The sequence below is a fragment of the Mycena indigotica genome, assembly GCF_014461135.1.
Source record: "Mycena indigotica strain 171206Taipei chromosome Unknown Mind.scaff0010, whole genome shotgun sequence".
Classification (NCBI taxonomy): Eukaryota; Fungi; Basidiomycota; class Agaricomycetes; order Agaricales; family Mycenaceae; genus Mycena; species Mycena indigotica.
Genome location: NW_023503009.1, coordinates 224,174 through 366,367, shown reverse-complemented (window position 1 = coordinate 366,367; position 142,194 = coordinate 224,174). Strand labels below are relative to the sequence as shown.

General features: G+C 52.9%; 13 protein-coding genes across 13 annotated transcripts; 10 read left to right on the top strand and 3 right to left on the bottom strand.

Annotated features, from left to right (window-relative positions):
• Positions 1–64,739: 64,739 nt before the first annotated feature.
• MIND_01115800 (uncharacterized protein) lies at positions 64,740–65,157 on the bottom strand (the record flags this gene model as incomplete). Its single annotated transcript, XM_037367720.1, has 2 exons — positions 64,817–65,157; positions 64,740–64,770 (listed from the first exon to the last, which is right to left on the bottom strand). Exons 1-2 carry the CDS (start codon positions 65,146–65,148, stop codon positions 64,740–64,742), a joined length of 363 nt encoding a protein of 120 aa, XP_037215552.1. The 5' UTR covers positions 65,149–65,157.
• Positions 65,158–66,992: 1,835 nt separating this feature from the next.
• On the bottom strand, positions 66,993–67,791 carry MIND_01115700 (uncharacterized protein; the record flags this gene model as incomplete). Its single annotated transcript, XM_037367719.1, has 3 exons — positions 66,993–67,482; positions 67,534–67,735; positions 67,786–67,791. 3 exons carry the CDS (start codon positions 67,789–67,791, stop codon positions 67,457–67,459), a joined length of 234 nt encoding a protein of 77 aa, XP_037215551.1. The 3' UTR covers positions 66,993–67,456.
• Positions 67,792–67,955: 164 nt separating this feature from the next.
• MIND_01115600 (uncharacterized protein) lies at positions 67,956–69,579 on the top strand (the record flags this gene model as incomplete). The annotated part of the gene is made up of 3 exons (XM_037367718.1): positions 67,956–68,210; positions 68,271–69,336; positions 69,449–69,579. The coding sequence occupies 3 exons, from the start codon at positions 67,956–67,958 to the stop codon at positions 69,577–69,579; spliced, it is 1,452 nt and encodes a 483-aa protein (XP_037215550.1).
• Positions 69,580–72,199: 2,620 nt separating this feature from the next.
• MIND_01115500 (uncharacterized protein) lies at positions 72,200–72,873 on the top strand (the record flags this gene model as incomplete). The annotated part of the gene is made up of 5 exons (XM_037367717.1): positions 72,200–72,400; positions 72,449–72,593; positions 72,650–72,662; positions 72,711–72,768; positions 72,835–72,873. The coding sequence occupies 5 exons, from the start codon at positions 72,200–72,202 to the stop codon at positions 72,871–72,873; spliced, it is 456 nt and encodes a 151-aa protein (XP_037215549.1).
• A 2,407-nt stretch (positions 72,874–75,280) lies between these two features.
• MIND_01115400 (uncharacterized protein) lies at positions 75,281–77,012 on the top strand (the record flags this gene model as incomplete). The annotated part of the gene is made up of 6 exons (XM_037367716.1): positions 75,281–75,965; positions 76,019–76,183; positions 76,237–76,372; positions 76,427–76,580; positions 76,635–76,735; positions 76,781–77,012. 6 exons carry the CDS (start codon positions 75,281–75,283, stop codon positions 77,010–77,012), a joined length of 1,473 nt encoding a protein of 490 aa, XP_037215548.1.
• Positions 77,013–78,152: 1,140 nt separating this feature from the next.
• Positions 78,153–78,799, top strand: MIND_01115300 (uncharacterized protein; the record flags this gene model as incomplete). Its single annotated transcript, XM_037367715.1, has 2 exons — positions 78,153–78,533; positions 78,587–78,799. 2 exons carry the CDS (start codon positions 78,153–78,155, stop codon positions 78,797–78,799), a joined length of 594 nt encoding a protein of 197 aa, XP_037215547.1.
• Positions 78,800–84,947: 6,148 nt separating this feature from the next.
• MIND_01115200 (uncharacterized protein) lies at positions 84,948–86,566 on the top strand (the record flags this gene model as incomplete). The annotated part of the gene is made up of 8 exons (XM_037367714.1): positions 84,948–85,053; positions 85,098–85,195; positions 85,433–85,440; positions 85,491–85,627; positions 85,678–85,862; positions 85,916–85,999; positions 86,055–86,248; positions 86,302–86,566. The coding sequence occupies 8 exons, from the start codon at positions 84,948–84,950 to the stop codon at positions 86,564–86,566; spliced, it is 1,077 nt and encodes a 358-aa protein (XP_037215546.1).
• A 482-nt stretch (positions 86,567–87,048) lies between these two features.
• Positions 87,049–88,424, top strand: MIND_01115100 (uncharacterized protein; the record flags this gene model as incomplete). Its single annotated transcript, XM_037367713.1, has 7 exons — positions 87,049–87,267; positions 87,311–87,470; positions 87,738–87,784; positions 87,831–87,929; positions 87,981–88,197; positions 88,250–88,277; positions 88,379–88,424. The coding sequence occupies 7 exons, from the start codon at positions 87,049–87,051 to the stop codon at positions 88,422–88,424; spliced, it is 816 nt and encodes a 271-aa protein (XP_037215545.1).
• A 10,123-nt stretch (positions 88,425–98,547) lies between these two features.
• MIND_01115000 (uncharacterized protein) lies at positions 98,548–99,845 on the top strand (the record flags this gene model as incomplete). Its single annotated transcript, XM_037367712.1, has 2 exons — positions 98,548–99,400; positions 99,451–99,845. The coding sequence occupies 2 exons, from the start codon at positions 98,548–98,550 to the stop codon at positions 99,843–99,845; spliced, it is 1,248 nt and encodes a 415-aa protein (XP_037215544.1).
• Positions 99,846–104,893: 5,048 nt separating this feature from the next.
• Positions 104,894–106,152, bottom strand: MIND_01114900 (uncharacterized protein; the record flags this gene model as incomplete). Its single annotated transcript, XM_037367711.1, has 3 exons — positions 104,894–105,321; positions 105,375–105,897; positions 105,949–106,152. 3 exons carry the CDS (start codon positions 106,150–106,152, stop codon positions 104,894–104,896), a joined length of 1,155 nt encoding a protein of 384 aa, XP_037215543.1.
• Positions 106,153–117,207: 11,055 nt separating this feature from the next.
• Positions 117,208–118,053, top strand: MIND_01114800 (uncharacterized protein; the record flags this gene model as incomplete). The annotated part of the gene is made up of 1 exon (XM_037367710.1): positions 117,208–118,053. The coding sequence occupies one exon, from the start codon at positions 117,208–117,210 to the stop codon at positions 118,051–118,053; it is 846 nt and encodes a 281-aa protein (XP_037215542.1).
• Positions 118,054–118,591: 538 nt separating this feature from the next.
• On the top strand, positions 118,592–119,513 carry MIND_01114700 (uncharacterized protein; the record flags this gene model as incomplete). Its single annotated transcript, XM_037367709.1, has 2 exons — positions 118,592–118,662; positions 118,721–119,513. 2 exons carry the CDS (start codon positions 118,592–118,594, stop codon positions 119,511–119,513), a joined length of 864 nt encoding a protein of 287 aa, XP_037215541.1.
• A 5,715-nt stretch (positions 119,514–125,228) lies between these two features.
• On the top strand, positions 125,229–127,894 carry MIND_01114600 (uncharacterized protein; the record flags this gene model as incomplete). Its single annotated transcript, XM_037367708.1, has 4 exons — positions 125,229–125,610; positions 125,665–126,344; positions 126,406–127,214; positions 127,789–127,894. 4 exons carry the CDS (start codon positions 125,229–125,231, stop codon positions 127,892–127,894), a joined length of 1,977 nt encoding a protein of 658 aa, XP_037215540.1.
• Between the last annotated feature and the right edge of the window lie 14,300 nt (positions 127,895–142,194).

Sequence of the window (142,194 nt, the reverse complement as noted above, 5' to 3'; positions counted from 1 at the left end):
ACAAATTGGGCGCTCTAGCGTGAGTGTCAGTTAACACAATGAAGAGGCTAACATTGACCTTCAAGTTGACGCGTGGCAACAGCGTGACATGGTCGATGTCGAAGACCTGCGGGACCGCACTGAGCAGGTGCTACACATGCGCATCCATAGCCCTGGCTGGACCTGTCCTCCGAGTTGAGGCAATATCACCCTCGGGGTCCCAGGCGACGAGCTCCCCAAAGAATGACCGGAGTTCGCAGACCACCAGCGCGTGCGATTGGCGTAGTACAATGTGGTAGACTCCGCGATCGCACGACCCGGTGGAACGAGTAGGACGCCGCGTCTTCCCAGAGGTTGGAGATGTTGGCGACGGAAGGGGTAGAGTCGAGGATGGTAAGGAGGAGCGGAAGAAGTACTCAGCAGTGAGCTGCTTATACCAGTCAAATGGAGTGTTGTGTAAGACGATGAAATCCTTTGGTAAAGTAAATTACGCACCCTCACGATTGTTTTTCGGACCGATGGACGAACCAGCCACGAAACCGCGAAAGATGGTCAAAGGCCGGAATTGGAGCTGGCCGGATGTGTTGGCGTAGCTTATGCGTGGTTAGATCGAGTCTAAATGGCTGTGGAGACGCACCGACGTCGGCTGGAGTAGATAGACAATCCCCAAAGACTCTTCCGTCACCAGGCAAGACCTACTGGTCGAAGAGTCGGAAAATTTTGTGCTGGAAGATAGATGTCGCCAGTTTGAACCCATTGTGGAGTTTGAGAGCAGTCAGAGAGCATCTGAAGCGCTGCAGACGACGCACCAGAATGGGTTTGAGCTGCTACACGGCGCTGGACACGACTGGCGATAGGCAACCACTCCGGACTAACCCCCACCTTCTCTCTCCTGCCCAAGCAATACCAACGGGTCAACGGACCGAGGGAGTCGTTCCAGAGGCTAGCATATGGACTAGGTAGCCGCCGAAGTTGTTCCAGAGGTGCTTCGCGTCGTGAGAGGGCAGTGGGAGACGAGTGGTGGAGGAGGAAGAAGAGATTACGCGTCCCGTCACGCGTGACACGCGCCACGTGTCAACAACTGTCAGCAAAATCGCTGCCACAACCAAGCCAAAACCCGGCTCGTTCGCTAAACTCAGCGCATGGAGAGCACAGCCCCACCTGTCCTGCCCTAATATAGCAACCGATCGTGTCGTTCGGACCCGAACGGGACATCTCCTTGGTATGAAATTGCTTGATTTCTCTTACTCTTTGACAATACTCTCCCAGAAACCCCCCAACTCGACTTCTCCCTGAGCTCGGTGCTCTGCCGCTGCCATCAACGGCGCGGCGGTGTCACTCGGCGTCACACCGCCCCTCTCTGCTGCTTCTCACCGTCTGCCCGTCGACCGCCGTCCCTCGCGCTCCCCGTCGGGCCTCGGCGCCGCGCAGGACTCACGTCACCGCGCGATCACAGCGCGATCACAGCGCGATCACAGCGCGATCACCATGTGTGTCAGCTGCCACGTCGACGACAACCCTCTGCTCACTGCCCTCACTGCCGCCCCAAGCTCAAACCATCGACAACACGGCCGCTCTTCCGTGCTCTCGTTACTCAGGCTCACCGGCTACCCGCTCGCAGCCGCCGTCGCACTCGTCTCCTCACCGTCTCCTCACCGTCGGCGCCCGCTTACCGCGCTGTCAGCTACGACGTCGCCGACACACAATCACTGCGTGTCCCAGCGGCGCGGACCCAGTCAGCGGCCACGCGGCCCCCGCCAACTACACACGTCCACTCCGGCAAACTCCACGACCGCCGCCGTCGCGCTCGCTGTCTCCGGATCACCGCCGCGCTTACCGTTAATGTCACGACACGCGACAGCGTGACCATGCTGTCTGCAGCCGCGACCGGTGCCTTTCGCTGCCTCTGCATCACTGCCGAGCAGCAACTCCTGGCTGCTTCCCCGCCTGTGCCCTATCCTCCCTCGTTGTAAACGCCGCTCGGGTTGGCGCCATGACATCGCATAGCCCGCCCGCCAGCGCACGCTGTCATCTGCTATGTCAACGCCCAGCTCACCCGTCCGCCCACGAAACCTACCCCCAGCTCCTCGCTGACCGCGCGCGTCGCCGCCATGCCGACCCGACGTCAATCCCAACCAGTACGACATAGCACTGTGCGCCCGACTCCAGCATTGCCCGCAGCTGCAGGTCAACGTCTTTTCTGATGCCCGCACCACCGTATCCTGCCCTATCGCTTCGCTGCATGGCCATGCTGTTGTCCGCGGCTCTCACAACACAGTTGCATGATCACCACTCGTTATCCACACACTGCCCGCTGCGACTCCTGCAAGACTCTCGACGTAACGTTGTTTTATTCGGCGGTTCTGCCGCCACCGGCGTTCTACGACAGGATCCACACGCCGCCACGCCGATCCTCGCAAAGCCCCCTACTCAACCTCGTGGCCTCTTGCTGCCTGCTTGCACCACATCCACATACATTGGCAACATTGGCCTGTCGGTAGTCGACACGCCGATAGCTGAGGCACTGGGCAGGTAGTAGATTGGTCCAAGTAGATACTAGTGTACAATAAAGCAACTATCAACTATCTTTTGAGCTCATTGTATGCCTATAGGACCATAACAACTCCTCTTGCAGCTTGTGCTTTGGAGCAAGTGCATGAAAAGGCCTTTCATCACTTGATCATGTGGTTTTGATGCAGCTGATGTTGGACTATTTCTCCACATCCAGAGCATGGATATGGATGGTTAAGTGTTCATTTCAAAGGTATTAATGGGTAGAACATCTCCTATGAGAAATCGATGCGACTCAACACCCTCATACCACATTATTCAGCAGTAATTGCCTGTATTGGGCTATTTAGGGGATGAAAAGCTGAACACTTCATATATACTGGATGGATAAGATCGATCCAAGTTGATTTGGCTACAAGGGATGGAATAACACAATATGACCTATTTCTAGACAAGGGGCACAAGATGGTATCACTCAAAAGTGGGGTTTATTGTGCATATTATATCCTGACTTCTGGCAGGTCTAGCTGGCAGTGCATGTCAGTTTCTGGGAGCTACATGTACACTCTACCAGGCCCCACATTACTAAACAGATTGGCCAAAAATCAGTACAGATATTGGGGAGTTGATTTTGGCAGAGATAACACTGATTCCTCAATCATGTAACATCCAAGATAGTTAGTAGACTGCTTGAAGTGCTAGAAGAGTTAATTTGAAGTCCCCTCCAGTCCTATATATGTTTCTTGAATCCTGCTTGAAATAAATTTTTGACCAGATGTAATAGCGCAGACAGTTCTTTTGGCCTTAAGAGTACTAATCCTGTTTCTAGTTCTAATGTCTGGCACTGTTTACAAAAATGCATATATCTTGTCAGGACCTATCATAAGCCTACAAAAACACCACTTTCTGACCTCTGTATCATACATTCCAAACCACAAGTTCAATATTTGAGTGCAAAGAGTGTCACAAAAGTGACACATACAACATTCACCAGATTTCAGCATATAAAAGGCTGGGGATCTGATGCCCAAGTGAATATCATGGTACATGCAGGTCTGTCCCTCATCTCTACACTCTTCGATAGCTTATCTAGCCTGAGATTTAGGAAAATTTTAGGCATATGTGATAAAGCACTGACAGCTATTTTAGGACCAAGGAATTTCTGATAAGGCAATATAAGTCTCCTGAATGAGCCAATTCATATTTCAAGCACCCCTACCCAGTTCTACCAGAAATCATGAAGGCCTGTCTGAGCTAGAGCAAGGCCACAGAAATTTACTGTGAACCATCCTACAAATTTTACTCCCCTTGTGAAAATATGTGGAAGGCATCAGACTCTAGTGTGATATACTAAGCATTAGGGACAAATATATTTAGACAATCTATGCAGTATTGGATGAGATCCACTGGCATCACTGTATAAAGCTAAGATCATATACTATGCGTTTGTGCAGTTCATGCAGAGCAAAAAGTTGGGTTCCACCTCCCAAGATTGCAGACTTCTTGGATAATGTGATATAACTTGCTTCAAGTACCTGTGTAGAGGGATATGGTATAGTCAAGAGTTATGATGATGGATCAAGTTGCGCACATATGATTACTCATAGTCATTCCATTATGGCATTTGATTCATTTTAAGATTATGACATGTTTCTTTTTTGACAAGACTAGTCCAATATGGCTGTGACGCACAGCGCTAAGAAAACTAGTAATCACGACAGTTTATACAATCGTGTATGCAAAGATGGGAGGGGAAGGACAAACAGTGAGGGCCACTGCGAGCGGCACTCGAGTTCGGCCGCGGCGCAAACCGGATCGAGCGACATGTGGTGACAGCGGGCGGTGATGTTGGGTGGGCGCGGAAGATGCGGAGCAACGGCAACGTCGAGATGCGGTTTGCCGCCGACTTGGCGTGGGTAAACGGAGATTTACGAGAAATAGAGCGGACATCCGGAGTGTCTTGTGGCCGCGGAGGACGGCAGCGGTTGCGAGGGCAGCGGTTGCGAGGGGTGTGATCGCGCTGTGGCCCTCCGGTGACGAGTGTATGGCCGGGTGGGCAGCAATGGAGGGCGGGCAGCAACCGTGACGAGGCAGACCAGCGCCATGTGGGCCGGTATTGGGCCGGTAGCGGACGGGTGATAGGCGGGAAGTGGGGCGACTGTGCCGATTGCGCAGTCATGATCAACGAGCGGGGGGCGGCGAACGGGCGGCGAGTACCTGCTGGGTTATGCGGCACGGTCAGCGGCGCGCCTACGGACAGCGGGCATGCAGGCCGCGAGGAGGTCCACGTGGCGGGTGAGGCGGTGATCGGGGGCGATGAGATCGATGATCAGCGCGGCGCTGATGCCGAGACGACGAGTGCGAGGCAGCGGGCGTAGGTGCCGTTACCGTGGACGGCGGGGCCACGCGAGGTGGGGGCGGGTGGGCCAGCGAGGAGCAGATTGTGCCGTTGATTAGCGCACATTGGGCGCGAGGCGTCGGCGTCGGCGTACAGCAGCCGCGGGAGGGTAGAGGTGTGCGGCCGGAGAGCACCGTCGCTGACCAAACCGCGCGGCGTCACGCGGTGATCGCGCTGTGAAGTGGTCACCGCGGCCGGAGCGCGACGGCGGCGGCAGTGGCAGCGAGCGGGGAGGACGCTGGGAACGAGGGGGATGGGGTGGGTGACGCAAGGGCAGCGAGCAGACCGTGTGGTCGACGTGGCAGCTGACAGCCACGGGGTAACGCGATGATGGCGCTATGACATCAGCCATGCGCGGCGCCAATGCCCGACGGAGCGGTCCGAGGCCCGACGTGGAGCGAGGTGACGGGCAGACGGTGAGAAAGAGGAGGGTCACGCTGAGTGACGCCGCCGCGCCGTTGATGGCAGCGGCAGGCCGCCCGGACAGCACCGAGCTCAGGGAGAAGTCGAGTTGGGGGGTTTCTGGGAGAGTATTGTCAAAGAGTAAGAGAAATCAAGCAATTTCATACCAAGGAGATGTCCCGTTCGGGTCCGAACGACACATCCGATCGGTTGCTATATTAGGGCAGGACAGGTGACAGCCCAGCTTAAGATAGTGTCCCAAGCATGCTTAGTGCAGCCTGGTGGCTGATATTCCTAAATTACACGCTCAAGTAAGTAAGTACGTGATACCTCCAATTCAAAATTGAGTGCCATAGCCGTCTAACCTGTTTTATTCTCCCCCTAAGTCTTGGAATTTGTCCTCCCGCGAGTCCCTTATTTGTGTGATGGGCCCGCAATGAGGAGTTGGTTCAATATCTGTTGTAATTCAGTTGGTTTGCAAAACAATTGAACAAAGCACACACTTGCACCTGTCCGACTTTGGCATGAGCTGGTTCACAGGCTAGATAGCTTGTGGCAGTCAAACTGTTTGGAACTTGGGCCATATAGGTTTTTCCTATCCTTCAACATATTTTTTTATTTGAACTTGCTGTCCTGGTTTCTTTCTGTTGTTAGAAGGATATTAACCACCATACTTTGGGTTGTCTTCAAGTTTAAGGAATTTAAAATGGTGTCTGCCCTGTTTCTGAGTCTATGAGCACATTCAATCAATCTGAGTAACTTACAATCAATATGATTAATAGCTGTAAAACATCAAGGTGGTGTGTTGCATCTCAGTTTGGACACTGACCTGTCACATTTGAACATAATCTCATAGCCAGGAGATGGCTAGAGCCTCCCAATATCACAATTGACAAATATGCAAATTGATTGTTTGTGAAAAACACTTGTTTTGATTGTAAAACCAAACAATCAATTTGTGCTTAATCAATATAATTGTATATAATGCAGATTGATTAACCAAAACTCATATTGATTGCAAGTCCTCCCCAGTGGTCTGCGTCTCCGGCCCTCCTTCCTAAAATCGGCCAGGTCACGTGCCGCGCCGGCCGTCGCCGACATCCCTCGACATGTCCCAATGTCCTGTCCTTGCACCACACGTCTCGCGTCAGCAAGTGTATCTCGTGCTAACGCATATTGGCCTCGCCCCTCTAATCTTTGGGGCTGGCCGCTATCTGCAGTATTGAGCGGGCAGCTCCCATTGGGACGCCTTTGATGGAGGTCCGAGGAGGAGGAGAAGGAGAAGGAGGCGGTGGGCACAGTGGGCGGGGCGACTGGTTGTACCGTTGTCGGAAATATGAGAAGAGCTAGGTGCGCACCCGCGTTTGGCGCCAATCTGCGCAGCGAGGCATGCAAGTAGCAGTCCTTGTCGCCACATTTCTAACTGGTCGCGGCAATTAAAACGACTTCCTATTCATTATCTCCCGCTACTCCTTCTGCATCGTTTTACCTCCTCGCTTCCACCGCTGTCCTCGACAACGACCCCATTCATTTCCCTCCATTTTCCCCGCGTCGACAAGAATATATCCTCAGGCTCGTTCGGTACTACTTACTGTACAGTGTAAACTTCCTTTATTCTATTTGCTTGTTGCCGCATTCTGTTGGGACTTTGTCTTTCCAAATGCTCCATTATTGTATTAGTAGGTACTTGCACGGTCTAGGCCTGTTTTCCGCGCCGAGAAGCACGCAAGGTGGGACCCACGAAGATACCCGTTGCCTCCTCGACGAGGCTCGATCCAGAAGAGGAGGCTTCTTCAGTTGCGACCAGGGTAATCCAAGAACGGGGGCTGTTCCAGCCACAGGCTGAATTATCCGTCGCAGGCAGCTCAACGGCACCACACCATAGTTCTAAGTTCACCCTCCCTCTCTTGCCCCTTCTTTCGAGCGCGATGGACGCCCAGAGCCGGGCCGGAAGGAAACGCGGGCGCGGAAAGGGTGAGCATTCCTGTCTGTCTGCTCCAAGGAGAAGCCGCGCGAACTAGGGGGATGGTGGATAACAAAGAACGTGAAGAGCGAGTTGGCCACAGCACATACCTGAGCTTCCAATTACACGCGTGTGCTTGCACACCCTACTCTACTCTATGGTGAGCGGCGAGCGCATATCATCACCAAACTCGTCATTCATGTATGCAAACTTGAAGCAGGGACAGGCAATGGATATGAGTCTCCCGATTTGAACAAGACAGTGACAACCGACCGAGTTCCAAGGACGAAGCTTGCATCGATACATCCCTCGTTTGATCGCGACTACCCTTTTGACTCTGTCGTTTCGTCAGACTTCAGTTTTCTGAAGACAAAGTCGAATGGCGCGGACACATCCCAGCGCTTCGACTTCAAGAGCCGCCAGACTGTTAACGCAAGCAGGAATGATAAGCCAAAGAACGACGTTCTTGAGATATCCCCCCTCCCCTTCCGCTGTTAAGCACAGTCCATTCCGTTCCCGCTCGTTGATGATGTGCATGCTGGCCTCGAGCCGCGTCGCAAGCGACATGCGACAAGGAAAAGGGCAGCAGTCGGCGAGCTGCTGACCAGTGAGCATCGATACAAATGAGCAGCCGCATCACGCACGTTGGTAATTGTCGTGAAATAGAACTCGTGCTTGCGAGCTGTTATGGCGGAATGGATCATCCTTTCAGTTGGCGCCAACTTGAAAGAGGTCGCAAGCACGATTCATAAGGCTCGTTGCTTGAAGGAGGGGAAAGTGGTGGGTGTCGATGATGACGGGGTTGGCGCGGAGGGGCATTGAGTGGACTGGCAGTCGGTACTAATGAGGGGGGGACGAAGGAGGGATGCTTGAGTCAAACAAAAGTTCTCTGGGAGTCTGCCCAAGAAGGAAAAGCAGTGAGTGAACGCGACAAGCCAAGATAGCGCATTGACGCGCTTGCACCCCTCGCATCGGCCCAACGCGATCTCCAGCTCCTACCATCCATCCTATACCCCCTTCGGTCTGCCAGCATCAAATCTGTGGTCGTCCTGTAGGCGTTTCAAGTCGCAGGCAAAAAGCCAATAAAACTCAGCGGTTAACAGTGGCAACTTAACACATGGCGCAGTTCGCAAGTGGGTCCAAGAGGCATGACGTCTTCTTGAATACCACCATATCGATGACAAGATAGTCCCGTAAGGGAAGAGCTTGTGCTGTTTTGCGGACGATAATCCAGCCAGGCGCCGCTGACCCGCGGTGCCTTGCCAGTTTGTAAACCCGCGCTTGTTGTCGGGGCAATTGCCTTGGATTTGGGTTGTGCATGGCGAGCGAGGGGTAGCAATACGCTGCCGGGAGAGGTAATTGGGCCCGGTTCCGGAGAGCTATGGCTGTCCTCGCCATTAGCGAAGCATTGGATGGAATACAGAAGCACACACCTTGTCACGGATTGGCCTTCCGCAGCGCGTGGATATACCGGAGCGTGTGGTCTACCTCCCGCAGAGACGGGATAGACAGCCCTTGTTCCAAGCCGGTCTGCGACGAACTTGAATCAGCACTTTCGCAGAGGCAGCAGAGATGGCGACGCACCGTCTGCGGGACAAAGCACACCCCGGACATTTCCACCTCCTTCCCAGCCCTCTATACCCCGTCCCATCCACCAGCAAAGCATTCGAATGGTGCACTATCGGCAGAACGCGCGCTTCAGCACGCAGGTGGCAAAGGAGAAAACCTTAAGGAATGGACTTACGTGGGGCCTACATGCCGTGCTCATCGCATTTGGGAGCGGGACCCCACTTCTAACGACGATGACCAGATAACGTGGCGCTGGGAGAAGGTAGTGGCGTGTGCGCTGGTCGTCGTGGTGGTGCTGAGCAAAGATCGGTGGAGTCACATGTCTTCGGGCCAATCTCGCCTCTCTCTTTTCGACCATGACCATGCCGCCTACACCCGTCGCCCCGCGCAGTGGCTCTCTCTCGACGTGCGCCCTCGAGACGACTGGAAGATGCTGGGATAGCCTCACGGTGTGTCTGTTTGCCAGTTTCGCTGCCAGCTGTGCCAGTGCTGACTGTCCCGGCCAGTACGACTGTACTAGTCTGCTTGCGCTGCGGCGCTGACCGGCATAAGGGTATTGGGATGGATGGAGTCGAAGGCAGGTGACTTAGAACGGGACTGCGGGCTCGGATAATGGTGCGTTTGAGCGCTTTTTATGCTGCTGTGTGCTTACTCGGAGTACTTAATCCAGCTGGCCGCAGGCGCAATCCGCTACCCAGCACAGCTCTCCCCCTGTGACCCAGTGTCCCCTCTTTTCCGCAAGAGTACCGCGCTATAACGCGTGTCGCAACTCACCAGTCTGGTCTGTTCCCCCTTGCGCTCCCACCAATTGCACTGACGACAAAAAAAACTTTCCATAGCTCCCGCTCGAGATACTTAGCAGCCTTTGGCGGACTGGGGCCTAACGCATTGGTGCCGCGGGAGACCATATTCGAGAGTAAGTATAGCGGGTTAACAGTGCGTGGCCACACCAATCCGCCTGCACACCTTCTGACTTTGCGGTCGGCAGACTAGGGCTTGGTTTGTAAAGATTTTGGAGGTTATCAAACGGTTTGATAAAAATGGCCTTTGAAACCCTGTTTATAAACTGATTTTTAGGTTTTATAAACCAACTGAGCCAATACGACCGGAGAGATAAAAAAATTGCCTTTTTAGGAAATTTTTCGGGTAAATTTTGGCCTTTTAACTTTATAACTTTGAGATTCATAAACAGTCAGAGTTGGAATACCAAGGATATACCAATTATCACTTGTAAGTTTGCATAACATGTCTAAGTTATATATGAATTTTAGTACCTCAAGTTATTAGCAGATCCTAGATGAGCCCGTGTCACAGATCCTTTATACAAGTTGAAAATCATGAACCATGAATGACCTTGATAATAATAATAAATATTAATGATCTGTATGGTTAGTATAAAGTAGTCACAAGCAAGCTCCAAATGTTAGTATTAGTCATAATCAATATCAGCCAAAAGTAGGTTTATATCCTACTTGATGAGAGACAACATGTTATGATAGACCTATAAGATATAATCAAGCCTACTAGCAGTATATGGAAGCAATATTGGTGTGAGTAAGTCTGGTGTGCCAGCTTCTTTCCTTTTTAGGTGCTTATTAATATAAAACCATAGAACAGGAGGTTTCCAGAAACAGGGGTGTTTATAAACCGGTTTACAAACATCCCTATATAAACCAAGCCCTACGTCAGATGCTCACTGTCAACCAGTGCCAGCATCTGGTATGACTGCCATCCCCTCCGTGACGGGTGTTAGTACTAGTGAAACACAAGGAAACTGAACACACACAACAAACAAACTCCAACACAAAACACCAAATCAGCACACAAACACAACAGGACACAAAACCAGAGAGCCTAACACCAAAAACACGCGGGCCGAGTCTCGGATCACTCGGGTCAGATCGGATCACGATCGGATCACGTCGGAGTTTGAAGTGGGTGGGGTAGTTTTCTGATGCGCGCAAGTACAGGGGTTCCAGCTAAAGTATATAGCTGCTGCAATCCAGAAAACATGTTTAACAACTCGGAATGATAAGGTGGTGGTGATTAGGTAAGCGAAACAGCGGGCGGGACCAAGATCAACAGTGGGCGGGGAGGCGGGACAGCGAGACGGAAGGCGGGACGGATTGACAAACTGACAGAGGTTCTCCAATACAAACGGCAATAGCGGACATGGCAATTACGGCGACAACGATAACGGAAACGGCGATAGCAGATAAAACCCGCGCAGAGCCGGGCACTCGAATTCTCTACCTCTGGTACAAACGCTGCAAATTTATAGCTTCTTCGCCACAGCCTTCCCACTGCCCTCCGGCGCGTTGAATTGTCCTATCTCGCCTGTGCCCACGGCGCGTACTGCTTATCCTCTTACACGTCTGGCCATTTCTGCTTACGCAGACTTGCTTACATGCTGATGAACTTGTAAATGGAGCACATCTAGAAACTGATCAAATAGAGCAAATATTATGATTTGAATGCTCTAAATACTTGAGAACATTCCAGAGTTGTAGCAGAATTATATGAGTCTAGATAGGTCTAGAGACCTAGATAAACCCAGAAAGGCTCAGAATACCAGTTCTGGACCGCTGTAGCAGCACAGCCACAGAACTCCGGCCTAGACCTGAACCAGAACCATTGGTTGTGGGAATAGAACATCCCAATATAGAAGATTGATTGTCCAGAATATTGTAGAATGCACAGCCACAATGACTCGAACTGAGTCATACTGACTCCAACTGAGTCATAGTGCTTCTTTTGTCACATCATTGGCTTAATTGTCACATTATGTAATTAATTTCGGAGTAGTATATAAGGAGCTCAATTGTAGTAGATAGATCATCGAATCCCACCCGACTTATTACCATATTTGGCAAGTAAGCAAGGCAGCTAGGTCACAAGCGTGACAACCAGGTAGCCAGGAAGCAAGGCAGCAGTCAAGTTAGGTTAAGTTAGGTTAATCAAGTTGGAAACCGGCACACAGTCGTGGCCGGAAACACTAGGGTGTGTCGATATGGATACCGAGAGACGATAGAACCCGTCTATGGGGTGATTCGAGGTATGTATCGATACAGACGGTGAAAGTGAGAAGCAAGAAAAAGAGTGATCCCATCAACAGTGAGCCCCAGGCTTACACCCTCCCCCTCTTAGAAAAAGTCCCAATACCTCCACCAGACCAACTGCGAGCACTTCACATACAACCGGAGTTGGTTATGCGGCAGACGTGGTCGCCCTTCCATCAGTCGTCCGGCTACGAAGCGGTAGCTCTCTTGGCGGCATTACGAGCTTCTTGCGAGGTCGTTTGCTGGTCGTTGAAGGGTTGTCTACTGGGGGTTGAGTAATTGATTGATTGTTAGTTGAAGTTGCAGAAGTATCGAGGGCCAAAGTCGGGTTGGCGACCTGAAGACGCAAGAAATCATCAGTGATGTTGTCTTGAGGGAGGCCCGCCTCAAAGGCTGCCACATGGTCGGAATCCTCGAGCTCCGTGGCGTCCACCCATGAGTCATGTTCCCGACCATAACCATGCCACCGTACCCTATACTGTACCTTGCGGTAACGTGTGCGTTTCTCTAAAATACGCCCCACGTAGTACTCTTCAACACCATCAGAGTATCTGATTGGTCCCGGTTCCAGTGGCTCCCTACCCGGGAATAACACTGGATCATTCTCCACAAAGAGCTTAACTTGCGAGGAGTGTAGCACTGGATGGAGCTTCGAGTCCGCCGGGAGGCAAACAGTCACAGTCGAAGCCTCCTTGTGGACATCCGTAATTCTGAAGGGTCCATCAGATCGCACCATGAATTTTGCTACTCTCCCAGATCCTGTGCCCAGGAAGTGTTTTCGTCTCTTAGCAGTGTCAATTAAAACTCTATCCCCAACCTTGTAGTCTGGATCTTCTGTGCGATATTTATTGGCTTGTTCTGCTTGTTGAGCTTTAGCCAGAATAAGGTTATCCTTAGCCTGCGCCTCATCAATCGCTAAGCGTTCCATGAAGGCTTCAGCATCAAAAGCCTCCCTTGAATTGTCTTCTCTCTGGTTTGTACGCAAAGGGGGAATGATTCGTGCAGGCTTCCCGAACTGGAGTTCGAAGGGAGTAAAGCCAGTGGAGGCGTTCAGAGAGTTCATCATTTGGAACCGAACTTTTGGTAATGCACGGACCCATCCCATCTGGTTGGCATCCACATGGAAACGTAAGCATTGGATCAAAGTCTTGTTTGTGCGTTCACTTGAACCATCCGTTTCAGGATGGTAGGCTGTTGACATCTTCAGCTTCACTCCTGCCAGCCTGCACAGCGTATTCCAAAACTTTGAGACAAACAATCTGTCACGATCACACACAATGTTCAAGGGCAGTCCATTCTCGCAATACCAATTGTTGAAGAAAAGCTCTGCAAAGTCATCAGCGTCTATGTCTGTCCTTGTAGGGCATACGCGGATCTCTGATCCTAATCTATCTGTTATTGTCACAATAGCGTTGAATCCATGGTCTTCAGGTAATGGCCCAATAAAGTCAATAGCCACTGAATCACATCTAGTATCTGGAACAGGCAATGGGTGCAGGGGTCCAGCCTTGCGCCTAGTTGACGACTTGTTCCGTTGACAGTCTGCACACCCAGGTATATATTTGGACTCCAGATCTTCCCTCATTCTTGGCCAGTAAAAGGAATCCCTAAGTGATGCATAAGACTTGTCAAAGCCAAAATGTCCCATGGAATCGTGAGTAAGCCTGTACAATGTCTCTTGTAAATTATTGGCCCTTGGGATTACCAATCTCTCGCCCAAGTATAGCAACCCATTCTCGGATCTTAACCAATCTTTGATTCCAACCCTGCTGTCCAGTTGTCCATAGCATAGCCTGACCTGATAGACTCAAGCAATTCATCATCCGTGGTAATGTCCAGAATAGCGTTAACACGATGAGTGTGTTCCAAGCCACGCAACCTCGTTGATGAGATTGATTGGCAAGCTTGAAAAACCGGGAAGACAGCTGCGACTACCCGGTCTCTCTCGACTCGGTTCAGAGCTTCAAAGTCCTCAGGCAAGCGATCTCCAAACTCTGTGCATGAAAGAGCATCTGCTCCACAATTTATCTCTCCTGGGACATATATGATCCTTAAATCAAACTGGGACATAAACTCCATCCATCTAGCCTGTCTGCGGGAAAGGTCTCGTTGTGTTGCAAAATTCTCCAGAGTCCGATGGTCTGTGTACACCTGTATAGGCACACCTATCAAGTCAGTCCTCCAGCGCCTCAAAGCCCTGATGATTGCCAATAGTTCCTTTTCATGCACTGGGTAGTTAAGTTCAGCACCTTTAAGTGTCATTGATTCAAAAGCAACTGGACGAGCAGTTTCCCAGGATGGTCCATAAGACAGGATGCCTCCTGTCCGTGTGTCACTTGCATCAGTTGTGACAAAAATCTTGTTGTCACCCATGTTCTGGTGATCAATTGTTGTGGGCGCTGCTGAATCGATGGAGCATTGCAGAGTCCCTGAGGCATTACTAGCCATTCATAGAGACCGAGTGGTGTTGCCACTGCGGTGTATTTTACAGAGTCAGGGTGCATACGTGTTTGGAAAAAAGAATCTGTGAAGTCAATTTTTGACCAAATCTTCCCTTTAGCACAGTCATTCAGGATATCATCAACACGAGGCAAGGGGAAAGAGTCTGTGTGTCAGGGGAACCTCCCTTTCGGCCCCTCGGAGACGCCTCCGATTCCGGTCCGACTCCGGTTCCGTCTCCGGTCCGGCCCTCCATCTCGCCCGCACAATCACCGATCCGTCAACGCCCTCCCGGCGGTCGCCCTGGGACCTCGCCTGCGACGCCGCCCAGGCCTTCTGTGCCCGACAGCGGCAGCTACGGACAAGCAGTATATAGTCAGCTACCTAGCAGGCGGACCCTTAGAGTTTCTTCTCTTTGGATCCTCCCCTGCTAGGTCAGCTTCATTTGTATTCGCTTACCAATGTTCACGCTTTGGATCCTCCCCTGCTAGGACCTTGATCTCAGGCCTCCGGGGTTGCCCTTACAGCAGAAGAAACTCTCTACGGGATCAACCGGACAAGATTGCCAGGTTCGGCGCTGACTCAGGCTCGGAGTACGAGTCCGTTCCGCCCTCGTCACCGCCCCTGCCACTTGTCCCCTCCTCCTCTACTCCTGTGGTCCCCGCACCCGTCATGCCGTCCGGAGTCACTCCTACCGCAGACGCCCGGCTGGACTCACTCGAGGCGAAAATCGATAGCCTAACTGAGGCCCTTGCTTTACTCACCAACTAGGCTTCCGCTGCCGCTGCCGCCGCTAATAATGCTGGCGGACCCCAAACACCATCGCCGGAGACGTCGATTCCGACTCCGACTCCGGTCCAGGGCGACTCCGAAGCCCTTTTTGGCGACATCAACCTCGCCTCAAAATTGGTCTTGCGACCAAACCCCCCGTTCACCTTCAACGGCGACCGGAAACGCGGCCGGCGTTCCTCTCGCGGTCCGCACCTACGCCCGCCTTGCCCCTGAGGCCTTCGTGGTCAACGGAGAGGCGAGTGAGGAAAAGGCCGTCCGCTATGCCATGTCGTTTATGGCAGAAGGACCCGCTCAGCAATGGGCGGAGCGCCACGGAAGCAAAGCCCCGTTTCCGTTTCCGTCCTGGGGCTCGTTCGTTTCCGAGTTTCGACTCCGGTTCGTCGAGGAGAACGAGCAAGATCATGCTCTCTCCAAACTGGAGACTTCCGCCTATCACATGGGCACAAAGGATGTCTACCAGTACACCGACGACTTCGAGGACCTGATGGACCTCGCCGGATTCGAAGACGCGTTGGTCAAGGTGACCAAGTTCCGCCACGGACTTGACCCCCTGATCAACAACGGAATCACGTCCTCGAACGACCCCCCGGACCTCCGGGATTACCTTAGCTGGCGCACCCGGGCCTTCCGTCAATACGAGGCCCTGGTCCGGGCCAAGCTGATCAAGTCAGCCGCCCCCAAGACGCCTGGCGGTTTGATTCGGACTCCATTTCCGGTCAACCGCATCCCGGCTCCGGCCCCTTTCCGCCCGGTGGCTCCGGTCGTGCCACCCGCGGCCCGCGCCCCCGCTCCGGCGCCTCCAGCTCCCGTCCCTATGGAGTTGGATCGCACCAGGGCTCGGGGTGCCCCTCGTCGCGCCTGCTTCAGGTGCGGCGACCCAAACCATCTCGCCCGGGATTGCCCCCCCCCCGATGTCCGCTCAATGGACATCCTCGACGAGGTGATCCAACAACTCGGTGACGAGATGTTAGCGGAGTTGATCGCCCGCTACACGGACACAGCTGCCCTGCCGGAGACGGCAGCGGAGTCGATGGCCGGAGAGGATTTTGTCCCCCGCGACGAGTGACTGGTGTGCCCTCGTTCGCGTCTATAAATCGTTTTGCCTCTTTGTATGATGAATGCAGTTCCTTGCCCTACAATGAGCCCGAAACGAAAGACACACCCTCTCCTGCCCCCGCCTCGACTCCGTCTCCGACTCCGCCCGCGACTCCGGTCATCGTCCTCCGCCGCCTCACTGCCTGGGAAAAGAAACTGCCCAAGCAGTACACCGTTGCCGCTGCCCCTGGGGCGAACTCCCTCCACCTCCCGTTAGAGCTCGAGTCCACCACCAGCGCGCTGAAGCTCTCACTCTCTGGGCTTGTCGACTGTGGTGCCACCTCCGACTTCATTGACACGAACTATGTTGCTCGGAATGGCATTCCGGTCCGCACCCTCGATCAGCCAATTCCGGTTTTCAATGTCGATGGCACCCCCAATGACGCTGGCTCCATCAAACAGATCGCGGACTTGGTCCTGCGCTACAAGGGCCATGCCGAACGAGTTCAGCTGGCCGTCACCCATCTTGGCAAGCAAGACCTCATCCTGGGGTATTCCTGGTTGCGGAAACATAACCCAGAGATCAATTGGGAAACCAAGGAGGTCAAGATGACACGGTGCCCCCGCAATTGCTCGACCTGCCGTGAGGAAGAGCGGGTCGAACGGACCGAGTTGCGGCGACTCCGGTCGCTTCAGAAGCGTCTCCGCTCCGGCCCGTTCCCCTCGGTCTGCGCCATGGACCTTTCTGGGTCTGATGACGGAGACGACTCCGTCTCCGGTGACGACTCCGGCCTGCCTGACCTGACGCCGGACTCCGACGACGACGATGACGATGGTCAGCTTGAAGATGGTGACCGCATCTTCTACACCTCGTTCCGCCCCTCGGAGGAGATACGCGCTGGCAGTACTGTCTCGCAACGCCTGGCCGAAGCCTTCGCCAGGAACTCCGCCCCTCCGCCCTCCGAGATCCCGGACTGGGCTAAGGAGTTCCAGGACGTCTTCAACAAGGAGTCCTTCGACACGCTACCGGAGCGGAGAGCCTGGGACCACGCCATTGAACTCGTCCCCCGACGCTAAGCCCACCAACTGCAAGGTGTACCCCATCTCGCCCCTCGAGCAACGCGAGCTCGACGCGTTCATCGAGGAAGGGGCTTTCGACGGGCCGGATTCGCCCTCCAAGTCTCCGATGGCGTCTCCGGTCTTCTTCGTCAAGAAGAAGGACGGCGGACTCCGTTTCGTCCAGGACTACCGTGCTCTCAATGCGATGACTGTCAAAAACCGGTACCCCCTTCCGCTGATCAACGACCTCATCAACCGGCTCAAAGGCGCTCGTTACTTCACCAAACTCGGCGTCCGTTGGGGCTTCAACAACGTCCGGATCAAGGAAGGTGACGAGTGGAAAGCGGCTTTCCGGACTAACCGAGGCCTGTTCGAGCCCTTGGTGATGTATTTCGGCCTGACAAACTCTCCCGCGACGTTCCAAACGATGATGAATGACATTTTTCAGGACCTCATCCTCTCCGGAGACGTCATGATCTACCTTGACGACATCTTGATCGCCCATTCCGACCTCCGGAAACACCGGCAGATCGTTCAGGAGGTCTTGCGGCGACTCCGAGAGCACAAGTTGTACCTCCGAGCGGAGAAGTGCGACTTGAAAAATCGTCAATCGAGTACCTCGGAGTCATCATCTCCCACAACCACGTCGAAATGGACCCCGTCAAGGTCGCAGGCGTCTCCGCTTGGCCGACTCCGGAAAACAAGAAGGACATTCAGCAGTTCCTCGGGTTCGCTAACTTCTACCGCAGGTTCATTCGGGACTTCTCGACCCTTGCGCGCCCTCTTTTCGTGCTCACCAAGAAGGACCAGCAATGGACTTGGGGCGACGCGGGAGGCCTCCGCGTTCCAAGCGATCAAGGACGCGGTCACCTCGGAACCGGTCCTGGCGATTCCAGACGACACACGGCCTTTCCGACTCGAGGCGGACAGCTCTGATTATGCGACGGGGCGGTTCTTTCACAATCCGCCCCGGACGGGAAGTGGCACCCTGTAGCATTCTATTCCAAAAGCTTAAATGATGTCCAGCGCAACTCACGAAATCCACGACAAGGAGATGCTCGCGATCATCCGCGCACTCGAGGAATATAGACACTTCCTCGAGGGCGCCGCACCCTGTCGAGATTTGGACTGACCATAAGAATTTGGAGTACTTCAGGAAGACGCAACACCTCAACCGGAGACAGGCCCGGTGGTCTCTGTACCTCTCCCGGTTCGACTTCACGCTGCACCACAAACCTGGCCGCGATATGGGTCGGCCTGACGCCCTCTCCCGGAGACCCGACCACGGAGTCGATTCCGACAACTCCGGCGTCGTCCTTCTGCGGCCTGAACTCTTCCACGTCCGCGCACTCGAGGGCGTTTCCGTTTCCGGTCCCGGCTCTGAACTCCTCCGTGACATCCGTGATGCCCTCTCCGGTGAGCCTGACCTGGAAGAGCCCGTCGCACTAGCGGCCCGGCAACTTCTTAAGGTTCAAGGCCAAGCTCGAGGCCCCCCTCCTCACGTTCTGACGAGTGGGCCGTCTCCGGCGGTCTTCTCCATTTCCGAGGAAAGATCGTCGTACCAAAAGACAAGGACCTCCGGAGACGCATCATCGAGCTCTGCCATGACACCCGAGTCGCCGGACACGCAGGTCGTTTCAAGACCCTGGAGTTGGTCTCCCGGAACTACTGGTGGCCTCAGATGTCTCGCCATATCGGCCGGTATGTTGCGACCTGTGACTTGTGCTGTCGCACCAAGGCACTCCGGAGACTGCCCCACGGAGAACTGCACCCCACGGAAACGCCTCCGGACGCTGGCATACCGTCTCCGTCGACTTCATCGTAGAGCTTCCCGAAGCCCATGGGTACGACGCGATCATGGTCGTCGTTGACACCCTCGGAAAGCGCGCCCACTTCTCAGAGTGTCATACGACAGTCGATGCAGTAGGGGCAGCCCGCCTCTACTACCGGAATGTCTGGCGGCACCATGGGACTCCGGAGAAGTACGTCTCCGACCGCGGCTCGCAGTTCATCGCGGACTTCACCCGAGAACTTTGGCGTCTAATCGGCATCAAGCCCGCCACGTCCACCGCGTACCACCCGCAGACAGACGGTCAGACAGAGCGCGTCAACCAGGAGCTGGAGCAGTACTTGCGGATCTTCACCAACTACCAGCAGGACGACTGGGATGAGCTGATTCCGGCCGCGGAGTTCGCCTACAACAACCACGTTCACTCCTCCACGCAGCAGGTCCCCTTCATGACGGACACGGGACGGCTCCCGCGCATGGGCTTCGAACCCGGAGTCCGTTCCGCCATGGAGTCAGTGAACGAGTTCCGCGACCGGATCGCCACTGGTGTTGCTGAAGCCAAGGCCGCGCTCACTAAGGCCAAAGAGGAGTACAAGCGCTACTACGACCGGAGACGGACTCCGTCTCCGGAGTTTAAGGTTGGCGACCGTGTTTGGCTGGATGCCTCTGACATCAGGACGACTCGCCCCTCGGAAAAGTTCTCCCATCGCCGCCTTGGGCCGTTCAAGATAGTCGCGGAGATCAGCAAAGGTGCCTACAAGCTCGACCTCCCTCCGCGCTACTCGAAGCTCCACCCGGTCTTCCCCGTCGTCAAGCTCGAGCTCGCTCAGGACGACCCCCTTCGACGGACGCCCCCGGCTACGACCAGCCCCCTCCGGACCTCGAGGACGGAGTCCCGGAGTGGGAAGTAGAGGAAATCCTGGACGCAAGGGTGAGGTATAAGCGGCTGAACTACTTCGTCAGATGGAAAGGCTACGACGCATCGCACGACCAATGGGTCCGCTTCGACCGCGTCTTCGCCCGGAGAAAATTGCGGAGTTCTATCGTAAGTACCCTGGCAAGCCACGACACATCGCCTCCGCGACCTTCGACTCGATTCCGTTCCGGTCTATGCGTCGGGACGCCGCATTCAAAGGGGGGTGATGTCAGGGGAACCTCCCTTTCGGCCCCTCGGAGACGCCTCCGATTCCGGTCCGACTCCGGTTCCGTCTCCGGTCCGGCCCTCCATCTCGCCCGCACAATCACCGATCCGTCAACGCCCTCCCGACGGTCGCCCTGGGACCTCGCCTGCGACGCCGCCCAGGCCTTCTGTGCCCGACAGCGGCAGCTACGGACAAGCAGTATATAGTCAGCTACCTAGCAGGCGGACCCTTAGAGTTTCTTCTCTTTGGATCCTCCCCTGCTAGGTCAGCTTCATTTGTATTCGCTTACCAATGTTCACGCTTTGGATCCTCCCCTGCTAGGACCTTGATCTCAGGCCTCCGGGGTTGCCCTTACACTGTGATTGTGTTTGCGTTTACTGATCTGAAGTCATTCACCCAGCGGGGAAGGACAGTAGTATCTGCCTTAGGAATAAGCATGGCTGGGGAGACAAAGGGTGAATTTGAAGGGCGTATGCGCCCCGCTTCTAAATGTTTCTTGATCAATGTACTCCAAGCCTCTTTGTATTTCCGCGGACTAGGGTAGCTGCGCTTTGTCAACGTTTGAGTCGCATCTTTGATACTAATCTCGCAGAGCACATCGGTCGGCAAGTTGTTGACATGTGGGATAGGTTCAAAAATTTTGCGAAAGTTGTTCTTTATTGATTCCCCGCGAAGTTTCAAACGTTCCCATTCTGCCAGAACCTGAACCCGTTCTTGGACAGCGGCCACTATGTTCACTGGTTTTACATACTCAAACAAGCTGTTGTCCTCCAGAAATTGTTTGCGCTTTTCGCAAACTCCACGCAATTCCGCAGCAACGCTCTTGCGGTTCGCTTGCACTTCGTTGAAAAGTTCTCTCAACTTTTTCTTTGGCTTCGGTTTCGTAGGTAACGCTGGATTCAACAGATCATATGCACAGGATTTATCGACCACGGTCCATAGTTCATGGTCTACAATAATTTTATTTCGTTTCAGAAAGGGCAAGCCCAAAATGAAGTCTTTACACCAATTCGGAACTACAAGAAAGCGAGCGGAACGGGAGGAATAAGAGTTATCGCGTGAATGTAACTGAAGTTTGATGTAATGTGTCGCGGTGTAATCTTCGTCTTTATCGAGAGCTAGACCAAAAGGAACTGGTCGAGGGAGAGGGTACGTAGGTAGCAAGAGTTGAGAAACAACAGATGCGTCAACCATATCTAATCCTGAGCCATTGTCAATGAGTGCATCAATGAGTACCGGAAACTCGTACTTGGGCATGTCAATCACGCACGGCCAGACGAGGGGATTCCCGCCCACGTTGGGGGGCTCTCGATCTGGGACAGGCGGCTCGCGCATTCATGCGCACCCATGAGCCGAAACCGCTGTTGACTTCCAACAACGCGAACCGCTTCACGAACAACAACTACCCCACGGACAAAGGGAAGGCTCGTGCCGCCCACATCCCCGCCCGCTCTGTCGAGAACATGTTCGACTCGGAGGACTCGGATGACGAGGGGGCACACACACCTTCCGTGAGTACCGCCCCTTACCCCATGCACGTAGTTGCGGCCACAATCAGTGAGATTGACGCTGTTCCAGCAGCGCCAAGTCCCACGCGCACCCCCGGCGCGGGGGTCATGAATGCTTCGACGCGGGACATATCCGCCGATGTCAGCTTCTTCCGTTCCTGGTCGACAAAGGCCTTGGTGAGGATGCGATAAGTGTTCGCGTCCGGGAACCCGTTGGTGCATTCGCCCGCGGTGTGGCATATGAAGACGCGTCTGCATTTCATGCACCCCGCGTTAGCACGTAGAAGATCGCCTTGAGCTTGGTCGAGAGGACCCACGCGCTGACGGCCGTAGTAAGGGAACTCGGCGGTATTGGCACGTTTACGGGGCTGTCGCGCGAGTCATCGTAGCGGGGGTGTTTCCCATTCGCATTTGGAGGGCCGTTGGGCACGGCGTTGGCCACCATATTCGAGGCGTTGCCCGTCAAGTGGATGCGCGGGCGCTTGACCGAAGTTGTGCGCGCAGGATCGCAGCGACGCGCTCGTTCTCGTGGATACGCTCGTGGTCGAACTTGTAGACGAGTTTCAACCAGTCCATAAGCTCTGCGGCGGCTGAAAGCTTCGTCTGTGTGTTTGTCGAGGATCGTTTGGAGGTCGTAGACGATGTTGGTGAAGATGTGGGCACGCAAGGCTTCGTCGTCCATGCAGAGCGGGTTCCCACGCAGAAGGTCGTTCTCGTCGCAGAGCCGCACGACGAAACGTTCGCACGTCTCGTGGTCCTTCATGCGGGTGCCACGAACGCGGGCGCATCTGCTCGGAAGCCCAGTTATTGCCCATTGCGCGCTGCTTCACCAACTCGACAAATTCGTCGAACTCGAGCTGGCGGAGATTTTCGCTTTGCGTGCGGACCCAAGCGGAGAGGAATGTGTCCTTGAGACCGTTCATAACTTTCCCGACGAGGTCTTTGTCCTTAATCTTGTTATAGTCGGCGTATTCGCAGCACTCAGTGGCCCAGTCGCGAAGAACCGGCAAGCTGTGTCTACCACCAGTCAAGTGGGGGATGAGCTTGGGTGCGCGGTTGTCCTCGAGGCGCGCGAAGTGGACCTGGTCGTAGGCCGTGAGTGGGAACGTGTGTGTCGACATGGTGGCGTGTGTATGGAGGGGAGGGGATCGCGTGGTTAATGTGGAGGCGGTGTGAGGTGGAAGGGGACGTTGGGGAGGCGTGGAAGAAGAATTTGAGTGTCGCAGATGGTGGTTGTGGGCAAGAAACGTGGGGTGAGGCCGGCGTTAGCTGGCCTAATTTGGTATATGGCGTGATTTGCCTCCGGTGATGGCTACTTTTTGCCTCCGGTGACGGCGGGATGACCGAAGATATGACGTATCTCGTGTGGAGTTGTGGAGCGTGATTTCCGCGCGAGACAGTGCGTTGCGCGGCTATGAGCGTGGGTTGGGCGTGTGGGGGGCGTTGTTTGTGAATGCGTGAAGGGCGTGGGTTGCGTGGTGCTCTCCCGCCGACGTTGGCGAGACTGTGATGAGCGATCTGTGTGCTTTGAATGGGCTTGGCGACGCCGTAAGCGTGCAGCGAGATCACCGGCCCGGAGTTGCGTTGAGTGAGAGCGTGGGATTGGTTGAAAGTATCGTCAAAAAAGTGGAAACCGGCACACAGTCGTGGCCGGAAACACTAGGGTGTGTCGATATGGATACCGAGAGACGATAGAACCCGTCTATGGGGTGATTCGAGGTATGTATTGATACAGACGGTGAAAGTGAGAAGCAAGAAAAAGAGTGATCCCATCAACAGTGAGCCCCAGGCTTACACAAGTGCAAGTGCAAGGACAAGGAAGCAAGGGATCTTGTTTATAGTAAGAAACAAGTGGCCAGGAAGCAAGTTTGTTTGCATATTTGAGTTAGTATCTTGTATCAAGAACAGATACATTCTCTTGTTCATTTTTGTGAAGCACTTTGGAGGTTGAGCTTGATTGTTTCTTCTTCTGTGTTTTATGACAACAGTACAAAGTGATCTGTAGAAAGTTCTCAACAAGCAGATTCTATTGCTATATTTGGATATTCTGAATCTGTTAGTTGTTTCCTGCAACTCGAACCCCCAAACACACACACATACACAAACAAATAGTGGATTGGTAGATTAATAGGGTTGAGGTCTTGATTGAACTCCTCTATGAGTTCACCTTTCCAGTGTATTAACGCTTGTTTCATCTTTGCGACGCGTCTGGGACGCGCCTCGACGCGGCGGTGCCGGGCGTTAGCCACCTCCGGCGGCTCTCTATTATGGTTGTCCCAGCTGGATGGCATGCTCTAGACACATCCCATCATTTCCAATAGCCTCCAATGGCTCACCATCCTCCCGGGCACGGAACGGAGCTCGGTGCGGGCTTCGGACCAGTGGCCATCCCAATCGGGAAACCCCGTTCCAGTCCGGCTGTGCGGCGGCATCTGCCAGCAAAAATGGTGCATGCCAGTTCGCAATGGCTTTGGTCGGGCTGTGTAGCCCGATCCCACAGCTGCGCAAATCTCGCGCGCGTCACTAGTGTCGCAGGCAACGCTTCACAAGCATCTGAATGTGGCCAGCATATACGCGCGCACTTTTTCATATACGCTGTCGCCACCAACTTATACCTCCCTTTACGGCCTGTCGGCAACATCCTCCCTTGATCCAACCTTTGAAAACCAATTCAACGCCCCCCGTCTCACCTGTACCCTTATTCCTGCCCCTCCTCCCGCGCCTCCCGCGCCAGCTCCCGCCACATGCAATGGAAGACTTTATATGTGAGAAAGATGGTGTTGGTCGTTGGCGGCCTTCTGGTATTAGCGCATTAAGGTGAGTGTCCTAGCCATCTTGTCCAAATCCGCTCAGTCACTCACCTATATTACCCTTTCTTCAAGATCGTGCTTAGTGAGAATAAAGCTCTGAACCTCAGTAAACAGCTGTTATAATATTCTGGACTTTGTTACTCAAGGTTAAATGCCTCATAAGTGAGTATTCCAGGTTAAATGCCTCATAAGTGAGTATTCCAAGTATACTCTTCACTGATAGGATGAAAGACAATACAAAATACATGGACCAGATACTCTAATATCATTCACTTGATCTACAAGAAGTAAACAGTACAGTAGAATATTTTAAGAACACTAGGACTATTTATAATATATCAGCTAGTAGTATGATATGGGCCTATGAACTTTGCACTTTATTACTTTTGCTTAGTCTAATGGTTTGACTATCGATTCTTGTCTCACTCTGATGTGGTTGATGGTTCAACTCCCGTAAGTGGCATAATTTACAAACAATTAGCTGAACTATTCTAAAGCCTTCCAAGTACTTCCTATCCTTCAGTAATAACTGTAAACCTGGGATAGGAAGCATTGGAGGCTGTGATATTTTCATTCATAAATTCCCTTTATTCTGTAGCTACCACCTAGCTATATTGTTGCCCACTTAGCTACAGGTGCAATATTGTACTATAAAGTACCGCCACCTAGCTACATTTGGGGGGGACTGTGCAATTTTGCTACAACAGCTATATTGTAGATATAGCAATACATTGTGGTTCTTTTTTTTCCCGATGATGAAGGCGTGGAGTATATGCTCTCGTCATATCGCTCTTCACTGCAACGTCTGAAGCCTTGAAATGGGGGGTAATACAATGTTACTTGTTGCGTACTTATACTATGTCAATGAAGGGGAATTTATACCTGACGTCTCAGTCAACGCTTTCGCAAACCAGCTCAAAATACTCCCCTTCGAATTCTCCCCTCCGGTTGTGGTACTCCATAAGCCAGGAGCGCAGTGCCATGCGCGAACGAATTCCGCGAATTATGAACTTCCTCCGGGTCTCCGCAGGTGTCGCTGAAACGAGGGGCACCAGTACGTTCAAGCAGTAGATGAACTCGTTGAGTCGAGCCACTGGCAAGGTAAGGCGGAGCTGCAAGCTGCGGCGCAGATTGCCATTCTCTTCGAAATATTCGGCGAAAGGAGCGCTACCACCGGGCTCCACATGCTCAAAGATGATGGTCCGGAGTCGCACAAGAGGAATGTTGGTCTCGAGAGATGGCAGGGCATGGTCTCGGTCCTTGAGCAAGGTGTATTGTTCGTCGGTGAGTTCAAGTTGACGCGCCCAGTCACATAGCTGGGGGACCACCGGGAAACCAGTCGAAGTTTCATCTCGGATGTGCAGCTCTTGCAGGCCTGGGAGGCCACCCAGAATGATGCCGGGAAGGGTGGAGTCCGCGGAGAACATGCGATCCAAGCTAAGCACGGTGACGCTGGCGAAGTGCCGCAAAGCCATAGCGTGCTGCACAGTGGGAATGCAATCCAAATGGAGAGTGAGGGGGCCGCGGAAAGTAAGACGTTCGAGGACGGGCGGCACGACGTTGGCCAAGAGAAGCTCCCAATCTAGTGACTCGCAGTTAATGATAAGCGAGTGCAGTTGGGGAAGCCTAGTCATAGCAGTCCCCTCTTGATGTCTGAATGGTCCCGACAGTGCGGAAAAGGTAAAGAGCTCGATGGAATTTATGTGGCATAAGTCGAAGGTGGCGATGGCGCACAACACATTTTGACAGTTGTTGCATGCTAGGATGCGCACGCGAGTCCAGTCTACATTCTGTTGGAGACACTTGAATGTACCAAGATGAGGGCTGGCGATGCGGACGAAGCGCAAAGGAGCTGGCTTGACCGCAGCAGCGAGCGCCTTGTCGTCGGTGTCATACAGCCTGTTCTCGAAACACAGGGCGAAGGATTCCGAACGGGAGCCATAAGCAATGATATCGTTGTAGGCGACGCCAGGGAATGGAACGTTTATGAGCTCCAGCGAGGCAAATCGCGCAGAGTGTTGACTGAATTTGAGCGAGCGCATTGCGGCGACGAATTGCTGCATGGAGGCGTTGAAGCTCTGGGCCCAGAGCGAGACACACAAAAGGCTGTTCTTGGAGAGACGGAGATGGCGGGACACGGTGGCTTTCATAGCTTCCGGGGTCATGTATGTCTGGTCTTCGTCCATGTAGACGTGAATGGTCGTCCAAAGGCCCGCGCTGGCGAGAATGTTTCGTTCCAAGTGCGAGAGACAAGGCGGAGGTGATAGTGCGCCGTCATGCTTCTCTTGAAGAGGTTGTTTCGGTCCGAAGCAGTCATGTTGATGACCTCGCCCGAGGCCCACCACCCCTCTGTCGCCAGTTTTGGATAAACTTGGTGGCGCTTGCTGTGGAACGCAAAAATGGCGCCCCAGATTTCGAAAGGAAGGCTGAAGGAGCTGTGAGGCTCAAAAGTACCGCTTGGTGCCAGACGCAACATCGCTCGGAGAGGCGAGTGTGTTTCGGATGGCGGTAGAAGTCAAAACGCAGATCCGGAGTCACAGCGCGGCCATGGTGTGACGTCTTCTCTTCTTGTACCCAAACCACCACCATCCGCTGGACAGCACGCCCAGACGATAATGACACCGGCTGAAGCGCCGTCATAGCTTGTCGTTTGGCGAAAGGAAAGCAGGATATGTGTGCGTGACATCACACTTTCCTTCTTTCGTCTGCACTCCCATGTCATCGCCGCACCCGCACAGGCGACCCCTCTCTGGTCCAAGACAGGCCAATGACGGATTCGAATGATGTATATACCACCGCGGGAGAGGGTAGTTGGCGGAGAGCATAGTTAAGGAGGGAGGTCAGCATGGGATGGCAATTTGCGGAGCATCGGTGCGTTGACGTGGTTTTCCTCCCTTTTCCGATGGCTCATTCAAGTTGCCACTTCAGCACTCGATTATACTCCCTTTCCTTTGTGTCCCGCGCTCAAGAGCGTGCGGCTTGGCTATGTATCGACGATGACAATCCTGACGAGCCCACTTCCACACACCCATCCGTCCTTCGCCAACACAGTTTTCGCTGCCTCAGTCACTTTCAATGTCGTTTACGAGCGCTTCCCGACTCAAACAACGCCCTCCTGCCGGACAAATCATCCTAGCTCTCACTCGAAAGTCGTCTCTACCACCTTTCCCTCCAAATATCGGGTTTACAAGCCCTGCCAAGCATGTCCTCATCCGCTCGTGTCTTCTTTTCGTCCAAGGCCCCCAAAATTCTTCCTCTTGTCGTCCTCCCTCTTCCAAAACCAGGCGACTTCGCTATCGACATCAAGGACCTACCAACGGAAAGCAAAGCCACCAAGAGGTGGTGAACGGCGCTCAAGCGGGGTCTGCAGGCGCAGAAGCTGTCATGGTCGTTGCAAAGAGAGAGGAGAATGTGGTTGTGGAGCGCGCGAACGAAAGACGAGGAACTCGTGTATGTCATTAATTTCTTGCTGCAAGATTTCGAAGCTAACAACGACTGGGTAGACTTATTACAGTCGTGTACCTATGTTGCCATTATCCTCGTCAACACATACATCGCGTTCCTTCACGCCAATTAGCCCCGGGTCCAAAGCGTCTGCTTATTCATCGTCTCCAATCTCCTCTGTCGAGAAAATCCCACAAAACGACCCCCACAGGGACCTCCCTTTCGTCCTTGAATTCTGGATCCGGCTTCAAACGCAAAGGGCTGCCGACTGAGAGCTATGGAGTCGCGCTCGTCGCGGATTGTCTAGCTAAGCACGCAAATAGAATGGAAAGGATCGGCACACTCGGATCAGGACCAATAGTCCACTTCTGAGTCCTCGTATTTTACCCCCATCCACAAATATATTTTCCTTCTTGCTAGCGCCGCGCCGCAAGCAGGCTCATGCTGGGCAAGACAGTGAGCGAATTCCTGGCACAAAACGCGCCAAAGACACACCGCATGGCCGACCCTGCATCACTACCTTGGGCGACCGCGCTGGCAGGCCGGAAACGGTACTAGATGAGAGAAGGGAGTGGACAACCGTGCCGAGCCCGCGACGCACTATTGTCCATCTCCATGTCCGGCCACGTTTCTCTCTTTTCGAGTTTTTTTTTTTTTGACTATCCCCGCGAATGCAGTACGTGTGTCGAAAGCTACATTCCGGCTGCTCTCCATTGCCACTCATCCTCAAGCTCTCCAACGCCATTCTCCACGCGACGAGAAAGTGTGTCGTACCGAAGGTAGGGAGAGGAATCGGAACACACAAGGCCGTTGATGCTGCTCGTTTACCAGCCATATTCGTCCTCAAACGGCACTTAGAGCCCTCGAAAGCGATATCATCCCAGCTCGCACGCAATCCCGTAGCCCCACGACCACGTCCCTCTCCATCCTCGATGGCCTCGTCCCAAAACGGAAGTCAGTGCCGGACATCCCCTCCAGAGATATTCAAGTGTACTAGTATCTCCGCCGTCTCCGCCGTACCCTCATCGACCTACCCGATTCTTTGAGCCCGACTATTCCACATGCTGGGCTTTCGCTAGACACGTCTATAATGGCGTCTCCGAACGGTATCGGCGTTCGCGGGATTTGCGAAGACGGCGGTGTATACTCGCATTATATGGATAAAGGAGCCGACATTGTGCTCCTCGGATGAGTCAGATAGCCTCTGGCTTGACTCATTTCGTCTCCCAAGAAGACCATTGGCGTAAAACCCATCATCATTCAAGTTCCTTCCAGCTCCCGTCTTTGCCTACTGCGACTTCTGCCACCCTCCTCGATAGACGCGCGTCACCCTCCCGCCCGCCACATACGCAGCTCCTTCCTACCCCGAGGTCGTGGTGTTTTGAGACCGAGACAAACACTGTATCCCCACTGGACGCGCTTCGTTGGGCAGCAACTTGGCAAGCCGGGCCTCGCGTTTGCGAGGCGACATATGTCATGCATTTTGGGGGTCGTGCGATGTGTGGCGGGTGGTGAGGTAGCTTTTGCCCTCATTCAAGTTTTCGTTACTTAGTTTCCTTATGCTGTCGTTTCTTTTGTTCCCACTACTAGTACTAGTGCTTATTTTCATTTCTGTATGTCTGCTACTATACTGTACATGCGCTCGTTTAAATTTCTGTCCCACCGGTCTTGCCTGGGCTTTGACCACTACTTGGTCTTTATGTCTTCCACAACGAACACGCAACCACCCTCTTCGCCCCTCTTTTGCTTGTATGATAAAAACCCTTCATCGAGTCCAGCTCCGCGGAGAACAAATCTCCGCCCGGCACTGGGCGTGGGCGAATCAGAGGGTGCCAGCCTGAGCAGGTCCCACAAAGTGATGAAGCGGCTTATTAAACCAAGAGCAGAAGGAAACGGCAACTTGCGCTCGCTAGAACGGCGATCTTGGGCCACCTGTTCGTAGACAACAGTCTGGAGTCGTGCAAGCCCAGGCCGCGCATCGATCGCTTTGCTGCCGGCCTGGATGTTCTTTGTACACACAAGCGAGAGGATGGAGACACTTCCGAAATTGTAATCTCGGAGCCGCAGCTCGTGCAGAGCAGTGAGGCCCAGGAGGAAAATGCCCAAGAAGGCGGGGAATGCGGGATCCAATATGCCGTCGAGGGAGAGTACCGTGACACTGGCATAGAGCCCTGTGGCGAGCGCATCGCCCAAGACGTGTAGTTCCGCCCAGCTCAGGTATAAGCCGCTATGAAAACTCAGATGCTGGATGGCGGGGGCTACTAGGCTTCGAAACAATATGTCCCAATTCGGCGAGTGACCGTTGATGATGAGGGAGCGCAAGCCAGGGAGGGCAGTGCTGTGTATTGCCCGGTCATCTGCCTGCATAAGGACATAGTGCGGGTGGTGGAAAAGCTCGATAGACTCGAGCGTGCTGGCACCGGGGGCAGCAATGGCGCGAAGCAAGTATTGGCTGTGGTTGGAGGCAAACATGCGAACCTGCTGCCAGGTGATATTGTCCGGTAAAGCCTCAGACGGATTAGAATTAGCGACACGCAGCTCTCGCAAAGGCGCTTCCTTGAGCGCAGCCAGAAACATGCCATTGTCAGAGTCTTCGACGCCATCCGAGTCAGGCGGAGGACCATATGGCGTGCAGAGGGTGAATGACTGCAAACGGTAGAAGTCTCTGGCAGAGGTGATCATATCGACGTAAGCACTGCTTTGAATGTTAATCAGCTCTAAGGAGGCGAACCTCGCAGAGTGTCGAAAAAGGGGACGAATGATTTGCACAAAGTGGGCGGTGTCGCGTGCGTATGTGGCCCAGAGACAGACATGGAGTGGGGAAGCCTTGGAGAGACGAAGGTGGAGCGGTACGGCGACGCCCGCGGCTGCTGGCGTCATGTCGCTTTCGCGGCTTTCCCGCATGTCAATGTACACGTGAATATTCGTCCAAAGGGCGGCGCTGGCCAAGATGATGCTGTTCCAGGCACGACACACTAGGCGGAGGTCGTAGTGCGCTGTCATGCCTTGCTTCATGATTGCGCTCCGATGAGGAACAGACGTCCGCAGGATTTCCCCCGATGCCCACCCGTTGGCCACCAGATCCCCGGGCCCTCCAGACGCTTTGCTGTGAGTTTCAAAGATGTCGCTCCAGATTTCGACGGGAAGGGCTGGAGATGTGCACTGATTGAGAGTATCGTATGGTAGTGGACGCGACATCGTCGAGACAAGCCGGTGTGGGTTCGACATGTGGCGGCAGAAGTCAAAACGTGAATGGGGAGTCACATCCGTGACTCCCCTTCTTGGACCCAGACCACCACCACTAGTGATGGCCAAGTCCGGTTTGGTCCGGTTCTTGGCCCATTTTGGCCGAACCCCGGACCGCCGGTTCGGTTCAAAACCCGGATTCGGCGAACCTGAACGCCGAACCCCGGTTCGAACCGGCCCCGAACCGGCCTTTTTAGGCCAAAAAAGCCCGAACCCGGCCGAACCCGAGCTCCGGTTCGGTTCGGAAAGGCCTTTGGCCGAACGCGAACGCCGAACCTCGGTTCGGTCCGGTTAAGTTCGGGTTCGAACCGAAAACCCGAACCGAACCTGGCCATCACTAACCACCACCCGCGCGCTGACTCCACTCTCCACATATCGCTCGAGGAAGATTGCTGGTATCTACAGCCCCGTCGACTGTGACGTCTGTCGTACGACTCCGTGATTATTTCAGGCAACCACACATTTTTTTCTGACTCGACCCCTTCCAAGTTAGGGCAATCTTCCGCCCTTCTGCGAGGCTCTACCCGGACAAGAGTCATTCACATATGTTGGGCCCAGGCGACGCATATGAAGCTACTAGGATGATGGCCGCGAAGGGACAGTGAATGGACAAGGTGTGTATCATCCGCCTTTCATTTGCGTTTTTCGCTGACCCACCCTGCAGCGCTTCCTGCCCGACAGTCCCTCCTATTCGAACTCTTCCCTCCCTATACCCGCCCGCGATTCCTCCAGATGTCCATGCTTGCCCGCATTGGGAGAAATTACCGCGTTCGCTGCCCGGCCTGCGAGAGCCTGAGCTCGAGCGACGAGCTGCCTGACAGCCCGAGGGCAACAATCATTGGCCGCGGGCATTCGGAGAAGGGCGGTGGAGGCGCATATACTAATAAAACAGCAGCTATATCAGGAGGAGCTGTAAGCATCTGTTGTTCCGATTCCGCATTCGCTTTCCGCACCGCTGATACTTGCCTCTTTTACATATCAGGCTGCGTCGGATATCCCCCCCAACCCCCCCTTGCCAAATGGTCATCACCAGCTTGCGCGACAGTGGCGGCACCTCTTTTTGACACTTGCTTGCCCAACCATCTTGTCATTGACGCCGTTTTCGACAACCTGCCGACGAGTACTCCGCTTGATTCGACATCTCAGGCTGGTCCTGCCCCGGCCCTACGTTCACCAACCATCCACCCAACTCGAGTCTATACCAGATTAGGCCCGCACGCCTAATCGGGAAATACTGCACATGTGGTCGAAATACTGCACTTTCAGCAAAAATGGCCACTCTTGAAACAGAATCCGGCACTCCCAAATTTAGCAATTGCGCATCATGTGTAATCTCGCGCGTTGTTGACGTGACGGTCCGCACGGGAGCGTGACAACACTCCTCTTCCGCCAACCACCACCACAAGTATCCTGACGTTGCCCTCCTCCCTCTGCATTTCCCCTCCGCACTGCTCAAGCCACTTCAAAGTTCAGACACCGAAACCCCTCGATTCTCGCCATCCGCGACTGCATCGCCGCCAACGCCTGAGAGGGAAAGCATTGGGGAGAGTGTCGAGACGAGGGGCTGATGATCAGGTGCGTCCTCAGTGGCCTTCTCCACTGATATCGTCTGATTCATCTCACGGAACCAGCTCGAACAATCTCTGTCGCGGCGCTAGTGTTCGTCACGGGCCACCCGCGGGTAAATCCGGGGTGGCCCGTACCCGTCCCCGCCGATGGCCCGGGCCCGTGGCCGCGGGTGCGGGTACCCGCGCTTTGGCGGGCGGGCCGCGGGTAGCCCGTTTGCCCAAGGCCCGCGCGATCTGATCAGCGGCGGATCTCGCCGGATACACTGCCAAATGCGCGTCAATGTCGAGTTGTCGCCCGACAACGAGGTCTGGGCTGTTCGGACCTTGTTTGTGCTTTTCTGCTCACTTCCTGTCCTGAAAGCGCACCCGACGCGATCGACAATCTCCAAGCCGCGACGGCAGCCACAAAGCGGCCTCTCATCTTTACTCCCTCCGTCTTGAGGCCTCAGCCCGCCGTTCGTGCCCATTCTGTGTTTCAATTCCGCCGGAATTCGCCGCAGCGTGCGATCGCGGGCGCAGATCGACGCGAAACTGGACTCGCGCAAGGCGAATGGCGTCCTTGTCAATCGAGCGGACCTTCGTGGCGATCCACCGGCTGGATGCTCGCCGGCAACGCGCCGCGTCTGCCCAGAAACCGCCCGTTTCGCCCCGAACAGAGCCCGGAGGCCCCCGGGCACGTCCTTCCCCGTCGAAAAAGAGGCGGGGGACGTGTCCCAGCGTTTGCGGCGCGGCCCAGGCCTCTGCAGCGGGCTGCGGCCGCCGTCCTCGGTCTAGGCCCCGTCCTCCCCGAGGCTCGAAAGCGTTGGTCGCATTTCTTCCGCGTTCCGCCTGCGATTCTCAGCGATATGAGGGACAATGTGCCTCTACATTTCCTGAAATCTTCAGGCGGAACGAGCCAGTGGTTGACTCTGCGCGGGCCGACCGCTGTTTTTCTCCGGCCTACTGCGTTTCGGCCCCTCTGCCGCGCATTCTTCGCGAAATCGCCGCCGAGACGCGTTGGGGACGCTTCAAACACGTTAACCAATACGCCGTCAAACTCTAATTGATTCACGCTGTGTCCCAGCGCAATAGGCAACGACTGGGACAACTGGGTAGACTGGTACCGCGCGCCAACGGGGCGGTCGATGTGAAGACGGACAAGCCACACACGGTCGTCGCTCGTGTGGGTTTGCGCGGTGATCTGCCGGCTGGATCCGTGGAAGCGCCAGGCGTGACCTTGGTCCAATCTTCGCTGTTTCGGCCAGAAGAGGCTCCGGGGTGCGTTGCGGGACTGTCTCGATGCCCCTCTGCGCCGCGGCGGCGCCGTTCCCTCAAAACACGAGACCCCATCCTTGTATCGACTTCGGCCCCATTGGCAGCGGAGATGGCTGGCTCGCGGATAGCCAGCGGCGATACCAAGGCGATACGCGTTAGTGCCAGAAGCAACAGCGTGTTGTTGACGTGACGCGTAGGAAGAGCGCACCACCGGGACCACCTTCGCCCGGCGCCGCTGCCCTCTCGCTTCTCGCCATGTCTCCCCATTGCGCCGCCCGCAGCACCGAAGGCACTCACTGGCACCTCAAAGTTTTGAGCGCCATCTCCCGCCATCTGCAACTTGGTGGACAGTCACGGTCGACGACATGCAGGGTGGGACGGAGGAAAAAGGTGAAACGAGTGAATTCGAAGAGCGCTGAGTTGGTTACCCAGTGAGTGGTTTCACAAACATGAATAAAAAGCTGATACAGCGATAGTGTGCGTCACGGGCCACCCGCGGGTAAATCCAGGGTGGCCCGCAGCCGTTCCCGTCGATGGCGTGCGTGTTGCGTGTGTGTATCCGCGGTTTCGCCAACGGGCCGCGGGTTGCCCGCGTTTCGCAGGCGTAGCTGCACCGAATGGGGGCGGAGGAGGTCCAGGCAGCCAACGTTAGCAATGGGGGACTGTGGGACCGGGCAACCGCGGGCTGGATCCGGTGCTGCTGTATTTCGCGTCAACTGCGTGGTCGGTGTCTGTCTCACCAGACTTCTTGCCCGTTTCCGTAGGGCATGTGCGCGAGACATCTCAAGCCATAAACACATTATTGTAGTATTTGTGCGAAGATAGATATTAACTATGCATGATTTCTTATCCTTTGGTAACCAGGAACTTGTGAATATTTTGTGTTATAGTGCAGTATTTTACCAGGACAAGTGCAGTATTTCCTACTGTGTGCAGTATTCTTTGAGAATGTGCCGTATTTCCGGATTAGGCGTGCGGGCCTAATCTGGTCGGTCCCGACCCAACTCTCTAGACATCAAAGGAGCCGTTGCGTGACAGAGATCCACGATGCAATGTGCGTTATCATTCACTAACATCTCTGCATACATGTTTCGTGCTGACTTCAAGTTGTATCGTAGATCCCGCGATCGCCACCCAACTCACCTTGCTGAAGCTGGCTTTGTCACCAACTCTCCCCGCCGCAGTCATAATCGCACAGCAGGCTTCGCCCTGGAATCTCACCATTCGTGCGCCGACAACCACGGTCCGAGCAGGAACAACGACACCGGTTTTCCGAGCAGACAAGAGCTTTGTCATTTACATATGCTCCGCGCTGGCCCATACTCGAGTAAATGGATATTTGCGGCTCTAAATTTGCTGGGATCTGCCGGTGGAACAATCTGCCGTCAAGAGCTAGCTGCTGGAGCGCGATGGAGGTTCCCCAGCCTGGAAGCTATGCAGTCGTCGGCGTTCGGGCCTGGTGGTTTGCGAAGGAAATTACTTAGCAAGCAAAACGTCTCGTCAAATTGCTTCTTTATTCCAGTAACTTGACTATGGCTCTGATGGAAATATAATCGTAAAGACGTCCGTGTATCGATAGTAACATCACGAGGAGAACGAAATTTGATATTGCATGTAACTATAATGGCTAGGGATGAGTAAGACTTCTGTGTCTCAGAGCGCAGCAGAACTGCCAGAAATCGGCCCCCAAACAACCGCGGAGGATGAACGCAGTGCCCCAGCGCATTCGAAAACATTGGGAGGCGCGAGGGTACATGCGCAAGCATGGGGGAAATACAGATTTCTGAGTGGTCGTGGCTTGCAAATTCCCCATCCCAAAGCCTATGCAAGTGCGGGTCCATCCATCCTCCTCCAGAAGGCGCAGCCAGCTGTCGAGAAAGCTGACCCGACGCGTCTGTCAGCAAAAGCAGTACTGAAGAAGGAATTCGAAGCTTCTGGAATAGGGCTTGGTTTTATAAAAATTTTGGCCTTAACAAACAGTTTGTAAAAAAAACACCTGTTAATCCCAGATATCCTCACATATTAGAAGGCTCGACCCATCTGGTCGAGCCTTCTAACATGAAGAGAAGAGCTTCTGGGCCTATGCTGTGATATTTGCTCAGATAATTCTCCAATAATTCTGAGACTTAGAGTATTCTTTGGTGTATATAACATGTGTGGTGACGAATCAACATAATCTGATGTGATCGATGCTGTTTTCAGATATAGTAACTTTTCCTGGAGGATACAAGTCAATATCTAAGATCAGGTATGAATAATTATAAACAATTTTGATGTGGTAAGACCCGGAAAACAGGATGTGACACTGGTCTGTGACATTAAAGGGTTTATTATACTCATTGATGTGATACTATACATATTGATGATCAAACATTGGTTCCAGCTCCAGACATGCTGTTACACAATATTATATAAGGTAACAGGTGTGACACATGTCCCAAAAAGGAAATTTCCGCCTGTTTGAATGTACCATCATCAGAGAATGTCACACAGTGTCACAAAATCAAAGTTGTGTATTTTGACCATACAAAGAACTTTCATTAAGTGACCTATAGTGACAGCTCAATGAATGTGTTAGCACTGACCCATCACTAGCTCATATATAACTGATGAGCCTCTATCTCCATAGCTGCTTGAGCTACCAGCATGAATGATGTACTAGAAGGAAGGGTCTCAAAAGTCCTATTGATTGATAACATATTTTGATTATTGTCATCTGATATAATTATCATATTGACCATTCAGTCATTAAAAAGAGAATATCTAGTACTTAAAGATGTAAGGTGCCTAAGTTGTGACTTTGGCTGCTCTAATATGAGGCTCTGGTGTGTATCCTCTTATCTCCTGGTGAATAGGGCACCAAGGATGCAATTCATTCACTCATCAGTGGCCTTTGATCTCCATCACCTTTAAAAGATGAGCACAGATCTCCACCTATCCTTGATGGATAATACTGGAAGGGAGTTCATTTGAAAGGTATACCATCCTACTATCCCTGAGACCCATCAGTGATATTTTCCGTCACCATTGCCTTGATCTATTCACTGCCAAGCATGCCTGAATACTAAATTGAGCAGTATTTTGCTGATATCCTGGGACTACATGCATGGAATCTCATGATCTAAGTTGATATGATATCATGGCATAGTCTAGCACACCTCCACCCATTTCCTACCATAGAGCAAGTGTTAGAGCTAGTCAATTCCTAAAGACCTTGGGTGCTATATAACGCAGGATAGAGATATGCTAGAGGGGTAAGGGCATCAGTTTCTAGGAGGTGGACCATGCTCCTACCAATGCATATACCCAGATTTCCCAGACTTGCACAGGTCATGCTATGGTGAACTCATCATTATTGGGATAGATAACACTGATAATGGTACTGTGAGAGATCCAGGATAGCTATGAGGTTGATTCAAGTGCTAGACAGACTCATTTGAAGGTCTATACCATCCTACATTCAAGTCCTGGATCATGCTTGAAATTATTTTCTGACCCGTTGTAATAGCGAAGGCACTCTCTTTTGCTCTATGGGTACCTACCCTCTCTTCAGCTACCTTTAGTGACACATGGCAGAACCATGACTGATTATGGTTTAGGGTTGTAGTAGACATCCAAATATCCTCATACACCCACCTCAAGGTCCAACACTCAGTCTATAGACCTCACTATTCATGTAAACCAGTACTGCATGCGCATGTCTTGGAATGTTCACCCCAATTCATCCTCCAAGAATATACAGAGATTATACACCTCATTTGCCAAGTTTGACATATTTGATCCATAATCAACCACCAGATTATAGCTGTATTGCCAATATGATGTGCAGTCCTATTTATCATTATAATGGAGAATAACAGGATCTTCCATGCATATATGGTGGTATGAGAAATCTAATCTTATAAGGGGACCCCTCTGTATGCTTCCTACCCTGATTCAACTAGAAGCCTCTTAGTTCTGAGTGAGTTATTGGGAAATTTGTGGTATAGGATATATGTTTTATATAAAGGTAGACCTGATACTTAAAATTATGGGGAGCAGTCATGTCAATGGTGACATATATTAGACCAGGTTGCAACTTGAATCATGGTTATCCATGAAGTTTCCAGTGAGATATCAAGTGATCATTAGCTCTGATCAAATTTGAAATATAGAAACTAGAGAAGAGTGGTATAATATCATAATCTAAAGATATAGGCCTATGATCACAACAGACCATATCAACATTAGGTTATTACCTACCTACCAGTACAAAAATTATCTGACTTAAGATAGGATTAGTGGAGATATTACAGCATCAATGTAGGTGATGAACCATCAGAAGATGATATAGCTATACTAATAAGATTCATTGTCCAGGGTATTGATTCTATCATTTAGGTACCCTTGGTAGTGCTTCAATCATCTATATAAGTCAGCTACTTAGTGATATATTACAGTATTAGGGGTAGATCAGCTAATGATTGACCAATGCTGACCCAATTATTCACCTGTGACCATAGGTCACTTGATGAAAGTTGTTTGTATAGTCAAAATACACAACTTTGATTTTGTGACAATGTGTGACATTCTCTAATGATTGTACAGTCAAATGGCGAAAATTTCCTTTTTGGGAAATTTGTTACACATCATGACACGCATGCAACAGTGTGACCCCAGACGGTGAGTCTAACCCCAGTCTCTAGAGACTTGAATTATTCATTATGATTCATAACATTAGAGATTTATTTGGATAATAGCTTCCTTGTGACATCACATACCAGTGTCACATCTTATTTTCCAAGTCTTACCACATCAAAATTATTTATAATTATTCATACCTGAGCTTAGATATTGACTTGTATCCGTTGGAAAAGTTACCATATATGGAAACAGCATTGATCACATCAGATTATGTTGATTCGTCACCACACCTCTTGTATACACAAAAAAAATACTCTAAGTCTCAGAATTATTGGAGAATTATCTGAGCAAATATCACAGCATAGGCCCAGACGCTCTTCTCTTCATGTTAGAAGGCTCGACCAGATGGGTCGAGCCTTCTAATATGTGAGGATATCTGGGATTAACAGGTGAAAAAAAATCTCCCCAAAACCCTGTTTATAAACCGGTTTTTAGGTTTTATAAACACTTCAGGCTAAGCAGCCCAACGCCGCCTCATGCCACATAATTTTCATATATTTGTTAAGGTGAAATACTAATAATGGTGGTCCCAGGTGAGGCCCAGAAGTTGCCCTACTCTCAGCTAAATTTTATAGTGCAGGATACTTTTGATGGCAGAGATGTCACACTTTGGCTGACTGTCACACTAGTGTCACATTGTTTACAAACACCCTCTTCCCAGAATGCCTGTTTATAAACAAATAAAACAGGGGTGTTTATAAACCGGTTTACAAACATCCCTATATAAACCAAGCCCTATTCTGGAAAAACTCACCTGAGGACCCGCCGCTAGCTTCCTTGCACAGATCGCCAGCGTCACTCCAACCAGCGAAGGAGATTGAGGAATTGTAAGCAGAGAGGACAGTGGTGGCCATCCGAATCGTCGTGGTCGAAAAGAGAGAAGGAGATCGGCCGACACGTGACAGCGCCGATCTTGGCTTAGCACCACGACGACCGGCCACTCAAGCCCTCCTGCATCGCTCAAACGCTCTGTTACCCGTGTATCGTCGTTGGAAATAGGACACTGTCCGTCAGGCCAACAAGAGCAGGTCGTATGTAAGTCTATGCACCATCGATTCAAGGGAAAAAAATGTGTGCTCAATCTCTCAACAGTACTACCTTCAAGTGCGCACTGCGGCTCGAGACGAGCCCTTAGGTGGCTGGAGGAGTGTCGGGGAGGAAAGGAAACACAGCTAATGGGGACCACGGGTGTGTCGACCGCAAATCTGTTTGGGGCAAAGTTCTGGAAAGAAGGATTAGATATGTCTTAACAAAATTTCTGATTAATGTTAATAAATATTTATATATAAAGATATATACCTTTATTCATCTTGATAGTACGTACAGCAACTATATCTTCAGCAATTTTCCTAGTTGCCCTACGTGCTTCATTCCAGGCTATTTCTGGATTCAATGACTTAAAACTTTTCAGCAGGAGGCCAAGGAAAGTCCTCAATATTCATTGGATTTTGAGGTATATTGTAGCAGCCCTGTGCATCTGCCAGTGCAATAATGGCCGATGTGTGTGCCTTTGCACGATCACTGCAGGTCTCTTGATAGCCACCAAAATCTAATAATTCAAGATCATCTGCTACTTCATTCTGAGTAAAAAGATCTTCTTCATCTTGAATTTGACCAAATTGCCAATCAACATCATTTGAGAGCTCTGTAGTATCATTATCTGCTCCATCTGCACCAAATGGTATTGTTGATGCCCCAAGGAAATTACTAATGCATGCTTTATATTCCCCTGTGAACTTTTTGGCAGGAAATCAACATTCCCATTGTTCCGGAAAATAGCCAATAATCTTAAGTTTATCAGATGTCAGAGAAGACAGCATATTCTGTAAAGCAGTTTCCCAAGAGATATCTGCATTTTCTCTGAGCAGATTTTCATGAGAGCTAAAGAGTAAAAATAATTTAATGTAAGTATATATACATATATTAAAATCTTACCAGTACCAAGGTTGAAAGAAAGACAACATTGCAATAGCATATCGATTGTGATGTGAGGCTAAATCACTTCTAGGAATAGGTGTTCCTGATAAACTACCATCGTCGGGTTTTGTCACACTTTACATACTGTCAGGTTAGGTTAAGTCAAGTTAGGTTAAGTCGAGTCAAGTCAAGTCAAGTCGAGTCAAGTTAGGTCAATTTAGGTCAAGTCAAGTTAGGTCAAGTTAAGTCAAGTTAGGGAGAGTTGAGCCATATTGCTCCTCTTAATCGCGGGCCCGTAACACACAGCACGTGACGACGGGGAACATGCACATGCGCCCTAGTAGGGAGGAACGCACACGTGGGAAGCACGTGACCGAGAACGACACGTCGAGCCGTCGCCGAGCCCAACTCGACACAAGGGGACTGGGGAGGAGTGCTAGGAGGTTAGGAGTAGCGCCTGGCCCGCTGTAAGGGCAACCCCGGAGGCCTGAGATCAAGGTCCTAGCAGGGGAGGATCCAAAGCGTGAACATTGGTAAGCAAATACAAATGAAGCTGACCTAGCAGGGGAGGATCCAAAGAGAAGAAACTCTAAGGGTCTGCCTGCTAGGGAGCTGACTATATACTGCTTGTCTGTAGCTGCCGCTGTCGGGCACAGAAGGCTTGGGCAGCGTCGCAGGCAAGGTCCCAGGGCGACTGTTGGGAGGGCGTTGATGGATCGGTGATTGTGCGCGCGAGATGGAGGGCCGGACTGGAATCGGAACCGGAATCGAACCGGAATCGGAGGCGTCTCTGAGGGGCCGAAAGGGAGGTTGCCCTGACATCACCCCCCCTTTGAATGTGGCGTCCCGACGCATAGACTGGAACGGAATCGAGTTGAAGGTCGCGGCGGCGATGTGCCGTGGTTTGCCAGGGTACTTACGATAGAACTCCGCAATTTTCTCTAGGGCGAAGACGCGGTCGAAGCGGACCCACTGGTTGTGCGAGGCGTCATAGCCTTTCCATCTGACGAAGTAATTCAGCCGTTTATACCTCACCATTGCGTCCAAGATTTCCTCTACTTCCCACTCCGGGACTCCGTCCTCGAGGTCCGAAGGGGGCCGGTCGTAGCTGGGGGCGTCCGTCGAAGGGGGTCGTCTTAGGCGAGCTCGAGCTTGACGACGGGGAAGACCGGGTGGAGCTTCGAGTAGCGCGGAGGGAGGTCAAGCTTGTAGGCACCTTTGCTAACCTCTGCGAGTACCTTGAACGGCCCAAGGCGCTTATGCGAGAATTTCTCGGAGGGCCGAGTCGTTCTAATGTTAGAGGCGTCCAGCCAAACCTTATCACCAACTTGGATCTTCGGAGCGTCCGAACGTTTCCGGTCGTAGTACCGTTTATGCTCGTCCTTAGCTTTAACCAGCACGGTGAATGGTCCGAGGCGGCAGTGGGAGAACTTCTCCGAGAGGCGAGTCATCCATAATGTCAGAGGCATCCAGCCAAACACGGTCGCCAACCTTAAACTCCGGAGACGGAGTGCGTCTCCGGTCGTAGTGGCACTTGTACTCCTCCTTGGCCTTAGTGAGCACGGCCTTGGCTTCGGCAACACCGGTGGCAATCCGGTCACGGAACTCGTTCACGGACTCCATAGCGGAACGGACTCCGGGTTCGAAGCCCATGCGCGGGAGTCGTCCCGTGTCCGTCATGAAGGGGACTTGTTGCGTGGAGGAGTGAACGTGGTTGTTGTAGGCGAACTCCGCGGCCGGAATCAGCTCATCCCAGTCGTCCTGCTGATAGTTGGTAAAGATCCGCAGGTACTGCTCCAGCTCCTGGTTGACGCGCTCTGTTTGACCATCTGTCTGCGGGTGGTACGCGGTGGACGTGGCTGGCTTGATGCCGATTAGACGCCAGAGTTCTCGGGTGAAGTCCGCAATGAACTGCGAGCCACGGTCGGAGACGTACTTCTCCGGAGTCCTGTGATGGCGCCAGACATTCCGGTAGTAGAGGCGAGCCGCTCCTACTGCGTTGACCGTGGTGTGACACTCTGAGAAGTGAGCACGCTTCCCAAGGGTGTCGACAACGACCATGATCGCGTCATAGTCAGAGACGTACTTCTCCGGAGTCCTGTGATGGTGCCAGTCTGCCAGACATTCCAGTAGTAGAGGCGAGCCGCTCCTACTGCGTCGACCGTGGTGTGACACTCTGAGAAGTGAGCACGCTTCCCAAGGGTGTCGACCACCTGTTAATTCCAGATACCCTCACATATTAGAGGTGTAGACCCACCTGGGTGACGCTTCTAACAGGAAGAGAAGAGCTTTAGCAGCCTCTGCTGTGATAGTTCAGGTGATAATTCTGCAATAATTTCAATAATTTTTGGACTTGAGACCTTTTTCATGTCTGTCATGTATGTCTGATGAGGGATCAGCGAGTTTGATGCAATCAGCAACATAGCCATATAAGGAAATTATAGTCAACACATAATTTTTCATAAGTAGATATAAGTCATGAGCCTTGTGTGCCAATTGATACAAGTTTGATCCAATCAATGATCATAGCCATATAAGGAAATTATAGTCGCCACATAATTTTTGATTAAGTGTAAGTCATGAGCCCTTGATAGCAATAGACACAACTTTGATCCAATCAATGATATACTGATGTTAACTACCTACGAGGAAGGTCACTGACCAACAGAAGAAAATAACTAATTGTCCAGATCATCTCTTTCATCTTCATCAATTCCCAGTCCAGCCAGGCTATAGATCAGTTCTGACAGCTCGATATCTTGGGCCTCGTCTCCCTCATCATCCGAGTTCTCTGCCTCTTCCTCCCTTGATTGACCCATTGGGATGTCGTGATCATAAGGATGGAGTCTTTCCACTTCATCAGCCACTATGACATTGTCACCTGACAGTGCACAGGGAATAACAGCCTCGCCCAACGTAAGAGAGCCGCTGAAGCCTTCGATAGTGGCCAGGGCATAGAAGCGTTGACGGTGTGTATCGTCGAAACGATGGCGTCGTGATGCATACTCAGCAACATGAGCAGCCATGATGAGATCTTGCGCCGCCTTTTCTGCCGACTTGCCAACAGGATTGCGCAACTCCGCCTCCTTCTGCTGCAAGAATACCAGGTAGTGATGGCCAGGTTCGGTTCGGGTTTTCGGTTCGAACCCGAACTTAACCGGACCGAACCGAGGTTCGGCGTTCGCGTTCGGCCAAAGGCCTTTCCGAACCGAACCGGAGCTCGGGTTCGGCCGGGTTCGGGCTTTTTTGGCCTAAAAAGGCCGGTTCGGGGCCGGTTCGAACCGGGGTTCGGCGTTCAGGTTCGCCGAATCCGGGTTTTGAACCGAACCGGCGGTCCGGGGTTCGGCCAAAATGGGCCAAGAACCGGACCAAACCGGACTTGGCCATCACTAATACCAGGTCATCCCTCATCCATGTCAATACCCGGCGAATCTCCACGTTAAGTCGTTCAATCTCCTCTTTAGCCCGAAGAATCTTAAAATATTGGTGCATAATTTCCCGATACACCGGTCGTGCCCATCGCTTGTCCTTGATGTTACCCGCGCTATCTCGAAGGAGGTCGAATTCGGACAGAAAGGTTCGCGCTACAACGTCATCCCAGGATATATGAGGACATGGTGGATTTTGCATAACAGCAATAGTCTCGGTGCACAGACTCTCATGCCACCCTAAAAGGGAAACCGGGGATAGAAGTGCAGAGCCCAAATCTATTCAGAAGCTTCATTGTCTGCTTTGAAGTATGACGTCCCCATAGAACTAGAGAGTTTATGGCAGGATGGAGATTTGTTTCTCTGCTACGCAAATTTAATAGCATTGATGTAATCATCACTTGTGCCTATGTATGTTTTATCATGCCAGGAATATTAATAGATGTTATCAGCACTTACAATTCTGGAATCTCTTGAGGTTCTACTAGTAACAATCAGGGCAGGTTCTGTTTTTCTAATCACAGATTTGAGAATAATCTGCAAACTTGGTAGTGAAGCTTGGTATCCTGTTAACAAAGTCTGTAGTGAAAATAACTTGAGTGTCTGGACAGTCATTTTATGTGCTGGAACTCTTAGTGATTGTGCAAATTCCTTGTCAGGGTTCGGGTCGGGCCAACGGGCCCTATACGGCCCATCGGGCCCTCACCACCCTTAGAGCCCTAGGGCTTGACAAGCCCTCATATATTCACAAGCTCAAAGCACTGAGCAACAACACTAATATCCCAGAGAAGGGACATAATCACGGATCGCGCTTTAGTCAGCCATCAAGCCATCATGACCCGCCATCAGGGATCATGATGCGCCGCCGGACGCCCTTGACAGCGGGCCCAATCGGCCCTAGACAACCACAGGGTCCAGGAGGGAGCTCCTTACTGTTGCATTGTCAAACACTCCTTAGTGTCGACATTGGCATGGCTCCTTTCCAGAGGAATGGTCCCTGGGCTCCTAGCGGAGCGACCAGGGACGACCAGAGACATCCCCTGCTCCATTCTGATCGACCCTCAGCGGGCCCGATCGGCCCCTAGCGCCCACAGTATATAAAGACTACAGTATTACTCCTGTACCTTAGGTTTAGCATTGAAGTCTCTTCCTTTGAACCCTACTCCGGCCTGGTCCCCTAGAGCGGGGTTGCTGCAACCATACCCCGGGAAAGGGGCGTCTAGACGACTTCCAACACCCAGGCTAGCTTGCCTCATTGACCTGAGCCCTTGGTTGGGCTGGACAGCTCAGGCTCTTGTCTCTTATGTTCACCCTTGTCCTAGCCACTTCTTCCTGCTCTCTGGCCTCAAGCTCTGGGTTCCCCTGGTACGGGGCGATGGGAGGGTGCGGGCCCGATCGGGCCCGCATGTCACGCGTCACACCGCGCAGTCACGCGGTGTCTAGGAGCCACAGCGACTCGTTACTCCAGGAAAGGAGATATGTCGCCCATTGGACTGGCAACCCTTCTCAAGCGCTCCAGGGGTCTCGGGCCCGCAGCCCCTGTTGCGGGGCGACTCCCCTCGACCCCCGAACCGTCGGGCGTGACCGCGTTACGTCACGCCCCGCCCGAACGGCTTGTTCAACTGGCCCAGCCTATGCCTTGCCCTATGTCTTGGGCACCAACTCTACTAGGCAGCGATCTTTGGCTATGGACTCGTTCCCTTCAGCAGGGGTAGGAAACTCTAGACGACTACTCGTATCCTGTGACACCGCTGTCACACAACGTGGCAGCGGGGCGTCTCGAGTCGCCCGAGCTGTCCCTACCCTGCTCTCTATTGCAGCAGTGGCACCATCTACGCTGCCTGGTTGCCAACCACCCAGCTATGGGGGTTGAACCATCTTTCCCACACTTGTCAGGCTGGCAGGAGACCGTCACGTGGGCCCGGGCCGGCCCCGTTCCTGACATTCCTTAAAGCTCCCATCACTAGCTGAGTCTGTGAGATAACCAGCTTCTAAGTTACAGATCTTGGCAGCCTTTTCTACAATCCAGGAGGATATATCTTTATTTTTGATATAATCTTCCCCAATAACAGTATCTAGTAGATGAATGGCACCATCCCTTCCTAGATAAGTCTGTGAAAAGTTCTTTATATATCTATCATCAGATGAGAAAAGTTCTGTCAGAAAAGTGCGGAGAGAAAATCTTGTTCCACACTCAGTCTTCATGAACTTCAAAACCTGGATTGTCTTTTGAGTATCTGTTTGCTTAGGTGCCCTTAGATTCTCTCCATAGCCTAGTTGCTCATCATCTTCAGATGGAAAGTCTGAAAAATCCTGAAATTCCACATCTGAGGGAAGGTCAAGTTCCATTGCCTGCTGCATAGGACTTGTCTGAGCACCCTCTGTATACATAGCTTCTGATTCCTGGATAAAATCATCTGAATCCATCTGCCCATAATTGGCCCGAAGGCTATAGTTCTGTGTGGTCATAATCTTGCTGGAGTAGTTCAGAGGGGTGCTGGGGGTGCTGGGGGAGTGAAGGAGAGCTTGTAGCGGCTCAGAAACATGCTGCAAACATGTGCACTCAGCACTCTGGCCACAGATCATGAGTTTTGATGCATGCGCAAAATTTAGTATAAAGACACGTGATTACCGCGTTTTTTTTCGCGTAGATCAAATTCGTAGCTATACAGGATGCTATGTACAAAGTTTGGGCTAAATCCATGCAGTATTGGCCGAGATATTGCGAGCTGGAGTTGCAGATAGCTTCTGACAGGCGTGGGAATGGCCTCGGAGCTAGGATAGCGCAATGGTCTGCTAAAGCCGCTGACTTGGGTCCAGACTCTCATGACGGGTTTCCCTTTTAGGGTGGCATGAGCGTCTGTGCACCGAGACTATAACAGCAATACTATTGTATGTCTCGAGGGCACGTTTGATAGTGTTCGAACGTGTTTGAATCGATCTCGCCAAATGTGTCCGTAGGTGGTAACCTAGATTGAATTCGGGTCAGCATCCCAGACACAAGTGAAGTGCCTACCTAGACCAGACTGGTTCAATTTGGATAGCTCCAATAGTCGTTGGACCAGTAATAGCTCCAGTCGATTGAGTGCTCGTGTAAACTCCAGATGAATCGCTTCTTTTTCTGCCTCACGATACTCTGCATCCTCTGCTGTCCACCGTTCCACAATCCCGAGCTCAACCTCCAATTCTTGCACTAATCGTTGTTCTCGCCCCAACCGTTCTTCGGCATGTCGAAGATCAATCTCTGCCTTGGTGCGACCGGGGACATATGTTGCATCGTCATCGCGGGCCTTTCGAGCAGCAGCACGACAGTTGCTGACAGTTAATCTGGAACCCACGTAAGTAAGACGACACAGGCAATCATGACGCGTACATCGTAGTTTCCATTTTCTTCAGAGCATGTATGTATCGGATTTTGGAGGTTTCCGCTTCAGACGAAGCAGATTTGAGTGTAAGAAGCCACTCTTTCTCCTCCTCCAATGACTTGATGAAGTCTTCCCCGTTCTCGATACCCTCCTGGGCCATCAAGCCTCGAACGGTGGGCTCGTTGTTGATTAGCCGAATTGCTTGCCGATAATTGTCGCAAATAAACTTGCCTAATCCATGTGTTAGAATACAGGCATATGCAGATGAGAATAGCGTACTTAGACTTGGGTAGGTTTCGAAGGTGTCGACGTGTTTGAAATAAGTCGTAATTTCCTGTTGTCGATGAAAGGCGCTAGCATTACGGCACGACCGAGCGAGCGCGTTCGAGCGCGAAAAGAAACGCTCCAACGTTTCGAGGTCCTCTAACCCCAAACCCTCGATGTAAGTTGTCAGATTCTCCAGTTGGCACAAGCGGTTGTGGGCATGCCCGTGGAAAGAGCCGACAAGGCAGTGAAATCGTCGTTCTTCTGCTAGTCGTGCCAGAATGCTGGAGGCGATGGTCTTCTTCAGGTTGCATGCTACATCGTACCCACCACCAGCATCGTCATCGTCAGTGCACTCGAGAAAGGCCTCGACCACGGCAAGCGCATACTTCGATCTGTGAAGGCAAGGTGATTAATGACAAGGGAGACAACGTCGGCATCAGGAAACTTACAATTCCCCACTCTGTACCATGTCGGCAGCTACAATAACGAAGCTATGGCGGCAAAGAGACAGAAAGATTCCAGTCTCGTCGAAGGTTCCCCACATTTTGGCGTTAACATCGTTCTTGATGTTCTTCCAACGACTAGCGCATGGATTGTCGTCCCGCTGGAAGTCATCAGGTTTTTTTTGCCAAGGCGATGAGAAGAAAAAATCACGGACATTCTCGGTCACCAACGTCTTCCCACTTCTATCTTTTGCAAAAGTGTCGACATGCGCTCGCGGAATATAGTACCCATCCGAGGCATCTCTGTCGTCCGGACGTTCTTTGCTTTGAAATGCATCACCGTCGTCAACGAGTTCCTTGCGCGCCACCCTCTTCAAAGAGTCGTTCCCATCCATAGCCCACAACATGCTAAATTTGAGCTTGGGCTCATCGGAGAGCTTATATGTACATGCTGGGCATACATTCTTGATGCGCCAGGCGTAGTTGTCGCGGCCCAGAAGAGCGAGGACCTTATTATCCGCTCGGCGTCGTAGATCCAAGAGGAGATCGTATGCCACCGAAAACTGTTGTAGGAGATATGGACGGTGTGCAAGCTACATATATTGTGAGTGACGAAAAAGACAAGATATCATTCTTACCCCATGGACGTCGCTCAATGTCCGCACGAACGCGTGGATGGTGAACTGCGGGCACCGTGCATGCGCAACACGGAAGAACTCCAGAGTTTGAAGGGAGATGACAACGCTTGGTGCCCATGGAGCACATGGAACAAGACCTTGCCGAATCAGAGCAGCGGCGATGCCTCCCGCTGACGGGTCAAGCCAAACTTCTTCGTCATAGCGTGTTTCTGCTTTAAAATCAGTGTGTGCTATGAAATGATGTCGCAAAACATACTGAACATCTCGATTATCGTCACTGGATACATGTCAGCACCATTCACGTCTCTATGCTCGTCTGTCGTCGAGGTTGGCGATGCACAGTGTTGAAGATATGCCTGAAGCATATAAGGCAGTTGGATGGCAAACGCGTCAACGCGCCGTTGCGTGCGCTCTCGCCGCGTCCGCCAGTCGGTATATCGAGGTCTACAAAGGCTAAGCAAAGAAAGGCTGCCGGTTGTGGAAGTAACTCACCATAGTGTCTGCTTCACGGACTCTTCCAAAGTGTCGAATTCCCCTCCTGCATGACTCAACTCGGCCCTATGTGTTCCATCCAATACACCACTGAGAGTTTGAATGTTTTCGCGCGCAAGGAGATCGGTCGCATCGAATTCCTCGTCATTCGCCAAGTTTTGAAGAGCAAGAATGTTGTCGCGTGCCTCCTCACTCAGACCTGAGAATACACATCCTTCAGGATCTTTTACTACAAGCCAAATAAGAGTCTGACCTTCCTGCTCATCTTCGAAGCTCTTGGCGACACTGGCATTGAGTCGATATTTTTGAATGGCCGCTGTACCCAGCAGTTTGCGCTGTGTTGGTGTTGTCGAGAACAAGCCCAAGGCGGGACTAGATGTCCCCATGACCATAAGCTTCTTGGACCTGGCCTTGGACCTGTACATGCTGGCCCCAGGAATTGTCGTTGGCTGGAGGCGTATTGTCGCTCGTCACATCTGTCACTCGTCACATCAGCACTCCTCTCCCTTCGACATTCTTCCGACTTCGTTGTGCCCACCTATGGCTCTCCTGGCGCAAAATGCCTCCCACTAGCATGGACACTAGCATGGAAAGTGAGCATTTTGCGTCGTTCTTGCGAGCGACGCGCTCATGACAAACAGCTCCTTCGACTCCCGAGCTATCTTGACATCTCCACCGCGAGCGTAGTGCAGTACAAGGGTGCAACCAGAGACGGTACGTGGATTCTCATTCTCGATCGCCTTTCTTCTGAGCCTACTATCTAGATCTCCTGGTGGTCTTTTGCTCCTCGGCCCTTATCATCCATCGATCACCCTTATCCGTGGCCACTATATGACGACTCTCTTCCCATCCACGCATTCGTACTCTCACCCCTACACCACCTATCTACTCTCACCCCTACTACCATCTTATCCTACTTGTTGATGCTCTCATCTCCCTAAACCCACTCTTCCGATACTCCTGCTCTTCGTTTCCCGATTACCTTCAATGGCTATCTTTAGGACAATGGTCTTGACTCTCCACCTATATCTCACACAACGGTCTCTTAGCTATTTATCTTTTGTATATACATGTAGTCAATTCGAACGGCCTGTGGGCTTAGCTGCCCATGGGCATGAATCTTTGCCTCCCCGCTTTCCTAACCCTAACCCTAGCCAAAAGACTTGACCAAAACGGGCGAAGTTATAAAAGTCGGACCCTTTGAGATTGATGCCTGCACATTTTATAGAGCACGCATTAGCAAGCTTTCTGGACAGAGTATTCCTACTGACTGCCCGAGTATAAGTACCAATGTTTCTTCTGAGCGCCGATCTGAAGATATCGCATTTCTTCATTGCCAATTTTACGGTGTACAACTGCGAGTCCGAGTCTTGTCACACTATTCCTTCTTTCACTTAGACATTCATATCACCTTGCTACGCTCATGGGTCGTCGACAGAAACACAAAACTGCAGATTAACAACGGGCTGCCCGTCGGGCTACAGTCTTGAAGTACGAGCACAGCAAAAGGTTCGCTGCAACTCAGGCTCTTGTTTTAGTACTTCACTATCTTCCTACTTAGGGCGCGGGCCATTCGATCAGAGTCGAGGAAGAGGCGCAACAAGCCCAAAACGGCGAAATCCTGCATCTCTCGTCTTGCTCTCCCAGACTTGGTCGAGGATTGGGCCTGTGCCGAACTTCACAAAGAGCGGTATATCTTCTATGATGTTCAAGAGCCGCGATTCAACAGCCAAGAGTTCAGTCATTGGCTTCAGACCCCACCATTTGACACTTCCGACAACCTAGAGGATATTGACCTTCAATATCTGTGTTGCGCTATCGACGGGCTGCTGTATCATCGAGAAATCGAATTCGAGGTAGTGGGCTGCTGGCTTTGGCTTCAGGCCAAAAAGCCATGGCTTTTTGGCTTTGGTACCAGGGCCAAAGCCAAGCCAGAAATCTTGGCCTGTGTTGGCTTTGGCCTGGCTCAAGGGTTTAGAAAGCCAAAGCCAGGCCAAAAGCCAATGGCTTTCATTACGATCATGGATAGCTGATTTAACTACCCAAAAAGGAAATTATCTAGTGATATATTAGCCTAGAAGGGTCATTGCTAGTATCTAAAGGCTTTATAGATGCTCTACAGTTTGCCTTCTTTGAACTAGATCAAATATTTAATATTGTTTCTGATGCCAACATCTGTCCAACAGCACCGGATCAAACTCAGCCGAGGCCATGGCCTGGGCCAAAGCCAAGCTAAAGCCAGGCCAAAGCCAGCTCAGTTGGCCTGGCCTGAGGTTTTGCTAGGCTAAAGCTAAGGAAAGCCGGGCCAAAGCCATGGCTTTCAGGCCAAGCCAAGGCCAGAAGACCACTAATTCGAGGCAACACTGCGGGAGGATTTCGGCAATTTCCGGCGTCCAAAAGTCATGGATGCCCTGCGAACAACTGTGCAAAGGCTGCTCTGCGAGGACTGGAAGAAGATGCTCGAATTGCAGACGTTATACCCCATTTCGAATTCGTCACCCGAATCCTATATTTTTGAACGACATCTTATATTTTTGGCTCGTAGAATCTACAGAATTTACTACCTGAAGTTCGCTGTACAGTAGATATGCAGTCCATCGACGTCGCAAGCAGTACTTCGCGAGTAGTCAGGACTTAATCAGATCACTCTGCAGCAGGTGACCGTAACTGAGTGTGACGTGGCTCTTTTTCCTGCTCCCTCTGGATACTTGAAGAGTCGGTGTTGCCTTAGCACCAGACGGCACCACACCAACAAGCCGGCTGTAAGTTCTCGGACCCCTTCACTGCTCGTCTTTCTAAGCCGATTACAGATGTCGGTGTTCGACACAAGTTTCTGCGATCCACCTTTTTTCCCCAGCGCCAATTACAAGGGCTACACTCAGCACGACAAATCGGACAAGCTCATGTACTGGATGGTCCGCGATGTTGGAGCTTTCTCTTTGCTGTATGCCTACCTTAATCTCCACTCTCTAGCTAACGATTTGCAGAAGTGCTGCATTGGCTACTCCGGGTGCGACAATGGACAACGTCACTGGTCATCCCACCTGGGCTGGTCTTAAAACTCACTGGAATCTTATGTGTGCTCTCGACCACGACGACATCATTGCAGGGCAGCACAGAGACCTTCCGTCAGTGCCAGCTGGCACCATCAACCCCTCATCGATTCGTTCCTCATATTCGAGTACTTCAAGATCCATTACAGGCTCAATAACATCTACATCGAAATCTACCACGAAGTCCGCTTTCACTTCTCTTCATCTTCCACCCGGCGCACGCTTCCTCTTGCCCATCTCCCAAATCGTTAAATACTTGAACATCTCAGCAGCTACGGGCCACGCTAAATGGCCGCGACACGGCCGCAGGGCCGCGATTGCACAGCCACGCGGCCGCAGGGGGGCCGTACGGACGCCTCTGCCTCATTGGGGCATAGAGCTGAGTGTGGGTTGGTTAAAGGACATGTGTAGTACTCAAATATATCAATTGGCACTCGGTTTGGTGCAGAGAGACAACCTAAGTGTGAACTTGTCGCGGCCGTACAGCGGCCATGTCGCGGCCTTGCGGCCATTTTCATGTGGCTGTACCTCCATGGCCGCAGCCATCAAGGATTTTGTCCAAATTTTGTCGCGGCCCCGCAGCGGCCGTGTCGCGGCCATGTCGCGGCCATGCTGCGGCTCCGTCGCGGCCATGTCACAGGCCGCGATACCAGTCACACTTCACTTCAAGTCGCGTTTACTTAACACCACAACTTCAAGCAAGTTGAAGTTCAGCCGCAGGTAGTGAGTACTTACTTGCCAAGTTGAATGTTACTCTTTGACATCTGCACAGCCGCTCAGCTCTTGTTTCTATCGTTCATCCCACCCATCGAACGCGGGGACGACATTCTGCGCTGCACACCACATACAGCCCAGATGGCCGAGCCAATACTGTGGCTTCTTGCAGCCTCATGATCAAACCCAACATTCCTCTTCATCCTGGCTTCCGTATACCTCCCATGGTTTCTTTCCGCCTCCCACTCTATTGTCGTCATCTTCTCAACGGTCTTTACAACTCATGTGTTGCACTTTATCTACGGCGGAGCTTTAGCGACCTGCACCTTCTGCCTTTGGAATCTGCGAACAGCAGTTGAAGAACTCGAAGACAACTTGAAGGCCCGGGTCGAAAAACTCCAGGTTAAGAAGAAGAAGAATTATAATTTATAAACCGCCCAAAGTTGCAGCGCAGCGTGACAGGAGGCTGCGGCCGTGCTGCGGCCATGTCGCGGCCATGTCGCGGCTGTGTCGCGGCCCCGTAGCGGCCCTGCAGCGGCTGTCGCGGCCATTTCGTCTAGCCCCAGCAGCTACCGATGCAACTTCTGTAATCAAAAACATTGGTGAAGATGTCTGTACCTGCGCTCTGTTGCCTTCGAATATGCTTATGAATCCTACAGATGATTGCTCTTGAAAAGCGGACTGGAATCATTGGCGCAGCATTCTTCACTCGTGGCCATCTCAATGACACCGTGGCTCCCACCGCAATCGAGTCCGGCGGCGCGCTTCGATTCTTTTTGGAGTTATTCAAGAAGGATGCTGGGCAGCTCTGCGCTTTGTTAGAGCTTTGGGCTGTCGCGAAGCGGAAAGGTCAGCATGGCTTCTCATTAATCTCCTTTTTAACTCATTTCGTTCCAGGGTCGATCTCCGCGCCAGCAGTATCGGAGATGAGGGTCGAGGCCTCAGCAATGATCCAGGCAGGACTCGGTATGCATCCCTGCTCTGGTTTATGATTTCAGCTAATGCATTGACAGATGAGATCGTTGGGAAACGGGTGCGGATGAATTTCGAGAACTATGGCGAGAAAATTGTCGCGGCCCACAACGTCAGACTGCGATGGCCCAAGGCGCCGTTCAAGCGCATGTCCCTCCAGAACAACACAGACACCCGCGTTATCTATCGCGCGCTGAAGGACAGAACTTGCAAATGGGAGAAACTTACCGAAGATGGTGTTGAAGAAGAGCTCAAACACTTGAAAGAGTTGGAGCAACGAGGCGAAATTGTGGCTCCCAAGCCCCGCAAGCCAAGAAACGACAAGGGTACGACAAGGAAGCGCCGAGCGAGCGACAGGGATCAGTCGGACTCAGACGACGATGATCAGAACGACCAGCGCGACGATGAGGGTGATGACGATGAAGAAGGCACCACCACCAATTCAAAGAAGGCTACGATCGAGCAGAAACGCAAGATGCTGACTGCTCTTGAGCTAAGGCTCCAACTAATTACTATCCATACACACTCCAAGGCTGTATTGTATTGGGATATGGATAGTATTGAGTTATAATCCAATATATTGAGTATATAGTAGATAATATATTGTTTTAGAATATCATTTATATATTATAATCCTGATCATTATTAACTATCTAGTATAGTTCTGCCATATGCTGAGGACAATAATAACATCTTAGTTATAGGTCCTGAGAGTTTGAGAGCTGCAAAAAGATGATATTGAGGCTACCCAAGGCTTTGAATAGTCAAATTATAAATATAATAGTAAAACAGTGAATACACAGATATCAGATCAAGAGGAAACTGGGTAATAAGACAAATGTCTTGCCAATAGTTGACTATAAAACACTTTTCTTGTTATAATACTCGCAGTATTTTAATTGTGATCAAATTTCCTTATATGGAAATTTTGAAGTTTAACCTAGACTTATGATCATTATACTAACCTGGACTTATGATCATTATACTTTGGCTGTGCTATAAATTTCCATTGACAGGAATGTAACTGAATATTGAATATAACAATAAGATTGTTTGGTTGGGTCAGTTTCCCAGTCAGTTTGAAGCTGTGGTGAAAGCAGCATTTGAGCTTTTAGTCAGATATCAGATATAGTCACAGAAAGTATAGTAACACAGACTCAGAAAATGCCTCATCTGAGAGAATTTGAGCTTGTAACACCTTGTATGACCGACATATACTGCCTATATAGGCCTCTGAGAAAACTCAATAGTATACAGTATATACTCTATACTACAAAATTTTTGCCACCCTGTATATATATATGGATTGTATTGGGTTATAACCCAATATATTGAGTATTGTATTGTATTTGGTTGGAGCCTTATCTTGAGCGGGCAAGCAGGGCTCGAAAGGCTGCCAAAGCCGACAAGTCCAAATCTAAACCCAGAGCCACAGCACGGCCCTCTTCCGCCCAACGAGATGGTCGTACCCGCAAAGCCTCTTCGAAAAAAGCAACGGCTCGATGACAGTGCTGATGACGACGAGAGCAGTGACGAAGATGGAAGCGCCTCTAAAAAACGTCACCACAAGCGCAAGCGAGATGATGCGGAGGAGGACAAGAACCCGAAGCGTACAAAGCGGCAACGCGATGGTGCAGGCAAGGAGAATAGGATCGATGATGGTGGAGCGGCGCATAGACGGCTGAAAGCTCGTATGGGACAGGGCTCAACGGCAGCAGCCCCTCCTCGGCCACGACCACGACCAGCATTCGGAAAGGCAAAGGTTAATCAAGATGTCGTTGCCCCTGGATTTGTGAAGGGCAAAAAGGGACAGGGCCCACCAGGCCAGCGTGAATAGCTGTTATACCACTCCCAAATCTAGACGGACATACTCTACCACACACACTTAATTGTCATCTTTTCTCTAGTAGTCGGATACTTCTGCTTCGGACAAATAGCTAATAGTAGACACGTGGACTGAAATGAAACCATTATTTTCCTTTTTTGGTAGTTGACCTTCCTATTGTAGCAATTGATCTATTGAGGTCAAAATGTAGGATAAGTGGCTATGGCGACTATAATTTCCTTATATGGCTATGATCATTGATTGGATCAAACTTGTATCAATTGGCACACAAGGCTCATGACTTATATCTACTTATGAAAAATTATGTGTTGACTATAATTTCCTTATATGGCTATGTTACTGATTGCATCAAACTCGCTGATCCCTCATCAGACATACATGACAGACATGAAAAAGGTCTCAAGTCCAAAAATTATTGAAATTATTGCAGAATTATCACCTGAACTATCACAGCAGAGGCTGCTAAAGCTCTTCTCTTCCTGTTAGAAGCGTCACCCAGGTGGGTCTACACCTCTAATATGTGAGGGTATCTGGAATTAACAGGTGGTGTCGACAACAACCATGATCGGCGTCGTACCCATGGGCCTCCGGAAGCTTGACGATGAAGTCGACAGAGACGGTATGCCAGCGCTCCGGGGGCGTTTCCGTCAGGTGCAGCTCTCCGTGGGGCAGTCTCCGAAGTGCCTTGGTGCGACAGCACAAGTCACAGGTTGCGACGTACTGGCCGATATGGCGAGACATCTGAGGCCACCAGTAGTTCCGGGAGACCAACTCCAAGGTCTTGAAGCGACCTGCGTGTCCGGCAACTCGAGTGTCGTGGCAGAGCTCAATGATGCATCTCCGGAGGTCTTTGTCCTTGGGTATGACAATCTTCCCACGAAAGTGGAGAAGACTACTGGAGATGGCCCACTCGTCGGAGCGTGAGGAGCGGGGGCCTCGAGCTTGACCTTGGACCTTTAGGAGTTGCCGGGCCGCTAGTGCGACGGGGCTCTTCTAAGTCAGGCTCACCGGAGAGGGCATCGCGGATATCGCAAAGGAGTTCAGAACCAGGGCCGGAAACGGAAACGCCTTCAAGTACGCGGATGTGGAAGAGTTCGGGCTGCAGAAGGACGACGTCGGAGTTGTCGGAATCGATTCCATGGTCGGGTCTCCGAGAGAGGGCGTCAGGTCGGCCCATGTCGCGGCCGGGCTTGTGGTGCAGCGTGAAGTCGAACCGGGAGAGGTAGAGGGACCAGCGGGCCTGTCTCCGGTTGAGGTGCTGCGTCTTCCTGAAGTACTCCAAATTCTTATGGTCAGTCCAAATCTCGACGGGATGCGCGGCGCCCTTGAGGAAGTGTCTATACTCCTCGAGTGCGCGGATGATCGCGAGCATCTCCTTGTCGTGGATTTCGTAGTTGCGCTGGACATCATTTAAGCTTTTGGAGTAGAATGCTACAGGGTGCCACTTCCCGTCCGGGGCGGATTGTGAAAGAACCGCCCCCGTCACATAATCAGAGCTGTCCGCCTCAAGTCGGAAAGGCCGCGCGTCGTCCGGAATCGCCAGGACCGGTTCCGAGGTGACCGCGTCCTTGATCGCTTGGAACGCAGAGGCCTCCGCATCGCCCCAAGTCCACTGCTGGTCCTTCTTAGTGAGCACGAAGAGTGGTCGCGCAAGGGCCAAGAAGTCCTGAATGAACCTGCGGTAGAAATTAGCAAACCCAAGGAACTGCTGAATGTCCTTCTTGTTCTCCGGAGTCGGCCAAGCGGAGACGCCTGCGACTTTGACAGGGTCCATCTCCACGTGGTTGTGGGAGATGATGACTCCAAGGTACTCGATCGACGATTTTTCAAAGTCGCACTTCTCCGCTCGAAGGTACAACTTGTGCTCCTGGAGTCGCCGTAAGACCTCCTGAACGATCTGCCGGTGTTTCCGAAGGTCGGAATGGGCGATCAGAATGTCGTCAAGGTAGATCATGACGTCTCCGGAGAGGATGAGGTCCTGAAAAATGTCATTCATCATCGTTTGGAACGTTGCGGGAGAGTTCGTCAGGCCAAAATACATCACCAAGGGCTCGAACAGGCCTCGGTTAGTCCGGAAAGCCGCTTTCCACTCGTCTCCTTCTTTGATCCGGACATTGTTGAAGCCCCAGCGAACGTCGAGCTTGGTGAAGTAGCGAGCGCCCTTGAGCCGGTTGATGAGGTCGTTGTTCAGCGGAAGGGGGTACCGGTTTTTGACAGTCATCGCATTAAGAGCCCGATAGTCCTGGACGAAACAGAGTCCGCCATCCTTCTTTTTGACAAAGAAGACCGGAGACGCCATCGGAGACTTGGAGGGGCGAATCCGGCCCATCGACAGCCCTTCCTCAATGAACGTGTCGAGCTCGCGTTGCTCAAGGGGCGAGTGAGATGGGGTACACCTTGCAGTTGGCTGGCTTAGCGTCGGGGACGAGTTCGATGGCATGGTCCCAGGTTCTCCGTTCTGGGAGCGTGTCGAAAGACTCCTTGTTGAAGACGTCCTGGAACTCCTTAGCCCAGTCCGGGATCTCAGAGGGCGGAGGGGCGGAGTTCCTGGCAAAGGCTTCGGCCAGGCGCTGCGAAACAGTCCTGCCAGCGCGTATCTCCTCTGAGGGACGGAACGAGGTGTAGAAGATGCGGTCACCATATTCAAGCTGACCGTCGTCATCGTCGTCGTCGGAGTCTGGCACCAGATCAGGCAGGCCGGAGTCGTCACCGGAGACGGAATCGTCTCCGTCGTCAGGCCCAGAGAGGTCCATGGCGCAGATTGAGGGGAACGGGCCGGAGCGGAGTCGCTTCTGGAGCAGCCGGAGTCGCTGTAGCTCAGTCCGTTCAACGCGTTCTTCCTCGCGGCAAGTGGAGCAACCGCGGGGGCACCGTGTCATCTTGACCTCCTTGGTTTCCCAATTGATCTCTGGGTTATGCTTCCGCAGCCAGGAGTACCCCAGGATCAGGTCTTGTTTACCAAGATGAGTGACGGCGAAGTTGAACACGCTCGGAATGGCCTTTGTAGCGTAAGACCAAGTCCGCAATCTGATTAATGGAGCCGGCATCATTCGGAGTGCCATCGACGTTAAAGACTGGAATCGGTTGCGCCAGGGTGCGGACCGGAATGCCATTCCGAGCGACGTAGTTCGTGTCGATGAAGTCGGAGGTGGCGCCACAGTTAACAAGCCCAGAGAGGGAGAGCTTCAGCGCACTAGTGGTGGACTCTAGCTCCAACGGGAGGTGGAGGGAGTTCACCCTGGGGGGTAGCGGCAACGGTGTACTGCTTGGGTAATTTCTTTTCCCAGGCAGTGAGGCGGCAAAGGACGATGACCGGAATCGCGGGTGGAGTCGGAGTCGGAATTGAAGCGGGGGCAGGAGAGGGTGTGTCTTTCGTTTCGGGCTTGTTGTAGGGCAAAGAACTGCATTCATCATACAAGGAGGCAAAACGATTTATAGACGCGAACGAGGGCACACCAGTCACTCGTCGCGGGGGACAAAATCCTCTCCGGCCATCGACTCCGGGCAGTTTCCGGCAGCGGGGACAAAATCCTCTCCGGCCATCGACTCTGGGCAGTTTCCGGCAGCGCAGCTGTGTCCGAGTAGCGGGCGATCAACTCCGCTAACATCTCGTCACCGAGTTGTTGGATCACCTCGTCGAGGATGTCCATTGAGCGGACATCCGCGGGGAGGGGGCAATCTCGGGCGAGATGGTTTGGGTCGCCGCACCTGAAGCAGGCGCGACGAGGAGCACCCCAAGCTCTAGTGCGATCCAACTCCATAGGGACGGGAGCTGGAGGCGCCGGAGCGGGGGCGCGGGCTGCAGGTGGCACAACCGGAGCCACTGGGCGGAAAGGGGCCAGAGTCGGGACGCGGTTGACCGGAAACGGAGTCCGAATCAAACCGCCAGGCGTCTTGGGGGCGGCTGACTTGATCAGCTTGGCCCGGACCAGGGCCTCGTATGGACGGAAGACCCGGGTGCGCCAGCTAAGGTAGTCCCGGAGGTCCGGGGGGTCGTTCGAGGACGTGATTCCGTTGTTGATCAGGGGGTCAAGTCCGTGGCGGAACTTGGTCACCTTGACCAACGCGTCTTCGAATCCGGCGAGGTCCATCAGGTCCTCGAAGTCGTCTGAACCGGAGTCGGAGTCGGAATCGACGTCTCCGGCGATGGTATTTGGGGTCCGCCAGCATTATTAGCGGCGGCAGCAGCAGCGGAAGCCTGGTTGGTGAGTAAAGCAAGGGCCTCAGTTAGGCTATCGATTTTCGCCTCCAGTGAGTCCAGTCGGTCGTCTGCAGTGGGAGTGACTCCGGACGGCATGACGGGTGCGGGGACCACAGGAGTGGAGGAGGAGGGGCCAAGTGGCAGAGGCGGTGACGAGGGCGGAACGGACTCGTACTCCGAGCCTGAGTCAGCGCCGAGCCTGGCAATCTTGTCCGGTTGATCCCGTAGAGAGTTTCTTCTGCTGTAACAGCAACCCCGGAGGCCTGATATCAAGGCCTAGCAGGGGAGGATCCAAAGAGAAGAAACTCTAAGGGTCCGCCTGCTAGGTAGCTGACTATATACTGCTTGTCCGTAGCTGCCGCTGTCGGGCACAGAAGGCTTGGGCGGCGTCGCAGGCAAGGTCCCAGGGCGACCGTTGGGAGGGCGTTGACGGATCGGTGATTGTGCGGGCAAGATGGAGGGCCAGGCCGGAGACGGAACCGGAATCGGACCGGAATCAGAAGCGTCTCCGAGGGGCCGAAAGGGAGGTTCCCCTGACAGGCACGCTTTTATCTCCCCTTCATCTCCTATGTACCCTCGGGTAGTGGTTAAGCTACTTGTCTTCGGAACTCGATCGGAGGCGCGCGGCCTGGTTAATAAGCGCCCGATTTCTGACATCCAACAGTGCTGACTTGCTTGTTGACGACAGGCTCCCTGCGGTACCCAACCTGGGGTTCCGATGCATCAGTGGCTGTCACCAGAGACATGGAATGATGAATGAAGGTCTCTAGCTCTGACCTGCCTTTTATGCATCAGCGTGTCTCTGACTCCGTAGGTGAGTCCAATCAGATCAGCATGTCAATATAGCATGACGTACTGATTACCGCTTCACTGACAACGTCCATCACAGTAATCAATGCTTCTCGTCGTTGTCCTTGACGGTGAGCAGAGGCATTCCCAAAGATTTTCTAAAAAATCTGAAAATAGACAGGTTGCGTGAGCCACCGGGGGTGCCACCAGGTGGCATTTTTGCGTTGCGCGCAGGGTGGCTTCGATGCCCTGGAGTGGCTCCACAGGTGGCTATGTCATGACATCACCACTGTAGGAGCCACTGAGCACGCAACGGCAAAATGCCACCTGGTAGCTGTCCTGTGGCTAACGCAAACTCTCTAATATTAGGGTGTGTCGGGCTGATAGCGCTGATAAACGAACGCCACATATTTTCGTAAAGTACGCGCCCAAAACCGTGTTTTCTAACGTTTTCGACTTGTAGCATGGCTAAAGCCACCCACAGGCATCGATCCAGCAGGCGAATTGCTGCTGCATTCAACATACAGGATTTCTCAGATTCAATCATATGGGTCACAGCAATCGGGCGGCTGGATTCCATCCGGTATATTCAGCAGTTTCCCCGGTCTGTTCTGAAATGGAGCCTGGCTGCCCTCGGTGCGCCAGGCCCTCTCTGCGCCACCTCTATTTAGTGCTGGCCAAATATAATTATATTATTTTATGGGCATAATATATTATAGTCATATCATATTCAGAGCTCCAACACAATAATATATTTGTAGTATAGTATAATTATATTTAGCAGCAAAATATGAATATGTTACGAATATATTCAACTATAATCTAGTATGCATATCTCTTTGTATATTGGATATATTCACTGCTAGAAAAAAATTCAAAACATGAGATACATGCTGGATTGTCAGGGCCTCTCTAATTCCAACCTTGGCTCTATAGGACTCTCAAGATACAATCAGGGACATTGCCACTAACATTAGGTTGGCCTGTAGACACTTGATCAGGGGTTAGTGTGTGCCCAGGTCCATTCCTTTGCTGCGCAGCCTGCGCGCGGTCTATTTCTTGAAATAACAACAATGGTTGATGTGGAGCAGGTGTCTGGTGAGTTCCTGCCTGCGCAATATTACGCGCTTCGGTCCCGACTTCAAGGAGACACCTCCACCGGGGCCCACACTGCCTCCGGCGGCCTCCCGGCCCCGCCGGCCTTCCTTTTGCCAGGTCGAACAATGAGTCGCACACGGGAAATGGCCACGCCATTAGCCCACAATGGCCATGGCAGTCAACATTTGTAGAACTGGGAGCTGCCTGGCCACGGGCTGCAGCTGCTTGTGGCCTGTGGCCTGCCTCTATCAGTGGTGTTGTATCAAACTTGGGAGGCCACAGATATGTGCATAGTTGGTTACGATGGCTGGGGAGCTGCTGACTCTGTCCCAATGACACAGTCTCCAAAATGTTACTATACTAGTGCTGGCCAGAATTATATTATGGTTGATTAAATATTGAATATATTCAGAATATTATGAATATATTATGCCCTTGGCAGATCACTTGAATATGATTATGTTTGAATATATTATATTATATTATGACTATACTATATTATAGTCATAGAATATTCAACTATAGCCAGGTGGATGGTAACAGCTATTTTCTCAGTCCATGTACTCAGTCATAGTACTAATCTTAGTCTGAGTTAGCCCTACTTCCAATAAATGTCACATAGTATCTATTGTATGCAGTGATTCATACATTACTCCTAGTAGGAACAAGTGTCAGAAGTGATCACTTTGGGTTGACCCTATTAAACATAGTGTAGAACCCCTGATCAAGTATCTACTGACCAACCTAATCCTGGTGGTAATACCCCTGATTGTATTTTGAGGGTCCTATGTATCCAAGGTTGGAATTAGAGAGGCCCAAAAGGAAGTTGCCCTAACAATCCAGCATGTATCTTATGTTTTTAATTTTTTTCTAGCAGCAAATATGTCAAATATATCAAGAGATATGTATACTAGATTATAGTTGAATATATTCATAATATATTCATATTTTGCAGCTGAATATGATTATACTATACTACAAATATATTATTGTGTTGGAGCTCCGAATATGATATGATTATAATATATTATGCCGATAAAATAACATAATCATATTTGGCCAGCACTATACTACTCATCATCACCTAAAGTGACCGGTAATTTGCTGATTAATAAGCGGTTATTGATGCTATCAGCGTGGAATTTGGACCACTATATTTCTACCATATTCCCTCCATGCCCCCAAATTTGCAGAGTGATTGGAACACTGATTGTCATGTAATCATGTCAACAAAAACACACATAATATCTGAGATCAAGTTTTAGAAGGAAATATGCTCAAAGCATAACACATGAATAGCAGAACATAGTGAAATTGAACAGAGTACTTCATACACATACATTCTAGCCTCCCATGTCCATGAAATCAGTATAATATTCCATACAAGCAAGGGGGACACTGATATAGTGGATTACTCTGCCCCTAGACAATTGATTCCTCAGGCATTATGAGTCATTTTTAGACCAAGGAAAGCATTTATCGAGATTTTGTAACTGGTACTTTTTATCAATGGGTAACAGCTACATACACTCTGAATATCATCTGGATTGGACAATTTTCAGCTTTTGGCTTATTGTCAAATTTGAGCCAAAAATGGCAGGGTTAAGAGAATGGTTTGCGTATTACATCTCAACAGCCAGAGCAAACTCAACTAAATTTGGAGTATCAGTTCAGAATCATGATAGCTTCTCAGCATCAAAATATCAGACTGATTGGATCAATAATAGCTTAGTAATCGGCAAATTACCGGTCACTTTAGGTGATGATGAGTATACATACTTATAGTAAGTTACCCCCCAGATTCAAATGTGTCGGGCACTGCTAGAGGGAACCTGATACCATTCATAATGGTCCACACCAGTATATTGTCTATAGTTTGTGATAATATATAAAGTTGTCAAAGAGTGGTTTGACTCGGTGCACGTGACTTTCATTTTGGGACAAGGCCTTGGTGGGATTGGCAGGAGCGTGGTAGTGGAGATGAGATATGGTGCAGGTGGTATTTCGATTTTGCATTCGAGGGCTCGCAAGTATGTTCGAAGGTGAATGAGCTGTTGAGTGTGTGTTTGAATGGGTAGTGGAGAAGTACGAGCAACGTCTCGTTGCTGCCAGATCAGGAAATACCTCCCCCAGAAATCCTATGAGATTTCTCAAAATTTCCTGAAATCAGTAAGGATTTTACCTGATTTCTTTGATTTCCAGAATTTCTGTGATTCCTTTAGTCCCCCAGAAATTTTGGGAAATCGGAGGAAATTTCTGGTCAATTTCTACGCAATTTCCAACAATTTAGCGTTGTTATGAATAGCTTTCATGCATATCAAAGCAAGCCAATTATTAGATTGAACGCAAAGCTATCAGTACAATATGTCTACGCTATTCCACAAGATAGTCCTACACGCCTTGTTGCTGTCAGCGCAAACGCCGCAAACGCGACACAGCGGGCCCTCGGTCCCTGCGCGCCGAACAACACTGCTGCCGGATATTCACGGGACTGCAAGGTGGGTAAGTAAGGAGGAGGACGAGCGAGAAGAGGGGAGGGAAGAAGGACTACGCACGAGCTTCCATCGTGCAGTCGCGCGACACATCACTTGAGGCCGACTATGACCAACAGCGTCATCATCTCCACGCAGTTCTAGCTAGGGTATCATTAGCGGGAGGACACAGAGAGGAGGGCAGGACGTACCGGGTTGTAGTGCCCGCCTTGCGTTTCGCGGCTTGTTGGCACAGCCGCGCAGGGAATGGGCAGACTGCGGGGCCCACGCTCATGCGGCATCACCAGACCTCGTCCAGCGACCGATGGTACGGCGTGGATGGCTGTCAGCAAGTGACATGCGCGAAAACTGGCGCCGCACTGTTGGTTGCTGGACTAGAAGGAAACTGGGGTTGGCGGGCCAACGCTTGGTTCGGTCAGCTAGGTTCCATAGCCTTTATAGAGGCACTCACCTGCCATTTGAAGCCTTCGATCCCTCGAGGCGTCTCCGGTCGCCCTCCTGTCCTCCTGTCTTCCCAAGGACCAGCACAGAGGCGGTGTATGCAGAGGACGGGTAAGCATGGGCCACGTTCAAGACGAACAACTCACTGGCAATGACTCTGGCGCTTGTCAAATGGGCACACCCAGCAGGGTGACCGCCAACAAGCGAGGGAGAACAGAGAGCTGGCAGGCCCGCCGCCGCTCTCAGCGCATCTCGACGGACAGGCATTGGTAGAGCGTCGTGCATTGGCCGGCGGCCTATGCTCTTGAAGGTCAATGAGAGGGGAAGATCGAGAAGGAACATGAGGGGGGAAGGAAAGAATGGTACGATTCTTTTTTTGATGTCACACATATGTAACAAATCTATCAAAGATCTGCCAAAGACATGGCAACGTGATAAGTTTAGGGCCAGTCTTTGATGGCACACTTGTCAACACAATTTTGAATGACAGAGTTAAAAAGCAACCCCCAAGTATCAGACCTTGCAGAGATAAATAGTTACACATGTGATGTATAGTACTTGTCATGGTTTGTGTTCATTTAACTATCTATTTGACATGCTCCAGAAATACTTGGAAATTTCCAGAAATTCTGTGAAATCTGGCTAAATTTTACATTATTTCTCAAGGCCACTGAAAATTCCAAAAATTCCATGAGATTTCTCAGGGAGGTTTTTCCTGATGAGTCACTGGTGGGATGAGTTGATGCATGCTTGGTAGCTCCAACGACTGGCCGCGCCCTAAGCAAGTCCCAGCCAGCCTCTGGCTCTTCCAGCGCGAAAGACATCATCAACGGTCGTCATCGCTGGCGTACACAAACTACTGAGGAAATACAAGCAAGAGAAGGGGAGTAAGCGGCGCAGATCTCTCGCGATTATGCCCGAAAACGCACCTCGCCCAGCCAAAGATACCGTCCTCGCGCTTGTTTTATGCGGTGGCGATAACTGTATGCTCACTGAGCTTGCAACAATGGAATCGAGGAGGTGGCAGAAATGGAGGAGGCAGGCGGAGAGAGGTTAACGGCGATACTGGTTTTGAGCTCGATGCGGAAGAGCGGCTTGCGCCGGAGGGAATATGACTGTCAGCAGCAGCATACAACCAAAAATGAGTGCTTGCGCGCACCTGTGGCTAGCTGACTTAACCCCCGGTTGTCCCTCAAGCGTGCAGGCTACCGAAAAGATCTAGGAAGTGCACTCAGAAGAGCGGTGAGTCATGAAGCGCCACGTACATACTTATCGTTCCCCGCTTATATGCCCTCCCTGGCCCAACTACGGTACCTCCAGCAACGAAAGCCTCTTCCTCCGTCGACCTAGCACTACATCACGTCTACACGTCAAAAGTACTTATGAAGTCGTTTGCAAGTTTCTCGAAGAAAGGCGAGCGTGGATTATGAAGGACTGGGGTGTTATAGTATATCGCAGACAACAAAATGGTCGTCCGTACTGATAAAATGAGTAAGTACAGTAGATGTAAGCAAGAAGCAACGGAACGAAAAAAAGATTTCCAGTTTAGTCAGCAGATAGTCAGAACGTGAGGTAGGTAAGGTAAGCAGACAGACATATAGGTGGTAGCGAATCCGGAGAGACAAACGATGTGTGCTTGGAAGAAGTGTATTCCGCGGTTTGCTCGATGCCTACTCCTTCCCCCACGCCCGATACGGAGATTCGAGCTCGCGACATTAGGGCCTCGAGATTGTCAAGCGGGGGACCAATTGCTCGCGACAGCAGTCAAGAAACGACGTCAATTGGGTCGCTCGAGCGAAAACGCTGAAGAACGGGCCGGACGACTGCACAAATACAGGCAGAGAAGAATTGGGAGTGAGGATTGTGTTGCCCTGCAAAAATAGGTCCGGTTGGTAGAGCCCCTACACCACTGGCACGTATTCACGATTTGTCGGCCATAGAGCGCGACTGTGCCTCGAGTGACGCAGCAAAAAAACGATGTAGGGTAGACGCTTGCGAATGTGGGGGTGGGTGGGCGCTATCTATTTTGCGTGGATGAACGCGATAGATTTGCTGACAAGGATAGTGGTCACGTAGGGACACGTTTTCAATGCGCCTGCCCATTTGTGGTTAGCTTGCATCTCGCCGCAAGAAACGCATTACATACTAAAGTTCCCCGCGTTTCCTTCGCGCGCTCCACGACAACATTATCCTCTCTGTTGGCGACGACCACGACCACGACCACGCCGGCCGACCATGCTTGAGCGCCGTTCACCACCAAGCCTATGATTGGCGGCTTCGCTTTCCGCAGTCTTCAAAGTCGATAGCGAAGCCGCTCGGCTCCGGAAGAGGGGTGACAAAAAAGCAAGCCGCAAACGAGGGCGGAGGAACTTGGATGAAAGGAAGACACGAGCGGACAAGATATGCTTGATAGGGCTTGTAAGCCCGATATCTGGGGGAAAGGCGGAAGAGACGACTTTCGAGTGGGAGATAGGACGGTTTGGCCAAGATGAGGGGGTTGTTTGGGCTCGAAAACAACGTTGAAGGTGACTGGGGCGGCGGCGAACTTGAAACCCCTGTTCACGAAGGACGGATGGGTGTGTGTATGTGGGCTCGTTAGGATTGTCAATGTAAATGCATAGCCAAGCTGCACGCTTTTGTGCGCGGGACGCTAAGAAGACGGAGTATAATCGAGTCCTGAAGTCGCAATGAGCAATCAGAAAAGGGAGGAAAGCTCGGTCAACGCACTGGTGTCTGCAGATTGCCATCCACATGCATCCTTCATCCTTGAAGTTTCCTCTCCGCGAACGACCATCTCCCTCAGTAGTATATCCTTCGTATCCATCGTTGGCGCGTTTTGGACCAGAGAGGGGTCGCTTGTGCGGGGGTGCGGCGTCTGTGGTGCTGAAGCTTTAAGCTCTGCGATACTAGTCCTTTCAAGGAGAGAAAGCTACATGAAAAGTTAGCAAAGCGGGTGTAGGAGGAGCGGAAGAGACGCACCAGCATCTGCTGATGGATACAGTTGCTGAAGACGAGTGAATGATGCTGGGGGGAGAAGACGGCAAGAACGGGATGGTGGTACGGAAGAGAGAGGAAAAAGTGTGATCGATCACAGTCACATTTTACAAGCCAAGCTTGCTTTACTCGCTCATCTTCCGTTCTCTTCATCGATGCACCGCTGCCTGGAGACCCCCGAAATTGCGCTACAGGTTGTGCAACAACTCGCCAACTCGCCAGAAGATATAAGCGTGCCGTCCCTTGCACGTCTGGCACGCACTTGTCGGCTCTTCTCCGACTTTGCCCTCGAGGAGCTGTGGCGTGGAGACAACTTGAAATTTGTCCAGAGACCGCTGTTACATCTTCTACGGTGCTTTCCGCCCGACTTGGTGGAGATCATAGAAAGAGACGGAACACGGGGAGGAGTGGTTAGTGCTCGTACCGAGTAAACTTTTCTCAGTTGCTTCAGTGTTGACACTAGTACGCAGAATCAGCTGCGCCCATTTGTCCTCCAAGACTTAGACCGTCCGGAGCGGTACTTGCGGCTGGTCAAGACATTGTTTTATTATCCTAGCGACACAACACTCGACACGCGTATTTTGATCTTGTTTTCGACATGGATACCCTGGGACTGCATATTCCCTTCCCTGCAAAAGCTCACGTGGAGTACGGAGTCTGGACATGCAGATGGTGAATCCACCGAGATCGCCAACCTCCTCCGCTTCCTGTTAGCACCCCAACTCCACACTTTATACCTGAGTGGCATAGGCGATATGTCACTCTCCCTCCTCACTACCGTCGCATCCCGGAAGCTCCCAATTCGCGAGTTGAGTATTTCTGCGCCGACTGCAACATCTCCCGCACTGTCAATTAGCGCCTTCTTGCGCTCTCTCCGCCGTCTGGAATCTCTCGAAATCGAGCAGCCCGTGGATCAACAAGCGTTTTGCTACCTCTCTTCGCTTCCAACCCTTGAGTCGCTCAGAATCCATGGCACTTTCGATATTTGTCCCTGCCACAGTTCCCAACACGAGTCTTTTCCCGCATTGAATGACTCCAGCTGGTTTAACACCGACTTAAACGACATTATCCGTTTCCTGCCGACGATTGGCGCCTCCCCGCTGAGCCACTTCTACCTCGATCCCAACCTGTCGACAACCACCACACTTGTGTCGGCGGTCATATCTGGGCTTGCAGCGCTGCCAGGGCCCGTCCAGACGCTGCGCAAACTTACAATTGTCAATCTGGTGTGGGAGACAGCAGGGCAATGGGAAGGCGACTGGGGAGTCAGTGCATCGGCGCTGGCACACCTCTCGCGTTTTACCGGCCTGACCCATGTTGCGCTGACTGCTCCTGGCGGAATCGATTTGGATGATGACGTGCTCGCCGGGCTCCTTGAGCAGCTCCAGCACCTGTTGCTAAACCATCCAAAGACTGCCACACGGCTAACCATTGGCGTGCTGGTAATTGCGGCGCGACACACGGCGTTGCAGCGCCTGGTACTGACTATGGACGGCGGCACTGGGCCGTTGCCGGCGGTGGGCATTTCATCCGCCAGTATGCTGACGGAACTGTATGTCGGGCACACACATGTCGGGGCCGGCGCTGATGGCCCGATTCCTCTGCTCGCTGTTCCCGGAGTTGAAACATATTGGCAATGCGTGGTCAGACGAAGTTGACGAGCTGGATGGCGAGGCCACGGAGGCCCAGCTTGCTGCTCTGGCTGAAGCACAGCTTCTCGAGCTCCGCTGGGAAGCGGTTGCGGAGATTGTTGAACGGAGTGAGGTTGAACAACAGTGAGGCGAAACAACATTGGTGATTGAATGGGAGCCATAGCTAGTACTTGCAATACATTATACTCAGGTTCCGGGTGTTCCTTATTCCCCACGGCGCACACGAAGAAGAGGTCGCGTACAATAACTTGAAGTATGTAACAGTACTATGAAGGTCGAAGAAATTGAGACCTAACTCGGGCAAAATGGCACAAATATTGCCTTCACATCCCCAGCGTCTCGGAAGAACTATGTGCAAGGATCTTTCACTTCAAGACTTGAATATTCATGAGCTGGGTGAAGCCGATGTACGCGAACACATGGTTATACCAGCACAGGTTTATTCGAAGAAACGTGGTCACTAGGGCAGGAAGTTGTTAGAAGTAGGCGCCGAGCATCACTGGACCTATCGCACAAGCCACCCACCCACACGACCTCTCGATTAAATAAGCTTCCCGCCTGCCGCACAGGCGGCCGTGCCGCAAATATGTTTGCGATGACGGTCTGCAACTTTGAAGAGAGCAGTTTGTGTATCTCGGTAGAGATACGGTGGTCGTAATACGTGCCGCCGCGTAAAAATAGCCAACGCGGGCACGTTTTGGCGGGAGCTGGCGCGAGAGGCGCAGGAGCCTGAGGAGGGGGCAGGAATGAGGGTAAGTATGTATAGGTGGTGAGACGGGGGCGTTGAATTAGTTTTTAAAGGTTGGACGAAGGGAGGATGTCGACCGATGACCCGACCGGCCGTAAAGGAAGGTCTAAGTCGGTGGTGGCCGAGCGGCAGCGTGTCGTGGGCCACGGTAGGCGCCCTTCGCTAACCTGCGAAGACATGAGCGCATATATGCGGGCCACATTCAGATGCTTGAGAAGCGTCGCCTGAGAGACAAGCACCCGTCGCGGAGGGGATGGCAGTGGTATCAGATGCTAGCGCTGGTTGCCAGCGAAAGTCTGATGACAGCAAAGTCAGAAGGTGTATGAGGCGGGTAGGTGTGGCCACGCACCGTTAACCCGCTATACTCTCGAATATGGTCTCCCGCGGCACCAATGCGTTAGGCCCCAGTCCGCCAAAGGCCGCTAAGTCTCTCGAACGGGAGCTGTGGAAAGTTTTTTTGTTGTCAGTGCAATTGGTGGGGGCGCAAGGGGGAACAGACCAGACTGGCGGGTGACGACACGCGTTAGAACACGGTACTATTGCAGCGAAGAGGGGCGGGTCGCAGGAGGAGAGATGTTCTGGGCAGCGGATTGCGCCTACGGCGGTAAGCACAGAGAGCAGTAGAAAAGGCGCTCCAACGCACTAATATTCGAGCCCGCAAACCCGTTATGAGTGATTTGTCTTCGACTCTATCCATCCTAATGCCCTTATTCCGCCCAGTGCTGCAGTCGTACAGTCACCTGGCGGGACGGTCAGCCAGCAGGCTCAGCGACAAGAAACTGGCAAGCAGACACACTGTGGGGCTATCCGAGCATTTTCTAGTCCTCCCGAGGGGCGCGCGTCGAGGGCCATTGAGCCGGGCAACAGTTGTCCGCGGCATGGTCGTGGTACAAGAGAGAGAGGCGAGATCGGCCCGAAAACATGTGACTTCGCCGATCTTTACTCCGCACCACCACGACGACCGGCGCACACGCCACTGCCTCCTTCCAGCGCCACGTTAGCTGGTCATCGTCGTCAGGAGCGGTGTACCGCTCCCAAATGCGATGAGCACGGCGTGTAGGCCCCACGTAAGTCCCTTCCTTGATGTTTTCTGTTTTGCGTGCTGAAGCGCGATTTCTGCCGATAGCACTGCACACTATTCGAACCCTTTGCTGGTGGACTAGACAGGAGTATAGAGGGATGGGAAAGAGGTGGAGAGGTCCGGGGTCTGCTGTGTCCCGCAGACGGTGCGTCGCCATCTCTGCTGCTGTGTGAAAGTGCTAATTCATCACAGACCGGCTTGGGAGCAAGCGCTCTTTATCACGTTTCCGCGGGAGGTAGACTGCACGCCCCACCGTACATATCTACGCGCCACAACGAATCAGCAGGCAAGGGAGGCCAGCAGGCGACAACGTGCGTGCTTGCCTATTCCATGAGCTTCTCGCTGACGGCGCAGACGGCGAAAGCTTTTTCTGACGGGGCCGGCCCTATTACCTCTTCCGCCGGCTTATTGCCATCTCTCGCTCGCCATGCACGCCTTCAAATCCATGCCCACTTCCCAGAGAACAGGCGCGAGGCTATGACGGCGGCGGGTCTACAAACTTGCGAAGTGCTGCGGGTCACGCAGGAACAGCGGCGCCTGTCTGGATTCGCGAGGCAGCTTGCAAAATTCATCACGCACTCCACGAATGCTTCTCCCCTCCCTTTCCAATCAGCGAAAGCCCTACCCGCCTGGTATCCCTTGCTCATTGTCGACGATTCTCCACAGGACAGTGCAACTTGTAAGCTCTTCCCTCGCGGGATCATCTTGTCATCGATACGATGGTACTGAAGAAAAATCATGACGCCTCATGCCCGTAGGACCCACGCCCGAGCGGCGCCACATGGTAACGGGTGAGCTCTACTCGCGTTTGCCTACTGCTTAAAGGCGGCTTGTTTCTATAGAACGACCACAGGGAGCATATGATGGATTGAAGGGACTGGAGATCGTTGGGCCAATGCAGGAGGTGGAAGTGCATCAATGCGTTATCTTGGCTTGTCGCGTTTCCTCCTTCAAGTTGGGCAGGGCTGTTGGGCTCGAGGCGGTCACCCGCTGCTGGACAGCGTCGGTGTCTCTTCTCTCGCGCTCGTGCTCGCGACCTCTTTGGCGTCAATCCGAAAGATGGGCCATCCCGCCATAACAGCTCGCAAGCACAAGCCCCATTCCACGACAACTACCAACGTGCGTGATGTGTCTGCTCATTTGTATCGATGCTCACTGGTCATCAAGCCTGAGCTCGCTGACTGCTGCCCTTTTCCTTGTCGCGTGTCGCTTGCGACCGTGACGCGGCTCGAGGCCAGCATGGACACCATTAACGAGCGGGAACGGAATGGACTGTGCTTAACAGCGGGAGGGGAGGGGATATCTAAAGAACGTGCGTTCTTTCGCTTATCGTTCCGGCTTGCGTTAACTATCTGGCGGCTCTTGAAGTCGAATTGCTAGGGTGTATTCGACTTTGTCTTCAGAAAACTGAAGCCTGACAAAACGACAGAGTCAGAGGGGTAGTCGAACGAGGGATGTGTCAATGCAAGATTCGTCCTTGGAGCTCGGTCGGTCGTCACTGTCTTCTTCAAATCGGCAGACTCATATCCATTCCCTGTCCCTGCTTTGCATAGGTGAACGACGAGTTTGGTGATGATACACGCTCACCATAGAGTAGAGTAGGGTGTGCAAGCACGCGCGTGTAATTGGAGGCTGAGGTATGTGCTGTGGCCAACTCGCTCTTCTTCACGTTCTCTGTTATCCACCATTCCCCCCGGTCTGTGTGGCTTTTGGAGCAGGCAGACAGGAATACTCACCCTCCCTCTCCGCGCCCGCGTTTCCTCCCGGCCCGGTTCTCGGCGTCCATCGCCCTCGAAAGACGGGGCAGGAGAGGGAGGGTGAACTATGATGTGGTGCCGTCGAGCTGCTTAATTCAGGCTGTGATTGGAACGGCCTTCGTTCTTCGATTGCTCCGACCACAACTGAAGAAGCATCCGTGACTCCTCGTCCGGATCGAGGAGGCAACGGGCATTTTCGTGGGTCCAGGCGCCTTTCGCGCTTCTCGGCGCGGAAAGCAGGCCACGGACAGGGATACGGGAGGGACAGTGTGGAAGCGCGTAGTTGAATCGTGCAAGTAACTACAAGACAAAGTCCCAGCAGAACGCGACAAGCAGATAGAGTAAAGGAAATGTATAGTAAGTAGTACGGAAACGAGTACGTGCAGAATATATATCAAAGGAGCTAACGAACAGCAAGCCGCCCACTCGCCGCCACCGACCAGAGACGCGGCGACAAGGACTGCTACGCAGGCCTCGCTCGCGCAGATTAGCGCCAAACGGGGGTGCGCAGCTAGCTCTTCTCGTGGTTCCGACGACGATACCATTAGTCGTCCCGCCCTCCTCCTTCCCCGACACCGCCCACGCCACCGCCGCTGCCTCCTCCGTCATCCTTCCAGGCACGTCCGCGCCGCGCCGGCCGCCGAACGCGTCCCCAACGACAGGCTGCCCGCTCAATACCCCAGATAGCGGCCAGCCCTATGGTGCAATTCACTTAGTCACAACCAATTTTGTACATTATCTAAGCATTATATAAGCATGGCTGAACTGGAGGATGGATGTTCAATTTGCTAAAAGCTTCATTTTGGCTAGAGGGATAAGAAATAGAGGTATTTCCCAGGAACTAATACTGCTTGTTCAAAACTAGTGGTGACTAGGTGAATTGCACCATAAAGATGAGAGAGGCGAGGCCAATGTGCATCAGCACGAAATCCCCTCGCTGAAGCGATACGTGTCATGCTGCATTGAGACGTGTTGAGGGATGTCGGCGCCGGCCGGCGCGGCACGTGACCTGGCCGATTTTGGGAAGGAGGGCCGGGGGAAGACGCAGACGCATGGCGGTTGGCGATGGCGAGCGCGGACGAGGGAGGCGGGGAGAGAGGGATGGATATGTGATGGAGATGGTGAAGACGGAAGGGGAGGGGCGTATTGGCGAGTGGTCTGGGTGGCGAGGAACCTGGAAGGGAGGTATTGGGCAACAGCGCTAGACAGTCGTCGAGCCCGAGGCAGACGGTTTGAGGTCGGCGGCCTCTTGACCTTCCAGCTCAACTCGTTCATTCCTCGGCTTCCGTTATTGCTCGTGTATCGTTTGTCATGCACCGGAGCAAAAGGCGATGAGACGCCAGGCTGTAGATTCTTGTTAGTGATTTTTCGCTGGCGGAAGGCTAGGAACGGACCAGGCGCTGTCCTTTGCACCTTCTGGGACGGGGGACTCGGCAAGGAGACGGGTAGGAGTCCGCCCTGAAGCGCGAGGAGGGAGTAAGAGGAATGGCCCAAAAAGGAAGCTAAAGGACGGAGTAAGACGCAAGAAGTGGGCGGCAGGTGGAGATACACACTCGAGACCTTAGTCTAACTCGTTTGCACCATCAGCGCCCGTCGCGAATGGATGCAGAAGGGCTCGGGAACGGCTTCTTGCTGGAGAGGGTGACCTCGCCCGCTAGACTTGAAGAACACGCGTGCAGCAGGAAACACGGCTTTCGGGGTGGAGGGGCATGTGCTTGGAGCAGATATGCGGCGTGGGGTATGAGTGAGTGGGTGGGTGCTATCTGGAGAGTCGGCATAAGTGACGACGAAAGGGGGAGAAGATGTAGGATTTGAAGCACGCACCTAGGGCCAGCAAAGAGCAGCTCCACGTCGACAACGGTGTTTTCCTTCCCTCCAGCAGACCGGTATGGTGTGCGAGCTTGCGGATAATGGAGTCAAGACGGCTGGTCCACCGAATCAGCAGGAGTTTTGTAAGTGGAAGTATTCACGCGCACCAAATAAACAAGCGCTGCATTTCCGCTTATGGGGCGCCTCAGACGCTCGCGTTCGTTGTGTCCGAGTTGAGAAAGATGGGATGGGAGAGGAAGGCGAGACGCGACATGGCGGAGAAGACGAAGAAGGGCGGCTGTGACGTCACAACGGATTCCTCTCTTTCCTCCCACTTTCGGGCCGGGCAAAACGACCAAACACGCTGCATACACAGGCAGACATGCTGCCTACACGAGGTGGCCACTCACAGACGCCTCTCTTCCTCTCATCGATGTCGCTCGTCAGAGACTCCCCCGATACCTGGACGGCCAACGGCGTCGAGTCCTCCTTCCGTGTCAGCTTCGACGTAGACTCCTCGCCCACTGGGACGACCGATGTCTGCGGCTGGGGCTGGCGATTCAAGTGGGACAGCTCGTATGGTCCCATTGCTGTCTACTTCGACCCGTACCTTGTCGCGAACGCGGAGTACGGACGCGTATCGTGCACCGCCAATGTCGTAGCAACAGGACTGTCGAAGTATGGCTTGGATTACTCTTTGCGGACGTTCTCCTTCAACCTCCCCTTGAGTCGCTTCATCTCCGAGTCCCCATCTACAGAGCCTCCTCAAAACACTCAGAATTCGGCGCTTATCGGCTCATGGACACACAGGAAGATGAAACGCTTCAGCTCTACGTTCAACTCACAACCGCCAATCTTGAAGCTTACCATATCCTTTGAGGCCACCTTCGCGCTTACTCCTCCTCAGCCTGTCACCATCCAGACCCGCCTCCCATTCTCTGACGAGCCCCTCCCAACACGCGTCCGCGCCTCTCTTGTCGACACGATCCATGGCGGCGAGCTCATCGATGTCAAGTTCTGGGCATATTCGCGCACGCGGAAAGGCTACGCCTATAATTCCCGTCCGCTCTATGGAAATCTCAGGCTCATGCGCGGGACTTCGAAACAGTTCGATAAAGGTACTTGTGCGCTCATATGTTTTTTTTCCGTGCTGATAAGGTTGAACGTCCAGATCTTGACGACATGTTCAGCGGATTTTTCGAATCGGGGCAGACGGATATTACGAATGACCAGGCTCCCGAGGATGCGTTTGACGGTTACGACTACATGTCCGACAGCGACCTCGAGGACGGCGAGGAATTCGATGGCGACACGGATATGCACGGCCAAGAAACCGGTAAGTTGGCAGCCGTCGTCGTCTCTACCATTACTCAGACGATACACAACTAGGGCCAGATGAGGTAGAGCAGCCTGTCGCTGGACCGAGCACACAGCGGCGTTCGACATCGCCTGATGTGATAGTTAAGCAGGAGCTCCAGGGGCGTCGCGGCCATCGCATTGTCATCAAGGGACATGCTTACAACACGTGAGTCGTCTTTATATCGAAGCTCGTTGGATTAACAGTGCGACACTGGCATAGTTGGAAAGCCTTGATATACTACCTGTACACAGGCAAGATACACTTCCGTGAGGTCGGCGGCAGAGTCTCGCGTTTCGACTTGAGTTACCGGTACCCGAGGGAAGACGGGGCACCGGAATGCTCGCCGAAGTCAATGTACAAACTCGCGGACAAGGTGATTCGGAGGCAGCTGTCGGTCTAATGATGCCTACTGAGAATCCAACAACAGCACGGCCTCGCGGAACTCAAGCTGCTCGCGTTCGAGGCGATCCGTGCGCGGCTCTCCGTCGACACTATAGTCCACGAAGTGTTCTCCAACTTCACCGCCATGTACGCCTCTTCTCTTCTGCGGCCTCTAACTGACGAGCGCTGCAGGTTCGACGAGGTCAAGACAATGCAAGTCGCCTTTCTCCGCGCAAACCTGCAGACGGCCGCCGTGCGCGAGTCGATGACACGGAGGCTGCTGTACTTCTGCGCGGAACGTGGCTCGTCGGCGTCCGCCGCGGTGCTGCAGGACGTCATATTTGGTCCAGCTCCTGCTAGCCCGCCGGCGCAATCAGTCGAGAAGCCTGAGGAGCTAGATTGGAATGACTCATACGGAACTTGAATGGAATGATATTGCCTTATCCTGACTCTGCGAGGGTGTTGGGACGAGAGCGAGCTTGGACGGGCCTGGCGGCATTGCCATCGGCGTCCTTGGGGACTCCCGGGCCACCGATATTGCCGTCTAGATCTCCCGCGAACCGCACGTCTCTTTCCCGTACCCTGAAATCACGCCCCCGTCCGAATCGCACTCAATCTGAGCAGCAAGCGCGACGACGAATGGCTGTATTGCTGTTCGGATTGAAGGCGGTGGACGTGCCACTGGAGTTGTTCTTCTGCTGCCAAGAATGATTTCGTTCCAAGCGCGAGAAACAAGGCGGAGATGGTAGTGCGCCGTCATGCTTCTCTTGAAGAGGGTGTTTCGGTCCGAGGCAGTCATGTTGATGACCTCGCCCGAGGCCCACCACCCCTCTGTCGCCAGCCTTGGACTCGGATAAACTTGGTGGCGCTTGCTGTGGAACTCAAAAATGGCGCCCCAGATTTCGAAGGGAAGGATGAAGGAGTTGCGAGCCTCAAGAGTATCACTTGGTGCCAGACGCGACATCGCTCTGAGACGCGAGTGTGTTTCGGATGGCGGTAGAAGTCAAAACGCAGATCCGGAGTCACAGCGGCCATGGTGTGACGTCTTCTCTTCTTGTATCCAAACCACCACCATCCGCTGGACAGCACGCCCAGACGATAATGACACCCGCTGAAGCGCCGTACGCGTCATAGCTTGTCGTTTGGCGAAACGAAAGCAGGATATGTGCGTGACATCACACTTTCCTTCTTTCGTCTGCACTCCCATGTCATCGCCGCACTCGCACAGGCGACCCCTCTCCGGTTCAAGACAGGCCAACGACGGATTCGAATGATGTACTACCACCGCGGGAGAGGGTAGTTGGCGGAGAGCATAGTTAAGGAGGGAGGTCAGCATGGGATGGCAATTTGCGGAGCATCGGTGGCGTGCGTTGACGTGGTTTTCCTCCCTTTTCCGATGGCTCATTCAAGTTGCGACTTCAGCACCCGATTATACTCCCTTTCCTTTGTGTCGCGCTCAAGAGCGTGCGGCTTGGCTATGTATCGACGATGACAATCCTGACGAGCCCACCACACACCCATCCGTCCTTCGCCAACACAGTTTTCGCCGCCTCAGTCACTTTCAATGTCGTTTACGAGCGCTTCCCGACCCAAACAACGCCCCCCTGCCGGACAAATCATCCTAGCTCTCACTCGAAAGTCGTCTCTACCACCTTTCCCCCCAAATATCGGGTTTACAAGCCCTGCCAAGCATGTCCTCATCCGCTCGTGTCTTCTTTTCCTCCAAGGCCCCCAAACTTTTTCATCTTGTCGTCCTCCCTCTTCCAAAACCAGGCGACTTCGCTATCGACATCAAGGACCTACTAGTACCAACGGAAAGCAAAGCCACCAAGAGGTGGTGAACGGCGCTCAAGCGGGGTCTGCAGGCGCAGAAGCTGTCATGGTCGTTGCAAAGAGAGAGGAGAATGTGGTTGTGGAGCGCGTGAACGAAAGACGAGGAACTCGTGTATGTCATTAACTTCTTGCTGCAATATTTCAAAGCTAACAACGACTGGGTAGACTTATTACAGCCGTGTACCTACGTTGCCATTCTCCTCGTCAACACATACATCGCGTTCCTCCACGCCAATTAGCCCCGGGTTCAAAGCGTCTGCTTATTCATCGTCTCCAATCTCCTCTGTCGAGAAAATCCCACAAAACGACCCCCACAGGGACCTCCCTTTCGTCCTTGAATTCTGGATCCGGCTTCAAACGCAAAGGGCTGCCGACTGAGAGCTATGGAGTCGCGCTCGTCGCGGATTGTCTAGCTAAGCACGCAAATAGAATGGAAAGGATCGGCACACTCGTATCAGGACCAATAGTCCACTTCTGAGTCCTCGTATTTTACCCCCATCCACAAATATATCTTCCTTCTTGCTAGCGCCGCGCCGCAAGCAGGCTCATGCTGGGCAAGACAGTCAGCGAATTCCTGGCACAAAACGCGCCAAAGACACACCGGATGGCCGACCCTGCATCACTACCTTGGGTGACCGCGCTGGCAGGCCGGAAACGGTACTAGATGAGAGAAGGGAGTGGACAACCGTGCTGAGCCCGCGCCGGACATGGACATGGACAATAGTGCGTCCACGTTTCCCTCTTTTCGAGTTTTTTTTGACTATCCCCGCGGATACAGTGTGTCGAAAGCTACATTCCGGCTGCTCTCCATTACCACTCATCCTCAAGCTCTCCAACGCCATTCTCCGCGCGACAAGAAAGTGTGTAGCCGTTGCTGCGTTTGGCTTGGCCGGTTCTCGCACTTGCAAACAAGGACAATGGATGGATGGGATTGAAAACGGGGAACAATGTGCGTCATTTTACTTGTCGTTTGCATGGGAGCTCATTGCCAGTCAGCAGCTCTCCGACTACTGCCCCGTGTTGCTACCGAAGGTAGGGAGAGGAATCGGAACACACAAGGCCATTGATGCTGCTCGTTTACCAGCCATATTCGTCCTCAAACGGCACTTAGAGCCCTCAAAAGCAATATCATCTAAGCTCGCACGCAATCCCGTAGCCCCACGACCACGTCCCTCTCCATCCTCGATGGCCTCGTCCCAAAACAAAAGCCAGATGCCGGACATCCCCTCCAAAGACATTCAAGTGTACTAGTATCTCCGCCGTCTCCGCCGTAGTACCCTCATCGACCTACCCGATTCTTTGAGCCCGACTATTCCACATGCTGGGCTTTCGCTAGACACGTCTATAATGGCGTCTCCGAACGGTATCGGCGTTAGCGGGATTTGCGAAGACGGAGGTGTATACTCGCATTATATGGATAAAGGAGCCGACATTGTGCTCCTCGGATGAGTCAGACAGCCTCTGGCTTGACTCATTTCGTCTCCCAAGAAGACCATTGGCGTAAAACCCATCATCATTCAAGTTCCTTCCAGCTCCTGTCTTTGCCTACTGCAACTTCTACCAACTTGGCAAGCCGGGCCTCGCGTTTGCGAGGCGACATATATCATGCATTCTGGGGGTCGTGCAATGCGTGGCGGGTGGTGAGGTAGCTTTGTACCAATCGTTGCCCTCATTTTCGTTACTTAGTTTCCTCATGCTGTCGTTTCTTTTGTTCCCACTACTAGTGCTTATTTTCATTTCTGTATGTCTGCTACCATACTGTACATGCGCTCGTTTAAATTTCTGTCTGACCGGTCTTGCCTGGGCTTTGACCACTACTTGGTCTTTATGTCTTCCACAACTAACACGCAACCATCCTCTTCGCCCCTCTTTTGCTTGTATGATAAAAACCAAGATGAGTACAGCAGCCGGGACCCTTCATCGAGTCCAGCTCCGCGGAGAACAAATCTCCGCCCGGCACTGCGCGTTTGCGAATCACAGGGTGCCAGCCTGAGCAGGTCCCAGAAAGTGATGAAGTGGGTTATTGAACCAAGAACAGAAGGAAACCGCAACTTGCGCTCTCCAGAACGGCGATCTTGGGCCACCTGTTCGTAGACAACAGTCCGGAGTCGTGCAAGCCCGGGCCGCGCATCGATAACTTCGCTGCCGGCCTGGACGTTCTTTGTACACAGAAGCGAGAGGATGGAGACACTTTCGGAATTGTAATCTCGGAGCCGCAGCTCGTGCAGAGCAGTGAGGCCTAGGGCTCCAACCATTTCCGTGTACAAACATTTGTACACGGTTATAACCGTTTTTATTTTCATTTAGTTTACCATGGTATGTAAATGGTAAATAAATGATTGCCACATTGACGTTTGAGTGAGAGAAATAATCATGATGATGTGTGACACTCTCTTCCCCGCACGACCACCTTCTATTCATGCGCCACTCTGCTCGACCGTGCCAGGCCTCAGGACGGCGGGGGGGAGTCATGCGATGCTATCTGGTTTGTCTTTGCTGTGTGCGTCTTGTCTTTTCCTGCCACAAAGACCGCTTTTCTGACTTGTTACTTTATTTCAGCTAGACTAGACGGAAATCCTCTATCAAGGCGCAGACGATGGAGGAGCAGGTGAGGAATGAGTGGAAGGACATAGAGTAGAAGGATTGGGGGAGGCGCAAACAGGTGCGTTATTCATGAAGCGCGTCATTTGCGTGGTCACTAACTTCGTGCTGCGAATCGTGCAGCTACTAGTATTCCCTCCAAGCTTCATCCATTGACTCTCCTTCGATTTTATACCCCCCAGGCTCTCGCTCGCTGCGATCAACCCTCGACTGGCTGCAGTCCCCCGCTTCCGTTGCCATTTGCAAACGATAGGAGGAAGGCTGGTGCCTGCAGCGCACCTGTTTGGCGCGATGCCGCAACGACATGTGGCCCTGGCAGTCGTGCAGCAAGGATGTGGGAACACTGGGAGCTGCCGCGCGGGATATACATGTGCCTAAAACGTGCGTCGAGCACCATTTCTACATGGTACTTGTTGCTAATGTTTTTCGCAATCCATCCAGCTTGCTCCATTCCCCGTTTATTCTCCACACACACACTTCCAGGCAACTATCGAGCACGCACCACCCCTCCCTCACCCAATACCCCCCGCTCAGTGGCCCTTTCCCCGAATTCTGCACGGCACCACTTTCGACTGCAATTACCTTCAGATCAAGGCGATCACCAACACGGAGCAAGGGAGGGCGGGGCCATGGATATAGAAAATCGTGGGCTTGGAATGTGCGTTATCTAATGTGTTCTTCACGCTGGGGCTGACGATGTTTCCGCGTATTCAAGCTCCATTCTTCTTCTTCCTTCAAATGTCTCGCCCGCCAAACATGACCACGAAACTGTTGGGCTTCTCGTTTACTTTGCCTCTTGAAATGACGAGGAGAGAGAGAGGCCGCGAGACCAGCCCCTGCTCTTCAAGTTGTTCACGGTCGTGTCTTCGACGGCTGTCTCGCCACCGCCCGCTGGACCTTCCCATCCCATCCGCGAAACTGTTGAGTATTTGGCTGTCGAGCAAGGGGGAGCATAAGAAGCACAAGACAAAACTACAACTCAGTCTCCAATCTCATCTCCGTATCCCCAGCACGCCTGCCAAGTGACGCGTGACTCGTCACTCGATTTGACGACACGATACTCCTCTGCAATGGCGCATCCTGCGGCTCTATTAACTGGATCTCATGCTTCCGCCATACCCACACATGGTGTCTATCTACTTTGGCCCATGGTACTGGGGTGTAAGGCCTCCGCTGGACGCGTTTTCATTCACGAGTGGACTTGGTCGCGGGCGAGGTCGCGAAGCTGGAAATCTGCTGGAGCACGGAAAGGAGGGGAGTTGGTCGCGGAGGGGGTGCTAATCGATCCAGTGAGTATGTCGTCCTTATTGACGCGGTTCTACATGACCATTGCCTCCAATTGCTTCCAATTCCACGACCGATACTATAATATATCGTATTCTCCCTCCACTTGCTCCGCTGTTACCCATTTTCCATGCTCTCAGCTGTTCTCGTTGACGCCAACATCACGGGCCTTGTCTTATTTCTACTCACCGTCACCATCTTCCATCGTTATCTTTACATCCTATGCTTCACCATCCGTTTTCACTCGTTCCCTCGCGAGCTGTTAACCAGTCAGCACTACTGCAATGTACTCCTCCGGCCTCGCTTCTCATCCCCAATCTAGTCGCTTGCTTTTTCCGATGACCAAAAGCACACAAGCTTCTTCTCCGGGGCAGCGGCGCTCCTTTCATGCTAATGCTGGCGATCATCAACTTCCCCCATCCTTTCGGCTCTCCCGCTTTCCTAGCACGGGCCGCTACGCGGGAGGAGGTGATCTTGGGATGGGGACAGTAGGGGAAGATAAGCACGTGGGGCTTTGAGAGGCGGCCGTCAATGCCGGGGACATTCGCCTCGCGACTTCCTCCCCCTTTACTTGACTGTCAGTCTAATTAAAGACAGTCCACGACATCTTACACTCACCCTATGGAGACCCTCAACGCCTTCCTTCGCCCGCACGGCATTGCGCTGCACTACCTCGACGAGCGCTCGCCACCTACGCTCTCCGCAGTAAAGGAAGCCTTGCTCAACCCCGCGCTGCTCGGGTATCTCATCACTCCGGAGATGGACGGCAATGCGCTGGCGAAGGGCATGTGGGAGCGGCTGAGCGAGTTTGGCTTGCGCGTGCGCGGCACGGACTAGCAGTGGGACGAGGCAGAAGAGTGGGTTAACGCTACTTAGGCTGCTCGTGCCGAGCTCGTTCTGACCCCTTGAAAACGTCGACAAGACCATCGCGCTGGGCACGGCGTATTGCCTCAGCAAGAATGGGCCTCTCACGGTGGAAGGCATCCCGGAGTGTGGCCAACGAGTTGAGACAGACGTTCACAGCGGATGGCGCGCTCATGGATCATGTGGCCGCTAGTCAAATCGCACATCGCAATGCCTGCCAATTCGAGGGCCGCTGCGGCTTCGTTTGTCCGGGACAATAAAGCCGTTGGCCCGGCTGGTTCGACGGCTGGCTCGAAGTGATAGCTGACTGGGAAAGAGGTTAGTAGAGGTCAAGATAAGCGGAGTGAGCGGCACGTACTAGGGTACGGCGCACTCGCGAGGTGCTCGGGATGGATAGCGGGGCCAGGGATTGTTGGCACATAAGGCATCACCTCCGGAGCAACTTCACTCGGTATGGACTGAGTCATAGGTCCGCGAACACGGGGCGAAGGGCCGCTGACGACCTCCGGGACTTGATGAATCGAACATTTGTTGGGACGGTGGTGGCCCGACGCGTCGCTATTGTCGCGTGTATGGCTGCGCCAATCCACCCAGCCAGGGTCTTCGCGAGTTGGCGGACGAGCGGGAATAGGATACCCACCAACAGATGCTGGACGCGCGGGAGAGGGTCGGTCGGTATGGTGGGGACGAGGAAGGTGCCCGCTGGGGTTGATGGGGACCCAGCGAACGTTGTCCTCTTGAACCACTGGAATGCGAGCAGGGTCGTCAGGGTAGCGATAATGGAGTTGGGCGCCAGGAAGTGTAGTCGATGAAGGAGCAGAATGAGCAACAGCAGGAAAAGCCGAAGCAGAAGAGTTATCGCTCGGACCAGGAGGGATGGGCGTTGACTCGCGGACAAAGTGTCCTTTTGGGTTGAAGACCGGGGCGGCGGGCGAAAGAGCTACAAAACACGTTAGTAAAGAAACAGAGACGCGTAAATATGCTACGCACCGCGCGTTGGAGCCGCTGGGCCAGGATGAGGAAGAGTACTAGACCCACGATCGACAGCGTAAAGCTAACAAGGAGGTTAGAGTGGCCAAACAGAAGAGCGAGAAAGACGCACCATGGCGCTTTGAGTACTCGTTGCCCCAGGAGGCGGCACAGCGTCAATAGGGCTCCAATCATTTCCGTTTGTAAATATTTACAAACGGTAACAAACGTTTAAACCCCCATTTTATTTGCACTGCAGGTCAAATAGAAATAAATAGAAATAAATGGTTCAAATAGAGCTTATTAGCAGCGGCGAAAAACGCGTTTTTTCTTTTCTATTTGTGTGTCATTTCTCTGTCATTTTTTTCAAGTGGAGCCTGCCATAATAGTTGTTTGCTCGCTCACAGGATGATGACTCCGAGTCTCAACCTCTAGTTTTTGAGCAGTTAAGTCCTTCAGAGCATGCTAAAGAGGCTTGAGGGCTTGGGCTTGAGCGGGGGGTGGAGGAGTGATGAATGGACACCACTCCACTTCGCAAAAAAAGATATTTCCATCGGATCTGCGCTCTAAATTTTGCTAAATTTCAGACTGCTAATAAGCTCTAATAATTTCCTCCTGGACTTGAACGGACGGTTGGATAATGATCGGATTCCGCCTCCGACGAAAAGCGGCGATGAAAGTCCGATCATCGCATCAACCACGTCAGCACCTCTCTCTCCGACACAGTCTTCATTCACGACCCGATGCCGACTTCATACGGACTGGAAGCCGATAAAAGGGCCACCCAGCTCATGTGTAGCTGACGACGATGATCCCTCTGCGAATTGGCCAACGCCAGCGAGTACCAGCGCCACGTATTGCCGACAAAGACAACGGGGAAACCCCAAGTATTGCCCATGAAAAGGCCTTGGCTGGTACGACATATCTCTCGGAAGATCACTCTGCTAATGTATCTTAGCCCAACCTGTTCATGAACTCATCCGGAGAATTGCTACATTATCTAGCCAACTGCCGCTAACGGTTCTCGAGGCCGCTGAACCGGGGGACATCCACCGTGTTATTACAAAGATCCATGGGCCCAATAATGACGACGCATCGACTTTCAATCGACGTTTCGACCTTCTCTACGGCGAGGACTGTCGTGATCACAACGGGCGACTTGTAAATGTTCATCGCGGCCAGTATGGGATGAAGCTTGTCGTCAACTACCTCAAAACAATTCGCTGGGACGCTGGAGTTATCCCTATCGATATTGCAATGATCAAATTGCAGCGCGTTGCTCACGAACTTCAGTTTCTATGGTATGTCTTGCCGCTTTCTTAACGCTCAATGACATGAATGCCCGTGGCAGTTCTGCGCCGAAGGCACCGAAGAGAACCCCCGCTCCCAAACCGGCTCCAGCTCCCACTTCTGCTCCAGCTCCCAATCCAGCTCCCCCGACTGGCAATAGGAGATTCCTCCCCGCCGATTGGGAGGCCCGAAAAGAGGGCAAGTCGTTGTAACTTGCAAGTTCCTGACTGCTTGCTGACACTTACCAGTTTACTTCAACGCGGCGTTTATCCCGGGGAGCGACGAGGGGGGTGTAGCAGCACAGCCAATAATCCACAATGTCGACACGGACGAGGAAGACTCGGATTACAAAGGTGGGAAGCAACGCCAAGTTTCTGAAGAGGACGAGGATGACGACCTCGGCGTGCAAGCGGCGTCGGAAACAGCAGAGACAGTGAGTTTCTCCTTTTGTTTATTGAAATGAGTCGACTAATCGGTTGAGAATAGGGCCGGAAGCGAAAGGCGATTGTTATTGATGGCAATTTGCCTGCCTCCGACAAGACTCGAAAGCGTCGCAAAAAGAAGAAGAAGGTATGTCGGATGTATTTATTGTCGCTGACAGTGACTGACATGGCTTTTCGTGAAGAGTGCTGACGCTGATTCATCGCAAGCCCCGAAAATCAATGTTGTCGAGATCCCTTCTTCATCAGAGGAAGATATAGGGCTTGTTGCTGGACGCCGGGGTCCGAAGAGCACTTCTCGGGCGCACTTCTCCCTCCCCAAGCCCGTCAACGTCAACGGGAAGAGGCGCTGGGCATGGCAATGTCTACATTGTAGCCAGTCCGTGCAATTTCATACTCTGTCCGTTATGTTTTGCTAATTTGTCTACACAGTACCCTTACTGTTCCGCGAACGCTGTCAACTACAAGCAAATTCGAAGACGAGCCCAAGCAGCCGCTTCTCGGAAACCTCGCCACACACCTCCGAGACAAGCACGGAGGGCCCAACATCCCAGTCCCAATCCAAACGAGTGAAAACTCGGTACGAGGAGAGACAGCTGCGTCCGCAAAGTTGATGGAGGACTTTTTGCGGGAGGGTGAGCTGCGACCTGGAAAAACTCCGACGCAAGTGGGCTTCTACAAGGTCTTCGCAGCATGATCTCCATGTCAGTTGTTATTCCGACTGCTTACTACGACTCATTCTACTTGTACAGATGGTTAACTCATTAATCGCGTTATCTGAGGATACATGGACCACCCGTGCGATGACGTTCACTTTCTCGGGCACTGTCGCATCATGGATAACCCCCGACTGGCGCCTGGTTGAATGGGTGATCGGGTTCCAGTGCATTCAGGACAAGGAACACGAGGGCGAGTATGCAGCTGCTGGGATGGCTCAGCGAATGCTTGAGCTCGGCATTCTTCGAAAGATGAGTGTTGTACTGTTTGTTTGCGCAGAGCTCTAACCGCATATACATGTCCGCCGTCACACTTGACAATGCTTCAGTCAACGATGTGTTATGTCGTTCGCTCGCACGAATCCTCCAGACGAAATTCGACTATCATCTCAATGCCGACAACTCCCAGATTCGATGTCTAGCACATGTAGTTAATTTAGTCGTGCAGAAGATTCTTTCGGCCATGGGTGAGGCGGAGGATCCCGACACCGGTGCTGACGATTATCCCAACGGAAAGGACCTGCCAATCCATTATGACCCAGATAAGGACGAGGATTTGAAAGCGATGGAGGGGGAGCAGGGCTCGAGTAGTGATCAGGTTAATGAGGAGGAAGAGGGTTTCGAGACGGACATCCTCGTGTCCCGAAAGGACGAACTTGCTGCACTGAGCACATTGAAAAAGGTATATTCATGGTTTTCTCAGAATCTATTCTTATAATCTCCAGTTCCGACTTACCCAGATCAAAATATGCTCTTCACCGCAACGCCGACAGCGCTTCCGCAAAATTGCGGAAGAAGTTTATGGGGATAAGTTACATATTCTTCCGGATGGGAAGCCGGGTCGCAAAATTGCGACACTCATGCCAATTCCTGACGTGAAGCACCGTTGGAACTACTGACCCATTTCGATCAATTCAGCGGGCCTGTGACCCGTGACCGTTTGGCCGAAATGTCCAATTCGGCCACAGGCCGAATTTCGCGTGACCTATTACCCGATTAGGAAGTTCGGCGCGCCGCAGGCGCCGAAAATTTCGAAATCTTCCCGATTAGGACAGTTTGGGACCAAAAGATTTGGCTGTGACCCGTGACCCGCCGAAATATTTTGGCCAAAAAATCCGATGTGACCGTGACCCGCCTAATTGAATGAAATAGGTCAGTATGCACAGCGTAGCATCCAGCGTGGCGAGCTACTGATCAAGGTTTGTCGTTGTCTCGCTCAAAGCTACAAGCTGAAGTAGAGCACAGGCCCAAGAGAAGTGGCTCTTCGAGCGACCGGAGCTCCGACCATTGATCCTGCAGCCTGAGCAATGGGAGTTGCTCCGATCACTTAATGGGGTTCTTGAGGTATATTTGCTTCCTTCTTGCAGCGCCGCAATTGAATCTGTCTGTCTATAGGTGTTCACGGAGGTCACACTCCAGATGTCAAAATCATCGACCCCAACGCTTCCGTGGGTGTTGCCCATGTATGAGCTTATGCTGGCGCATCTAAAGGCATGTCGCGATGACTTGAATCTGCCATTTGAGCTTCGCACAGCTGCGACAGCAGGTTTGCTCAAGCTGGAGCAGTATCACGAGCTTGCGCAAAAATCACAGTTCAATATCATTTCAACTGGTGAGTCTACACGCTTACTGCAACGGACAGTTGACGATGACAACACCTCCAGTTTTGCATCCGGCGCTTGGATGGGCCTGGTTTGCCAAACAAGACCGCTTAGCTTCGACAGAAGTGCCGCCATCAGAAGACGCCTCTGCTGCAACCACTTCCGTGGCGGCGTCGACTGACCCGGAACCAGCTGCAACGACACCAGTGGCAGCGGTGGGAGCCAGTCCAATGGGTGAGCGCGAAACAAAGGCTCGTGTCCTGTTTCAACATGTCTACGAATCATACAAGGCAGCCTACGACACAGAGCAGAATGGAACTGCAGCACCAGCAATACCTTCAGCACTGACGAAGCAACCCTCCTCTTCCTCCATTCTTGACGGTATATGCACCTTTGACGATGTCGATATCACGCCGCCGGTGGAGACTAATACAGAGCTTCAACGCTTCTTCATTGCCTATCGGCTTTATGGACGTGGGGACCGAGATAAGCCGCTGGATTGGTGGAAGGTATGTTTTTGTTCACACCATCTCTATTCACTTTCTTACTCCGAGTTGCAACAGGAATTCGGACATCTTTTCCCTGTGATCTCGCGTATGGCGCGAGATTATCTGGCAATCCCCGGAACCAGTGTCTCTGTCGAGCGCTTATTTTCCAAGTCCCGACATCTCTGCGCTGACACACGTGCATCAATGAAGGCGGAGACTATTATGGAAGCAATGCTGACAAAGATGTGGATCAAGGCCGGTCTTTTCCCAACACTATAACTAGTCTAAAAATTACTGTTTACAAATGTTTTTAAACATTTATATCCATTTATATTTGTGTTTCTATTTTATTTGAAAATTTGACAAATAGAAATAAAATAGTTGGAGCCCTAAGCGTCAAGAACCTCGATATCAGAGTCCTCAGAATCGACTACTTGGGGAGTTAACGAAGTAGACGGAGGAACTGGGCACGCACCGTAAGACATAGCTTCGTCTGCGTCGCGCTCAGAAGAGCTGGGATAGACCGGTTTCCGGATTGTGGACTAGCGGGATCGTTAGCAGGAAAAGAACACTTAGAAAAGTGCTTACCTGTTCGCGGTCAACCTGTCGAAGGCGTTCAGCAGCGCGGGTAGCCGAGAGACCGTCTTCGCGACAACGGAGAGAAAGAGAGAGATTATCGGATGACAAGCTTTCTCACTGGTGTGAGAAAGAACAAGAAAAGCAAGAGCCCTTCAAACTGCTCTAACTGCAACCAAAGGCTACAGCACAACCAGAGAGGGAGAAGAAGAGGAAAGACTTTGAACTCTGAGGAAAACTCTGCTGGGGGAAAACTATATGATATGATGAACTAACTAGAGACAGGCTTATATACTAACTAGACTAGGAGCTAGGAGAGAGGAACAGGAACACTACAGAAAGGAGCAGGAACACATAAAGGGAAAGATCAGGAACAACTACCAAATATGGACAAAGAAGAGCAAACAAGCAACAACAAGCCAAAGGCTTGTCACGGACAGGGAGCGAATGCCTCTGTATAAGTGGTAGTCGTCGCCACAGAATTGGAAACGCATCTCGATGCACGACTGCCAGATGTCGATGACGGCCTGCGCAGGCAGATGGTCGCCAACTTGGACCATGAAGGCGGAAAGAGGATAGACTTTCGCGAGGCGAAGCTAGAATAGAGCGGTTAAACATATGACAGAGGAAATGAATGGGCTACGCACGGTGTACTGGATAGCCTCAACCTTAAAGTTAGCACGCTCTGCGGCGTCGCTAAAATTGTTAGCCGAGATGTTTTGGGCATATTGGCATAACAAAGTCGCGGCATCAAGATCAAGGCTAAGCGGAGTATGAGGATCTGCGTCCACCATACCGCGTATCGGCTGGGGAATAGCGTGTCGATTGGGAAGAAATGAACAGTGGGCGCCACTAGGGAATATTCCACTGAGGACAGTGGTTTTATTGGCTGGAAAGGAAGGGGGCGCACTCAGAAGCTAGGCCTAATTTGGCAAACGCGGACTTAGAAGGAAACGAAATTAATTCGATGCCGAGACAAGCCGAACGACCATATTAGGCAACTACTACCAAATCGGGAAGGGCGCATCAGGCGCATCAAATTAAATACTCGAAAATAAATAAGTACAGGAAGAGTACTACAATTACAAGCAAGAGATGGTGGATGGGCAAGTCTACTTCAACAGGTTGCAGAACTGAGCAAGGTGACTGGGAGAGTCACAGTAATGGCAACGCTTACGCGTCCTGCGGAAGCAAAAGTCAAAATGAAAGAGAAAAGGGGCCAAAGAAGATACTCACCGAAGCTTCCGAAGCACGAGTCACAACGCTCCTCGGCTGAAAGCGCCGGGTCCGTGGGCGCAGTACTGTGATAGAACGTGTCGAGGGACCAGGCGAGACATTCCCGTTGCCGTTCAAGTCGTTGGATGCGAGACTCAAGGGAGAGAAGCCGCCGGAGGGCTGCTTCCTCGCTTGGACCTTGGGATGGGACGACCGGGATGGAACGTTGAGAAGACCGCGGGGCGACGTGCTAGAAGCGGGAATGAGTCAGGGGAAGCACGGCAAAAGGGTACACGCGTACCCTGCCGTTTCGATTGCCTGACTGATGAAGGCGGTGATGGATCGGGGGATCGAGCACGTTTACGCGGGGCCGCGGAGGGACTTGCGGGGATAGCCTCGAAAAGCGGGTTTCGGACAACAACGTCGTCGGTGACTGGATCTGGACCTAATGAGGCCGAAAATAATTACAAAAGCGAAAATCATACCAAAGGCCTTGACTCGCCCGGGCGGAGTCCACTAAAATGGAGAAGTAACTCGGAAATAGGAGACAGCACGTCTAAAATACGCACTATTAGAGGTCAAATATGGAAAGAAAAATCAGAATCAGCATACCAGTTGTTGATTTTCCAGAATCAGAGACAATTTCAAGCGCCGGCATGGAGGATGGAGAACTGGGGGGTGCCGGCAGGTTGTCGGCAGGAGGGGAACAGCGCATGGCGTCAGAACCATGGCCAATAGGATCAGACTGGGAAAAATAAGGCCAATCCAGGCAAAATGCTGTTAGAAATGATTTACCTGCCACTCGGCAAGGCGGGCCGCGTATTCGGCAAGATCGGCAAGGGCGGAATCAGAGGGATCAGTCCCTTGGTGATCTTTGCTGGTGTTCTTGAGACTACGGGCGGCACGGCGTAGACGCGAGATATCGGAACAGAAGACCACGATATCGGCCAGGAGACGTCCGAAGGGCCCGCCGATACGGAACCCACTTTTGGCCATGGCCGAGCGGAGGGCAAACACGCATTCGGCAGCGGAGGAGTTCTCCACGAAAGAGGCAATTGCGTCCTTGAGTTTCAACTGCACGAATAATACAAATGAGGTAGTGTTGCCAGAAAAGGGATAGAGCAGTCACATACCACTGTATTGGCGCGCTCCACTAGGAAGGCGTCCCGATCAACAGGGTCGTGAGGCAGGTGCTTCCGAACTTCGAGAAGAATCTGGAGGACAGACTCAAGCTCGGACACGGAGAGACAGGTGGTAGAAGAAGACATTGAATGAGAGAGAGTTGAATTGGAAAGCTGGTAGGGCGCTGGGCTGAAGATCTGGGGATCGGGGAATCTCAGATTTATATTAGTCAGAATTAATACGGTTACTACGAAGTACACTGCCAGCGAAGGCAGTGGGAGGCGATGAGCACAGGACGAGGCAGTGGCCGGCAGGGTGACGCGTCAGTAGGCGAGAAGCCACGGGTTTCTAAGCACAAAAATAGAGCACGGCAACCATCAACAAGAAGAATGATGAATTCAAAAATAGCTACATGCTACTCTAGTTGGGAACGCGCCAGGGTCAACACTCGCTGCGCTGCGGCCATTCGAATAGAAGGGTGGAAAACACCAGCCTCCTCGGACAAGTGGATGAATTGCCCGAGGAAGCTGGGTTTGTCGCATGCTTCGATAAAAGCCTGATACCCGGACAACACGAGGCCATCTGTGGCGCTTGATGTGACCTAGGCGGGTCAGTGACGTGTACACGTAATGAAAAACGTGTACTTGGAAGCGGTCGACTGCACCCTGGACCACACGATTGACACGTCTCAATGCGTGTTGGTAATACGAATCTAGCGCGAGTTGGCGAAAGAAGAGAGAGAGGGAGAAGACGCACCAACATCCTCAGGGTCCACGCTACCGTCGGATAGACGGCTAGCTAAATCAGAGCGAACGTCGTCCAATTCCGCATCGCGGAAGCTGTTGATGGAATTGACGAAATTGATGGGGTCAGAGAAGCAACACGAGTCATCCCCAGCAGCAGCGCAAGGGCCACAGAGCACGCCCATAAAACGAAATGAGCACGGCAGCTCCCGTTCTACACAGTTAGAACAGTTGACGAGGCTCTAAGAAGGATATGACACGTCAAAAACACGAAAAATCGCGTATACGCGCCTGATGTCGGAATTTGATGGTGCGTGTCACGTCGGTGGCCATCACCGGGTAGGGTTGAGGGCTGACCTGAGAAAACGTGGCCCGGCCTTGGGAGTCTATAGAGACTTCAAGACGATCAGAAATCGCTGGAGGCTTCCAGGCCACGAAGATGTCCGCAGTAATAAACATATTGGCGCCATCGGAGGAGATGGTATCTCCGGAGGTACTCGCTGGTATCACTGAGTCAACCGCTCGAATGCGAACTCCCGAAAAGCTGCGAGACGCGGGCATATGAAACACAGAGATCCACAAGAAGAGCTTGATTGGGAATTAAATAGGTACAATGGACTCATTTGGAAGAAAAGAAGCGGTCCAGCCGGGAGACGCGTATTTTCAATGCCGGAAGATGTCAGCAAGATTACATAATGTACTACTCGACGGTACGGGCATGGAGAACCAAGGAAAGGACACGCTCGAGGTGGGAGGAGCGATTAGGCAACTGTGCCAAGTCGTTATAACCGTCGAGGGCCAGGTTATGAAAGGCCTGTGTTGCAACCTTTGGTAAATTAATGGTGGCGAATACAAAAAGGAGAAAATTTATACCTCAAACAAGCCCATAGAGCCTTGGACAGCCCGGTCGACCTGTTCGATCGCATGATTGAAGCAGATAGCTGGGAACGAATTAGCTATCCGGATCAAGAAAAAGAAGGAGGGGTGATACCTAATTGGGCTGGATCACTTATTTGATGTGATAGCTCCCCGCACACCTCAGTAATTTCTTCTGCGTGCCAAGCTCGGAGTGCGGCCATGAATAGGATAGGGTTGACGAAAGAGCAGTCGTTATGAGCTGCAAGGAGGCAGTTTGCGCATGGGGAACCAAAAGAGCGGAAACGGCAGGGCAAATCGTGAACAATGCAATATGCGCACTTGTTCAAGTACTATCCGGGATGGTTAGAAACTCAAGCAAAAATGGCAAAATAGTTACGGCGGGACGCCAGCGGATAGCACGAAAGACGTCGCTGGAAGTCACGGCGGCGGGATGCTCGTGGATACGGGGATAGACAGTCTCCCCGTGAGGACCGGTGGACGTCTCGAGAAGAACGGAAGGAGCGGGGACGTGGAAGTCAGGAAATTGAGGGGTGACCATCTCGGTCAGGTGGAAACACGGATCAACCGTGAAGCTGGAAGTATCGAAATAAGCGGGATAAGACATGGCAAGGAATTTGAATGAGATCTACGCCAAGAGGATGGCGGTATTTATAACACCGGTCCGGCATAGCCACGCTGAGTGAGGACACTCAGGATTTTTCATTGGGGGACATGACGCGCCTGGCACGTGGCGAGCTATGTGCGCGGTCACGGGCAGTGCGCCACGCAACAGTGACGCGTCGAGGAACGCGTCGAAGACGCGTCGAGTAGAGGGAGGTGCCGCAGTAGGCGCAGTAGGATACCGCAGGAGGGCGCAGCAGGCGCAGCAGCAACGGGAAGGCGGTGGTGGAGAGCGCAGTTGTGCGCAGCAACCGACGAGCGGGCGGTGTAGGCAACGGGCGGGGGGCGGTGACAGAGACGGGGGCGGTGGACCAGCAACGGCTGCGGGCTGTGGGCTGATGCCAAGCCCGTCGGCGACCTATAAAATTAGCGCATATGTTGGTAGATAGGCATTGAATCCTTACCCGGGTTGCAGTCACTGGCTGATTATCAAAGGATAAGGCCAACCTCGAACAGAACACGGCAACGGCCTGCTTACCAAAGGGTTTGTTTGTTTGTTTGTAATACAGTAAATGCCTCCATCGGAGAGCTACTGGACCTAGCACCTAATCGCAGGCGACCTGTCCCCCGTCTACAGAGAGACCTCTACCATACAAGTAAATGCTAAGCCACTAACCTGAAAAAATATATCATTTTCCATCAAATTGCTATCGTCACACCAAACCATCTCCAATCTTTCGCCACCTTGAGGCAACCACGAATACGGCCTGATTATCATAGGATAAGGGCACTCGACTACGACTACGACTACGACGATCCGGGGTAACTGTATAGAGAAGCGCCAAGACTTTCGATTGACATCGGACCCGATAACGCCGCCGGTCCGAACTCTATTCAGCTTACCGACTACATTCACACGACCATTGCCGCTGAGCGGACTGGTTTTACCTTACTTCAACTACACTATATCACCTTGTATCGACTACGACCAGATTGCAACTATCATATACCTTGATAGGAGCCCCGAACTTGCGCGCGTCATCATACGAATCGAAGGAGCATTGTATTTGATTGGATCTACCTACTGGTTAGGGTACTGACCTATTTCATTCAATTAGGCGGGTCACGGTCACATCGGATTTTTTGGCCGAAATATTTCGGCGGGTCACGGGTCACAGCCAAATCTTTTGGTCCCAAACTGTCCTAATCGGGAAGATTTCGAAATTTTCGGCGCCTGCGGCGCGCCGAACTTCCTAATCGGGTAATAGGTCACGCGAAATTCGGCCTGTGGCCGAATTGGACATTTCGGCCAAACGGTCACGGGTCACAGGCCCGCTGAATTGATCGAAATGGGTCAGTATTTGGTGTTTGTGTTGAGGGTAGTAGCTGAGTCTTGCCCTCTCTTCTTCCCCATCACCCATCACCTGTTCTCATCACTTCCACCCCACACCCATCGGACGTATTTCGAGCGTTTCACTCGTTTCGTGAATCGTCCCCTAGAAAGACCATCGGCGTAAACCCATCGTCATTCAAATTCCTCCCAGCTCCGGTATTTACCTACGGCGACTTCTACCACTCTCCTCGATAGACGCGGGTCGCTCTCCCGCTAGCGCCATACGCGGCTTCTCCCTACCTCGAGGTCGTGCTATCTTGAGTCCGAGACGAAGACTGTATCCCCGGGCGGGCTGAGTCCGTTGGGCAGCAATTTGGCGAGCCGGGCTTCGCGTTTGCGAGGCCACATGTGTCGTGCATCTTTCTGGAATCTATATGGGGATTGTGCGATGTGTGGCGGGTGCGGAGGTAGCTTTATACTACTTAATCGCTGCCCCTCGTTTTCGTCAAGTACAGCAAACTTAGTTTCCTCTGACCTTATAGCCCGAGGGACATTCCTTGGCCGGCCGGGGAAGGGTTCCTCGTGCTCGACGAGCCGCGGGTACTCAGATGGAGAATGGTGCGTGTTAGTATCCTGCCGCCTGACTCTATGTTATGCCGTTCTCAGATACCAGCATGCGGTCCACGCAGGCGTATACGGGGTTTTTTTTAAAAACATCTCTTGTAATTAGAATATTAACATTTTTAAAAAACATCAGTGATTTACAAGTCTTCCCCTCATTTTAATAAAATCCACGCTGTCAAACTCTGTATCTTTCTTGGCACCTTGGCATCAACAATTTTTCTCCTCTTTTTTAGCCTTTCCCCTACTCAGTATTTTCCCCATACTTAAGGAATTTTCCACACGTCAGGTCTGGGGCCTTATAGCTACCACACTGCCCACCCTGACAAGGCTTTTCAACCTTTTAAACCTTTTTTTGATCTCTCATTTCCCTATGTAAAACCCGCCTTTTGGCAGGGGCATAAATTAGAGGCATTTTTTAAAAACATTAACACTGGTAATGAGAAGGCTTTTTTAAAAAAAACCCCGTGTACAGGTGCAGGGTCCACGATTTCACGCAGCATAACATGCGCCTCGCTTACCACTGGCAGTGCTCTTGCCGCTGGTCAAGCTGTATATGCCGCCCCTTTGCCGTGGTTTATCGGCACCACTGTTGTGGGCAAATGCCGACTCCTTGAATCCTTTCCCCGACATACTCCCCCCATCCACTCATTCGTCGATCCACACCCGACATCGCCATGGCTTCTCTCTTCCTACGCGTTTCACATTAGTGCTAAGTCTTCTCCGTTGGAAAGACCGTGACCGCGGCAAGATGCCTGGCGTCTTTCGTATATGTCGCTGCTCTCTTGGGGGAGCTCCGTGGGGAATACACCTGTCGAGCACGACGCTATGGCCCGTCTTGTGTCTGGGGACCGTTTTGACAAGATGGACAGCGGCTTCAATACATCTGAAGTACATTCTGCCGCTGGGTACAGAGCTGGAGACGAACCTTGCGCGTTTTATGCCTCGGGGTTCATTGGTGGCCGCTTTCAAGACGGGCACTCAGGCCTCCACCTGCGAAGGTCGGGGGAATGCCCCGCGGGCTATATATGTATCATCGCTCGACACGCCGATAGAGTATCATTATTGCTTAGTCCTTCGTACTCTGTTCTTGTCTACTACCGCCAACTTGCAGAATTGTCAAATCTCTGATGCCGCGCGACCTTGACTTGTCGATACTCAAACTCCGCGGGTCTTGCATCGGGAACGATTACAAGGGCCAACGCGGAATCAGCAACCACCCGCAACATCAAAGGTGAGATCTAGAGGGCATCGTACACGTGTCTTCCTCGCCGTTGACATCGCTTTCAACGCTGGCAGTATGGAAGGGTCAGCAAGCTGGGCGAAAACGAGCAAAACGCGGCTGACCGTGACGACATGTAGATAAGTATACTGGGCCGCGAGCCTTCGAGCACCTCCAAGACTCTCCGCCTCACTTTCATCCAGCTCCACATTGTTAAAGCAGCGGCTTGATAAGATATATGGAACAAGTAGCTGGTAGCCAGACGAGTTGGTGCAGTCAGAATACATGCAGCAGAGACGGAGGGGAGAAATGCAATTGTTTTCAAAAGGCAGAGTGGAGATAAGAAACAGAAATAGTAGTGAGAGTAAGGAGAGAGCCAATTCGATCCACTCGCTATACCCGCGAGCCAGGGAAGTATCGCTTTTGCTAGTCGCCACACAGGATTAGGAAGGTGATTGCCCGCTGCCCGCTCTTCAAAAGCCCACTCCCGCGACGATCAATCGCCCTGCCCAAGATGCTATCCATCCCGGCCCGCCCACCACCCTTCCTTCTCCCAAGCACGTCTGCGCTGACGACGACATGAGCAACGAGAGCCGGAAGAATGCAATGAGTGTCGTTACCTGTAGGGTAACACGAGAGACACCCCACATGGCAGTACTCCGCATGGTTGTCGAGATATATGGAGGGCGGTCAGCGCCGGAGGTCCGGCGTGGCACGTGACCTGGCCGATTTTGGCAACGAGCGATGGCCGAATGGACAACGAGGGTGGTAGGGGGTGCGGGCAAGGAAGGCGGGTGATGCATCGGTGACGTGGGATGAGGACGCGGAGGGGGAGACATGATTGTGGGCAAGCTCCATGGCGAGCTAGCTTTGCGTTAGGTGGCGGACGTTTCGCCTCGTAAGTTGACCTGCATAGGCGGGAAACCGTCCAGGGTAATGTGACGAGAGATGCTAGAGCGGCTGCCTGGAGCAGGTAAGCATCCTGCGGTCGGCATAGGTGTTTGCTTTGGAGAAGGCAGCGTTGTTTGCGACGACCTCGTCGAAAGGCCTGGCGGTGAGGCCCTGCATATGAGCGGCATGAGCTGGTGCATCGTGTATACTTGATGCGCGAGTAAAAGGAGCCAAGCGCCCGTTGCGGAGGGAATGGAATGCCGTTTGGAGGGGAAGTTTGGTGGAAGGCTGGTATTGGCGAGGTCAGAAGGTCCGCAGGTCTCGCTTCAAGTACGGCCACACACCTCTCTTCCAGTCTAGCCAGCGGTCATCTCGCACAGGCTCGGTCTCCCCGGGCCCCAGAGTCCAGACTCCTTCCATTCACAACCAGCTGTTTCGAGAATGTGCTGCGAAAACGCGTCAGCAACGCCAAAAGGTTGGACAGCAGGACAGACGTACTGAGGAGGCAGCCGAAAACGACTATGTTGTCCAGCGAGCGGTGGGAAAGGAGGGGGAGAGAGGGAAGTGGATGGAAGTGGGGTGATGACGATGACCCATGGCAGTCGAGAAGAGAAGGGAATGAATGATCTGTCACGGTGAGCATTGCCCTTTGAAGTTTGGAGTCTCCCACTATGATTCATCTTCCACCAGAACTCATTGACTCTATCGTCGACAACATCGCTAAAGAGGACAGGGCGACACTCAAATCCCTCTGCCTTGTTGCGTCTGTCTTCCTCGTGGCCTGTCAAAGACGGCTGCACACAAACCTCTACGTCTCTTCAAGTTCTTCGAAACGGCCACCTACCGGATCTGGATGGCGCAGCTCTTCCGATGCTCTTGCGCACCTCACCAGTTCTCCCCATATCGCCGCATATATCACGCATCTCACCATTCTAATCACCAATGTGGACCTTGACGATGAAGAGATGGCACTGGCGATGAGAGATACAACTGTGGCATCTGTCTTCCGGTGTCTGTCACGGCTGAAGGAGGCGCGCATACAGGGCTCCGCCATATATAGAGGCAATTCCACTAGGATACGGGTGGTTCACCCGGGTATCATTCAGACTTTCCTCGACATATATACCAGTCATCGACAGCTTGAACGCACACGCAAATTGAAAGGTCTCTCCTTCAAGTTGATGGATGTGGAGGGCTTATCTGTAGAACTTGTGCGCAAAGCACTTGTTTCTGCTGACTCTCTCAGCTGCGTTCGCGTTCGGCTCTCGCTCGATTCAGATTCGGAATCGGAGCACAATGGTTCCGACGTCGACAACGACAACGACAATTCCCACTCACCTCCACCCACATCACTCACCATATCGTCGAGTTGGATGGTTCTTGACCTTTTCTCTCATTTGGAATTTGCACGCCATTTCAGCTTCCTCCGCCATCTGACACTACAGAATATAGCAACTCAAAATCACCTCGAGATATGTTTCTTCGCTGCGCAAACGTTGGAGACACTTCATCTGTCTTTCCAGTGTAAGGTTATCATATAACCTCTTTCCTCTGCTAACAAGGCAAAAAAACAGATCGGCTTCTACGGGATACCCTTACCTTTCCTGTGGACTTCCCACGTCTGCACCGTGTCCACCTATATATCGGAATGTTTTTCGAGGATGGGGAGGAGCGCGTCCCGTCTTCCTCCATCGCTCTCCTCTCTCGTGCGACCGCGCTCACGGAACTCACTTTGCAGTTCACCGATTACCTTGGGATGCCCAGCCAACTAATCTTCGATCCCGTGTCCTTCGCCACCCTCGACAGCATGCTTGTTGTGCATCCGACTTTGAGCCTGTTCTGCTACACCGTTAGTAACGTGGCCGAAGATCCAGCTGAATATATCGACACACTTGGTGGGAAGATACGGCAGTTGATGCCCCGGGCAGCGGAGAAGGGCATCTTGCGGGTAGAGCACGCAACTTCGTGAATATCAGCTCTATACATGTTGTCAATGTGAATGCCCTTAGAGATGGGTATGTTAAGCTATGCTTTGCGTTGTAGGGACACGAACATTTGGCACAATCTGTCATTCGAGAAAAAATGTAACAATTGACCATATATGCTGGAGCTATGATCCTAAAATGCCCTCAAGTCTGAAGACAACGATGAGCTTTCAGAGGCCATCGTCGGTCTAGAAGGCACGTACCAAATCAAAGACAGTGCGCCTCGCGGCTCTCGAGCAATCCGAATTGAATCCGCACAAGAGCAGTGCCATCTCCAGACTCGGAGGCAACTCTCCCGAACAGACAAACGGCGGCCCACATAGCTGGCGGTCACGGTAGCGACGGACAGGGTACGGCTAGTCGGTCTTGATAGCTAGAATGAGGTTGGAACCCGTGGAGCGAGGGATATGTGCTTCCGAATAGACATGGGGTCGACTAAGCCAGTTGCGGGGCTGTTGACGCGATAGAGATGGCAAGCCCATCTGTTTCGTCGGAGCGCCCTCCAGCGCGAGGAAGAGAGCACGATGATTTGTTTGACGACGGCGATGTGATTCCGCGGCGAGAAAAGCCAGAGATGGCTTCAGTGACGGGATGCAAGATATTTAACGATCACAAGCGCAAAACAAGGGCCGCGAGGCGAAAGGAAGTCAAAGCGGGAAACCTCTGGAGCGGGCGCCGGCGGGGAGATGGACAGGCTATGAGGTAGCGTCGTATGTGGCTTTTCAGAGAAGAATGACCCGATGTCGGCTACTCTATCGTGCGCGTAGAGCTGGTGCCGGGCAATCTCGTTGCGAAGGACATCCGCTCCGCTACCCGGTGCCATCCTTGTCGTCGGTGCTGACAGTTTTGCCGTCGATGTGGTCATCGTCAGGTTGTGCAGTGCGATGGCGCAACTGATATTGAGCGGAGAGCTATGGCCGTTGCCACAAACCTGTCCCCATCCCCCGTCTGTCTTGCCCGTTGCCCACGTTGGCGAGGAACAGAGTGGCCGTAAACCAGTGGTAGGGGTAGATTACAGGCAGGAGAGCTGCCAGCGTGGGTACGAGGCAGGTTTGGCACATGGATGTGGTCGTGGAGAAGAAAAGGCCGTTTTCGCCGGGATCGGCACGTGATTCCGGCCGGCGACCGACCGCAGCCGCAGGGCGGAGATCTGAGAGGTCGTCGCTGTCCATGGGTGTTGACACGTGGGCGTGGCTGCAGCAGCGTAATGACACGAGCAGCGGGTGGACTCATTTCGAGCTTGCTGCTGGCCCGCACGCCTGCAGGCGATAGCGACTAAACTTGAAAATGGCTGGCCAAGAGGGAACAAGAGGGCGAATGCGAGTGCGGTTTGGATTGAGTGTGGGAGGTGTGGGAAGGGGAGACGACCGAGCTGCGCCTCGAGCGAGCTGGCCGTCTCAGTTGACTCGCCTCCTCGCCCATATACTGGCGCAACGCGTACTTTGCAACAGGGCCGCCGCTGGTCGGCTTCTTTCCTCTCGCCGCCGCGTTTCGAGTTCCGGAGCGTGCTGCGTGGACCTGATAACAGTGTTAGCTGTGTTAACCGCCCGTGTAATGTCCTTCGGCTCTCGTACCTGACGCGGGCCACTTGCCCGTAGACAGTGTTTCCCCTCCACCACTCGTCCCAGAACACCGGTCTTCTTTCCCGCGCCGTTAGTCGCTTGCGCATCGAGTCAGTCACGACCAACACGGCCCGCATCTTCCCAGCGAAAGCGGGCCCATATGTCCATATGTCGCAACGCGCACTTTGTAACCCGCCGCTCCTTCTTTCCTCTCACGTTTGAGCTTTCAAGTTGGAGAGCGGACTTCTTGACAGTGTTAGCTATGTGGGTTGCGCCTGAAAACACTCACAAAATGTCCCAAGCTACCGCTGCCCTTCGTCTCTGGCGCCTGACACGGGCCACATGCCAGCGTCTCCCCTCCACCACTCGTCCGAGCCCCAGAACGCTCGTCTTCTTGCGCGCGCCACTGGCCCTCTCCGTTGCAGGCAGCTTGTGCATCCGAAAGGACCTAGTCAGGACCATCATGGCCCGCTTCTTCCACGTCTCGATTGAGCGCTTCCAGCCGCGCAATATGCGTGTATTGCTGAGAAGGTGAAGATGGAAGCCGAGGCGGACTCGGACTCTGTTCGCTCTGACAAGCGGGAAGGAACCGGGTTCGAGGGAAGGAGATGTGCCGCGCAAGTGTGGGGCGGCTCGACAGCATACCGGGGAATGGCGCTTAGCGAGCACGTATAATAAGTAAGTAACGAGCAAGCACGGAGGGAAACGATAACGCACTAGTTCCCTCGTGGAAGGTTTCCCGCTGGCCATCCCCCAGTACCAGAGCCCCAGTCGGACATCGAGAAGCAGGCCGACGCTGCGCGGGACAGTCAGCGACAGCGCACGGGTGAAACACGAAGGTGCTCAGCAGCCGCACCTTAAATGGGTTCCGGACGGGCTCCCTTGAAAGCCCCGAGCCGCGCCGCGCAGGCGAGAGCGCGCGAGGAAAGCGCCGCAGACTGCATGATCGTGGTCGTGGTGGAGAAGAGAGAAGCGGCGGTCGGCCCGAGGCCATGTGACCTCGCCGATCTTTCCCCCGCACCACGATGAGCCGCAGACGGCGCGCGCTCCGCCCTTGCGCGGCCGCCCTGGAATCGCTACGACGGCCCTGCAGATGGCTTTCGATGCCTCAGGCCACTGGGAGGGACGTGTGGAGGGCGCCACGTGTGTCTTTCTTTTCCCTCTTTACCCCCGCTCAAGCGGCACTCATTCCTCAGGACTGTCTTGGACATTCGTGCTGGCGCGCTGGACGGGGCTTGGGATGGATGTAATGGTCTGGAAAAGCGCGTCGAGCTCGCGCGGGACGTGGAATGGGTGGCCAACGGTGCGTCAACGGCCATCTTGCCTTTTCGCATTCACTGACTAGTACTCCGGTTTCAGACTCGCTCAAGAGTGGTTATATAGCTTTCTAACGGATACTACATGCCAAACATCGTCGCTTCATGCCCCTCCGTTAGACCGGATGACCCCCAAACCCGCGCCTGTCTTTTGCTTGCTCCAAGCTTTCTGGTGTCGACTTCTCCTCGTGTAGGAAGAAGGACAGGCAGTGTCAACGTTTCCTGCTCCCATACTCCCGCCACACGCGCAACACTATCCTCCATACTCGACAAGTCCACCCGCGCCCACCACCAACTCTCCATATTCGAAGCCGCCTCTTCTCTCACCGTCGAGCGTGAGGATGGCGCTCACAGCAGAACAAGCGCGTTCTGGAAAACCGGCCTACAAGCAGTCGTACTTTCGCGGGCGGATGTTCATCCTGAACTTGAAGTTGGCGGAGGATGAGCTGGCGCACGACAGGGGATCGATATGGAGGGTGAAAGAATGCTGCTCAGCGTCCGCGAGTGGCGATGGTGGCGGTAGCGCCCAGCCGCAGACGACAGCAACTTGTGCTGATTCGGCTGAAGGAAGAACGGTCGGCGTCAGGGACACCATGCGGATGGTCGTGCAGCTCACCGAGCCGCTCTTCCGTGCGCCGTGGGTAGTGGACACGAGGGAAGCGCCGGAGGGAGCATTGCGGCAAAGGGGAGTAAGTAGTGGAGGAACGGAAGAAGGGACGGCGGGCGTCAATCGTTCTCTCGTCTTGACCACCACTCGCCTCAGCGCCGCGGTCTATGGCGCTCGACGGCACGACTACGACGAAACATATGGTGGTCCAAGCGCTCTGTGGCATTCCCTGCACCGACTTGAACCCTGCAAGGTTGCAAGTTCCCGAGCGCAAAATTCTTGGAGAACTAGTACGGCGCGCAATATACGCGCAACGAATACCTTGGCAACATCTCGTCTCGGCTTCTCTCTCTGCAAACTCCCTCCGCGATCTCCGAAAGGCAGGTGAACAGTCCCCGAAATGCTTGGTAGTTCAAGCTTCGTGGCGCTCGCAAGCGCCTCCGAATCGTGCTTGGCCTCGCACTGGGTGCTGGTATTTCAGACGGGCGCTCTGCGGTGCGTTGTGCAACTCAGCGCCCACTCGCAGACCCCGATTATCGTTTTCCATGCTGCATTTCTTACTCAAGGCTTTATTTGGCTGCACTGACCAGTCTCTGTGCCAGTGTGCCGCGTGGCCCGACTCGGAACGCGCTTCAACGCCGGCTTTCCTGCCATCTGGCTTGTCCGGCAACATCTGCCCTCCGATCCGCTCTCGCAAACCGATCAGCAATCTCGAGAGGGGCACTTATACGGATGCTCCGATTTTGGGGCCCATAGAGTACGAGTGCCCTGGCAAGTACGTGGATCCTGGGTTTTCTCCCTTATATCGCACTGACGATTCTTTTTTCTAGTTCCGTTTCCCACCAGCTCACACGACCCCAGCCCTGCTTACCCTTCCCCGCCCGACCGGCGCCAAACTGCTCCGCTCGCCGTTTGAGCCCACAGAACACGCGCCACTAATCGAGGAGGAGATGGTGGCTGTCGATAGCTGAAGCCAGCCTGGCCGTTAACGTCCTCGTTGCTGGATGGATTGCACAGATGTCTGTCGTTTCGACTCTCGAGCTGGGATCGGCGCCGGGAGATTGACGGTCTTGCGTTGCGTGCAGGCTGCTCTTGCTGCTACCCATGCACTCGTCTTTCTGGCGTCATTCCCGATAGCTTTCTTCTCATTGACTGGCCTTGTACTTATCGGACAGGTAGTCGTTGTCGCTGTATATCTATATCTAGGCTACTAATAAGCAACATATGAAAATAAAATCACGAGGACGATGACAAGATGTATGTAAAATAGACCATGTATACAGCGGGATGTCCCTACAAAATGCATCTTGATCGATAAATCACGATGGAAGATACACTCGTCGAAGATACAATCATACTTGTTCCGATACATACGTTTGGATTCCGCAAGTATAATCGCGACAGCCTTCTCCTTCTCCACACACCCAATGGCAGCAGTCGAGGAGAATCGAGGAAAAAGGAAAGACTGGGGAGAAGGAACCCAGCTCCTGATATCCTCGTCTGGCCGGGGCGCTCGTCTGACGAAAGCTGTCCCTCCCCCAATCCTCTCAGCCCGAGCTCCCAGGCTCTCCCGACCCTTGCCCATCGCTCCACTCATCTTCCCCGACGCTCATGTCGCCGTTCGACGAAGAAACGTCGCCCATGCCTCCCATATGGCTGCAGAAGAAAATGTGCTCAGCGGCGACCTTCCCCCTCGAATGGCGGGACAACAAGAATTGAGTAGTAGGGGCAAGATATGTGGTACACGGAGATGCACTCCATAGAGCGCCAGCTGCCGGGTTCTGCGAGATATGGGCCTGCCTTTCGGTCAGCGCGTTGGCACGTGACTTGCCATTTTGGGAAGTCAGCACCGATTGCATGCCGACGGCGCAGAAATGGGCGGGGAGGACGGGGAAGGGATGAAATGCGAGCAGGGGATTATAATTGAGGTGTGTGGGCGAAGTTGAAGAAGCTGTGATGGCCGCAGTGTCCACGACTGTTCTCCGTTGAAGTCAGTCGGCAAGCTCGGCTATTCAGCCCCATGGCCACAAGTGTAGTCGCTGTTACGCTGAGGCGGAAATGATTTCGTTGCGAAAGATGAGGTTTTGCTGGCTCGAATTGACAGAAGAAGTCGCATGATAGGAGCGTGGAGGTGTACTACGCTAGATACACTCGGAGGGGTGATATTGGGCGGGGTATGTGATTTTCGCAGGGTGACATGCCGGCGCCGCCAAAAGTAGAAGGAAAGCACGAGGGAGGGGAGGGCGGGCTGGTCTTGTCCACCAAGAGCGTGTAATGGGGATGGAAAACAAGCACCGTCCGCAAACGAGCAGAGGCGTTGGGAAGGTCTCCAACCTTGACGGCGAGCATTATTTGCGCGCCAAGGAGGTCGTGCTGCCTGCAGACAGGACAGCGCGGACGAGTGAGTCGACGGAAGTGTCTGTGCCGCTTTGCGGAGATGCTGCGCGAGCCAGGATGGGAGGGTTTGGCGGGTCCGTTTGCATTTGGAGGGCACGAGGAGCCTGGAGGTGGTGACTGAGATGACGAAGGAGCAAGCATATGGGCAGTGGGACTGTGAAGCAGATAAAGACCACGCTGTTGACCGGAAGTGAGAGGCACGCACATGAGTTCCTGAGCCCACAAACGCGAAGCGTCCAAAACTGTCCGTCCGCTCTGGCTGCAGTGGGCTCGCCTCGCCATCGTCTCCACGCCGATATGTGTGGTTAGGCACACCGACGACAATCATGGCGCGAGGTCGAAATAGGAATGCGGGCAGCCAGGCGCGGGCGCATATGCTCCAGAAAGCTAGTGTGGAGGTACTGGGCATGTTGGTGAGCTAGGAGACCTTGTCGACAAGAAGACGAAGGCAGCAGACGCACCTCATGCTCCCACCAGCACTCCCAACCCTCCCACTGGCATCCGCTTGCCTCCTGCAACGATGCACTACGTCTGGCGCTGTCTATCGCGGGCAGACCCCCAGGCGCTGCTACAGTCGTCGCAGGCGATGGAGTCGGCTATAGTCGTCGTGGTGGAAGCGGAGAGGAAGATCGGTGTGGTCACATGCTCACTGGCAGGCCGATCTTTGTCTTCTGCGACGACGACATACTGCTTTCCCTCCCGCCTTTGCCCAAGGGACCACGACTCGCGACTACTGCGGCTGTTACCTACTCCGGCTACACACGAACGCGCGCGTCACTGGTACCCTGCTTGACTCACCGACTGAATCCTGTGGGGACCCAAAACGCGCTGGAACTTGAAGGAGCTCGCCCGTGTACCTTGAGGAGGTAATTATCAATGACATTATTATCATACTACGCTGTTTCCATTCGTAACACTGATCATCCCGTTCGACGAAGAAACGTCGCCCATGCCTCCCATATGGCTGCAGAAGAAAATGTGCTCAGCGGCGACCTTCCCCCTCAGATGGCGGGACAACAAGAATTGAGTAGGAGGGGCAAGATATGTGGCACGCGGAGATACAGTCCATAGAGCTCCAACTGCCGCCTTGTGCGAGATATTTGGCCGCCTTTCGGTCGGCGGGCGAGCACGTGACTTGGCCATTTTGGGAAGTCGACACCGATTGCATGCGGAGAGTGCAGGCGTGGACGAGGAGGGCGGGGGAGGAATAAGAGGGGGGCAGGGAGTTATAGTAACGGTGTATGGGCGCCGTTAAGGAAGCTGCGATGGTCCGTAAGCTTGACCGAAATTGCCAACGGCTGTTCTCCCCATCGAAGTCGGTGTAGTCGTTGTGAAGGTACCCAACCTGGGGCTTTTATGCATCAATCCCTCTCATAAGAGAAGAGGATTGATGAATCAAGCTCTGTAGCTCTGACCTGCCCATGATGCATCATGGTGCCTGTGCTTCCCAGCCTAACGATGCTGCATCAACATGGTGATCGCAGCATCATATATTCGATGTCAGCATCCATCACAGTGATCAACATACGTCGCCATTGCCATCAACGACGAGCACAACACATTTAAAATAATTTAAGAAAATTCTGAAAAAATTCAACTGGGTAGGTATGCGATTATCTTCGAACGAGCAATGTCTATTTGTGCGGTTTCATGTGATGGACAGGTATAAATACTGGATTTGTGACGCCCAGCCCTGCCCGGGGTACTGCCCGTTCAGGCCCACGACGGCCCCCACCCACGTTGCTACCACGGGTAAATGCATAATATATGACGACTATTCGCATGGCTATGCGCCAGGTTTCACCCGCATTCAAAGGCAGGGCAGAGGACGGCGCCGTTCCACCTCTGCACACCTTCCGGACCTTCCCGGGCCTCCCGTGGCTGTAATGGCAGCTAGTGGTCTGCTGGCTTTGGCTTCAGGCCAAAAAGCCATGGCTTTTTGGCTTTGGTACCAGGGCCAAAGCCAAGCCAGAAATCTTGGCCTGTGTTGGCTTTGGCCTGGCTTAAGGGTTTAGAAAGCCAAAGCCAGGCCAAAAGCCAATGGCTTTCATTATGATCATTGATAGCTGATTTAACTACCCAAAAAGGAAATTATCTAGTGATATGTTAGCCAAGAAGGGTCATTGCTAGTATCTAAAGGCTTTATAGATGCTCTACAGTTCGCCTTCTTACCAGTCTTTGAACTAGATCACATATTTAATATTGTTTCTGATGCCAACATCTGTCAAACAGTACCGGATCAAACTCAGCCGAGGCCATGGCCTGGGCCAAAGCCAAGCTAAAGCCAGGCCAAAGCCAGCTCAGTTGGCCTGGCCTGAGGTTTTGCTAGGCCAAAGCTAAGGAAAGCCGGGCCAAAGCCATGGCTTTCAGGCCAAGCCAAGGCCAGAAGACCACTAATAGTGGTCTGCTGGCTTTGGCTTCAGGCCAAAAAGCCATGGCTTTTTGGCTTTGGTACCAGGGCCAAAGCCAAGCCAGAAATCTTGGCCTGTGTTGGCTTTGGCCTGGCTTAAGGGTTTAGAAAGCCAAAGCCAGGCCAAAAGCCAATGGCTTTCATTATGATCATTGATAGCTGATTTAACTACCCAAAAAGGAAATTATCTAGTGATATGTTAGCCAAGAAGGGTCATTGCTAGTATCTAAAGGCTTTATAGATGCTCTACAGTTCGCCTTCTTACCAGTCTTTGAACTAGATCACATATTTAATATTGTTTCTGATGCCAACATCTGTCAAACAGTACCGGATCAAACTCAGCCGAGGCCATGGCCTGGGCCAAAGCCAAGCTAAAGCCAGGCCAAAGCCAGCTCAGTTGGCCTGGCCTGAGGTTTTGCTAGGCCAAAGCTAAGGAAAGCCGGGCCAAAGCCATGGCTTTCAGGCCAAGCCAAGGCCAGAAGACCACTACTCGTGCAGATTGTGCTGGACTTTCATTGTGGCCTGTGCTGAGGCTGTGGGCACAGGCAGCTCCGGTTCAACTCTATCTCAGACAACCCACTGGGGATAGGGCACTGGCATTAGGTCCCTGGTCCTACTTATCAATGTGTATACACATACATTGGTGGTAGTAGTAATACATAAAGTACTCAAACTGTGGTTCGGATTTCGTATTGGTATGCACAAGTACTTTAGCAACTTTATGCAAGTTCTTACAAAACTTGCAGATTTTCCTTAGGAAACTTGTACAGAGGTGGGGGCTGCTTATCAGACACAGATAGTATAAATTTCCATTTTGGTCAATTGAAGTCATTATTGTGGGTCTACCGTGCCCCGATGCTGTGTCATCAGCGCGGCGTCATCGACACCGAGCCATGATCAACGGCGGCTGTCATCGCAAATCTGCAGATCTTCATCCGATTGCCAAGCAGCAGCGTGGGACCTGTAGCTGTGGGACACGAGCGCATTGCGGCGGTGAGGGTTTAACCGTTTAATTAAGGTGACCTATTGACCCCGGAGCGCCGTAGGCCAGGCTGGACCGGCTGGTCGACAAGCACTATCCGCCCAGGTGAGCATGGTGGGATACGCGCCGTCGTGTTGCAGCATTGACTGACACCCACAGTGTGCAAACGGACGGCCGTGAGCGCGCGGGGCATGGCCAGTCCCGCGGCCTCCTGGCACGTAAGTAGCTGGTGAGGCAGAGCGGCAGGCGGGGAACGGCGGGCGGGGAACGGCGGGGGGGCAGCGGGCGGGCGGGCAGCGGCGGGGCGGGCAGCGGCGGGCGGGCAGCGGCGGGCAGGCGGCGGCGGGGCGGGACAGAGCATCCGGCGGTGTGGCATACGTGATCTGCACTATGTCATATAGATTGACATCAGCGACGGGGCGGGAAGCGGGAGCCGATGGGCGGGAAGGCGGGGGCGGTCGCGCGGGCGACAGCATTGATGGGAAGTCCTAGCTGGCTTGAGAGAGATGCCATGATGCATCGGAGCAGGTCGGTACGAGAGACCTTGATGCATCATGGCATCTCTCTTACGACTGTTATTTGATCAATGGAATCCCCAGGTACGCCTGGAACATTGCCAGGGCCCAAAAAACCGCTGGATGTCCGGGCGCCAATCGTCCTGCCACCGCTTGAAGAGGACGTCAGAATCTACGCCGGTGACCCGGGCCGGGGCCAGGAACCGGAGCGGTCCGACACGGGCGAGAAACGTCCCCTCCGCGAGCGCTTCTCGGCGCTGTTCGGGGTCTCAGACGTGCGCAGGGACTACCATCACGCGGAGGCGGTGCTCACCTTCCATTTCGCAACGGGCTCGGACGACCACGAGCGGTACACCCCCAGCATCTCGCTGCTGGTCGCCCTGATATTCAGCGCTGTCCACTGTGCAGCCTGGCCGCGGAAATGTGGCTGTGGCGAGCGGCATCACTCGTTCTGGGCATCGCTCCAGCTGTGGCATTGTCGGTGCACCAGTGTGCAACGAGGAATGGCAAGAAGAGTAGGAGTAGGACTCGGGGAGTCCTATGGAGTAGGACTGGGCCCATCACAAGTAGGACTGAGTCCTGTAGACATAGGACTGAGTCCTGTAATCATAGGATTGGTGTTGACAGCTCTGGGGATCGCGAAGCCACACAGTGAGTAATGATTGACAGAAATAACATATGAATGATGGGAGCCTGTCAAGAGCCTGTAATTTCCGACCCCATTTGATGCCAGCTGTCTTGCAGGATTTACAGCGTGAATCTGTGTCAAAAGGGAAATCTTAGGCACAACTAAAATATATAACAGTGCTCCAGCGACATATTTGATCCAATATTGATCCTACAAGTCTCCTTGATCCCACGATCAAAAGAAAGAATTTCCTGTTGGGAAAGGATTTGAGGGTATAAAATTTCAAATTTGATTCCTTAGTCTGACCAGTAGCAGGAGTGCTCAACTACCTTGAAAAGCATGAAAGATTGCTTCCCATTACAAAACCTTATATTCATGCAGCTATCAGCAAAGCAGACTATAGGGTTGTGGTCACACTCAACACACAGCTTGCATATGTTATTCACAATGTTCTCTCCCTTGCCATTGATTACACCTTCAAGAGAGTAGATGGAGATATGGATGAGTGGGTAGTAGCAGGGTATTCAGAAAGATTCAAGAAAAGTTTGTTTATGCAACCCATACAGATACTTTTCCTGCCAACTGATAGACTTAGGAATCACATTTGCAAATCTTTACTGTAATCGAAAATCAGCAGCTGCATTTGCCCAACTCTTCCAAGAACTTGCTGATGCTATCCAATCTGTTACTGGTTCACCACTCAAGCTCCGGCCCTTTTATCCAGATGCAAATTGCCATGTGATTATTATGGATGGAGAAGTTGCTCAAGCTCAAGGCTTGGCAACATTTTTAGCAACATACAACAAGCCAAGTATAAGCAATATCCATACAAGAGATCAGAATCTTCTGCTTTCATATCTGCTGAAAACATGTGTTCTACACTTTCAACGGTCAGTATATTATTAATATAAGTATATTGGTCTAAATAATATATAGCCATATCACCAGAGCTCGCATAGTGGCGTGGCCGAATGGCGTGCGCCCGCCAAACGCCGGGCGTGCACGCCATTGATGGCCGTGGCGTGGCGTGGGATGGCGTGGGACACTGGCGGAGGATTCTCCCCATCGTCGGTCGACATGGAGTAGATTACACCGTGCAATCCACTGGCTGTGAGCACTCCCCACAGAGTGGCTTACTACGATTTCGGGGTCGTCCACCGGTACACTCCGGCCCCTCCGGCGTCCACCGGCGAGGCCACCATACGCTTCCCCGTACACACTCTGATGACATAGAGCGTCTCAGAAGCCATTCTGGGACACCTTGTGTCATACAGCAGCGCCACAGCGCGCGCGAGAGTCACAAGGTACTTGCACTCGTGCACTTGGAGTCCGACGCCCCGGGCGGCGCCTCCGGAGCGCCGGCCACGGTGTGAGTGGCGGTTTCTAATACCAGGGCCGTGGCGTGCTGAGGTGAATCGCGCGCGCGGGCCTTGTTCAGGGTTATGCCCTGGATTCTGCAATATCGGGGGTGGCCCAGTTGGACTCGGCGCGGGCCGCGCGGCGGACCGCCGGCCGGGCCTGCGGAGCTCTATCTGCGTGTGCTTCCCACTTGGTGCAGGTCCCGCTACTTCGGACACTGCCCACGCCATGGGCGGCGATAAGGGTAGACGACGGGGCGGTGGGCGGCAGGTAGGCGGCGGTAGGCGGCCCCTGGCTGCTGGGCCTGGCAAATCCGGTCGACGCACTCGACAGCATGTGCGTTCAAGTTACCCCCCAATCCCGCGGGTTGTGAATTGTCCTGACTCCCGGCCTATCCAGTGTCCACAATCCAGGGCACTGTGCAGCAGGAAGCCGCTGTTGGACAATAACACGTGGCCAGCGCCGAGGATGACCCTCGCGATGTCCCGGACAGCATCGTTGAACTCAGCAATGGGACTTCATGAAATGTGGAACGGCGTTAATGGCGTTGGTTGGCGTTGGAAACGCTGGGCACACGCCATTTTGGTGGGGCGTGCCAAGCCGACCAAATGGCGTGCACGCCTGATGGCTGGCGTGGGCTTTGATCGTCAGCCAAAAGCCACTCCCACGCCACGCCACGCCACTTGGCGCTGGCGCACGCCATTCGGCCACGCCAAAAGGTGAGCTCTCCCATATCACAGAGCTAGAGAGAGATGGCATTACATTGGATAATCGCAACTGTTTAAAATCAATCCTTGGCTTATCATCAGCACAAGAGATTGATCTGTGGCATCAGTTTTGTCTTGGCCATCCTCATCCCAAGGTCCAACGTAAGATTTTATAATCAAAATGATAGTAATATCATTTACTAATATATTTGAACAGAATGGTATGCACAAAAAATCAACAATCCATGGCTACTGCCATCTCTACATGCATTTATTTCCAACATTACACTGGATGATTGGAATATTACTCCACGAACAACAAACCTTGTTGAGAGTTCACATGCAGGACGCAATTCAGAGACTTCTATCCATCTTCCACTCTTGTCTGCCATTCTTGAGTAGATTAAATTTTTTTTGAACTAATATGATTACTAATAACCAAGCAGGGCTCGGGAGCTTGCACTTGAAGATGCTGCATAGGTTCATCAAATTTTCCGTGAGGGATTGATGAATAGACGATGGAATGGGCCAACTGCTCATGAGCATTTTGCAGAGCAAAAAGCAACTTGGAGTTCTCGCAAAAACACAGCAACAAGATGAAGACATTGCCGTATTTGATTCTCTGAGTATTGAACGACAATATTGTATGGCATATAGGTAATTTGGTAGCTAATGACAGTTTGTGTCAAAGTTCTGTGCGGGATTGAGTCCCATTCCACAGGACTGAGTCCTATAATCACAGGACTGAGTCCTATCCAATAGGACTGAGTCCTATCCAATAGGACTGAGTCCTATCCAATAGGATTGAATCCTATCAGGCCAATCCTACTCCTACTCTTTTCGTATATACTCAGTGTGCAACGGTTAACCCCGACTCAGATCGGCTGGGAGTTGTTCTAGTCATCCGGCTATACATCATCGGCGCGCTGCTTTATGTCCCGGCGCGTATTATGTGCGTATTATCCTGGTTGTACTACCATTAATGGCCTTGCGGGACGTCCCCGGAACAGCGTATCTGGAGGTAAATTGGAATAGGTATTTGCCACATGTTTAGCTTGCCATTAATCCATAAATGAAACTCAGCCCTTGAAGAGTTGGACTAGAGCTTGCAGTGTTGGTGAGCTTCAGTTTGGACCCGGATACATAAGTATGCATTGATCCCTACCACTACTAGTATGGGAACTCGTCCTCAAGGTTCCTCTTCTCTTGTCCTCCCGCGACACTTAGAGTACCTGCCCCTGACGCCTGCGGTAGCGCTTCTGCGAGCTTCTCTGCCAGCACTTTGATATAGCTCTGCGGGTTTTGCAGAGAAATATGATAAGACCAGCCGATGAAGCACTCGAAATGACTTATCGACGGATGTGCGACGAGAGTGTCGTCAAGCCTCGTGAAGGAGACAGGGTCCGGGGAGCATAGCCCGACCAACGTGGCCGGTGTTGGGTTGGCGGTCAACGAGAAACGGAACGTGACATCAGTCAGCACTGGTGCAACGAAGGGTTCGAGCACATCGATCACTGACGGCGGAATGGGCACCATACCACACAGCACTGCCAGCGACCCCAGATGAAAATCGAGTTTCCGGAGTCGCGGAAGGTGGGCAGGGAGCCGGGTCGGTGTTCCATCAAGCACAAACAGATCTATTCGAGTTTATAGGTGAGTAGGAGGACATTGCCAGTGGCGGGATATGCAAAACACACATACCATGGAACCGTAGCTCGAGGGTTTCCAACGTCTGTGCAGCACAGAAACATAATGTCAGGTCTTCTTGTGTCATCACCGAGTCAAGTGCAAGTTGTGAGAGGGCCCTGAAATGTGGACGGAGTTCGGTCCGGGTGCGGTGAAGGAAGCTCAGCATTGAGTTGGACAGGCCCGCCGACACCAAGTTCAGCGCTACAATTGGTGTTGTTGTTGCAAGCGGTGGCTCCCAGCGCTCATCGTTGTCTCGTTTAGGGTGCTGTGAGTTGAAGCTGTTTCGAAACCCGTTTCGAAACGGTTTCGAAACAGGTGTGAGTTTTGAATTCTTCGGAGGTCAACGTCGGTTTTGAAACAGGCCCGGGATGCCCGGCGCGTGACCGTCACGCGCCGGCGGTGACGCGTAGGCCAGCTTCACTGGACCAGAGACTGGGTAGCACGGGGCCCAGCTGTGGCCAGCCGTCAGATGCAGCTTTGACCAATTTGACACCTGCCGTCTGTGACCAAAGGACCTTCCTCCTCCTTCATCACCTAGCGCCGGCCGGCCGGGAGTGATTACCTCACCCGGGCCACCTGTTTCGAAACTGTTTCGAAACGGGCCTGTTTCGAAACCGGTTTCGAAACAGGTGTGAGTAATTCAAAATGAATTACTCACAGCACCCTAGTCTCGTTCGAGGTTTCTGCCTGCGTTGGGCAACGACTCGATTCGGACCCCAACGTAGCGGACCAAATCAGCAACACACAATGATTTGCGGAACATGCCCTCTGGGATTCCCTTAGCATTGACGAGAGCGAAACGCTTCAATTTGCGCTGGGGGTGGCAATATCTGTCAAGCAGCGTCTCGACAATCTCCTTAGACACGCAGGGCCTCCACGTATGGTTCCCGAAGTCAAAGACCTTGACTTCTTGTAGATTTACTCCTCGTTCCTTATAACAGACAATCATCAGTATTAATTCAGACATGCTGACTAGTGCCATTGATATCTCTATTCCAGCAACCATATTCAGGTGAATCATTACTGAAACTAAGAATAGTTTCTTGAATTCAGAGAGCAGGTAAATTGCTAATGACTAAGTCATTAACTTTTGTTATAGTCTAATATATGTACTTATTGCATACAAATAGCAAATGGGACAATTCAAGAGGAAACACAGGATATCTATACATATACATTGGATATTTTCTAATCATATTATTATGATTATTATTTAATATTGAGTAACCATTTGAACCTTTTGTTTTCTTTTATTTACCATTTGCTCAACCCCACAAATAAAACGGAAATAAAAAGGGTTAAAACCGTTTATAAAGTTTGTCAAACGGAAAGTGTTGGAGCCTTAACCACACCTTCTTCTTCTCCGCTTCCACCACGACAGCTATGGCCGACTCCCTCGCCTGCGACGACTGTACCCGCACGTGGGGGTCTGCCCGCGACAGGCTGCGCCAAACGTAGTGTGCTATTGGGGGAGGACCCGGGAGGCAGGCAGATGGGAGGGTCGGGAGCGGTGGTGGGCGTAGGAGGTGTGTCTGCTGGCTTCATTTCCTCGTCAACGTGGTCTCCAAGCTTAGGGCTTGGTTTGTAAAGATTTTGGAGGTTATCAAACGGTTTGATAAAAATAGCCTCTGAAACCCTGTTTATAAACCGGTTTTTAGGTTTTATAAACCAACTGAGCCGATATGACCGGAGAGATCAAAATTGCCTTTTTAGGAAATTTTTTGCAGCAAAATTTGGTGTTTTAACTTCAAGACTTTGAGATTCATAATCATTAGGGGTTGAAACAGCAAGGTTATATCAACTATCACTTGTAAGTTTGCATAACATGAATTAGTTATATATAATATGTATAATTTACTTATCAGCACTGGTAGATTTTAGAACCCCTGTCATGAATCCTTTAGAACACTTAAAAATCATGATAACCTTGATAATAATTAATCTGTATAATTAGTATAGTATAGTCACACGCCCAAGCTCCCAATAGTTACTAGGATTAATCATGATCAATATGGCAATATTAGCCGAAAGTGGGTTGAGATCCTACTTGATAAGAAACAATATATTATAATAGACCTATAAGATATGATCAAACCTGCTAGCAGTATATACAAGCAATATTGGTGTAAAGTAAGTCTGGTTTGCTAGCTTCTTTCCTTTTTGGGCGCTTACTAATATAAAACCATAAAACAGGGGGTTTCCAGCCAGGCTGTTTATAAACATATAAAACAGGGGTGTTTATAAACCGGTTTACAAACACCCCTATATAAACCAAGCCCTATCCAAGCTGACAAAAATGCACAGTACCTCCGCATTAGCTTCCAGGAGCATATGCGCCCGCGCCTGGCTGTCCGCATTCCCATTTCCACTGACGAGCCTTGCTCGTCACGCCTGTCATGTGACTGCTCCGCTTAGTCAGCAGCCATATCCGGTAGCCGCCTTAGTTTTCTTAGTTTTTCATTTCCCTTGTCTTGTGCCTGTTCCTTTCTGTAGTTCCCTTGACTTGTTCCTTAATTAGAGCTCCTAGCTCCTAGTTCTTTAGTCTATATAAGCCACTGTTTTAGTTAGTCCAAATCATCATCCTGTTGATCTCTCTCTGCTGCCTGCCTCTCTGTTTCCTCTCTGTTCTCCCTCTGAGTTCTCTTTGCTTAAGTCCCTTAAGTGTTGAGAGTTTGGCTGCTAAGTGCATAAGTCTTATCAGAGCTTTTTGATAGCACTTGCCTTTTTAGTTCTTGTTCACTCCGTGAGCAAGCGCGTCATTTTGGAGCCCACCGCGAGGGCTTTTCAAAATTGCGTCTGACAGCTCTTACGGCTTACGGCCTAACTCCGCCCGCACTTCCCACCGCGAACTGCGCGAAGAAGTTCTCGCTGCCATCCACGACCCCTACACATCAACTCCTTACCTTCCCGGTGACCCGGACGACCTCCTACACGTCGTACCTGACACATTCGCGACACACAACACACTTACCCCTCATCGCCCCCGGTGATCCGACATTAGCTTGGTTATTCGATAACCCACCAACGCCTATCGACGAACAGACGTATCGCTCCGACGAACAGACCTCGCCCGACTCTCCCACACCCAGCCGCGCACCACCCCAGTCCCGCTCAGCCTCGATAGTACCACCCAACAACGTTAACCCCGTCAATATGCCTCCCACTCCGATCCCAATGCCCGCTCGCGGCGCGCATACTGCGCCCAAGTTCGACTCCACGAAGCCAGAAGAGCTTCGTCGTTACTTCGCCGATGTTGAGTACTTGATGGGGCTAGCAAATATCACTACGACTGAGGATAAGAAGAAAGCATGCTCACGTTACCTTTCAGTCCAAGACCAGGAGCTCGTTGAAGGTCTTGACGAGTTCCATGATGCCACTAAGACGTACGATGAGTTTAAGAAAGCCGCGCTCTCGCACTACGCTGGAAACGATGAGGAGCACTTGTATACACTCAAAGATTGGGACGCTCACCTTGGTAGCACGGCCCGCGTCGGCATCCACTCCGAGAACGAGCTCGCTGCGTTCTTCCGAACCTTCGTTCGCATCGCCAAGTTTCTCATTTCGAAGAAACGGCTTTCTGAGACTGAACAGAGCCACGCATTCTTGCGTGCTCTCCAGCCCGCCTCGCTTCAAGCGGCTGTGAAGCAACGGCTTCAGATCATCCGCCCGAACGTCCACGCGGACGACCCGTATGCGCTCGCCGACCTGTACGATGCTGCAAAGTTCTGCCTTGCCGGCTCGCCGTCCCTGCTGTTGAACGCGGCACCAACCCCGAGCCCCGCTGAACCTGTGGTCAAGACGGACCCCGAGCTGAAGGCGGTGCTCACCTCTATAAGTCAGCTTGTTGCCGTGCTCGCCAGTCAAGCACGCACCAATGCTGCCCCCAGCCAATCCCCCCCAGACACCCAGCAACGCCAACCCCTCCGCGAATCCCGGCCGCTCCTCCGGACAGCGCCACCCCGGCTGCAGCTATTGCCTCGACCTCACCCACTTCATGCGCGAGTGCCAGAAGTTGATTGAAGATATAAAAGCTGGATTAGTCCGACGAAACGAAGAAAACAAGCTGGTCTTACCCGATGGAAGATACCCTTCCCGGGCTCTTGCAGGCCAGTGCCTCCCGCGAACGAATCCTCGCTTGGCACGAGCAGAACCCTGGCCAGAAACTGACGCCCCAGCTGATCGTCGACGTTGTGAAGAAACCCGCTACCCCCACGCCAGTTCCCGCGGTCGACTCCTTCGTCTTGAGCGACGAGCAACGGCTTGAAGCGATTGCCGTCGAGCAGCAGATGCTGCGAACGCGAATGGCGGCGAGGAAGGAGGCTGAGGCGAGAAAGAAGGGGGCAGAAGCAAAGGAGACGCCTGACTCGGCGGAGATCAGCGATCACCGCCCGAAGGCCGATCAGCGATCTGCTCCCGCTGCCACGTCAAACCCCGATTCTCCTCCTACTCCCACCTCCTCGTCTCACGGCCCCCGCCCCGGCCCACGACCACGCGACAGCTGACGCACCAGCCGCCCCTGACCTCACACCACCTCCGGGACCCTTCCCCGAACACCCCTATGCCGCCGCTCGTGACGCTGCTTACGCGCCGCCAAAAGAGCGCAATCTTGGCGCTCCTCACAAGCCACCCGTCCGCCCTCCGATTCACGACCCGCGGAACGCGCAAGACGTGTTCAACGCGGTGCTAGACGCCGATGTGACCGTCAAGGCGCGCAAGTTACTGGCCAGTCCGGAAGTCTCGGCTCTGGCTCGCCAATCGTTTACGCCCGCGCCGACCTGCAGACAAACCTGCAGAGCAACTCCTCAACAGCGAGGACCCGCTGCCTCCACTTACTGGCTTCGACTTCGGCCCCACAAACGACCACGCCACGGCGGCGCGCAGCCGCAATCCGCGATTCACTGCCCGATGCAGTCTCCACTGCGGCCGCAAACCACAACGCGAATGGCATCTTTGTGCCAGACGCGTTCGTGGCGCTCTACGACCAAGGCCGCCTTCCTGAAGGCCTCATCACTTCCGCCGAAACAACCGCCATCCGCTGCATACTCCCCATAGTCGACAATCAAGAATATGTGGAGTCTATTGTAGACCCCGGCTCGCAAATCTGTGCGATGTCGGAAGCTCTCTGCCATCGCCTCGCCCTCCAGTACGACCCGACCATCGTTCTTCAGATGCAGTCCGCCAACGGGGCGATTACCCCTTCGCTTGGAGTCGCTCGCAACGTCGCGTTCACGTTGCGCGACATTGTACTGTACCTGCAGGTCCACATCGTCCGGAACCCCGCCTACGATGTCCTGCTCGGGCGTCCATTCGACGTTCTCACACAGTCTGTGGTACACAACTACAGTAACAACGACCAAACCATCACGATCCGCGATCCCAACACCGGCCGAACCGCGACCGTCCCAACCATCCCGCGTGGCTCCTCTCGAGCAACAAAAGAGGGTTTTCTCAAGCTCAAGTCTTCACGTATGAAGCACTGAGCTCCGCAGACAGTATAGCGCTGGTTATTGACCATGACGCTCGCTCGGACACATTTCAAATATCGGCACACAAGACACTCGAATCGGACACCCGCGAACACATTCAACTCGCTTACCTCGCTGCGTGCGAGAACCTAGGCGACGACCACGACACTGTACATTGCGCGCACTACCTAGCGCAACCAGCCTTTATCCTAATCACGGACGGCCCCTTGGTGCCGCCATACCCTGCTTCCCTCACTGCCGCCACTCCCGGCGATGACTTCCTGCCCATCTTCTCTATCTCTTCTCACTCACGATACCCGCCGCCGTCGCGCGCTACCGATCCACGACAGCCCAGCTTCCTCGACTCTATCCCTTCCTCATATGTCCCGACTCCTTCCCCCATCTCTCCTCTCACTAATGTATTCGCTAATCGGAAATATAAACCTGTTTCTAAGAAAATACGGCCCGTACTCGATGCTCTGCCCGAAAAATTCCGCATCGTAAGGAACATTCTCGGTGATCCACTCGCCGACATACCTACACTCAACCCGCATCCACCGCCCTTTGAACCCACTGGCCGTTACACGCGCGAACGCCGTGAGGCACTCGACGCTGCCCACGCTGGCAACTTTCTCTGGCCGGCAGAACGCGAATTGTTGCACCACTTCATGTGCTTGCAGAACGGCGCGTTCGCTTGGGAAGACTCCGAACGCGGCAGTTTCCGCACGGACTTCTTCCCGCCAGTCGATATGCCGGTAATGCCCCACACACCTTGGGTCCAACGCAACATTCCAATACCGCCTGGCATCTACCAAAAGGTTTGCGACGTCATCAAAACCAAGATCGCTGCGGGCGTCTACGAGCCCTCGAATTCTGCCTACCGCTCCCGCTGGTTTTGTGTGGTCAAGAAGGACGGCAGCAGCCTCCGACTTGTCCACTCCCTCGAGCCGCTTAACGCAGTCACGATTCAACATTCCGGAGTCCCGCCTTTTACCGATCAGCTCGCTGAGAGCTTTGCTGGCCGCGCGTGCGGCGCCACGCTAGACTTGTATGTTGGCTACGACGAGCGACTGCTCGCGACTTCTTCCCGCGACTACACAACCTTCCAAACGCCTTTCGGCGCCCTCCGCCTCGTCACTCTGCCCATGGGATGGACCAATTCCGTCCCCATATTCCACGACGACGTAACATTTATCCTCCAAGATGAAATTCCCGACTACACCCAGCCATTCATCGACGACGTGCCCGTTCGCGGCCCGGCCAGCCAGTATCGCCTCGCAGACGGATCATTCGAAACAATCCCTGCAAATCCCGAAATCCGCCGCTTCATCTGGGAGCACTTCAATAACCTGAATCGAATTGTTCAGCGTATGAAATACTGTGGCGGTACCTTCTCAGGTAAAAAGTTGATACTCTGTGCTGAAGAATTCACCGTTGTTGGCCACGTTTGCACGCCCCGCGGTCGAATTCCCGATAAGTCTCGTGTTGAGAAGATTGTGAATTGGGGCCCTTGTAAGAACCTGTCCGACGTGCGCGCCTTCCTGGGAACGGTAGGTGTGTGCCGAATGTTCATCAAGAACTTCAGCCACCGCGCGCACGCTCTGGTTGAACTGACTCGAAAGGGCGTCCCCTTCACCTTTGGCCCGGCACAGCTCGCCGCACAAGACGACCTCAAGCTCGCGCTCATTCACTCCCCTGCTCTCCGACCCCTCGATTACTCCCCGGATGCACCGCCGATTATCCTCTCTGTCGACACATCCTATATCGCGATTGGCTTCTTGCTGTCACAGTGCGACTCCGCCAATCTCGCTCGGCGATTTTACTCGCGCTTCGGTTCGATAACGCTGAACGAGCGTGAAGCGCGATTTTCCCAAGCGAAATTGGAGATATACGGCCTGTTCCGAACCCTCCGGGCCTGCAAATTATACTTGGTAGGGCTCAGAAACCTGGTTGTTGAAGTCGACGCCCGGTATATAAAAGGTATGCTTGCAAACCCCGACTTGGAACCGACCGCAAGCATCAACCGGTGGATCATCTCGATCCTCGCGTTCCATTTCACTCTTGTACATGTCCCCGGCGACCACCACGGCCCCGATGGCCTCTCCCGACGCCCTGCGCAGCCCCACGACGAACCGGAACCCCCAGACGACTTCGACGACTGGGTAGATCGAGTCTATGGCTTCATGCACATGGTAAACGACTCACCTTACGCTCAACGCCCACAGCAGCTGGTTGCAACGTTTGCCGCGGAAGCGGTACCGAACCCTGCTGATCCGCCGCCTGCGCTAGCCTACGACCAAATCCCGCGCTCTGACTCGGCCCGTGTCGCCGACGCTCGCCTCGAATGGGTTCGCTGGTGGCACAGGACCCTTGAACGACCGCGCGACATCACCGATAGCCAATATGACGCCTTCATGAAGTACTCTGTGGAGTTCTTCGTGCACAACGACCAACTATGGCGCAAAGACGCTCACGGAAACCACAAGCAGGTAGTTCCAACCGAGCGGCGGCTCTACATACTGCGATCCGCCCACGAGGACATCGGCCACAAAGGCTTCCACGCGACTCGCGCGCTTGTTTCCGAGCGCTTCTGGTGGCCACATATGGCTAACGACATCAATTGGTATGTAAAGACATGCCATTTGTGCCAAATCCGCAAGACTCAGCGACTGCTTATCCCTCCAACGGTCTCCGCGCCTCCGCCCATCTTCTCCCGCGTTCACATCGACACTATGCACATGCCGCGAAGCAACGGCTTCGCTTACATCGTTCAGGCGCGCTGTGCGCTGACGAGCTATCCCGAGTTTCGCATGTTGCGACGCGAGTCGGCTGCCGCGATCGCCGATTGGATATTTCAAGACATTCTGTGCCGCTGGGGCACACTCCTGGAGATTGTTACTGACAACGGGACACCATTTGTCAAGGCATTAACACATTTGGAAAATAAATATCATGTGCGACACATCCGGATATCCGGCTACAACTCCCGCGCCAACGGCGTAGTTGAACGCGCGCACTTCGATGTCCGCGAAGCACTGTTCAAAGCTGCCGATGGTGACGAGAAGCACTGGGCAATGTCTGCCTACAGCGTTTTCTGGGCTGAACGATGCACGGTGCGGCGCCGCATGGGTTGCTCACCGTACTTCGCTGTTACCGGGACCCATCCACTGCTGCCCCTCGACATCACGGAAGCGTCGTACCTGCTGCCTCCCCCTACATCGACCCTCTCCACCACTGCCCTGATCGCCAGACGAGCAATCACACTACAGAAGCGCCGAGAACAGCTAGCAGAGCTGCACTCCCGAGTGTATGAAGCAAGATTGGAGGATGCACGGCGATTTGAGCGTGATCATGCTGCCACAATACGCGATTATAACTTCAAACCCGGCTCACTTGTTTTGATGAAAAACTCAGCTATTGATAAATCAATCGGACTCAAGATGCGTGATCGTTACATGGGCCCACTCCTTGTGATTTCACGCAACCGTGGAGGTGCCTATATTCTGGCAGAATTGGATGGATCTGTCTTCGATCGACCAACAGCCGCGTTCCGTGTGATTCCGTACTTCCCCAGAACATCGATCCCTCTGCCACCCCTTGAAGAGTTCCTGGATGTCTCCACTGCTCGCTTGAGAGAGCTGGAGGACACCGAAATGGCTGATCCGGAAGAAGAACTCTGAAATTGGCACATTTTCTCCCCACTTCCCACGACTGCCTGATGGCGAGTTCCACCTGCGCTGGTGGAACCGGGATGATGTCATTGGCAAGTTGGGAGGAGCCACAGTGCCAGAACTCAATCCCCGCCCTGGTTCCTCAATATAGGGTTGACACCACCCCTCTGCTGATCAAATAGATCAAATACCATGTTGCAATAAGTACTCTGACCCGAAATTAATACACAGTTTTACGACCCCCACGCTGCTGAACCCCACGCTCCTGCTGCTGCTGCCAACCCACGACGCTGACCCACGACGCTGACCTACGACGCTGACCCACGACGCTGCCACGACTCTGACACGAACTCACGCTGCTGCCACGATGCCCCGCTTCTATTCCTCACGACCTTCTGCCATCACCGCCCGCTTCCGCCAGCGCTCCCGCGATTGCCGCTCCATTGCGCAACAGCTTGCGGAAGACCCAAACCTGTGCGCACAAGTGGCTGCCGAACTTGAACGCCTTCAGTCTATCCGCCAAGCCCGCCTTCCGGCCCGAGTTGTGCCTGATTCCGCACCGCCTGGCGCCGGCCGACAGCCCCGAACTCTGACCTGCCCATACTGTGGTCTTGCTGGTCACGGGAAGCTTGAATGCCGCACCAGTCGGGTCCAGCTTGACATCGGCTATGTCGAGCTTGATGCCAACGGCCGCTACAAGCTCCCGGGCGGCCGCTACTTCCCCAAACACATCCGTGGCCCCACTATTCAAAGCCGCATGGTCCAGTATTATGACGCCCACCCCGACGAAGCCGCGGCTATTTTGGCAGCTCACAGGGCAAAGCTTGCCTTGCGTACTCGTGCCAGAACGCCTCCTGCTGCCGACACCTTCCTTGATGACTTCGCGATCAGAGCGGACATCAACCGGGCTTCCATCACGGCTACCCACGGGTCTCCTTCCCCTGCACTATCCACGGCTTCGCTCCCGGACCTCGTGCCAGCTGATGGTGATGCAACTCCGGACACCTGCATATTCTGCCCAGGTGCTTACCACGCCAACGCAGCCTGCCAACCGTTCTTTAGTGCCAACTCTCCAACATATGTCCCACGTTCTTTGGACTGGGACAACCTGTCTGCTGGTGACATCCCCGAGTGGCCTATCGAACTCGACTAGGACTCTGACTCGGATTAATTCCGACTTCCTCCACTTTCCCACATGACTTCTACTTTCCCACCATCCATCATATCCACTCTGATGACCGCGGACGGTCATTTTTTCAGTTGGGAGGAGGTGACGAGCCTTGCTCGTCACGCCTGTCATGTGACCGCTCCGCTTAGTCAGCAGCCATATCCGGTAGTAGCCTTAGTTTCTCTTAGTTTTTCATTTGCCTTGTCTGTTCCTGCTCCTTTCTGTTTCTCTCTTGACTTGTTCCTTAATATGAGCTCCTAGCTCCTAGTTCTTTTAGTCTATATAAGCCTCTGTTTTTAGTAGTTCAAAATCATCATCCTGTTGATCTCTCTCTCTGCTGCCTGCCTCTCTGTTTCCTCTCTGTTCTCCCTCTGAGTTCTCTTTGCTTAAGTCCCTTAAGTGTTGAGAGTTTGGCTGCTAAGTGCATAAGTCTTATCAGAGCTTTTTGATAGCACTTGCCTTTTTAGTTCTTGTTCACTCCGTGAGCAAGCGCGTCATTTTGGAGCCCACCGCGAGGGCTTTTCAAAATTGCGTCTGACAGCTCTTACGGCTTACGGCCTAACTCCGCCCGCACTTCCCACCGCGAACTGCGCGAAGAAGTTCTCGCTGCCATCCACGACCCCTACACATCAACTCCTTACCTTCCCGGTGACCCGGACGACCTCCTACACGTCGTACCTGACACATTCGCGACACACAACACACCTTACCCCTCATCGCCCCGGTGATCCGACATTAGCTTGGTTATTCGATAACCCACCAACGCCTATCGACGAACAGACGTATCGCTCCGACGAACAGACCTCGCCCGACTCTCCCACACCCAGCCGCGCACCACCCCAGTCCCGCTCAGCCTCGATAGTACCACCCAACAACGTTAACCCCGTCAATATGCCTCCCACTCCGATCCCAATGCCCGCTCGCGGCGCGCATACTGCGCCCAAGTTCGACTCCACGAAGCCAGAAGAGCTTCGTCGTTACTTCGCCGATGTTGAGTACTTGATGGGGCTAGCAAATATCACTACGACTGAGGATAAGAAGAAAGCATGCTCACGTTACCTTTCAGTCCAAGACCAGGAGCTCGTTGAAGGTCTTGACGAGTTCCATGATGCCACTAAGACGTACGATGAGTTTAAGAAAGCCGCGCTCTCGCACTACGCTGGAAACGATGAGGAGCACTTGTATACACTCAAAGATTGGGACGCTCACCTTGGTAGCACGGCCCGCCGGCATCCACTCCGAGAACGAGCTCGCTGCGTTCTTCCGAACCTTCGTTCGCATCGCCAAGTTTCTCATTTCGAAGAAACGGCTTTCTGAGACTGAACAGAGCCACGCATTCTTGCGTGCTCTCCAGCCCGCCTCGCTTCAAGCGGCTGTGAAGCAACGGCTTCAGATCATCCGCCCGAACGTCCACGCGGACGACCCGTATGCGCCGCCGACCTGTACGATGCTGCAAAGTTCTGCCTTGCCGGCTCGCCGTCCCTGCTGTTGAACGCGGCACCAACCCCGAGCCCCGCTGAACCTGTGGTCAAGACGGACCCCGAGCTGAAGGCGGTGCTCACCTCTATAAGTCAGCTTGTTGCCGTGCTCGCCAGTCAAGCACGCACCAATGCTGCCCCCAGCCAATCCCCCCAGACACCCAGCAACGCCAACCCCTCCGCGAATCCCGGCCGCTCCTCCGGACAGCGCCACCCCGGCTGCAGCTATTGCCTCGACCTCACCCACTTCATGCGCGAGTGCCAGAAGTTGATTGAAGATATAAAAGCTGGATTAGTCCGACGAAACGAAGAAAACAAGCTGGTCTTACCCGATGGAAGATACCCTTCCCGGGCTCTTGCAGGCCAGTGCCTCCGCGAACGAATCCTCGCTTGGCACGAGCAGAACCCTGGCCAGAAACTGACGCCCCAGCTGATCGTCGACGTTGTGAAGAAACCCGCTACCCCCACGCCAGTTCCCTGGGTCGACTCCTTCGTCTTGAGCGACGAGCAACGGCTTGAAGCGATTGCCGTCCGAGCAGCAGATGCTGCGAACGCGAATGGCGGCGAGGAAGGAGGCTGAGGCGAGAAAGAAGGGGGCAGAAGCAAAGGAGACGCCTGACTCGGCGGAGATCAGCGATCACCGCCCGAAGGCCGATCAGCGATCTGCTCCCGCTGCCACGTCAAACCCCGATTCTCCTCCTACTCCCACCTCCTCGTCTCACGAAGCCCCGGCCCCGGCCCACGACCACGCGACAGCTGACGCACCAGCCGCCCCTGACCTCACACCACCTCCGGGACCCTTCCCCGAACACCCCTATGCCGCCGCTCGTGACGCTGCTTACGCGCCGCCAAAAGAGCGCAATCTTGGCGCTCCTCACAAGCCACCCGTCCGCCCTCCGATTCACGACCCGCGGAACGCGCAAGACGTGTTCAACGCGGTGCTAGACGCCGATGTGACCGTCAAGGCGCGCAAGTTACTGGCCAGTCCGGAAGTCTCGGCTCTGGCTCGCCAATCGTTTACGCCGCGCCCGACCTGCAGACAAACCTGCAGAGCAACTCCTCAACAGCGAGGACCCGCTGCCTCCACTTACTGGCTTCGACTTCGGCCCCACAAACGACCACGCCACGGCGCCGCAGCCGCAATCCGCGATTCACTGCCCGATGCAGTCTCCACTGCGGCCGCAAACCACAACGCGAATGGCATCTTTGTGCCAGACGCGTTCGTGGCGCCTCACGACCAAGGCCGCCTTCCTGAAGGCCTCATCACTTCCGCCAAAACAACCGCCATCCGCTGCATACTCCCCATAGTCGACAATCAAGAATATGTGGAGTCTATTGTAGACCCCGGCTCGCAAATCTGTGCGATGTCGGAAGCTCTCTGCCATCGCCTCGCCCTCCAGTACGACCCGACCATCGTTCTTCAGATGCAGTCCGCCAACGGGGCGATTACCCCTTCGCTTGGAGTCGCTTCGCAACGTCGCGTTCACGTTGCGCGACATTGTACGATGCACGGTGCGGCGCCGCATGGGTTGCTCACCGTACTTCGCTGTTACCGGGACCCATCCACTGCTGCCCCTCGACATCACGGAAGCGTCGTACCTGCTGCCTCCCCCTACATCGACCCTCTCCACCACTGCCCTGATCGCCAGACGAGCAATCACACTACAGAAGCGCCGAGAACAGCTAGCAGAGCTGCACTCCCGAGTGTATGAAGCAAGATTGGAGGATGCACGGCGATTTGAGCGTGATCATGCTGCCACAATACGCGATTATAACTTCAAACCCGGCTCACTTGTTTTGATGAAAAACTCAGCTATTGATAAATCAATCGGACTCAAGATGCGTGATCGTTACATGGGCCCACTCCTTGTGATTTCACGCAACCGTGGAGGTGCCTATATTCTGGCAGAATTGGATGGATCTGTCTTCGATCGACCAACAGCCGCGTTCCGTGTGATTCCGTACTTCCCCAGAACATCGATCCCTCTGCCACCCCTTGAAGAGTTCCTGGATGTCTCCACTGCTCGCTTGAGAGAGCTGGAGGACACCGAAATGGCTGATCCGGAAGAAGAACTCTGAAATTGGCACATTTTCTCCCCACTTCCCACGACTGCCTGATGGCGAGTTCCACCTGCGCTGGTGGAACCGGGATGATGTCATTGGCAAGTTGGGAGGAGCCACAGTGCCAGAACTCAATCCCCGCCCTGGTTCCTCAATATAGGGTTGACACCACCCCTCTGCTGATCAAATAGATCAAATACCATGTTGCAATAAGTACTCTGACCCGAAATTAATACACAGTTTTACGACCCCCACGCTGCTGAACCCCACGCTCCTGCTGCTGCTGCCAACCCACGACGCTGACCCACGACGCTGACCTACGACGCTGACCCACGACGCTGCCACGACTCTGACACGAACTCACGCTGCTGCCACGATGCCCCGCTTCTATTCCTCACGACCTTCTGCCATCACCGCCCGCTTCCGCCAGCGCTCCCGCGATTGCCGCTCCATTGCGCAACAGCTTGCGGAAGACCCAAACCTGTGCGCACAAGTGGCTGCCGAACTTGAACGCCTTCAGTCTATCCGCCAAGCCCGCCTTCCGGCCCGAAGTTGTGCCTGATTCCGCACCGCCTGGCGCCGGCCGACAGCCCCGAACTCTGACCTGCCCATACTGTGGTCTTGCTGGCCACGGCAAGCTTGAATGCCGCACCAGTCGGGTCCAGCTTGACATCGGCTATGTCGAGCTTGATGCGAACGGCCGCTACAAGCTCCCGGGTGGCCGGTACTTCCCCCAAACACATCCGCGGTCCCACTATTCAAAGCCGCATGGTCCAGTATTACGACGCCCACCCCAACGAAGCCGCAGCTATTTTGGCAGCTCACAGGGCAAAGCTTGCCTTGCGTACTCGTGCCAGAACGCCTCCTGCTGCCGACACCTTCCTTGATGACTTCGCGATCAGAGCGGACATCAACCGGGCTTCCATCACGGCTACCCACGGGTCTCCTTCCCCTGCACTATCCACGGCTTCGCTCCCGGACCTCGTGCCAGCTGATGGTGATGCAACTCCGGACACCTGCATATTCTGCCCAGGTGCTTACCACGCCAACGCAGCCTGCCAACCGTTCTTTAGTGCCAACTCTCCAACATATGTCCCACGTTCTTTGGACTGGGACAACCTGTCTGCTGGTGACATCCCCGAGTGGCCTATCGAACTCGACTAGGACTCTGACTCGGATTAATTCCGACTTCCTCCACTTTCCCACATGACTTCTACTTTCCCACCATCCATCATATCCACTCTGATGACCGCGGACGGTCATTTTTTCAGTTGGGAGGAGGTGACGAGCCTTGCTCGTCACGCCTGTCATGTGACCGCTCCGCTTAGTCAGCAGCCATATCCGGTAGTAGCCTTAGTTTCTCTTAGTTTTTCATTTGCCTTGTCTTGTGCCTGTTCCTTTCTGTAGTTCCCTTGACTTGTTCCTTAATTAGAGCTCCTAGCTCCTATTTCTTTAGTCTATATAAGCCACTGTTTTAGTTAGTCCAAATCATCATCCTGTTGATCTCTCTCTGCTGCCTGCCTCTCTGTTTCCTCTCTGTTCTCCCTCTGAGTTCTCTTTGCTTAAGTCCCTTAAGTGTTGAGAGTTTGGCTGCTAAGTGCATAAGTCTTATCAGAGCTTTTTGATAGCACTTGCCTTTTTAGTTCTTGTTCACTCCGTGAGCAAGTGTCAGGGTTCGGGTCGGGCCAACGGGCCCTATACGGCCCATCGGACCCTCACCACCCTTAGAGCCCTAGGGCTTGACAAGCCCTCATAATTCACAAGCTCAAAGCAATGAGCAACAACACTAATATCCCAGAGAAGGGACATAATCACGGATCGCGCTTTAGTCAGCCATCAAGCCATCATGACCCGCCATCAGGGATCATGATGCGCCGCCGGACGCCCTTGACAGCGGGCCCAATCGGCCCTAGACAACCACAGGGTCCAGGAGGGAGCTCCTTACTGTTGCATTGTCAAACACTCCTTAGTGTCGACATTGGCATGGCTCCTTTCCAGAGGAATGGTCCCTGGGCTCCTAGCGGAGCGACCAGGGACGACCAGAGACATCCCCTGCTCCCTTCTGATCGACCCTCAGCGGGCCCGATCGGCCCCTAGCGCCCACAGTATATAAAGACTAGAGTATTACTCCTGTACCTTAGGTTTAGCATTGAAGTCTCTTTCCTTGAACCCTACTCCGGCCTGGTCCCTTCAAGCGGGGTTGCTGCGACGAATCCCCATGCAAGGGGTGTCCAGGCAACCCCTGACGCTCCAGGCTCGCTTGCCTCATTGACCTGAGCCCTTGGTTGGGCTGGACAGCCCAGGCTCTTGTCTCTTATGTTCACCCTTGTCCTAGCCACTTCTTCTTGCTCTCTGGCCTCAAGCTCTGGGTTCCCCTGGTACGGGGCGATGGGAGGGTGCGGGCCCGATCGGGCCCGCATGTCACGCGTCACACCGCGCCGTCACGCGGTGTCTAGGAGCCACAGCGACTCGTCACTCCAGGAAAGGAGATATGTCGCCCCTTGGACTGGCAACCCTTCTCAAGCGCTCCAGGGGTCTCGGGCCCGCAGCCCCTGTTGCGGGGCGACTCCCCTCGACCCCCGAACCGTCGGGCGTGACCGCGTTACGTCACGCCCCGCCCGAACGGCTTGTTCAACTGGCCCAGCCTATGCCTTGCCCTATGTCTTGGGCACCGACTCTACTAGGCAGCACTCTTTGGCTATGGACTCGTTCCCTTCAGCAGGGGTAGGACACTCTAGGCGACTACTCGTATCCTGTGACACCGCTGTCACACAACGTGACAGCGGGGCGTCTCGAGTCGCCCCGAGTTGTCCCTACCCTGCTCTCTATTGCAGCAGTGGCACCATCTACGCTGCCTGGTTGCCAACCACCCAGCTATGGGGGTTGAACAATCTTTCCCACACTTGTCAGACTGGCAGGAGACCGTCACGTGGGCCCGGGCCGGCCCTGTTCCTGACAGCAAGCGCGTCACCACGTAGCCCTACAATCGCATAATCGATGTCGGCGTGGCAATCCCTCTCTCCGGCCACTGTGCGGAGTCATCTCAGCGTGGAGAGGGCTTGGACGAGCGACGGGCTCGCTCTCATGTGGGCAAGAACTCCGGTGAGTCGTGGCTCTATCTTCCTCTCGACAACCTGGTCTTGACCTTCTCCACAGTCCCGCTTCCCCCTGCCCATTTTTTGTTCCGCGTCGTATCTATCGCCACCGCCAAGCTTCTCGCGTACTCCAAACTCCCCAAACCCTCCTCACCCCAGCTCGCCCAGTACCTCCGCAAGGAAACACCACCCGACGGACACTACATCAGCTTTCGGCGTTCGCGCTGTCCTGTCTGCAGGCAGCAGAACCTCCCCGGCACGCAAGTAATGCTCGCCGTTAAGGCTGGCAACCCCCCCCAACGCCTCTGCTTGACCAGCCCGCCGTCGAATTCCGTACTTTCCTTCAGCTTGTGGCGGCGTCACCCTTCGAAAACCACCTATATCGCCCAACGCAGCAGCTACCGCTCCGGCGGGCCTATCTAGTCGCGTGGTACACCTCCACGCTTCTACACCGTCTTTTCCTTCTGTCAAACAAATCGCATCAGCGTACAAACGACTACGCTTGCCATGGTCATAGGCTGAATTTCCGAGCTTGTCTGTTGACCGACCTCGACGGAGAACAGCACTGGGGTCAAGCTTGTGGACCATCGCAGCTTCTTCAAGCGCCCACACACCTTAACTATCATTCCCTGCTCACATCTCATCTCATCCCTTCCCCGTCCTCCTCGCCCACGTCTGCACCCTCCACATACAATCGGCGTCGGCTTCCCAAAATGGCAGTCACGTGCTGACCCGCCGAGCGAAAGGCTGCCACATATCTCGCACAACGCGGCAGGTGGCGCTCTATGGAGTGTATCTCCGCGTGCCGCATACCTTGCCCCTCCTACTTAATCCTTTTTGTCTCGTAATTCGAGGGGCAAGGTCGTTGTCGAGCGCCTTTTGCCTTGCGGTTATATGGGAGGCATCGGCGACAATTCTTCGTCGAAGGGCAGTATACGCGTGGGCGGAGGTAATTTGAGACGATTACCAATGGTTGGAGATCTCAGGAGAGAGTTTTAAACGGATTGGGGGAGGGACAGCGTTTCAAATTTGCGCAGTCGGACGAGCGCTCAAGCAAGACGGAGACAACTCTCGACCTACGGAGGATAGTATTCTTCTCCCATGTCTGCCCTTGCCCGCGGACTCCGCTCGACAGGTGGCCATTGGTTGTGTGGAGAAGGCTGTCATGATTATACTTCTGGCCCGGGAATTAGGGTGCTGTAAGTAATTCCCCAGCCAATACTTACAGGTGTTTCTAACAGTTTTTAAAAACAGGGGTGTTTATAAACAGTTTTTAAAACAAGGGGGGGATTACCTAATGTAGTTTAGTATCTATAATAATTATCTAGTACTACTACTTCTATAGTCTGGTACCACCCTATCATTAGACTACCTCTTGATAGAAACAGTATTTTCCATCTCAGCAACTAGGTCTCTACTATCCAGAAGGAAATTACCATATTTGGTAGTGTTGATTGTGTGACTGATGTGATATAATGTCACACATGGCTGTTTACAAACACCCCCCACCCCTAGGAATTAGAAACTAACACTGTTTTTAAAAACATGTTTCTAACTGGTTTGTAAACCAGATCAACTTACAGCACCCTACCGGGAATCCATGTGCGTTTATGTGGATCGCAACAAGTACGATTTGATCGAGAATTATAACAGATCTTTTCAATATTGTTATATACAGTCTGCTTGATCGCTGTATTCTATGTGGCATATATTTCGACCTGCTTCGGCAACCTTGTATATCTCAGAACAACGATCAATTCAGCCACTAGAACGGCCTCAAAAAATATGTCCCGGGCTCCTGCCGAAAGCGGGGCCGCCCACACAGGAGAATACGGACATCTACTCGCTCCAGCCATAGACGGTGTCGCTGTCGACTGTCCCTGTCTCCTCCCGGACGTGCACGTTGGCTCAGACCACAAGCGAGCAGGAGGGAATGGCGCCGGCGGGCGGAGAAGTTCAACTTCAAGGGTGGCGAGAGTTTCTGGGCAATGCGTGTTGGGCTGAGAATGCCTTGCGTGCCCTCGTTGATGAAAAGGGCGAGGCTCGTGAAGCATTATTGTTGAAGGGAAAGAACTAGAACAGAATCGTCAGCACCATACGCGGGAGAGAAACAAGGCCCACGCACCGTTCATCATGATGGCGGCAGTCTCTTGACGGTGCGAGTTGGTTCCAAAACTCGAAGTTAGTCAAAGTCTGGGACGGCGATCGTGAGTTGTCGGATGCACAACAAAGGGAGGAGATACGGCACACCTAGACTGCCTATATCGCTCAAGCGGCGTCGAGCTATGCGAGTGGTATATTTCGGAAGACGGAGGTGGGAGAGAGGAGCTATGTGAAGACAAGTCAGGCGGAATAAACACAAAACAAGGGGAAACGCGCTTACGATGACCTGTTCATGCGTTGGCAAAGAGCCACGGAAAATGCGTGTTCTCTGTTGTGGTCAAACTTAAAGCAAGGTGTGAGGTAACCGGGCTGGGCCGAAAAGAATCAGCGTCTTCCTATTTCCTGACCGGTTATGTTGACAGAACTCTTCTGTGAAGAGGTTAGAGCGGTCGTCTGCCCAACAAGACTCCTGACCACTCCATCTCCCAGCGCCAATTACTGCTCGAAACGACAGACATCTCCGCGATCGATTCAGCCACTGGCAGAAAAACGGCCCCGCTGGCTCCTTGAGAAGAACGCTGCCGAAAAATGACGTGCAGGGGCAGAAGGATATCCACTCGATGAAGCCATCGACGGTGCCCGCCATCGATCTTGTCCATCGCCTCCTGGACGTTCTGTCGACTGAAATGACGAGCGGAGTAGTGAAAGCAGGAGGGAATGCCGCCGGGCAGAGAATAATAGTGGGTGAGGAAGTCTTGGGGGTTGGACTGCCAGTGGGATTGTTTGCAAGAGGTGGGCTTCTTGTCGAGTGAAAGGGGAGATGGGGCTGCGACAGATGACCGCCGGGGCGTTTAAAAAGTGTTATCGTCAGAGCTATTGTAAAGGAGAAAAGAACCGTGAGCACGATACGAGGGGAAAAACAAAGTCCACGCACGTTCGGGTCAGCAGTTTGCGAGCCTATCGAGCCGAGCGAAATTCCACATGCGATAGACCTCCTCGACATTGCAACAGCTAGTCGTCAGACGAGTGGAAAGGGAGCAAAGACGCCACACCTGTGCTGCCTACGTCTTTGAAACGGCTCCAGGCCCCGCAGCACACATCGATTGTCAGAGACAAGATATATCTCTATTCGTCGTCGTCGGGGTAAGATAACACCGTAACCCGGTTGCACTGGAAAATCGCGGATGACGTTGCAGCTGGCGTCGGCGGAGACGATGACGGAGTCGTTTGGAATGGGAATGTGAGGAGGGAAACATGTAGTTGCCCGTTGGCAGGGGATCCGAGTCTCCGAGTAGCACCAGAACTTTGACATGGCAAGTCTCAAGAATTCCTTGCGTCACGCGCAAATTGAGGGGCTCAGATTAATAGCCGTAGCAGTTTCGCCAGGGTCAGAGGATAGCCTTGGTATAGAGCAAAGTGGTTAGAGCCGAACGACGATCGTTGTGTGACGGTCATGCGTGTCCTCTTTCTGCTTCACCACTGGCACGACGACGACCACTACTCCTTTGTCATGCGCCTCCGACCCGCTCCACACAACAATGCTGCGCTTCAATGGACTTAGCTGTGAGATGGAACTGGCCAGAAAGGAGAGCCGAAATCGCGAGAGAGGCGGAGCAGGAAGGGAAGGGAAGGCTGGAGTGTATACGAAATCAGTGGGACTGGGACTGGGCCAGTCCCACTGATAAGGTCGAGTCCCACTGATATGGTCCACATTCAGTGAGACTGGGGTGAGAGGCTGGACCCATGTCCGAGTCCCACTCATCAATTCGCGCCTGTGCCGTCTGATCCATTGATCATCACCCGGAGTCACGGTGCGAAAATGCAATCAATTCAAAATCTATCTACGTTTTCTGACTGGCATCTTATCTACCTTTACAATATCATCATCATATTCTCGCCCTAATGCGCGGCTTGAAGGACGACTGCGGCGCTTCCCCAACGGTGCTGACGATGCAACATTGGACGGCCCCGGGCCTGCTGTTGATGATGCCAGATTGGATGGGCCTGCTTCCGGGATCAACGACCGACGGCGTTTACGGCCAGGAATAGTGGCTGGCTGCACTGTTTCTACCAATTCCATTCGCTCTGGACTTGGAGAAGGAAGACTCGGCAGCTTTGGTGGCTCAAATACTATTGGCGGCCCATCTAGTACTCGGCTGTCGTCATTCCAAGTGGTCCGGCCTAAGTAGGCCCCCGCTCGAACGCCCAAGTCTGATGTATCCAGCTGATAGTACGGCTGCATATTGGCCATTTCATCAGGCTGGAGCGTCCTTGCCAACGGTCCAAACTTGCCGTGAATGTCACTGGCAATGTGTCAGCGTAGGCATCGAGTGGGTATAAAAAGACTGACAGTGTCGACTCGGATAGAGGTGAACTTGGCATCGCCAGGCTCCCAAAGCCGCGGCCTGTTTCTTCAAGCACGAGTTGTCCAGAGAGTGAGCCTGGCTGGCCAAATGACATGGAGTTGCTATAGAACGTCGCTTCATTGGCCTGGCTTGTCGACTCAAACGGACTTGGATTCATCTTGAAATACTCTGCCGACGGTCAGTACCTGTCGACGCATAGCACCAGACCAAATACCATCGACTGCTGCCTGCATTTCATCTGGATGCCAGTCAGATGTTAGGTAACTGGTCGTGAAAGTTGGGCACAAACCAGTCCAATATGCCTCGAATGAATCCTCGGTATTCGCACTGTTGCTCCAATGTCACACTAGGACTGGTTGTAAGGATGCAAGTGTCTCCATCAGGAAGCGACAGGCCGTCGGGTAGTCGACCATTATTCTCGAGCAGATATTTGACATCGCATTTTTCAACTTTAGCTGGGATGCGGAGACAAATATGCAAGTTTTTCTCCTGCACTGTCCATCCAGAGCAGCCGATGAACGCATCTTGTCCATCGACATTGCGTTCCTGGATAAAGTCAGCTATTGTGAAAGCGAAACAAATGGCCCACTGACATTCGCGTCGGAAACAATAATTGGGTGCCCGTGGCAATTTTTGTTCTTGCACCGCTCAGTGAGAATTTGACCATAGAAACTGTGCTTTGTCAATTTTGGGCACAATCGACAAATGGATGGTATACCGAGCAAGGAGACGGACAAGAGAGTTTGCCTCGCGTTCATTGGCCTCGAGTTCACGCTTCCATAGATCTTGTCTTCCCTCTGGATCCGGCTCATATCTCTGGTGGTTACTCGATATTTCGGTGGGTACGAATTCGCAGGTCTTGATGCCATTGCACCGGCGAGCGCTACGCTTTGCGGACACGAAGATTGGGGTCATCATAAAAGCCGTAGACCCAGGTATCGCCGCTAGCATGACCAAACGAGCCTGCCCATGAATTTTGGTCCTAGAGGGCATTAGTATCGGTGCATAAAATCGGCGATTCAACGAACGGCTGCAACAATAACATCTTCAGCTGTCCGAACCAGCTTTTTTTGTTTTTTGCGCCGTTCCGCAGGGGCCGTGAGGATGCCCCTCCGGCTCAAACAGTTCGGGGGATGCGCTTAGATCGACCAGGCATGCACAATCGTCTCGCGGCACAGGCCAGGTCGAGGGAGCTGAGGTCCTCGTTTCCCACCGATCAATGCTCAGTTCGCGTGTGACCATGATGCGCCGCTTTCTTCGTTTCCCTGCTTTCTTGGCGTGCCGCACTGGGAAATCGATGAATGACAATAGATAATGAACAGATTACCCAACCTTCGACAACTGGAGATGGCGGCTGCGGAGAGCTTCGGTGCGAGCTCTCATCCAACGAAGTAGACCGTCGTCGAACAGACGACAAACTGGCTGCAGAAGATGGCTCGCGAGGGCTGAACACATTCGAGAGCGAGCGGCGTGAGCTTGAAATCGAGACCGCCCTGGTGTGAGGCGGACTGGAGCCTGCAGTAGACGACTCCATTACTCCACTACTAGCCTCGGATAGTGCCCGATCAAATGGGAACCGGCGCATTGTGCGTCCTAGATGGTAGATTGAGTCGCGTCGAAGTCAAGGGAGTTGAACGATACCTCGTAATGGCTCGACTGCGGTCGTCGGGGATAATTGACTCGAGTTGGCTTGATATGCGTTGTATGCGGGGGACTGACCCAGGCATCGATGTTGTCCAACGAAAAGAACGGATGTTGTTGGAATTCAGCGCTGACGAACTACAGAACAAGTTAGACTGTATGCGACGGAGAATATATCTTACTGTTTGACAATATCCGTTGAGCTCGTCGATCGACGCGTCCCGATAGTCCCATACCGTGGCACTTGACCCATCAGAAGCGAGAAATATGCTGTAGCCCGCGGAAGTAATCCAGCTGGCACGGTTTGACACCGAGAAACATGGGTCATGACCAACCAATGCCAGGGCTGGTGGGAAGGCCTGAACGAAATGAGCGGCGTAATTGACAGTATTGCCCGCGAGATGCTCACAAAGCAAGATAGCTCCGTAAGTCGCGCAGAGAAAGTGTCGAAACAATGTTCTCCAGAGACGTGTCCATCTGTAAAGCCGTGAGGGGAAACAGGCACTGAGGACTTGGAAAGGCGAAGCACACCTTGAATTTATATGTTGGCTATGCGCTATCCTATACGGGGGTAAATGCGCAAGGAAAAACAGTTATTGGCCTACATCTCAACGTGTTGGTCATTGGACCGCTCATCAGGACAGGGATTGCAGCGTGCCAGTGCGACTACTGTGAGTCAGACACTACCGCATGCATAAATTTATCAGAACGTGGCGCCAAACGCAGTGCGCGCGTAGACAACGCGCAGATGGCGGCGGCGCGAGGATGACTTGGCGCCCGGTGACTCATCCATTCTTGTGAGCTCGGAGCTTGCTGCTGAAGGCCGCAAAGGGTGACTGAACACACAGATGATGTTCGGATGGCCCCGCCCGGATGCGTGAAGGTGCTGTGGGGACCGTCATCGGAGTCAAGAAGGACACGTGTCACATGCTGTCAATGCGGTGACACGTGTGATCGCCGCTTGATTGATGCCTTCAGCTGCCGCTTGATTGATGTCTCCAGCTGCCGAATGTCATCAATCCCACCGAACATGGACAAATCAGTGGGACTCGTGGTTGATCAGTGGGACTGGGGACGAATCAGTGGGACTTGACCTCATCAGTGGGACTGGGCCAGTCCCACTCCCACTGATTTCGTTATCCCGCGGAAGGCTGCAGCCTGGCTGGTTATCGGCGACTGGTGCGTGAACCAACCGTAAGTTTGTGGCCTTCGCGTCTGACTGCCCTCTTCTCCCTGTAGATTTGGAAGGATTGTCTCGCTTCTGAACGCTAATTCTATGGGGCTGGTGGGAGGAGGGAGTGCTGCTGGAGAGTCGACATGTGCGTCAAACAACTGTCCATTCTTGTCCTTCACGGCTTACAGAGATTCTCCTACCCTAGATCTGCCACAAGCTCCGGTTTCTACGACTCATTCAGCACTGCACTCATCCCAATCCTGTTTTTCCTCTTGGACGTCAGCGAAAACGTCATCGACAACATCTGCGACCAACTGGCAACTGGCCGCCCTTACGACCATCCCTTCTCCTGATTTTTCAAGCGCGACCACCATGCAGACCGCATATGGCCACATGCATGCATTATTCGCTGGCGCCTTTCTCCCTGCCGACTTTGCAGGACGATCCACTGCTTTTTTCTCGCCCAAACTCGGTGTCAATGGTCGAGAGAAAGACCGGGCAGAGGCTCCGCGGACCTTCGGGAGACCAAACGTGCTCGAGATGCTGGACACGACTCGCGTTGTGAGAGTCGTGAATGTCCTCGAACCGGCGGCCCTTCGCTAAGCTAAAACAACCATTACCTTCCTCCGCCATCTCTGTCTCTTGTTATCCCTCCGTCTCCATTGCGAGCTCCAGCGCTGGTCATCTACACCAGTCACTATACATGGCCGCCATACCATTTCGTCTTCCGACCAAGTCGATAACTTTCTATCCATTCACTCCCATACATATCGATTCGTCACGATTCCATTTTTATTTTCTACACGTTTCCACATCGTTCTTCCGTTTTCCAAGTATTCATCCTATACAAACACTTTCTAGTTGGATCTCTCTCTCCTTCCTGCTTACCGTTCAACACCCTATGGTTTCTTGCACATATCAATTGAATCTCATTTAACCTTGGCATTTTTAGCATTGCCTCGTGGCCTCTGAGTCACAACTTCTTGCTCTTGCCTTCATCGATTACAACAACTTCATGGAGGAGGATGAATATACTTGGGAGGAGGACGAGGATGCCGACTCAGAGGACGACAAATACTACGCCAAGCTGGAGGACGATGAGCACAACGTGGAGGAGTACTATGCTCGGGCCTCTCGCGCACTTTTCGCTCTTCAAGGAATTCGGAGTCCTCCCCCAACGGACAAGCCGCTGGATGCCCCCGCCATTTCCCTTCTCCGAAGCGAGGCAGAAGAGCTCAATAAAACCATCCATGGACTCAAGACCCAGCTTGTGGCACTTCAAGACCGTCTAGAGGCGATCGAGGAACAACTCTCGACTGTGGTTTACCCGATTAACACGGTCCCTCCGGAGATCCTGTGCAGAATCTTCGCAGCAGCCGTGTCGCTCAGCCCACCGGCCGAAGTTCCCGTCATCCTCTTACGAATAACGTCGGTCTCACAACGGTGGCGAGCTATTGCTGTTGCGGAGCCCCACCTGTGGACAAATACATACCTTTTCCTGAAAAGGGAGCAGAGCAGTCCCCTCTTTGAACACTTTCTCCAACGCGCGCAGGGGCTGCCGATCGTCGTCACAGTCCCAACTCCGAGCCTGTGGTATCATCATGACGATGGCGAATTTTGCGCCCACCTTCCTCAGAACCTGTTCAATTCTACCGCACAATGGAAAGAGGCAAATCTGAATGCAATTGCCATCCGCTTCAAATGTCCCGCATCTGGCTTCGACTTTCCTCTTCTCACAAAGCTTACCCTGAATCCGTCGACACTGGCAGCAGCTGCACAGTCAAATCTGCGCACCAGTTTCCAAAACGCTATACACCTCCAAGAGCTGGCTATTGACGATCCCCAGCTAATATCGCAGCTCTCAATCCCAATCCAGCAGCTACGTAAATTGACCATTCTTTGTCAGTCATCATATTTCGATGTTATCTCTCTCTTTCCGGAATTGGTGGCACTTGAAGCAGGCGTATACGGGGTTTTTTTTAAAAACATCTCTTGTAATTAGAATATTAACATTTTTAAAAAACATCAGTGATTTACAAGTCTTCCCCTCATTTTAATAAAATCCACGCTGTCAAACTCTGTATCTTTCTTGGCACCTTGGCATCAACAATTTTTCTCCTCTTTTTTAGCCTTTCCCCTACTCAGTATTTTCCCCATACTTAAGGAATTTTCCACACGTCAGGTCTGGGGCCTTATAGCTACCACACTGCCCACCCTGACAAGGCTTTTCAACCTTTTAAACCTTTTTTTGATCTCTCATTTCCCTATGTAAAACCCGCCTTTTGGCAGGGGCATAAATTAGAGGCATTTTTTAAAAACATTAACACTGGTAATGAGAAGGCTTTTTTAAAAAAAACCCCGTGTACAGGTGCTTGAAGAGCTCACACTATCGGGCCTCAACCGCGAGGATTGGATTGGATTGGATTAATACACGGCACGGTCCGACTGACGAACGCCGGGTTCCAGGAAGTATCCCGGTGTACAAAGGCTGCGTAGAATACACCATCGTCCCTGGGCCCTTCTCGAGATCAACTAGCCGAGCTCACGAGCAGGATATGGCGCATACTCCAATATCCACTACCGCTACGGTAGAACCGTCAATAACTGAAGAGCAAAAAGTTAGTGATTCACGCCCATTCTAGACCTTTCGAGTGGTATTGCGTAGAAAACCTGAAGAACGTCATATGTGTAACGCGACACCAGTGCAATTGTAGCTCGTTGGTATATTATGAGTTGCAGAGCAAGTGTGCTTGACATAATTCGTCAGCGTTGACGATGTGGCCAGTATGATTATGCCATCCTTGTCGACCTTGTCATTACTGGGGGAGAACAGTGCTTTTATTTTGGCCGATCTTACACTCCCATCTCTGTCAGCCCTTCACATCTCACAGTTCTACCTGGGCGAGGCGAAGATATTAATTCACGAATGCCTCTCCCGTTCCTCTGCCAATGTTACCTTGCTAGACCTATCCCTCATCAACTCGGGCTATTATTCGACAGGCTACAGCACTATTCGAGTCCTCTTGTTCTCGCCCTCGTTTGATATGACGCGGGAGCTGATATTGCCCTTGCTCGAATTGGATTCGCGTCATTCAAAACTTCTTGCGGCGGACTTTGCCCGCCTCGACTTTCTGCCGAATCTCGAAATATTCACCCTTGTCGTACCCCACCCTTCCAGGTACAAGTCCTCGATGCCGTCCAGGCCGTCTCCCGTTTAGATTGAGCTACACCCGTTCCTGGATGGCCTTGCGATGCGAGTCGCCAACGCGGTCTCCACTGGGTACATAATGAAGCTCAGTCGATTCGTTATTGAGCATGTACCACATTCCTTTTGCGACGAAGACATGTACAGCTTGAGGAATCTGCAGCGTCACTTGCAGATCAAGGTCGCGATGCCTCATGGTCATCTTTCGAACATGGAATTCATGGCCCGGGGAAGGTTTACGTCGGGAGCTCGAGGACCGTAGCGATGTGATGTGAATTCGATAGTATCATGTTTTTCATCCAGTCTGATTCGAGAAGCCTTGACCCGGACCAGGAACCATGGGTATGGCGGCGTAAAGTGCAGTGTTGAGAGAGACCGCGACGGTCATCATGTGGTGAGAAGAATGGGTCAGTTGTCCGTGTCGCGCTCGCAGACCAGTGGTGACTGTCGGCCTAAGTTTCTCAGAACTTGTGCTAGTAGATTCATATTTGTTTTTATGTTGCCCGGCAAGCATAGGAGATAATTGAGTTTGAGCGGGGGTTTGACAAGAGGATGTTCGGGACTAGTAGCATACGAGTCAGTGCGGAACAGACAGCATAGTTGGTCGGTTGGCGAAACGAAAGATGGTGTGACCTCTGACCATCACACTATTCTTCTTTCGTCTGTACTCTCATGTCGTCGCCGCAGCCCTGCAAAACGACCTGCCTCTGGTCCAGAACGCGCCAAAGACGGAT